Genomic DNA, 137,544 nt, shown 5'->3' with positions numbered 1-137,544 from the left:
CTGAGGCAGGAGAATTACTTGAACCCAAGAGGTGGAGGTTGTGGTGATCTGAAACCACACCATTGCACTCCGGCCTGGGCAACAAGAATAAAACTGTCTCAAAAAAAAAAGTCATGAGCTTTGGAGCTGGTGAAACTGAAGAACAGAGAAGGGATGGTGATTTGCCCCAACTCACGTGTGAGTCAGTGGCAGAGGCAGAACTAGGACCCATGTTTCCTGACTCCTGAGGTGCATCATAGGCCTTAGCAGATGAAGGAAGTGGGAGAGGCTGAAGGAGGCACAGAGGTCAGTGAAGGGGACAATGGGGCTGGTGGGCTGCTCTCAGCATTGACTCTTCTCACCTAGGTCCAGGCTGGCTGGCTACAGCATGACTTTGGGCACCTGTCGGTCTTCAGCACCTCAAAGTGGAACCATCTGCTACATCATTTTGTGATTGGCCACCTGAAGGTCAGTGGGATGGGGAGGGGCTCTCTGAAACTCCAGGCAATGAAGGGCTGCCTTGGGGGAAGGTTTTCATACTCGTGTCCCTGCTTTTCTGTAGGGGGCCCCTGCCAGTTGGTGGAACCACTTGCACTTCCAGCACCATGCCAAGCCCAACTGCTTCCGCAAAGACCCAGACATCAACATGCATCCCTTCTTCTTTGCCTTGGGGAAGATCCTGTCTGTGGAGGTGAGTGGAGGTATCAGTGGAAAGGTCTTGGGGAATAGGAGGCAGCCAACATAGGGGGGTTGGGGAAGGTGCCCACAATGTTGTCAATGTGGGCAAGACACTAGAGCTGGGCTAGCTGGGGCTTTTGCCATTTTGGAAGTTCTAGAAGGCAACAGGCAATAAATGGGGGCTGCCCAGGAGGGAATCACCATCCTCCCTAGACCGTTCAGTCAGCAAACCGTTTCTGCATAAAAGGCACCTCATTTTGCAAAGGATCCAGAGGATGACCAGAAGCATCCAAAGGATGAGATGGCCTATCCTTGAAGGTGCTGATGGCACCTCCTGGAGGTGATTTTTTGACACTCTTGTCCCAGGCAAGCATTCCCCTTGCACTTTGTATTTCTCTCCCACACTTAGGTAGCCTTCTTGTCACAGTCTTCTCTGTCCAGGGTTGGACTGTCTTACTCTTCTTTGATGTCCAGTTATCTGGAACATTCATTCACTGAGTACTTCTTCCCACCCTGCTGATCCCCAGCCTGACTTGCTGGGTGGTCAGCGTTGGGTTTGAGTTGTCATCTGAGATTGTAAGCAGAAATAATGTAGCTGCTGAATGCCTGGGGGTGGAGATCTGGTGAACTTTTAGTGAGCATTAGGCAATGGAAGGTTCTGAAAGGCCAGCAGCGATCTTGGGAAAGTTAATTTAAAGCCCTTTGTCCCAAGCCTCTAGGCTGCAGAGTTCTTCCAGGTCCCCTCCTCCATTTTATGACGTTTCAGCTCGCCAGGAATTAATTTGTCGTTAAAACACATTTCAGTTCTAGGCATGAGTCCAAGGTAGCCTGGCTCTCCTCTCGCCCCACCCGTGAGAACTTTGAAAGTGCTTTGGCAGCACTGGCTGGCCTGGCATGAGGAGCTCATAGCTTGAGGCTCATGCCCCACCTGTCCATAATGCTCTTATTTTCCCATCTCATGAGCATGGACTTGGGCTTGTTACATGTCCGATACCATTACGGTCAGTACTGTGTGGAAGATGAAGCAGCCCTGCCCGCCGTCTGACTCCCGTGGCTGCTTCAAGGGCAGTGTGGTTATTTGCTGGGCAGTAGCATGGGACTTGTGCATTTCTACTATCACTACAGAGGGTTTAAAAAAAGACAAGGGCAGGTTAAGTGGAAGGGAACCATCTCACACCACCACCTTTACTGCTTCCTGGTACTTGGGTTTTCAGGAAATTCCTATCAGCAGACATCAAAAATAGAGAATGGGCCGGGCGCGGTGGCTCAAGCCTGTAATCCCAGCACTTTGGGAAGCCGAGACGGGCGGATCACGAGGTCAGGAGATCGAGACCATCCTGGCTAACATGGTGAAACCCCGTCTCTACTAAAAATACAAAAAAAAAAAAAAAAAACTAGCCGGGCGTGCTGGCGGGCGCCTGTAGTCCCAGCTACTCGGGAGGCTGAGGCAGGAGAATGGCGGGAACCCGGGAGGCGGAGCTTGCAGTGAGCTGAGATCTGGCCACTGCACTCCAGCCCGGCCAACAGAGCGAGACTCCGTCTCAAAAAAAAAAAAAAAAAAAAAAAGAGAATGAAGGGACGCAATTGGCACGTGCCAGTGGTCCCAGCTACTTGGGAGGCTGAGGTAGGAGCATCGCTTGAGCCCAGGAGGTGAAGGCTGCAGTGAGTATGATCACGCCACTGCACACCAGCCTGGATAACAGCGTGACCCTGTGTGTAAAAATAATAATAATTTTTTAAAAAGATTAAAACCAAAAAATATTGTAAACAGAGCTCAAGGTGACTTACAGATTAAAAAAAGTAAAATATGACAGAAACTGAGAGGTAGTCATGATCAGATATGGCCTCCTTCAGGTGCTGACATCTGAACTGAGACCTGAATGATGAAAAGGGCCAGCACTGCAAAAATTCAGGGAAGGAACATTTGGAACAGAGAGAACAGTCAAGTACAAAGGCTCCTGGATGTTCAGGGACAGTAAGCAATGAGAGAATGAGAAGATCAGAAAACTAGGGAGGGGCCAGATCATATAGGGCCTTAGAAAGCCATGGTAATGGTGTGCTAAGAAGTTTGGATTTTATTCCAATAGCAATGGGAAGTCACTGGAGGGTTTCTGGTGGGTACAGCAATCTGCTTTGCACTTTAAAAGGCTTGCTCTGGCTGGAGGTGGAGAGGATGAATTATAGAGGGCAGGTATATTCACAGATGTAACCTCAGAGAGGAGGATGGAGCAAGTCCAGACCAGACCAGGGAGGAGCAGGTGAAGCCAATGGATTTGGGATATGTTTTGGAGGCAGTGTAAACAAGGCTTGCTGAGGACCTGGATGTGGTGGTGAAAATCACCCCATCTTGAACAACTGAGGGAAAACTGAAAGAGAGGCACCCTTGTTTGGTGGGATGAGTGGGGCAGAGCCCCACCCCACCAGGGTGGCCTCCTATTGTGGAACTGTTATGGAAAGGAGCCCCATCCATTGCTTCCTCCTTGAATGGCAAATGCCTTTATGACCCCTATAACTTGCCCCATTATGTTTAGATCCTTGGTGGTCAGAAGGGTTCTATTTCGGTCAGTGTCCCCTGCCCTTCCTTGTCCTCCAGGAATTTTGAGAGGCACTGATGTGGATGTCATGGGGTCAGCACAGGCATCAACATCCCCAGAGGGATGGAACCAAGCAGCCTGTTGCCCAGGCATTCACTAACAGGCAGCCCATCCTTAGCCTCATAGCTGGCAGAGGTGAAGAAAGGCTATTTTGGGTCCCAAACCTTTTTTTTTTTTTTTTTTTTTTTTTTTTGAGACAGAGTCTCGCTCTGTCACCCAGGTTGGAGTGCAATGGTGCGGTCTCAGCTCACTACAACCTCCACCTCCCGAGTTCAAGAGCGTCTCCTGCCTCAGCCTCCTGACTAGCTGGGACTCCAGGTGCATGCCACCAAGCCTGGCTAATTTCTGTGTTTTTAGTAGAGATGTGGTTTTGCCATGTTGCCCGGGCTGGTCTCGAACTCCTGGGCTCATGCAGTCCCACCCACCTCAGCCTCCCAAAGTGCTGGGATTACAGGCGTGAGCCACTGCACCCAGTCTCTGTTTACAAATTTATCACTAGCTTCATCCCCTAAGGTTATAAGCTCCAAGAGGGTGGGAAGTCTGTATTGTTCACCTCTGTATCCTGAGCATGTAGAACATAGCCTGGCACACAGTAGGTGCTCAAGTACTTGAATCTGTTAATGTAGAAAGCATGCTTCGTTTAGCTGAAGTGCCTTGCACAGAATAAGCTCTCAATAAATGAACTGTGGACACATGGAAGGGTGAGCTAGTGCTCTGCTCAGGGGTTGAGTGCTCCTCTTGTGCCCTTGTGGTTAGTCTGGTTACCTGAACTAACTGGAGTGCGATACAGACAGTCATGGAGTGAGACAGCAGAACTTTGCTGTCTTGTTTGTGAGCCCACACCAGGGGTTCTAGGCTGGCTGGTTGACATGGTGGCCCCAGCCTATCTCTTCAGCAGCTCAGCTTATAAAAATATAAAAAATAACCACCACCTACTAGGGAAAACTGCTGGAACCTTCAGATTGCCAAATTGTTCTTGGTGTCTTTTCCAGAAATATTTGCCAAACTAGCCTTCAGGGGATTGATAAAATCCCCTGAAGTCAAGAGACCATGTTGAAGTCAAGAGACCAAAAGATTTTGATGGGGAGGATTAAGGGCTGGATATAGAGGGAATACTTAACCTGTATAGGGGCAGATATGGTTGTCCATGGACATTCTGATGTCAAAAAGTACAATGGCGGCTGGGCACAGTGGCTCACGCCTGTAATCCCAGCACTTTGGGAGGCTGAGGTGGGTGGATCACCTGAGGTCAAGAGTTCGAGACCAGCCTGAACAACATGGAGAAACCCCATCTCTACTAAAAATACAAAATTAGCTGGGTGTGGTGGCACATGCCTGTAATCCTAGCTACTCGGGAGGCTGAGGCAGGAGAATCACTTGAACCCAGGGAGGCGGAAGTTGTGGTGAGCCAAGATCATGCCATTGCTCTCCAGCCTGGGCAACAAGAGTGAGACTCCGTCTAAAAAATAAATAAATAAATAAGCACAATGGGAGAAAGGGGAGAGGGCAGTGGGGCCTGGAAACCTTATGACAAAGAGAATGAACACAAGAGGGCCTGTGGTCCTGTAGACTCTGTGCTGGGCACATCCCTCATGTGAGCATGGGCCATCCAGCTGCAGGCCATGGTGTGACACGCTCTGCAGATTACAGCCTAGGGCTTCATGTTCCATGTGCTGGAGGTAAGGCTGGGCCTCTTGGAGCTTTCCAATAGCACCAACAAGCTGTCAGCCCTGGAGGAGGCCTAAACTTCCAAGCAGGGAAAGGTCAAGGTCACAGAGGGAGGAATCACTGGTCTCTGAATGTTCATGTGTTTGCTTTTCTTCACAGCTTGGGAAACAGAAGAAAAAATATATGCCGTACAACCACCAGCACAAATACTTCTTCCTGAGTGAGTGTCCCCATCCAACACAGGGGAGCTGCCTCAGGAGGGAATGCTGAGGGAATGAGGAGGATGTGGCTCTCCAAGGGATTATGGTATTTTAAGGAAAGGGGCTACAGGAAGTACCCCACCCTCACCCCCAGTTACTCCCTGCATGACAGCAGTTTGCCATTTCAACTGAGGGAAGTGAAGTTAGGCTGATGATTGGCTGAAGGTTATTTGGTTGGGGGCAAACTAGTTCCTCCCATCCAACCCGTTTCCACTAGGAAGCTGGGTGTTTGGAGTATAGAGAGGCCTCTTGCTTTACCCTCAACCTTATCTTAAACTTTTGTCAAGATGGGCCAAGGTAACCTGGTAGAGCCCAGTCCAACCCCCAGAGGAACAAAGGGACAGATAGTTCCGGAAGGATGGGTCCTGAGGAGACAGGAATTGCTGTTAGAACTGAGAAGATCTTTCTGATGACTCCGTATATTCCCAGCTTTAAAAGTCTGTCCCAGCTACTAGGGAAACTGAGGTGGGAGCATCCTTTGAGCCCAGGAGTTTGAGGCTGCAGTAAGCTCTGATTGTGCCACTGCGCTCCAGCCTGGGCAATGGAATGAGATCCTGTTTCTTAAAACAACAACAACTCTGCTCCGTAAGGCTTAAAATGAGCTTCAAACGCCTTTAAATTTTCAAATTTTCTAAAGAAGGAAGGGAAGGAGTCCACTGATCTTATTTTAGTTTGAAGGAATTCATCCTAACTGCCTATCACCAACTATCACTAATAGAGAAAGGTGGATGGGGCAGAAGGGTAGACCAGAGACCTCTGGAAGAAATGATTTTAGAATACATGGCACATCAAGATGGAGGAGCCGTGGGTGGTCATTGTCATGCTAGGAGTTATAGGTAGCATCAGGTGCCACAGAGAAGGGCTACAGAAAAGGAAATGAGGCAGCATGTAGAATGCAACACTTCTTCAACTCCCAGTTTTCTTTCAAGAGAGACCCCTCTGTTCCTTCCCACGACTGACCTCCAGGGCTTCAGATTGGGGTGGCACAAGCCCATCTCCCTAGTCTAAGGAAGTGAGCTTCACAGCCTGTGAAAGATCCACAGCGTCCCTCCCAACACACACACACTTTCCTGCTCCTGCCCCTTCACCTGCGTGGTGGAGCTGCCAGGAACAAAGGGCAGATGACTGTAGGGACAGGGCTGTGGCCAAGGTAAGTAAGAGAGTATTGGCACCCTTTTCAAGGTGTGGGATCCATGGAGTGTGTATGTAGAAAAGTGAAGAAAAATGAAAAATAATAAAGGTGTGGGAGCAGAGCAAGTCCGATGCGTGGGGCCTCAGTTCCCAGGCTGCCTGTCACTGAAGAGTGCCACTCACACCCCTCACCTTCCCTGGCATCCTCTTGGGAGTTTTTGCCCTCCCCATACTTGGATTTATGCCCACCTTCGGTGCCTGCTGGTTCCAGTAGATTGCAGAGCACTCAAGCAGCTGGAGGGGAGACAGAAGGGATGATTGGAAGAGGCAGTCCCCTGCTAGAGGCCATCTCTCCAGCATCAACTGGCCCTTTCATGACCGTCTTGTGCTCATGCCTCCTCTTTCTCTTGGTTTCCTCCCCAGTTGGGCCCCCAGCCTTGATGCCTCTCTACTTCCAGTGGTATGTTTTCTATTTTGTTATCCAGCGAAAGAAGTGGGTGGTGAGTATCCATGACCCAAGAAGCCCACGTCCTTGTCTCCAGCACCCAGAGTAGGGGATAGGGATTCCCCAGGGGAAACTGAGGCTGACTCCAGGCCTAATTTAGAGCAAACTAATAGAACCAGACACAGATCCTCACCTTCTCTAAGTGGGACAAAATGATTTGAGCTTAGCAGGCAGCCTGATTCCCAATGTGCAATTTCATGCAGCCAGTGTCTCCAGAGGTTCTTGTACTGGGCATAATGCCAGGGGGCTGAGTTGGGAATGGGCAAGATGAATGATAATACCTACTTTCAAGGAAACTTCTGATGAAGCAGAATGTGGTTGTTAAATCAGAAAAGAGGTATAGGCAATAGGTTTTGGGGACTCCAAAAGGGGCCTGACTGCACCTGACTTTGTAAAGTCACTTTTCTAGCTGGCCTTGAGGCTGGGCGGGGTTTCTGACAGGCAGAGGTGGGGCAGTGGGGATGAACTCCAAGCAGAAAAGCTGGAAATGGGGGGTAAGTTTGACCACCAGACATACTGTGGAGGACTAGTGTCAGGGGAAGAGTATGGTGCTTGGTTCAGTGTACAGAAAAGCAATGAGAGATTTGATCAGGGCACTGGCACGGACTGAGCCATGGTCCTGGAAGATTCATTTGGCGGCACGCTGAAAGATTTAGATTGGCTGGGAAGAGCTAGAGGCAAGGAGATCTTGTAGGCCTTGGTACTTTTGAAGGGGACAGGCAAGAAGAGCTGGGGGGTGCCAATGGGAATGGAAGAAAGGAGCAGTGGCACTAGATATTGCAGGATTGGACCCCTGAGAAGCTGAAGATGACTGAGTCTGGATACCCAGGAGAATGGCTGCACCATACAAAGAAAGAGCTGGTGACAGGAAGAGGAAGAGCTGTTCGTGACTATTAGGCTCACTGCTTTCCTCACTATAGGACTTGGCCTGGATGATCACCTTCTACATCCGCTTCTTCCTCACTTATGTGCCACTATTGGGACTGAAAGCCTTCCTGGGCCTTTTCTTCATAGTCAGGTAGTATTTGGTGGGGGCGGGTAGGGACTGGTGAAGGAAATGTTGGGGAGTGACCAGTCTGGTCTAGGTGCCGTGCTGGGGCTTTGGGTAACAGTGGGTGTTTCAGGAGTTGCCTTGGGAAAGTAGATAGGCTGGAGCAGTTATCTGAGGGGGAAATCAGAATTCTGGGCTCTGTGTATACTGTTTTTGTCCGTATAACATCCAATAGGTTCCTGGAAAGCAACTGGTTTGTGTGGGTTTCACAGATGAACCATATCCCCATGCACATTGATCATGACCGGAACATGGACTGGGTTTCCACCCAGGTAAGGGACAGTCACTCAGAAGACTGGAGCATAACGTAACTATTGAAAAGGGTGGGTAGGTGAAAACAGCAAAAACAAAAAGTCCCCAAACAGCATTTTCTCATTAGCCTGAGGCTCTTGTCTGCTACCATGTGAAGGGAGTGACCAAGACAGTCTCACGTCCCTGCCTCAGCCAGCTTTACCTGGAGAATGCTGGGCTGGCCTTTCCATCTGATACTCAACATGCTCTCCCCTGACCTTTTCCTCCAGCTCCAGGCCACATGCAATGTCCACAAGTCTGCCTTCAATGACTGGTTCAGTGGACACCTCAACTTCCAGATTGAGCACCAGTGAGTAGGGAGCCTGGGGAAGCAGGGTCCTGGGGAGGGTATAAGTGTAGGGTACAGGTGGGAGCCGAGAAGCAGGAACTGACTCTCTGCTGTTCGTTCTCCCTGAAGCCTTTTTCCCACAATGCCTCGACACAATTACCACAAAGTGGCTCCCCTGGTGCAGTCCTTGTGTGCCAAGCATGGCATAGAGTACCAGTCCAAGCCCCTGCTATCAGCCTTCGCCGACATCGTCCGGTGAGTATCTGAGCCCAAGAAGATGGCTGGTAGGGAGGGAAGAGGGCAGGGCAATGGAAATGATGACAGGTAGGGTGGGGAGTGAACAGAAGGTGTTCCCAGTCGTGTGGGATGGAGTTCACCATGGCAAAGGCAGGATTCTTTATTGGTCCTGTGGCCAGGTCAGGCCTTTGCCCTCACTGGGCTTCCCCTCAGTACCATGGCCCAAGCTAGCTTTCTCTAAAGTAGAGGGGAGGAAAGCCTCCAGCTGGAAGAAGGCCTTAACCTCACTGCTGCATCTCTGGTGGGTTCAGCTCCGCTTGTCTCCCTCACTGTCTGCCCCCATTTTGTTCCTGCAGCTCACTAAAGGAGTCAGGGCAGCTCTGGCTAGATGCCTATCTTCACCAATAACAACAGCCACCCTGTCCAGTCTGGAAGAAGAGGAGGAAGACTCTGGAGCCAAAGCAGAGGGGAGCTTGAGGGACAATGCCACTATAGTTTAATACTCAGAGGGGGGTGGGTTTGGGGACATAAAGGCTCTGACTCAAACTCCTCCCTTTTATCTTCTAGCCACAGTTCTAAGACCCAAAGTTTGGTGGACACAGAAGTCCCCAGAAGGAGGGAAGGAGCTGTTGGGGCAGGGGTGTAAATTATTTCCTTTTTCTAGTTTGGCACACGCAGGTGGTTGGTGAGCAGAGAGAACCAGGAGGGTAACAGAAGAGGAGGGACCTACTGAACCCAGAGTCAGGAAGAGATTTAACACTAATGTTAAATGCTGGGCGTGGCGGCTCACACCTGTAATCCCAGCACTTTGGGAGGCCGAGGCAGGCAGATCACGAGGTCAGGAGTTCGAGACCAGCCTGACCAACATAGTGAAACCCTATCCCTACTAAAAAGAGAAAAATTAGCCGGGTGTGGTGGTGCACGCCTGTAATCCCAGCTACCCAGGAGGCTGAGGCAGGATAATCTCTTGAACCGAGGTGGAGGTTGCAGTGAGCTGAGATCACGCCATTGTACCCCAGCCTGGGCGACAGAGCAAGACTCCATCTCAAAAAAAAAAACCACAAAAATCCACTCATATAAAGGGTGAGCTCAGCTCACTGGTCCACTTCTCAGTGCCTTCTCCATCCTCATTTGCAAACCTCAGAGGGATAAAGCAGTTGAACCTGATGAGCAAGAATTATAACAGCAAGGAAACATTAATGTTTAGAATTCTGAGGTCCAGCACAACTCAGTCTCTAGGAGCTCAGCTCACTGCCCAGGGATAGGTATGACCTATGTCTGCCTTAGGCTGCTGGGAGAAGCCATTCTCCAGTTTCAGAAGCAGGCAGGGCAAAGGTCAAGACTGTGGTAACTGGAGTCTTTTGGCTCTGAAGGATCCTGGAACCACTGATTTTGGTTTATTCCCTCCAGGGTCTAAAGAGAACAAGAGGTGCTAGCTCTTACCAAAACAGATGGTAGAGAGTTGCTGGCTATTTAAAAGCCCTTTCATCTTTTAATTCACTTATTTTCACTTCTTAACCACCCCACAGGAACAGAACATTCCTAGGACTGGGAGTCTTACTTTTAGCTCCATAAGCAAGTGAGCAGATGGGACAGGTTAGTCTTTTCTCCCTAGAAACAAAGGGGATGTCTGGTGGTTTCCCTTTGCTTCCCAACCTAAAATTTCAAGTTTAATAAAATAGCAGTTAGCATAAGTGACCAAATTGGGAGATAATTATCAGTCATGAGAAAAGATACACATTTCAGTCATAAAGAATGTAAGGGCTATAAGCACAAACTTTCTATAACCTAAATGATGTTATAGCATTAGTATTTTTTAGCAGGAGCAGAAAGATTAAATATGATCACTTCATACTTCTTTTTTTTTTTTTTTTTTTTTGAGACGGAGTCTCGCTCTGTCGCCCGGGCTGGAGTGCAGTGGCCGGATCTCAGCTCACTGCAAGCTCCGCCTCCCGGGGTTACCGCCATTCTCCTGCCTCAGCCTCCCGAGTAGCTGGGACTACAGGCGCCCGCCACCTCGCCCGGCTAGTTTTTTGTATTTTTTAGTAGAGACGGGGTTTCACAGTGTTAGCCAGGATGGTCTCGATCTCCTGACCTCGTGATCCGCCCGCCTCGGCCTCCCAAAGTGCTGGGATTACAGGCTTGAGCCACCGCGCCCGGCCGATCACTTCATACTTCTAAATCAGAAATAGGAAGATTAAAACCACAGAACAGTTTGTGACTGCCGTTGCTATAGCTAGGTATCTTACTCTGTCCACTCTTGTTCAAGTGTCTAACTCTTCTGGAGACCAAGTAGGCTTTAGAAGAGATTATCCTAAATTCCTATCAGTGTAATATTAAACTATAACTTTTTAATCATCTGGTTTTTAAAAGATAAACACAGTTTAGCCCATCTCTCCAGAGAGCAAACATAGGAATATGCCTCAGGAGCCTTTACTCCTAGGGTTTATCATCAGCCCTCATACCCGTTTCCCCCTCCAACCCACAGTCTTTGCTTCCAGGTGGGGGGATTACTTCTTTGCCTCTTCAACAGCATCTACTCTAGGCATACTGATCACTTTGGACACTGGGAGAAGAGAACCTCAAACTAGGAAGACAGAGCCTACATTTAGTTTTGGGAGGGGATGGCAGACAGCAAGGAGATGAGCGTCCTAAGGCATGCTGGGATAGGGTCAGAGGCACCACCCATGGAGAGGTTTGGCAACACAAAGACATGGAAGGTTAGAGGTTTGTCAACACAAAGACACGGGAAGAATGGGCTGCAGAAGATTTAGATGTTTTCCATTTGGGCACATTTAACTTAGCTGGATAACTTGGTTTAAAACAGCCTGGGTAGGAAAATTAGAAGCAAGCTGGGTGCAGTAGCTCATGCCTGTAATCCCAACACTTTTGGGAGGTCCAGGCAGGAGGATCGCTTGGGCCCAGGAGGTCAAGCCTGCAGTGAGCTGAGATCTCCACTGCACTACAGACTAGGGTGATAGAACAAGACCCTGTCTCAAAAAAAAAGAAAAGAAAAAGAATAAAAAATAGAAGCAGAATTGAGGCGCTGTACCTCATTGGCTTCCTGACTCCAAAATAGGTGCTGATCCTTCCTATTTGCCCCCTAAGGTTTGTTTGTGGTGTCACCAGCCTGTTTAGCCAAATGGCTTTGGGCCTAGGCTGCCCAATCTGAGCAAACACCAGTGAGGCTCTATTGAGCCAAGACCAGGTCCTCAAAGCACCTGAACCACTGTGGCCTTAGCCTACAGCACAGTGGTCTCTCACATGGCCACAAAGGGACACAGTGACAAAAGGCTCAGAATGTTAGTGGTAAAATGAGTGATCTCAAATCTACTGACAGATGTAAAATAGGCTTAGAGAGGAAAAGCTGCCTCTGGTCAAATAGATCATGGCAGAACGAATTCCAACTCACTTTTTTACAACTCCAACTTCTATGTTTATCTTTGTTCATTTTTTTTACAACCTGGCCAGAGGCATTTTTTTAATCAGGCCCAATATCAGTATCCTTTTTGTGTGTGCCAATTTTATTATCACATGCCTGTGAAGTTGAAAAATAAAGTTAATTTTGACCAAAAGACTTCATTTGTAACCCATGATGTTCCTCTGTGTGCGCAGGATTCCTGAGTGCCTCTGCTACGAGTTACTGTTCACCTCTCTGTGCTCTTTAATCACTAGACTCCCCTTTGTATAAGCTCCTTGGGCAAAGGAAGGCACATCAGGACCCTCCAGAAAACACCAAGGCAAGGGTGGAGTATGGCAAGGAAGAGGAAGGCAAAGTCCTTCTGATGACTCCCGTGTTCAAATGTGAGATTGTCAGTAATCTCACCAAGTTTCACATGTATCACTTCCTCCTATTCATGAGGCAATGCCCTTGCCCTTTTGTCCTTCAGCTTTCCATTCTGAATTATTTTCTCTTTATTTTTACTTACTTGTTTTGAGACAAGGTCTGGCTCTATGACCCAGGCTGGAGTGCAGTGGTGCTGCCATCTCAGTTCACTGCAATCTCTGCCTCCCAGTCTCAAGTCATCTTCTTACCTCAGGCTAATTGTTTTTTTGTTTTGTTTTGTTTTGTTTTGTTTTTGAGACCAGAGTTTCACTCTTGTTGCCCAGGCTGGAGTGCAGTGGCGTGATCTCAGCTGACTGCAACCTCCGCCTCCTGGGTCCAAGCAATTCTGCTTCAGCCTCCCGGGTAGTTGGAATTACAAGCATGCGCCACCACGCCCAGCTAATTTTTTATTTTTGGTAGAGACAGGGTTTCACCATGGTGGCCAGGCTGGTCTTGAACTCCTGACCTCAGGTGATCCACCTGCCTCGGCCTCCCAAAGTGCTGGGATTACAGGCGTGAGCCACTGCGCCTGGCCTCTCTTTACTTTTAAACTCATTTCTAGTTTCCAAATAGTCTCCCTAAGACCTATCTGCCTAAATTATTTCTCTGCAAGTGTGATCCCTCAGAGCTGGACTGCAGAGCAATGCCTCTTAACCATCCAACTAAGACAGCTCTCCTGAGCAAAAACATTTGTAGGCATCATTAATCTTCCCTGCAGTGTGCACACAGAAAGTTAGATTAAGAAAATTCTATAGGAGACAGACTTACCTTCAAAAGACAAAAGAAAACCACTACAATCTTGACCACCACAGGGTATAAGCCCTTAATTATCAAGAGTTACTGCACTGAGGCAATAACTCCTAAGAAATCTTAACATTTTGCCAGGCAAGGTGGCTCATCCTGTAATCCCAGCACTGGGAGAGGATGGCACACGCAATCCTAGCCTTTAGGAGGCCGAGGCAGGATTGCTTGAGCCCAGGAGTTCAAGACCAGCCTGGGCAACAGTGAGATCCCATCTCTACAAAAAATTGAAAAATTATCCAGGCATTGTGGCCTGAGACTGTAATCACAGCTGCTTGGGAGGCTGAGGTGGGAGAATCGCTTGAGCCCAGGAGGTTAAGGCCAAGAACACACTACTGAACTCCAGCCTGGGTGACAGAGTGAGAGACTCTGTCTCAAAAAAAAAAAAAAGGGCCAGGCATGGTGGCTCACGCCTGTAATCCCAGCATTTTGGAAGGCCAAGGCGAGTGGATCATGAGGTCAGGAGCTCAAGACCGTCCTGGCTAACACAGTGAAACCCTGTCTCTACTAATACAAAAAAATTAGCCAGGTGTGGTGGCAGGCGCCTGTAGTCCCAGCCACTTGGTAGGCTGAAGCAGGAGAATCGCTTTAACCCAGGAGGCGGAGCTTGCAGTGAGCGGAGATCGCCCCACTGCACTCCAGCCTGGGCGACAGAGTGAGACTCCATCTCAAAAAAAAAAAAAAAAAAAAAAGAAATCTTACCATCTTTACATCTTTAGTTCCTATCACTACTACTGCAGATTTAGAAGCAGTCTACCTGAATCAGAAAATAGAGCTCAAATAAGTTGTGTGGCTTGGTATAATCTGGGAAAATCAGTTTCAAAAGTTACCTGCCCTTGGGATAGAACTTTTTGTCAACACCAGAGTTTTCAAAAAGTACCCCAGTTATGAGGCCATTGCTGGGTAAACTTTATCCCATTCCAGCTTCAACCAGAGGCACTTGTATATACTGAAATTTCACATAAGATTACACTTGAAGAATAGGTTTCTCCATTAAAAAACTTGAAAACTACTGGTCTTCAGGCTCCCTACCTGTTTAATCTGTCAAGACATTGCCAGCTTAAATTTCGGACAGTTACATAAGTGTCCATGTTAACTTCAAATGGCCCTGACAGGAATGCTAAAACATCGGACATTCAAATGGGCCAGTTCCCCACCAAGCTTTCTCAGGATTATAAAACTTTCAAAGTTCAAAAACATGCGATCTCTATGGGAAATAATACCTTGGATTTCAGTTTACAAAAGGAACAAGAAAATGGTTTCTGAATGGCAGTTTTCAGTTTACAAGTAGTGGCAAAGTAAATGCTTGGATGTTATGAGGTAGATGATCTAACTTGTGAGACTTTCTTAAAGGCACTCCTTTGATCTCACATAAGAGATCTAGAAATCTATTCAAGGTATTAAAACTCCTCTCCCAGCAAGATAAAATAAAGCATCCTCCTCCTAATGGCTGAAGTTTCATCTGCTATGACCATTTTATGGAGCATGGTGCCATCTTGTGGACACTCTCAAACCACCCATTGTTAATCGGGTGCAATTACACAGCATGTTGAGTGAAAAGGAAAACTATTTGGAGTCATGGTCACTTAGGACATTTTCAAATGTTCTCAAAGAACATGACATTTTGGTCACTTTTATAATTTTATTGATCTTTTTTCTTCATAACTTTAAAACAAAAACAGCGCATGAAAACCAGTGTCTTATCCCAGTCTCAACTCAGCTGATTGCCAGATGAACATCACTATCTTACTCCTCTGAATAACCAGACACAAATTACATAGCAAGTTCGAGTTTCTGCCCACCCAAGACATAGCCAATAATCAGTCATAAACACAGAGACAGTCAACTCCAGGGGCTCCAGCTCTCTGCCTATCTTCTCTCAGCAGTTCCTCCCATCTGCTAAGAAGCACCTTCCTGATGGCTCTCTCTCAAGGTGAGTCAAGGCTGAACAAGACAGAAAAGCACAGTCTAGGTCCACCATCACCTCCCACTGGCCACCAGTTGGCCAGCCAGGAAATCATTTCTGTACATCTTTTGTCTCCCCCTTTTATCTCCTTCTCTCTTCTCCAAAACTTGTTGCTAACTATCACTTTCATGTAACAATGGACTTAGTGTCCATTAAACTGCCTGAGAAGTGGTTTGAGCCTGATACATTTTCCTGAGCTAAAAAAGGAAAAGTACCTCTGTGGCCTTCTTGCCATTAAGATCAAGTAAAAAAGGGACTAGCACTACTGAAAAGGGTCACACTAGAAAAGCCTTAGAATCCTCTCTCCACCCCTGTGAAGGTTTCTCTAGTTGTAGCTCTTAAGGGTATTCTGGGGTCAAGGAGGTATAATGGGGAAACACATTTATTTTCCCCTTTTAAACTTCCCTGCTGCCCCAGTCTTTGCCTTCTTCTTAGTGGATCCCTTGGGTTCTGGCTCCTTGCGCTTAGCTGAAGAGAGTGAGCCGGTCACCTTGAAGAAATCATCCAGGCGGCCCTGGGTGCTGCCTTGGCGGCTCTTACTCAGCCTCTTGACCCCACTGCGGATTCGCTCCTCAGAGAACTGCTTTTCACCACACATGAACTTGACCAGCTCTTCTTCATTTGGCTCGCTCCACTTCAGCTCCACAGACTCTGGGTCCAGCACCTCAGGTTTCAAGAAGAGCTGGTGAGCCTCCTTGTGGAGCCAATTTTCTGGCACAGGGTACTTGTTGGGGTCAAGTCGCCGCACAATCTCCTCGATGCTCTTGTGCTTCTGGATGAGGTCCACAGCCCGCTTGGGCCCAATACCCCGGATACTCTCACAGTAGTCACTGCCTAGCAGAATGCAGAGATCCACAAACTGTTCCTGGTTCAGGCCCAGCTCCTGAAGAATCCGGCTCAGGTGGAATTCCTGGATTGGCAGCTTTTTGGCTTCACTGGCAGTCAGGTGTCGCATTAGCACAGGGCTGCCAAAGGTGAGGCAGTCCATGTCCTCGGTAGCCGCAGCATAGACTTTGCCAGCCTTCACCAGGGCAGCACAGCTGGCCTCTGCCTCGCTGGGTGCATCAAGATAAGGGATGCCCATGAGGCTCAGCAGATGTTTGCACTCATCGTTGTGCTGCTTAGTGACCTTCACCAGTCGCTTAGTGAATTTTTCCACCTCCTGCTCGGCCCCAGCAGCCTGAGCCTGCTGCAGCTGCTTCTCTGCCTCAGCCCGCCGCTCACTGCGTTTGGCCAGCTCGCCTGACTTGAGCTGTGGTGGCTTGCCATCAAAGACATACACAGGCTTGATGCCATTCTCCATCATGCGAATGGTGCGGTAGAACATGCCCATCAGGTGGCTGGTGGTCTCACCCTCCTCGTTCTGCAGCACATCCCCACCCTGGCGAACAGCAATCAGGAACTGATAAATGCTCATAGAGGCATCAATGGCCACCTTACGGCCAAAGTAGCTCTTGATGTCATTCTCCCGGATGGCACTGGGGGCCACATCAGCAATTAGTTTGGCCAGGCCTTGAATTCCCATGGCAACACAGAAGAGGAATGACTAAAAAAGAAAGGCAAGTCAGAGACGGAGGAAAGAAGAAGGGTTATAATTGGTGTTATCTCACCAACTTCATGCCTTCAACTAAATTCCACACAACAAAACGGACACCAAGTCAGCACTGCTAAAGACGAACAAGACAAAGTCCCCATTCTCAAAAAACTCAGTCTAGCAGGATAATTTACTCAATAGTAAGGCTTAATGAGTACCAGAAATAGAACCAGGTGCTTAGAGAAATAAGATATTGTTGATATTCTAAGGTAGCAGCATTATTTATTATACAAAAAAACCCTACAACATGGGTCTCTATCAATGACCACAGAAGGCCAGGGTGCCCGGCCCAGCTTGAGGAGTCCAGGGACCATAATGGCAGACCTGAAAGACAGGCAAATACCAGCTAAACAAATAGATCTGACTTGTTTTGAGTCTCTGCAGAACCCTGACCGATAAGGCAGTCTTGAAAAAGGACTGCAAACATATCTGAATGGAGGTGATGTGGCTTTCTCACAAGCTTCTCTAAACTCTCTTCATCATCGCCTCAGCACATAAGAGTTTCTACTTTTATTATGATGTTGCTAGAGTTTCAAGTCTTTCCCTTTGCGTTTTCTCTCCACCACTCAGTCTGAAATGTTAACTCCATGGCTCCTCCCCAGGTCCTGATTTAGGGGTCTGGCATGCTGTAGTCACTGGGCTCAAGAGTATTGCACTTCAGAGTTCAGTGTTTCCCAGATAGCAGTGTTTCCCAAATCACCCTCATGATTTTTGCCACTTCCAGCTAAAACCTGTACTTTCATTCACTTAGTATTTTTTTTAAAAACTAAACTGGAAAACTCATAAGCAATAATATTTGGGTTCTATTAGTTATATTTTAATATGTGTTAAATGTATAGCTATTAAAAAGGATTTTTAGGAGGTGCAATTTAAAATCATCTTGCCATCCTGGCCAACACGGTGAAACCCCATCTCTACTAAAAATACACATACACACACACACACACACACACACACACACACACACACACACACAAAATTAGCTGGGTGTTGTGGTGCACACCTGTAATCCCAGCTACTCGGGAGGCGGAGGCAGGAGAATCGCTTGAACCCAGGAGGCAGAGACTGCAGTGAACCGAGATCATGCCACTGCACTCCAGCCTAGCGACATAGTGAGACTCCGTCTCAAAAAATAAAAACTCATCCTGTACCCACTGGCGGTATGTGTCCAATACTCCAAGAAATATTCTACCAGGGCCAGGCACAGAGGCACTGGCCAGTAATCCCAGCACTTCGGGAGGCCGTGGTGGGAGAATCACATAAGCCCAGGAGTTCCAAGCTGCAGTGAGCTATGATTGTGCCACCACACTCCACCCTGGGGAACAGAGCAAGACCCTGTCAAGAAAAGAAGAAAAGACAAAACAAAAGAGAAAGAAGAAACGGAAGACTCCACCAGGACTTTTCATTGTTCCCATTCTTCCTTCACAGGGTTCTTTCTAGAGCATCAATGACTGTTCAATTCTTCCTTCTAATTCAGTCCAAACACTTCAGCATGGCATCACGATCTTTCATGTTCTGGTTCCCAACCTAACCTTACATTCTGGGATCTCAACAGAAAGCTGGAATAAGGCCCGCCTTTTCCCACTTTTCCTTAGCTATGCCCTCCTCTCGCCATCCTTTCACGCGTCCTTCCAGGTCCATCCCTGGATTAATCAATTAATAATTAATTGATAATGAATTATTCATTTGATTAATATGAATAATTCCCCTGTGAATTGCAACGGCGAAGGCTCTGGCCTTGAATCCAGGCGCGGCATTTCCCATCCGTGTGACATTACCAAACCACTGGGGTTTATGAAGAACGATTACCATGATTGTCTCTCAAGGTTGCTACCAGGGTTAACTGAGACAACAGACGGAAACCCCTAACGTCCCCTCTCCAGGCCTGTTCAACCCGTCGGCTCTTGCCTCAAGCCGGCGGCGCTGCTGGAGTGTGGACTGAGGACCAGGCCGTGTAGCCCTTGATCCCCTCGCGGCGTCCCACAGACAGGCAGGCAGGCAGGAAAGCGGCTAAACAACTCAAGTGTCAGAACTCTTTCTCGTCCAAGGTCTTAGGAAAAATACAACACGACCCCATAAGGTAGAACTTATTACCGCCTTTCTACAACGGAGGAAAGAGAGGCTCGGAGCTTACGCGACTGGCCCACGGCTCACAGGGGGAAAAGTGGCGGGACCTCTTGACTGCATATCACGCGCACTCCAGACCCCGGCTCCCCACGGCCCCAGCGCCAAGCGGACCCCGTCGCTCCCGGAGGCGCTTCCCATAGGGTCTCACCTGGCCTTTGAGACACGAGGCCTCAGCGGCTAAAGCTTGGTTCGGGGTTGCCCCGGGCAGGCGGTTCCTAAGCCCGCTCTCCCTCCTCAGCTTAGCGGCGGGTCGCCTTACGCTCAGCCGCCTTCCAAAGCCCGCGCTCCCGTCACGTGACCTGCCCGCCACGCACAGCCTCTTGGGGAGTGTAGTGCAGGCTGCGTCCCCTCAGACGGCTGTTCTCATGGCAACCAGTCCCTCCAGGGAGAACAGAGTCTCTCAGCGACCGTGGCGTACCCTTCTCCACCGCTTGTCCCTACTCCACCCACACCAGGTCCCCGCAGGCCCCTGCTCCCGCTACACCCGAAATCGCAGAACTACAAGTCCCGCAATGCCACTTGCGCCGGAGGCACTTCCTTTTCTGGTTGTGCTAGGCGCCTGCTCCTGCCGACGTGTGCTTCCGGTGGCGGAGCGGCGGATTAGCCTGCGCGGGGCGAAATGGTGAGAGGGTTAAGGGGAGCTCCCGACGGAGAAGCGAGGACCCCTCGGGGTCTGATACACACCGCGCTTCTCTCCTCAGACGCCAGAGATCCAGAGGGCTAGACGCTCCTGGAAACTCTGGCTTGGGCTGAAGGGTGGGAAAGGGGGAAGCCCCTTGCCATGAACTCCTTAGGTTTCCGAGCTCGCGATTTCTAAGGATGAGAGGCGTGGGGCGTATTTTGAATACCTTCCAGTTTGTGTATCTGTTATCTGTGGTGTGTTATCTTTATCTGGAAAGTTCTTCTGCCGAACTCGTGCCTATCCTACAATGCCCTGGGCAAATGTTGTTTCTTGGTGAGGCACTTCCAACTCTGAGGCACTTGGCCAGACTCTCCTAGGAGCGCCCACAGCCTCTGTACACGTTCCATGGACTCCTTTGTTTGCGGCCGCGCCTCCTAGTGACCACCGTCTGACGCGCATCTAGCTCTGGGATGATGTCTATTCATCTTTGTGTTCCCAGTGCCAAACAGAGGGGCTGTAATTGGAAGCTCAATAAATGGCAGTGATTGTCTTTATCATTTTGGGGGAAGGGAGCCGTGATTGTTTACTGAATTGAATTCCAGTGCCTCAGAACAATGGGAGCAGTTTACTTCTCTAGAGTTGTTATGTTCTGGATTTTAGAAGCGTTGGCTGACGGGTGACAATGAAGTTAACATTTGTACAGATCTTTACGTTTACAGCCCTCTTTCATAGGCATTATGTCATCATGTTCCCTACAACCTTAGGAAGGAAGCAAATACCTGTTGAGCAGAATACTCCCTGCCAGGCACTAGAGTTTTGATTCATCATCTTTCTTATACATCAGTCCTGTGAAATAGATAATACAGTCACTTTACTCAGACTCAGATTACTCAGTAGAACCAGAACTTGAATGCCTTCCCTGTAGCTCACGAGATTCCATAATAGTATATGTAGTGAGGAAAATACTGAATTAGAGATTGAGGGCCAAGCTCGGTGGCTCACGCCTGTAATGCCAGCACTTTGGGAACCTGAGGTGGGCGGATCATGAGGTCAGAAGTTCGAGACCAGCCTGGCCAGCATGGTGGCACCTCGTGTCTACCAAAAATACAAAAAATTAGCCGGGCATGGTGGTTCACACCTGTAATCCCAGCTGCTCCGGAGGCTAAGGCAGGAGAATCACTTGAACCCAGAAGGCGGAGCTTGCAGTGAGCCGAGTTCGCACCACGGCACTCCAGGCACTTCAGCCACTTCAGCCTGGGCGATAGAGCAAGACTCTGTCTCAAAAAAAAAGAAAGAAAGAAAGAAATTGAGGCTGTGCGTGGCAACTCACACCTGTAATCTCACTACTTTAGGAGGCTGAGGCAGGCAGATCACCTGAGGTCAGGAGTTCAAGACCATCCTGGCCAGCATAGCAAAACGCATCTCTACTAAAAATACAAAAATTAGCCAGGTGTGATGGCGCGCACCTGTAATCCTGTAGTCCCAGCTACTCAAGAGGCTGAGGTATGAGAATCTCTAGAACCCAGGAGGCAGAGGTTACAGTAAGCCGAGATCATGCCCCTGCCTTCCAGCCTGGGTGACAGTGAGACTCCGTCAAAAAAATAAAAAATTGAGATCTGGGTACCACCAGTCAGTGACTTACAGCAGGCGTTCTCAGCTTGGTGTCTATAGACACTGGTCTGCAAAGCTCCGGAAATTGTAGGCAAACTTTTTCTTGTATGTGGTTTTTCTCAGGCAGAGAGTTCGTACCTTTAGTCACATTTTCATAGTGGTCAGATCATTGGCCTCAGAAAATGATAAGGACCATTGATCTGCAGCTACATTTCCAGGCCAAAATCAGCCTCTGTTTCACAGCAGTACCAGGCTCCTTGATAACCCCATGTTCTCTCCAGGCTGAAATCATGGAATTCTTTGATAGCTCTGATCTCTTGCCCTCCCCTAGGAGCTCGAGGCCATGAGCAGATACACCAGCCCAGTGAACCCGGCTGTCTTCCCCCATCTGACCGTGGTGCTTTTGGCCATCGGCATGTTCTTCACCGCCTGGTTCTTCGTGTATCCTTTCATTGAGCAGCCAGAGGACCAGTGATTAGTGGTTTGGGAGGCTGAGGGAGAAACCATGCCAAGTACATGGACCCCGCCAGTTTTGTACATTGGATTGGGGCTGGGAGAAGGTAAGGAGGGGAGGAGGGCTGGTTATGCCCAGGAGCAGGTTATGGCCTTATTTCCCAAGTTCAGGTGAGCTCAGTTTGTCCTTTGGATTTTCAGGACAGTGAGCAGGGAGGTGGTCTGGCTGGAGTGGAGGTGGGGAATAGGGGTGCTACAGTTGGAAAGGTGGTATAAGGAAGGGTGCACTCAGGTGTCAGGAGGTCTGAGAGATAGTCCCAGCTCCGACCCTCATGAACTATGTGACCTGGGGCAAGTGACCTAACTCCTCTGGGTCTTATTTTCTTCATGGCAGTGGAGCACCAGAGTCCAAGGCATCTCTTAGGCCCCTCTGCCTGGCTGCTCTGGGCTGGATAGGCCTCTCAGGAGGCATTGAGCCAATACCTTTCTCCTCAGAGTGCCACTGGCTGAGCTCTCTGCACTCCACAGTCCATCCCTTCACTTTGCCTTAACTGCTGTGCCCAGTTACGAGGTCACCTCTACCAAGTACACTCGTGATATCTATAAAGAGCTCCTCATCTCTTTGGTGGCCTCACTCTTCATGGGCTTTGGAGTCCTTTTCCTGCTGCTCTGGGTTGGCATCTACGTGTGAGCGCCCAAGGGTAAGAGCTGCAATGGGATGAATGATGAGCCAGGGAAGCCTCCCCATAGTCAGGTCAGCAGGGTCCTTAAAGCTCTTACCAGCATGACCCCTTGGTTGACGGAGACAGACTCAGTTGAATGGGTAGGGACACTAGACATTTGTGCCTCTTTCCCTGCCCCTCATACAGACTTGAGCCAAATGTGACTTTGTCAATTCTGAGCTCACATAGCCCAAGGCCTCAATCTGCCTTTGGGATATACCACGTAGGAGTGTGAACGCAGGCTTCCCATGTTTGTACATTTATGCTCTTAGAAGTCAGACCCCAGTGACTTGGAGAGGCTGCTGGGAAGTTGGCTGGCTGAAAGGGGGTCAAGATCCGGGGCTTAAAACTTGCTGCAGACAATCCATCAAACAGGCCACTGGGAATCAGCTCTGGTGGCTCATCCTCAAAGACGTGTGCTCCACAGCCTTTGCCCCAGGGGCACGGGGATGCAGGGAGAGAAGGTAGAAAGAAGGGCCATTGGTCTCATTTTGATACCCCTCTCCTCTTTTAGGTAACAACCAGATGGCTTCACTGAACCCCTGCTTTTGTAAATTACTTTTTTTTACTGTTGCTGGAAGTGTCCCGCCTGCTGCTTATAATAAAGGCAGATGTACGGCAGTCCTGTCTGGGGTCCATTCTGCGGGGGTGGCAGGGTGCTGGGACCTACATTCCTTCCCCAATCTCTTCCCTTTCCCGTTTTTCATCTGCCTTTCGCAGTTCCTGCTGCTGATCTACTTCAGGGGGATGAGATTTGTGTGGCACAGGTGTTTTGTCATTGGAATTTAAGGCTCACCTGAGGATAGGAAGGGTCTGGGCCTACCCTTTTCTATTGTTTCTAGGACAAACTTCTCTAGGAACCCACATCAGTCCTTTCTGCCCTAGGCCAGTCCCTCCCATAAACATAGCCACCCTTCTCTGTGCTGGGGCATCCTCACCAGGCTCGGCTTGTCCCCCTAAGAAGGCTTTTCCCCTCGGTGGCTACTTTTAACGCAGGTGGGCAGCAGCGGGTGCATGGGAGGGAAAGGTGTGGCCACGGGAGGGGCTGCTGAATCTACTCCTAACTCCAGTATGAAGCTAAGAGGATAAGGGGTATGAAGCATCCATTTGGCCCTCTGGCTCAGGAGCTCAGAGATTCCAGGCTTCTCAGGAAGAACTTTGAATTCCAATTGGCCCTAGCCTCATAGGTGACTCCTCTCCCAGCAGACCAATCCCAAGAAGAGACAAGGAGGCAAGCTCAGATACAAAGCAGTATTTATACATTTATTTATATATGTATATTTACTTCAGGAGAAAAGAACATTTCGGGGACAGGAAGCAAGCAGGCCCGGGGCTGCTTCCCTCACTGCCCACCTCAGAGTCAGAGTTGGCACACGATAAATACCAAGCTCAGGGAGAAGAACTGGGAGTTAACTGGGAGGTAGGGGGCGCTCTATGCACACGCAGGCTTCTAAGGGGGCACAGAATGGGCAGGAGGATTTGCACTGGGAGGCCCTATGTACAGCTTGAAGCTAGGGGGAGATTAGCCCAGTGGCTACAGGAACAAACGCCAAAGGAGAGAGAAGGGAGGGATGACCTGCTGGACCCCAGGGCAGGGATGGGGCCAAGACACACCATTGCTAGCCAGGCAGCTGGCAGCTTCTAGCAGGTGGCCCACTGACCTTCCCTGAAGCCCTTTTACCACAGGCTTAAGGCAACTTTGGTCCAAGGTTGACCCCCTCAAGCAGCTCGGAGCCCCAGCCTGGCCCCAACTCCTGCACTGAGGAACCCCTCCCCAGGCATGGAAACAGAGCCAGCTGCTAATGGGTTTGGGACTGTGCTGTGTCCAGATGGGCTCCAGGGGGCAGTGGACGGTCACTTTCCAGTTAAGGACTGAGGGGCCGCAGTCCCATTGAGGAAGCCCAGGAATCCTATTACATGGAGTAGGGCTCGGCAGTTTTAAGGCATAGGGAGGATTCCCCCAGTGGGAAGGAGAACAAAGTCATCCTAAGGAAGGCTCGGCCCCTGCATGGTATGGGAATCATAAAATTCCTATGTCAGCGGAACCAAATTGGGGAGGGGGCTGGAAGGAAGCTATCCCTGCTATTCCTGCATCCCCCTGCTGTTCCTGCATCCCCCTGCTGTTCCCTATCCTGAGGACAAGTGCTTTGAGATCAGTGGCAAAAGGGGGCCTGCAGTTCATAGGCTTCAAGGACTCAGCTCCACTATAGAAAGGCCTCCCATTCAAAGCTGAGAATGAGTGGTGGGACAGGGGCAAGGCCTGCTTCCCAAAGAGGTGGCAGCATACCACAGGGCAAGGACGGCAATTCCCTTTCCCATTTCTGGACCCATGGCAGACATGACTAAATGAATACCACACTCCTTCCATGAGCCTGGATGTAGCCTCAGAATGTACCAGGCACCACTAAGAAACTTGAAGTTGGCACTTAAGATACAACTTCTTCCCTAACCCAGGGTCTTGGTGGTCGAGAGTAGGATGGGTGTCTGAGGCTCCCTGGGAGGGATCAGAGTCAGAGCCCTGTCTTTGCAAGTGTCACACCCCTGCTCTGGCCCACTTGGAGCTTTCTAGCTGCATCCTTCCACTCCTTCCTGCCCTGGTTTAAGTGCATTTAGTAATTACTTCATTAATAACAGCAAAAGCTATTTGCATCTGCCCACCAGCCAAGACCAGGCTGCTGCTTGAGGGATTCCTGCTCCTCTGCTGAGAGAGAATGATGTGGTCACTGATCACTGTGAGCTCTGGACGCTCCCAGGAACGCAGGCAATGAAGCTGCAACACCATCTGGGCGCTCAAAAGGGAATTTCCTCTTCCCGGATATTCCTGGTTCAAGGCTCTAGGGCTTACCTGGCCCACTGGCCCCTACTGGTTCAGGCCTGTGAAGGGCTGAGGGTGGCTTCACCAGGCACTGAGTAGACTTAAGGCACAAAGTCATTTTCTCCAACCCATCCAGGGCTGGCCTCGGCTGCCCTGGGACTTCTTGGGAGCCAAGCTCTCCCAGGGAGAAGAAACCTCCTGGGCCACACTTAAAGCTTAGAAATCCGAGTCTGGCGTAACAGGCAAACCCCAGAAAGTCCACTACCAAGCCATCCCCCAGGGAACAGCTTTAAGCGGGAGAGCCGTCTGCCCTCCATTGACTCACGAGAGTCCACCCAAGTCTCTTAGGGCTGGATCCAAGTCCCCTGCTGATCTCAAAGATGGGCAGGTCCTCTCTCCAAGGGGGTTGGCTCCAGTCTCAAAAGGGGAGGCAGGGGAGAGTGGGCTCTGAACTAATCAGGGCCGCAGGCTTCCCGTTCCCTCCAGGGTCCCTGAACCAGCCCTCCAACCACCATATCTGGAAAGAGGTAAACTGGTCCTGTCCTGGCCCCTAGGGGGTGGCAGGCAGGAAGGCCCAGGAAGTCTCTGGCTCTCAGGTTCCCTCTGTGCTGTGAGAGGCGACCAGCTGGAACAGTAACTCCAGTGTGAAGACTTCCAGTTTCACCAGTCTTGGGTAGGGCCAGTGAACAGCAGAGCTGGCCTGCAGCAGGCTCCAGTGTAACACCATTGCATCCAGTATTGGGGGGTGCCTGGGCACCCCGGTCCCTGGTGCAGTGCTGCCTCAGGAGGGCAGCTCAGTTACACAGGCGGTAGAAGTGGAAGTAGTAGTCTGTGGCTGGCTGGACGAGAGCCTCCGAACTGCAGTTGGCCTGACCCTGGGTGGAAGGGCAGTGGGAAGGTGAGGCAGCTCTGGGGGTACAAGGCAGACGGCACTCCCTGCTGACGTTGCTTAACACTGTACCCCCAGTGCTACCACATACTGTGCAAACCCCCCATTCCTCAAGCCCCACGTCGCAGACAGGGGTACCCAGACCTCCGGGGTAGGTGGGATGCCCCTGCTCACCAGCAGTGCCACCCGGAAGTGGTAGGTGAATTCGCGGAAGGACAGGATGGTTATTGGCCACTGGTGAGAGGTGCCCTGGAGAGAAGAGAGAGAGGGGTCAGGACAAACTGCTGCCCTTATCCCAACCAGCATCTCACCACAGCTGTTGCAGTTCTGGGGTCTGTGGGGAGTTTTATGAAGGAAAAAAGCAGAGAACTTTGAAGAAATGGGAAGGAGCATGTTCTGCTTTGGCAGAAGGAGCAATGGCAGCTACTCCATGCAGACTGTGCCCGGGACTGGCAGGTCCACAGCCACCTCCACCTGGCCCCTGCCTCCTTCCCAGTCCTGTTGTGCTGGGTTCCCTCACCCGCTATGCTCTGGGCACATGAAAGTATTTCATTAGCCCCATCCTCAGGACAATCCAATGACACAGTGCTGCTACTAGCCCCATCTTCTGGATGAGGAAACTGAGCCACTTGCCTAAAAATCACAGTGTGGCAAAATCACACAGCTGGGATTCAAACCCAGGTCTGTCTGGCTGTCTCCCTCAGGGTGGCATGCAGCCTGGCCGCAGGCAGCTTGCCCATCTACCTGAGGCTTTGGCTCCGCGTCTGTGATGTGGTTTCAGGCCCAAGCACCATGTCTGCTGCATGTCTAGCTGGGTTCTCCGTTTCTCTCAGACACTGTCTCTTCTGCAGGGCCACAGGGCTCGGGCCTCCCTCAGAAGCACCCCCTCCTTTGTTGCAGGTGCTTCCTGCACGTCTTTTCTCCCTCACTATAGAGTATGTTCTTAGAAATCAAAACCTGTGTCTATTCCACCTCTCTCCCCTGCAGCTGGGCCCACCCAGCACAGGGCCTGGGACAGATGGGGCCCCAATCAATATTTTCTGAGTAAACACATGAATGGGCGAGAAAAAATAATCACTACTTCCCTTAATTTGGCCTGAGAGTCTTCTCCCATGGCCTCTTAGGCCCAAGGAGAAACTGGGGGTCCATCGGCCACAGGGACAGCTATAACTTCCGGTTACTTGGCCAGGGAGGAGCTGGCCATCCAGTTCTCCCAGAAGAGGTGGCCAAACATGGAGCCTGAGGGGTCCTGTAATGCTGCACATCTAGCTGTGCCACTTCCCCAACCTGAGCATGAGGTCAGCTCCTTCCTGCTTCTGCAGACACCTCCAGTGAGCCACAGCCCTCCCCGCCATGGGCTCCCAGACACCCGCCTGTTTCCATCATTGCACTCATCCACATTAACCCCTGTGATCTGCTTTCTTCCCCAGCTCTCCAGCACGGCAGGGCCAGGAGATGCTCAGCAGAGTGGAAGGAACAAACACGGGCATGCATGCCCCTCCCCAGGACACAGATGCCCAGGCCCCAGAGTGTCCCTTGTGGAGATGGCTTCACTCTATAACTCCCAGCTCCTGCTCCTTGCCCATTTGGGGGCCCAGTTGTGCCAAGAGAAAAGCAGCTCGGGCCTGGCCAGCCCACAGCTTCCTAGTCCCACCTACCTGGGTGTCCTGGTGGGTGTGGAGACTCTGTGGAAGGCTCCCTTCCTCACATGGCTCCTCCTTTGACCTCAGGCTGCACAGCATCACAGACACGGGGGAGGAGGAACTGGAGACAGGCCCAGATAGCAGAGAAATGAGGTTTTGGAGTCCCTCAACCTCAGCCCCCTTCCAGCCAGCCTGCCTCTGAATCTCCACCCAGCCTGAAACACTGCATAATAACCAGGGCCCTCGAACAAAACCTTTCCCATCGACCATCCCACGTGGTCCTCAGGCCAGGCGATCAGGTCATTTAGCCAATTAACCACAAAGCAGGCAATGAAGTCAGCACTCATCCCACCATGTAGGAAATACCAGAAACTCTCCAGCTATCCTCAGACTTGGCTGTTCTGAGGCTCTGCGGGAGATTCTCCCTGGCTCCCCTCCTGCCTCCCGCTTCCCCATGTTGGCACTCACTTCATCTGCAGAGTCAGGCTGAGGTGCAGTGGGGTGCCGCTGCTGACAGGGATGTGGTAGGTGAAGTTCCCAGGCCTGCAGGGGCAAAACTGGCACCTTAGCCTGAGGGCACCCTGCCACCACCCCCCGTGGACTCCTCAGCCCCCAATCTGTACTGGAGCCCTGCAGAGGCCTGGAAAGGGGCTGCCCTGCCTTATGGGACAGGCTTCTCACTGAGGGGGCAAGTTCTGGGCAATGTGTACCACCTGGGCTCATGTCACCTGAAGGGCCCTCCCTGGGTGAAGGGAGGGAGCCCAGCCCACCTGCAGGCATCCCCTGGAGCACAGTACTGGGAGGTGATGGGCATTGAATTCTCCAGCACCTGGATGGAGGTCAGGGAGGGCACTGGCTCTGCAAGGAGAGAGGCTGTTGGGGCAGGAGTAAGGTGACAAGGCAGGACACAAGTGAGAAGCAGGTAAGTCTTTCCTTGCCAGACTTGGATCAGTCACTCACACCTTAGTATGAATAAGTTCCAAGTTATTTTTTCCCAGACCTCCACAATGGCCAGAATCACACTACACCATTCCCTCAGCAGCCCTAGGACTACCCAGTTCTCATGAGCCTGACATCTGCTGCCTCAAAAGAACTGGAACACCCAGAAGGAGGGATGGGTCTTCACATCCCTTGCCAGGTGTACAGGAGCCCGCTCAAGGCCTCCATTCCTGACTGCGGGCATCTCTCCCAGTTCTGGATTCAGAAACATCAGTTACACTGGTAGCTTGAAATCAGCGGTGGTGACAGCATCACACAAATCAGGCTCCCCCCGCCCCGAGGCCGATGATTACACTGCTACCAGCACGCTGCTCCTCACAGCCTCCCTGAACAGACCTACTGCAGGCTGGCTGGCTGGGTAGAGGTGGGACTGAAGTGTGACAAGCCAGATGGGGGAGACAGGCCTTCTTGCTCATCTCGTTTACGTACAGTCTTGCTGCTGCCTGACTATCCACCCAGGAACGGGGAAGCTGGGGCCACTCAACATTTGCTGGACCTGGTATGTTTTCAGCTCTGAGGCATGACCCAGGGACCCAAGGACCCCAACAGGATCCAGGACACCCTGTGTGGCCAGGACAGGTATCAGATACAGACGAGATGGAAGGTGCCCTTCCCACATCCCTTCTGGGCAAATTCCAAAGATCCTTTAAAGAGTCAGCTCAAATGTCACCAACTCCAGAGAAGTTTTCCCTGATCATCCCCACCTGTGTCCAGATTAAGTGTCCTCCCCAGTCCCAAAGCTACCGGCATGTCCCCTCAGAGCCTCATCACACTGCTGTGTTTTCATCTCTGTGAGGTCTTTGGGGACAGGAGCGTATCCGTCTTCATCACCCCCAGTCCCCTGTACAGAGCCGGCCACAGAGTGGCAGGCAGCTCAGTAAATGGGTGTCGTAAACATCTCCCCCATGGGGTTCCCCCATCACTTTGAATTTCCATCTCTGTAAGCCACATTTTCCAGGGTTTCTTTTTCTTGAAGCCACAAAGCCCATCAAATGAAAGTTAGTGAGAGCAGAGCTGCCTGGTTGAAGCCAGGAAGCCTCCCACCCTCCCCTTCAACCCCCAGGGCAGCCCCCAGGGTGCCTCAGAGGAACCCAGTTTGAAAACTGAATAAAAGGTTCTGTAGCTTTGTTAAAACCAAAGATACGAGGTTTGGGAAATAATAGGCAAGACCCGGTATAGCACCCTCCTGGTGCTGGCATGGTGAAGGAGGCATCAGACTCGGGATCAAATATAAGCCCTGCCTCAGAGGGGCTGTATAACCCTGGGCAGGTCACTTCACCTTAGTCTCCATCCCATTTCTTCAGCTCAACAATAGGAACAATTCCTTTCTTGCAGCAGTGCTGTGAGGACTAAATGAGATGAGCTACGTAAGGCTGCGGGCCTGATCCCTGACCCTTACTCTATGCTCAGCAAACGTCTATTGACTGACAAGTCTGAACCCAGACAGTCACATGACTGGGCTGAGGTGGGCCCTGGCCAGTGAGCCTTGCCAGGCTGGGCTGGGTATTATCAGGGGTGCAGCAAGTACCTGACTGGCCCTGGGCCCAGGTGGGCTGAGCAGGGCCCACGCTGGACTGGGGGGCCCCTCGGCGGGCCCGGCCATGGAAACCAAGGCTGGGACTGTTCTTGGCTTTGCCCTGCCCCCCAGGGAAGGGGACTGCAGGGCTGGCCAGAGGCTCCAGGCTCTTGTGATGCTTGGAGTGGCCAATGCCATTGGCTGAAAGACCCCAGGACTTGGCTCTGATGTTGGTGACTGGCAGAAGGGCCATCTGGCTGGGGCCTGTGGATAGAACCAGGGACAGGCTGAGAAGCAGGGAGCTGGCTGCTTCCTGTCCAGCTGTCTCTAGGGCTCCATAAGACTGAGTGAACCCCATGTGTCTCTTGGTCCTCTCAGGGGAACTTCCCAGTCATTGTCCAGAGCCTCTTTCTGGGCTCCAGGAGACCCTCCCACCAATGAGTATTTGGGCCTTTCTCTCTACTCAGGTAGCCCTCGCCCCAAGCCCCAGCCCAGAGAAAGCCTTACCTGAACGGTTGGTGCTGGGGCTGGGATTTGGGCTGAGAACATGGCCAGGGTTAAAGCTGGGTCCAAGACTAGGACCAGTGGTAGGGTTGGTGGTGGGTGAGGAACAGCAGACGACAGGGCAGGGGTGGCTGGAACACAGGTCCAGGGTGCGGATGGCAGAACCTGGGGCCGAGCTGGTGAGGCTGGTGGTCACTGAGGAGGCCAGAGGCTGTGTGAGCCGGAGGAGCCCCCAAGAGAGAACATAGCAACCTCCCCGTCCCACCCCAGACCTGCCCAGACACGCACCCAGCAGCAAAGTGGGCTGTATGCCTGGTAGCCCAGTGGTTATGGGGGACTGTCGGAGCTGTGTGGTCCCAAAGCTCTGGCTGGACCTGCTGGGGAAGGATGGGCTGAGCTCAGAGGGGCTGGGAGAGCCTGAGGGGAGAGGGCCTGGCAGTCCTGGAGAGGCAGGAGGGCAGGAGAAGGCAGAGAGGGAGGGGAGGGAGGCAGGAAGAGGGGCAGCAGGAGCCAGAGGAGAGGGGTGCCGGTCAGCACGTACCATGGGCACAAGGCCTCACTCCCCCCAGGGGGCTGGGGCCGGAGCAGGGCCAGGAGACAGGAAGTGGACACGGCAAAAGAGCTAAGGGGCAGCAAAGAGGCAAAGGGTGAGACAGGCAAAGGGGAAGAGAAGAGAAGACACAGTCAGAGGTGGCCCCAGGAGCTGGGGGTGACAGTGGGCTCACAGAGCCCAAGGCCCTGCCCTGGCCCTCCTTCCGCCTACCCCATGTTCCAACCCCAGCCCCTCAGACAGCCCTGACTGGCAGGCCCGGCTACCTGGAGGGGCACTAAACAGGCCAGACACAAACATCGGTGTCAGCAGGGACTGGCAAAGGCTGCCCACCCTCCAAGGAGGCTCTCCCTGGACCCCCACAGCACCCCAGCAGGCTGAGAGGCTAAGGATGAACTCCTTTAGAGAAGACAGTCTCATGGCTCTCTGACCTGGGCCTGCCCACCAAAGCCCCACCTGGCCTGGAGGCTTGACGTGGCATCCAGGAACCTACCCGTCAGTGTCTACCAGGTCCTCCTCTGTGCGCAGGCTCAGCACGTACAGTGTGGACATGGACACCACGCTGGAGCCACAGAAAAGGGTGACCGTTAGAGCTGGAGCCACCAGCCAGTGCCCTCTCTCTAGGACAAGGCTGTGGTCCTTGCTCCTGAAGCTGGGCTCCCAGGTGATGCCTGCAAAATGGGTCACCCCAGAGGGAGGAGGCAGAAAGGCCCACCTCACTGAGACCTCAGCTGCCTGATCTCCCGAGCTACATCCTCCTCTTCCCCTAGGCCTGAGCCCATGGGCAGGTGACTCCACTGGGCAGCTCCACTCCCCTAGTCAGCCACCCTGAGAGCCCAAGGGACAAGTCACCTGAAGGCCATGACCACCACCAGGGCAATGATGGTTCCCTGCAGGAAGCGCTGGCTGATGCAGGCCTGGTCCGGAACCACGGACGATGACTGAGGACCAAGAGGAAAAGTGCAAATGCAAAGAGGGCCAGGTTGAGGCTGCCTGCAGTGGGCTCTGCTGGAGGTCGGGCGGGGGAGTGGGTGGTTAAGTGGGTGCCCCATTCCCCCAGGGGGCAAAGGGAGAAGAAAGAGAAACTGGGGGCTGGCAGGGCTACAGAGTCACAAGGAGAGGGAAGCGCCAGAGGCAGTGAGGCTGGAGAACTGCAACCCGGAAAGGGAGGCCACAGGGATGGGGAACTGCCCATCCAACCCACCTGCCATCCCTGCTCACCCTTACCTTGCTAGCCACCTTAGGGGGCCTCTTCTTGTGGGGGACACTGCCTGCCCGGCTGAACTGGCTCCCTGCATGGCTGCAGCAAGAGGGCCAGGATCAGGGGTGTCCCTGGGAAGAAGGGTCTCACCTTCCCTCACCCCGCACCCCTACCTGAAGGCGCCTGAGCTGCCGGTGGATTTGAGGCTGTCGAGCCGCCGCAGCTTGGCCAGCTTGTGGCTCCAGCGCTCCAGCTCATCAATGCGTGTCTCCAGGTTGTCCGTCAGCTTGCACAACTCCTTCACAGCCCCCACGTTCTCCATGAAGATGCGCTCCTGCCATGGGCCATAGGCCAACACAGAGGGCCCAGTCAGGCCCGGGAGCCCCAGACTGCCAGACCTCAGGGGGCAGGAGGGGCGGCCACTGTCCCTGGCCACCGGGAGGCCCTCAAAGCCTCCCTACCTGGGCGGGCCCCTCCAGTCCAGCCTCGGCTCCCACAGCTCCTGTGCCTGTCTCCAAGCAACACGCTCACCTCTGCACCTTCACCTGGGCTGTCCCACCTGCCTGAATGGCCCTCCCCACTCCCTGCCAGAGCTCTCCTCCCCTAAGCCTGAAGTCTGCAGCCCCGAGATCTGCCCTCTCTGATGACTGCTGTCTCACATGTCAGCATTTCACTATTCACCTTGGGTGGAGACCCATTACATGCCACCTTGGTGCCCAGACTCAGGACAGGTGACAAAAGTCATCCTCACAATAAATCACGTATTTCAGCGTGCAGGTAACCATATGAGGATGTCTTTGCAGTTCTATTACTGCCCTCATTTTACTGGGGGTGGAAGGCGATGGCCCTCCACAGGGTTTCTCTTGCCCTTGATCACACAGGCTCCAGGGGCCAAATCCCTACCCAGTCATCTCCTTGAACACTCACCCCTTCCCTGTGGGGTGCAGAGGGCACTCTGGAAGCAGCATGAGAGCTGAGGTTGCTCCTGCAGTGCCCCCTCCCCAGTATCTATGGAGGTGATAAGTGTCCCCCAGCTGGCTCCCCCCTTGCCTCTGGGCTCCTTCCCATTGCCCCACCCACAGACCTTGTTCACCACCAGGAAGTTCTCTATGGTTTTCCCATTGGCAAAGACCACGTCTCCGGTGTCTTTCACAGCCTCAGGCAAGATCTCCTTCACCTCCTGAGCGATGACACCTGGAGGTGGGGGACAAGCCAAAGATGGGTGGGGGGTGGGAAAGGGCAGGATTGGAGAGGGTAACATTCTGGAACCCAGAGATTTGGATTCCAAGGAGCCCTGGAGCAGGGGGATCCCGGAACAAGTGTTCACAGGATTGCAATTCCAGGGCTCAGATGTAAGGTTCCCGGGCTGGGGTGGGGCAGATTCCTGGGGATAAGGATCCCAGGGGGAGTGGGTAGTATTCCGGCAGGTTAAAGGCAGGATTCATCTAGGGAAGGGCGAGGGTCCCTAGGCCGGGATTCTCAGATTTCCACTGACAATGGGGGGAGGTTCCGGGGACCTGGAGAAGTGCGATTTTCCAAGGTCTGAGGGGAGGGACTTCTAGAAGGCATGATTCCCAGGGGCGCAGTTCCAGGAGTCAAGAGGAGGGGTTTCTGGGAGTAGGATTTCCAGGTGACAGGGGGCGAGGTCACTGAGACCGAGGTTTCTGGGTTCCCGGACCCCAGTCCGCGCCAGCCCGGTCCCTACCTGTCTCTGGCACAGTGGCCTCGATGCCCGCGCTGACGGCGAACTCGGGCTTGTATCTGTAGTGCACCAGCCGCATGCGCGAGATCCTCTTCAATTGCTCGGTGGTGTCCACCTGCGGGGAGCCAGGCCCGGGAATGAACCCCTCCCCTCCTGCGGCGGTCCTGGAGCAGACCCCGGAGCCCAGGAGGGCGGCAACCTGGAGGCTGCAGTGTGGAAAGGAGATCCCACTACTGGAGTCGTTAGATCGGGATTCGAGGCCAGCCTCCCTCCCTTCCTTCCCCGGCAGCCCCGCCTTTCCGCGCGGTCACGCCCCCTCCCCAGGAGCCCCGCCCCCGCGACCCACCGCAGCCTCTAGCCCCGCCCGGCCCCCACAGCCCCGTCCCCACCTCCTGCACGTGTTCTTTGGCTCGCAGGTCGGAGGGGTGCATAAGCGAGCCCATGACCTTGACATTCCCGTGCACAACCAGCGCCTCGTCCGGCCGGTCTGTGTTGATGCCCACGCGGCCGTGGTGGAAGACGGTGTCGGGCACCTGTGCCCGCTGCCACAACACATCGCTGTCGCTCTCGAACTGGCCTGGGTTGGAGGCCTACCGCGAGTTAGGGCTGGATCAGTCCTGGGGGATAGGGAGGGGACCTGCAGGGCCCTGGGAGCAGGGGAAACTCCACAGCAGCCCCTCCCCTTCCAGCCAGGGCTTCTCACTGCACCAAGCCCAACTTGAACTGTCCCTCCCATTGTGACAACTTTTTGTCACTTGTGGGATCCCAGAAGCTACCAGGTCTTTGTCCACCTCCCTGCTTTACTGTGAAGACCCTGCAGCCCAGAGAGGGTGGGAGCCTTGCCCAAGGGCACACAGCCAGTGCCTAGCAGGATGAGCATGCCCACTCTTGACTCTCAGGACCCGGGTACTTCTGCTTGCTGTTTCTCCCAGCCCTAGAGAGGGCTGTCTATGCCCTGGGAGGAGGTGGCCCTCACCCGCACAATGATGCGCTCTGAGATCTGGGCAGCCAGCGTGTAGTTCTGGTTCTGTGCGTGGGCCTGGAGGGCCACCACCAGCATGAAGTACCTGGGACACACAGGGGTCTCAGAAGTACTCAGGGCCTGCCCCCTCCCCAGAGCCACCCTTTCCCTGGCCAGATGCATGTTCATCTCTCCGCATCCTACAGAGGAGGAACCTGAGCCTCCGCCAGGGGGCAGAAATTCCCCAGGGCCCACAGCACGAAGCCAGGGCTGTTTCTCAACACAGAAGCCAGGCTTCTGCTCTTCCCACCCTTAAGTCAATGAAGGGCTCTAAATCTCAGGTCTCTCATCTGTGCAATGGCTCAGCCTGTAGGACTGTGTGACTGGCGTGCCACACAGGGCGGTGTCTTCCTGCCTCAGAAATGGAGGGGCTCAGGGGCAGGCTCCCACCTGCTCACCTCTGGTCAGGGTTGGGCTTGCCCTTCTTACGCATGTTGTTAGCGGTGGTCTCGCTGAAGTGCAGCCGCCCCACAGTCACCTTCGTGACCTGCTCAGGGGGCAGATTGACCCTGCAGAGGAGAGGCAGGGTGCTCAGGGGGCAGATTGACCCTGCAGAGGAGAGGCAGGGTGCTCAGGGGGCAGATTGACCCTGCAGAGGAGAGGCAGGGTGCTCAGGGGGCAGGGAGGGAGGCTGCAAGAGCCACGCCGCTCAGGGGCACCCAGGCTAGCAATGTAGGCAAGGCGGACACCCTGGGTGCCTCCCTGGCTCCTCCATTCCCAAGCCAGCTTTAGTGTGGGTCCTTCTAGGTACCACCCCCAACAGGGTCAAACACTCACGTGACCGGGTTGAAGGGCCGCTTGCTCCGGTCTGACTGGGACTGCTCGATGTTAATGGACTGGTTCAGGGCCTCCAGCTGTGGGGAGTGAAGCCAGTGGCATCTCAGGATGGGGTTACCCAGGTGGTCCTGCCCTGCTGCCCACTCTCAGCCAGGCCTGGCCCAGCTAGAGCTCACCAGGAAACAGGGCAGCACCCAGCCCTCAGCCGTGTTTCCCACAAGCTCAGATGCCTTCTGCATGGTCACATCCCCTCACACCCTACTTCACACCCACACCCTCCTCACCCCCTCACAGCATAGCACTCCCCCAACTTCTGCACAGCTGCGCATGCACAGTCACTCCCCAAACACCCACACCCCCATTCCACACCCACACACTCCCCCCACCTCTGCATGTGTGCGCGCACACACACACACACACTCACAGCCCCACCCTCCCTCACGTCCATACCCACACACCTCACAGCAGCCTCCAAGCCCATCCACTTGCACCCAGGCCCACTCACTCCCCAGATCCTCTCCATACCCACGTCTCCTCTACTCCTCCATGTGCACTGGCAGAGCCATGCCAAGGTGCCATGCCTGGCTCACTTATGACACCGAAATCGACAGACCCAGCCATGTCCCCAGGGAGCTCATAGACTCAAAATCAGCCACTACTGGGGTTGTGCTGTGGTGCCTCCCAATAGGCCTCAGAGGAGGGGCCCTGGGGAGAGGACCAGCATGGAGTCTGCCCGGAGAGGAAGGATGCGTGTTGGGAAGGACATCCAAGGCAAAGGGAGCTGCAGGTTGGAGGGCAGGGGCTGTGATGGGCACGAGAGGTTTGGGGTACCACACATGGCAGAGCTGGATTGGAGGGCAGGGCCCCCAAGGCCCCCGTGGTGCAGCTTGGAAGCCGGGGCTTTGATAGGAAGACAGTGGGGGCCTTGGAAGGATAGGGAGTGCTGTGGCCGCCTGAGTCTCAAGTGGGCCAGGAGTTGGGGGTCCCAACTGTCATGGACATTCTGACAAGGAAGGGAGGTAACCCAGACCAGGGGATGGACAGGAAAGAGGCAAGGACCGGACCAGGTACAGGGATCTTCCAGGGCAATAGCAGGGCCAGATGCATGATGAGAGGGGAAAGAGGGCCCTGACCCAGATTTGTGGCTCGGGTAACCAAGGCCCTGCGCCCCATTCCCTGAGAGGGGAGCCCAGGGTGGGAGGCAAGTGTGCAAGGAGTTTAGTTTGGGACCTGGAGCTGAGGCACCTGGTAGAGGGCTCAGGAGATGGGTCTTGACTAGGGTTGCAGACTTGGGAATCACAGGCTGGAGCAGGAAACGGGGCGAGAGGGAGGCAGAGAGGCAGGGAGGCAGGGAGGCAGGCTAAGGAGCCCAGTGAGAGGGAAGCAGGCTGAGAAGCCTAACGTTTAAGGGGCAGGCACAGGGCGAAAGGGAGGCAGGGAGGCAGGAAGGCAGGTTGAGGAGCCCAACGAGAGGGAGGCAGGCTCAGGAACCCAGTGTTTAAGAGGCAGGCGCAGGGCGAGAGGGAGGCAGGCTGAGGGGCAGGCACAGGGAGAAAAGGTGGGAGGGTGGGGCAGCGGTGGCAGGGCAGGATCTAGTTTACACACACATACACACACACACATTCGCACACATGCTTGCTTTTTTTCTTTTTTTGAGATGAAGTCTCACTCTGTTGCCAGGCTGGAGTGCAGTGGCACGATCTCAGCACCCTACAACCTCCGCCTCCTGGGTTCAAACGATTTTCCTGCCTGCCTCAGCCTCCCGAGTAGCTGAGATTACAGGCCCGCACCACCACGCCCGGCTAATTTTTGTATTTTTAACAGAGATAGGGTTTCACCATGTTGGCCAGGCTGGTCTTGAACTCCTGACCTCAAGTGATCTGCCCGCCTCCCAAAGTGCTGGGATTACAGGCGCGAGCCATAGCACCCAGCCAACCCTTGCTTTTTCTGGGGTCTTTCAGTGCCCCCCAAAGGGCCCTCCTGCCCTCCCTTCCTTGCCGAGCCCCAAACTTGCCTTCACTCCATGCAGCTTCAGATAGAAGCAGTCGAGGGGCTTGAGGCCCTCAGGCGTCTTGACGTACTTGGGCTCGCCCAGCATGCCGATGTACACCGTCACCTGGAAGTGGTTCTTCTTCTGGCACACAAAGGCATCATCGCCCACCGAAAAGTTGAAGCCCTTGTCCGCGTCCACACGGTAGGTGAGCATGGGTCTGGGAACAGGTAAGGGCACTCCCCTGAGGCCCCAGAGCCGGGCCTGGAACATCGGTTCCTCCCACCTGCTAGGTTGCAAAACCACTTCCCACCTCACACCCCTGCATCCTCAAACCACCATTGCAGCTGCCCCCACTCCTGAGAAATGGAAACTGAGTCCCGGAAAGGATTCTGGTACAGGGTTGCAAACTCCTTAGACAACATTCTCTCCTCTACCCCATGCCTCAGGCCACTGCCCTGTCCTGGTGATGGGGGAAGCAGGGCCAGACCCTGAGGCCCACCAGATGGGAGGGAACTCCTGAGCCAGGGAGGGCTTAACTGCCCTCTCCACACTTGGCTCCTTCCCAGAAGGCTGCCTGAAGCCCCCTCACTCACCCGAGAGGGACTGTGTCTGCAGAGCCTCACGGAGCCTGACAGCTAGTTGCCCTGGAAACGGTGGAACCAGGCGCCTGCTCTGCTGCAGACCCAGCCCCTGCCCACCGGCTTGCTCAAGTCCCCAGACACCCTCATTCCCACTCCCTCCTCATTCCTACTCCCTCCATCTGCCCGGGGAGGGAAGGGGCACTCCTGGACTCTCCCTCAGACTCAGCCTCAGTTTGCCCATCTGTTGTTGGGTTTAGTGTCCCATGTTTGGCCCCTTTGGGACGCCTCTAGTTGACAGTAAAAAGAGCAACTGGGCCAGGCTCGGTGGCTCACGCCTATAATCCCAGCACTTTGGGAGGCCGAAGCAGGCAGATCACTAGGTCAGGAGTTCGAGACCAGCCTGGCCAACATGGTGAAACCCCGCCTCTACTAAAAATACAAAAATTAGCCGCCTGTAATCCCAGCTACTCGGGAGGCTGAGGCAGGAAAATCTCTTGAGCCCAGGAGGCGGAGGTTGCAATAAGCCGAGATCACGCCACTGCACTCCAGCCTGGGCAACAGAGCAAGACCCCATCTCAAAAAAAAAAAAGCAACTGTTGGCCTGTGGCTTAGCGCACCCTCACTCAGGTCCCCAGGCACAAGAGTGGTCACAGGAATGCCCAGTGCCAGCCCGGAGGAAGCTGGGCAGGGAGAATGCTTCCAAACTTGTGGGAAGAGGCCTCTGGGCCTGGCCAGTGTTGCCAAAGGCCTGGGCTCACCACCTCTTCCCTCCCGGAGCTCCACTCACCTGCCTGACCTAGCAAAGCACCCAGGAAGTGCCTGGGCCACTTCCGGGGCTGCAGCTGCCAAGCTTCCTGGCCTTAGGGCCTGGGGTGGCAAGGGTAGCCCAAAGAGTATGGGGGTAAGAGTAGGGGGCTTCCTCCCCATGTCAGAGAGGCTGGAGTGCCATACGACTGCACCCCCACCTGGCAGGACTTCACGGGACCCTCCAGCCACCCAGCAGCCAGACGCCCCCAGCCCTGGGGCTGCTGGCTAAGAATTCCCCCAAAGCCTGGAGCACCCAACTCCATGCAGCTGTTCTAATCTGCTGGCCCAGGCCTGGCCATATCCACAGTTACCCTGTCACTGGCCCACTGGCCTTCTGGGGGAGCCACGGGAGTGGTCCCTACAGGGCTCCCGGCCTGGGGCCTGGAAAGATGGAGCCCTCTGGTGTTGAGGGGGCACTAGGAATGCTCGGGCAGCCTCTGACCTGATCCTCCCCAGCCCCTCCTCCCTCCCTCTAGGGAGGGGCTGCCGGGAGGGTCCCGCTGGGGCTCAGCTTCCGGCTACCTTCCTGGAATGCAGGGGGAGGAGGCGGGGAAGGAGGAGCCGGGAAAAAGCACCCATCTGCCCACTTCTCCCTGACTTGGTTCCCAGCTGCTCCTCCCTTGCAATTATCACCTTCTCAGGGAGGCCTGGGGCTGGCCTAGGAGTCAGGAGCCCTGAGTGCCAGTCCTGGCTCTTCCCTGAGCCTGTTTGCTCTTCTGTGAAATGAGTGCTCCCAGGCCCTGCTCTAGGACCTTGATGGGGTCCTGGGCTGGGGCGTCCCAAGATGGGGTGGGCTGGAGGAGTGGGGAATATCGCGAGGCACTCACAGCTCCTTGTAGTTAGCGTCATACAGGGTCGCCCACTTGTTCTGCTGATGGGGCTGCCACTTGATGGACTGGTAGTTGGGGTCCAGGTAGGAGCCACTGAGGCTGTCACTGTCCTGCAGGAGGCCTGGAGGGAGGGAATGCCCATGTGGGCCCTGCACATTGGGCCCCACACCCCACCTTGAAGGGCTGGCCAGCCATGTACCTGGGGAGGGGGCACCTGGCGGGTGCCAAGGCGGTGTCTGGACACGGGCAATGCTGAGAGGCAAAGAACCAGGGCCCGGGGAGAGCGGACCCTGGGGAGGCCAGGGTGGGGATGGGGCTCGAGTGGGGTGCAGAGGCAGGGCTGTCACCGTCCCGGGCTCCTGTTTGATCATTCCATTCAGCATCTGGGCATTGAGGGTGCTGGGGGGGGATTCGGAGTGCTTCCTCTTCTTGGAGGGGTGTGTGGGGAGCCTGGGGGGACAGAAGTGTGCACCATGGGGGCTGGCTTTCCCTGAGCCCCTCCCACTGGGTAGTATCCACCTCTCTCCTCTCTCTAGCCTGTTTGGGCCAGGATATGCCCCTCCCAGAGGACACCTCCTGCAGGAAGCCCTCAGGCTTTGCCTCCTCCTACTCCCCATTGCTCTGTACTGTCATTTTCTGCTTCCACCACTCTTTGCTTCCCCCAGACTGTGGCCAGGAGCCACACCTGACTTGGTGTCTCCATCATGCCCAGCAACTGGGCTGGCTCACAGAATCACAGCAATCGCTTGAGGAATGAATGGGTTTGTCTCTGCCTGCAGTGTCACACTCAAGGTCACCCTTTATAGTAGGGGCTCTACGGACAGCAGACCCCGTGATCAGAAACAAGCCACAGAGGGCCTGGGCGACAAAAGCCAGGGAAGGGGAGCTTCCTGGGGCAGGGAATTTAAAGGGGACTGCACAGCACTCCTTCCTCTTCTGGTTTACAAAATGCTTTGACAGCAGAACCTTCCTTTGAACTAAACCTTTCATGGAATCTCCATGTGTAAAACAGATGAAAAGACAACCGTGCAGGTTGAGTCAGAGTGCGGGGCTTGAGCTTGGGTCTAGGAAGAAGACTCCTCAGAAACCTGAGGGTTCCATGAGACAGCTGCAAAATCACTGGGGTGTGGGTAAGAGCACAGCCCCGGGCCCAGTCCTGGTTTATGATCTGGGCGGGACGTTTCCCCCATCAGAACCTCAGTTTACCTACCTGTGCCTACCAGATAAGGTAGTTGTGAGCAATTAGCCATGGCTGTAAACTCCTCAAGGTATTGCTGGGCAAACGTGTGTAAATATGTTGACCCCCATCTGCCCTGCAGAGCCTTCTGCCCTCCCTGGGCACATCCCGGTCCCTACCTCCCTCTCTGGCCTGCCCGCCGCCCTGCCCACCCTGGTTCCTGCACCCCACCTTCCCACCCCAGGGAGCCAGCCGCCCACGTCTTACTCAGCTCCATGCTGCTGCAGGAGCTGGTGCAGCATCTGGGACTGCTGGGTGTGGTGGAGATCAGTGGGCACCAGCCCCTGCCCCATGGCAGCGTAGGGGGGAACCGGAGGCTCGGCCTTCATGTACAGGTCCCGCTGCAGGACAGGGTAGTGAGGTGGAGGTGGGGGGGGTGGCGGGGGGCCTGGCAAGTGGGCTGGAGGTGGGGGCGGATGCTCCAGGCGGGAGGGGACTCCCACGTGGCACAACGTCTCAGGGGTTATCGTGCGCAGGAGATGGGGTTCTGCAGGAGAAATGGGGGAGCAGACATCTGAGACCAACCGCACCGTCCTCCCCAAGGCAGAGTCTCCTGCTTCCACTCCGTCCTGAGCCAAGCCCGGGGACTGTCCCCCACCTACCCTAGGTGGAAGGGCCATTGGTCAGTCACCTACTAGAGGCCTGAGCAGGGAGGCACAACCCTGCCCAAGGAGAGGCAGCCCTTCACCCCATCCTAGCCACCTCCTGCCCCCAGGCTGGGCCAGGAGGATCCAAGTCCAATCTAAAGGTCCCCCTCCGTCCCCATTTCCTCTGAGGCCTGCTCCTTCTCTGGGCCTCAGGAAGGAGTCTCCAGAGACCCCCAGCCCAGGTTTGCCCGGTGCTCCTCCCTCCGGCAGGCAGCCCCTCTTCTGGGCTCTCAGGGGCCAGCCCCCCGGCCTGAGCGGGGAGGCCCCAGCTCCCTTTGTTCCCCAGGAGGCATTCCAGGGATGTTTTTGGTAAGATAAACAGAACTCTTGACCCCAATCCGGACTGCGGGGAGCCTGCTCCCGTGGTGGTTCTGCTCCTGGCCACCTGGGGGCCGGGGCACCCCTGAGCACCCTCTAAGGTGAGGTGGGCCCGGCCTGGGAAGCCTGCGCCCAGGCTGCACCCACGGCCACGGCCTTCCCCAGCCACCCACTTACCGCTGAAGGGTGCGTCCATGATGGCGCAGGCGGCCAGGCGGGTGGCATCACCGCGGGGATACTTGCTCAGAGGCAGGGCCAGGCTCCCCACCGCCCGTGGGGAAACAATAGCCAAGCGCCAGGGAGTATTTGACCAGCGATAATCTCGGCCCGTTGTGCAGCCGCTGGCCCCCTCCCTCCTCCCCTACCTCCCTGATAAGGCCGCCCCAACCACTTGCCCAAACCCTGGAGCAGGAGGGCGGTGCCCGCTGGACTCACCATTCACCTGCTGGGGGGAGTAGGCCTCGGAGCCCGAGTCTGGGGGAGAGTCCGGTAGTGTGCTGTGAGAGCCAGGGGAAGGGGCCGGGGGGTGAGCAGCTGAGCCCCCGCCTTCCAGCTGGGCAGCTCCTCTGCATGGTAGGGTCCCAGAGCCCCCCAGAAGCTGGGGACACTGAGGTTTCCTCACATCCACCCTTAGGGGCATTTCTCTGCATCACCCACATAGGGGTGCCTGGCAGGGCCTGGGGCTGAATTGTGGGTAGGGGGCTGCCCAGGATCCCCTTAGACCTACAAGGCACTTGGGGGGCAGTTACTAGTGTCCTTGATGATGGCACAGGGACTCAAAGACTCCCGCCCCAGACCGAGGGCCAGGCCTTCTTCTCTCTTCCTGCACCCACTGAAGCCCCACAGCTTCCTGGAAACGCAGGGCCCTAGGGGGCTGGGCCTTGGGGCACTCAGCAGGTCGCGGGGGGCTGCCCCACCAGAGGCAGGTGTGAACTGGGAAGAGAGCCAGCACCACCGGGCCTGGGTTTATTTTTTTCTTGCAGGTTTCACTTTATCAGTGTTCAGGAAAAAGAACAAACTCAACCTAAGAGGTCAACACGTCCTGTGTGAACCCTGAGCTCGCCCAGCAAGTGGGAGTCTGTGGCCATATGGGATCCAGCTCTTTGGCCATCCCTGGTCCCCACATCTGGAGCAACTCCCCATTCCCATGCCCAGGGAACTGCCAGAGGCTATGGCCCTGTTGTGGACACAGCCCCAGGACTGGTTCCAGAGTCCCCCTGCACCCTGTGCCAGCCACCCACCCACCTTCGGGGCCTCGTGTAGAGACCTATACAACTATTCAAGAAGGCAGACTCTGCAGGTTTTGTGTGAATGATACAAAAACATGGATGGGACTCAAACCCATACTCCTTGCCACAGCCTCAGGCGCCCTGCGCTGCCACTCCATCCTGCACTTCCCTGGCAATGCCCGGGACTTCTGTAATGTGTGAAGGGCTTTCACACCCTGCAGTCCCTGCAGTCCCATGCCCCAAGTCCACAGCACCTTGTGTCTCTCTTCTTAAGTTCCTCTGGCATCTGATTATTACTCTACTTGGGGATGTATTGGTGAATACCCAGTTAGGCTTCAGGATCCACTGCAGAGCCGTGTGTCTGTATTTTTTTTTTTTTTTTTTTTTTTGAGAAAGAGTCTCGCTCTGTCGCCCAGGCTGGAGTCCAGTGATGCAATCACTGCTCACTGCAACTTCCACCTCCCGGGTTCAAGCGATCCTTGTGCCTCAGCCTCCCGAGTAGCTGGGATTATAGGCATGCACCATCACACTCGGCTAATTTTTATATTTTTAACACAGACTGTGTTTCGCCATGTTGCCCAGGCCAGTCTCGAACTCCAGGCCTCAAGTGATCTGCCCACCTCAGCCTCCCAAAGTGCTGGAATGCGTGAGCCACCGTGCCCAGCCCTTTTTTTTTTTTTTTTTTTTGAGACGGACTTTCGCTCTTTTTGCCCAGGCTAGAGTGCAATGGTGCCATCTCGGCTCACTGCAACCTCCGCCTCCCAGGTTCAAGCAATTCTCCTGCCTTAGCCTCTGAAGTAGCTGGGATTACAGGCATGCATCACCACACCTGGATCTCATTTTGTATTTTTAGTAGAGGCGGGGTTTCTCCATGTTGAGGCTGGTCTCGAACTCTTGACCTCAGGTGATGCGCCTGCCTCGGCCTCCCAAAGTGCTGGGATTATAGGCATGAGCCACTGTGCTCGGCCTTTTTTTTTTTTTTTTTTTTTTTTGAGACAGGGTCTTACTCTGTCCCCAGCAGTGGCGAGATCACAGCTCACTGTAGCCTCGACCTCACTGGCTCAAACTATTCTCTCACCTCAGTCTCAGGAGTAACTGGGACTACAGGCACATGCCACCACACCCAGATAATTTTTGTAATTTTTGTAGAGATGGGGTTTCATCATGTTGCAGGCTGGTCTTGAACTCCTGGGCTCAAGCAATCTGCCTTCCAAAGTGCTGGGATTACAGGTGTGTGCCACCACGCCCAGCCTCATGTCTCTCTTGTTTATCACCTAGACCCAGGTCTGGCCCTGGGTCCCTCCCTAGAGTGGCCCTGGCCACAGAGTCCCTGTGTGGCTCTGGACAAGCCGCTTTCCCTCTCTGAGCCTCAGTATGCCATTAAAATCCTGACAGGAGCAGCGGTCAGGGCTCCTTGTGGGGTCTCCCAGGAGCTGGATACCCGGGAAGGCTGATGAGTTCACACAACCATAGGCACGTGATACAGCAGTGGGTACCAGCAGGCGCTCACCAAATGTTAGTTCTTCTCCCTCTGCCCCCTACAGCCTCACCGTCTCAAGCAAACAGTTTGCCTTCTGCAGCAAAGGTTCACCCCTGGCACCCCAAGCCTGGCCTCCACTCCCTTCCCCACAGAAGCCAAGGAGCTCAGGAAGCACGGCCGGCCATGTGTCCATGGCCACCATGCACCCAGGGCTTCCTCTGTGCCCTTGCTTGCTTCCCACGATGATCTTGAGGGGTAAGCATTTGAGGGCTCACTTTGCAGAAGAAACTGAGGCCATGGGTTAGTGAAGCAGATGGCTGGTAGTGGGAAAGCTGAAGTTGGAGCCAGGCTGTCTTAACACAGTGTTCATGCACCTAGTGTTTTCATGCTTTTCTACCCAGAGACAGGGGCGCCCATGTTTGCCCTGAGCTCCCCTGCAGACCCACGCTCCCAGCCTCCCACTGTGAACATGTGCCCCGGGGGCTGCCCTGGCGTCTGGCTGGGCAGGTGGCTGCCTGGAACCTTTGGTCAAAGCCAGTCCCAAGGTTCAGCCCTGGGTCAGACCCCTGGTGTGGACTCCTCAGAAAGATGGGGGGAAGGGCCTGGGTTCTGGGCTCCATGAGGCTTGCTTTGGTAGGGGGAACTAAGGTGCCACATCTGAGCCATGGTCCAACTCCTGTGGCCATAGTACACGTCAGCTGGATGCATGAGTGAGTGAGTGGGCCCAGCATGTGTGCGCGGGTATGCAGGTGTTCCCATGAAGGTAAACAGTCACAGCCTCCAGTCCCGCCACCTCCTGTCCACTCTCCACACAGCACCGAGATTTTTCTAGCACTTACGTCAGCCCTCATCACTCCCCTGCTTAGAAGTTTCGTGGCTGCCCACTGCCTCAGAACAAAGCCCAGAAGTCCCCCCTCGGCCTGGACCCAACCTCCCTTCCCTCACCTGCCCACACACAGCCGGTCACCCAACCCATCCCATGCCAGGCCAGTGTCCAGGACCTCCCAGGCCATGGCCACAGCCCTGCTCCCTGCCTGCACCTATGCCTCTGTATCCCCCTACTCCCTGCCCTCACTCACCCTGGGGCATAGGGAGCCTTGGGCTCGGCCTTGATGGGGGGCCCGGTGCCCCCGGGGAAGGGCTTGGGGGCAGCGCCCATGCCGTTGTTGTTGTTGCAGTTCAGCGGGGGGCCGTAGCTCGGGGGTGGGAGGGGACCATGGCGTCCCGGGGAGGGTCCACCCCCAGGGGGGCTCAGGTGGTGAACCCCGCTGGAGCCGGGCATCGCAGGCTGCCCGTGAGAGTAGGAGGCCGAGCTGGCTGGAGCAGAGATGTCAGGGAAGCAGCTGCAGGGAAGGGGAGCAGCTCAGCTCCAGCCAGGACCCCGGCCCCAGCAGGGAAGTAGCCGCCCCCTCCCCGCAGGGAACTCTGGAGATTTCGGAGGAGTCAGTGGCTGGGAAAGGACGAGGAGCAGCTTTCAGAGGTGGGACCACAGGTGGGACCACGGGAGACCCCAGGTCCGGCCCTCAGACCTCCCTGGTGACAGAAGAGAGACAAAGGGCTGGGGGCTGGGCAGGTGCAGGGCAGGCAAGGGGGCCACTTACAGGTCGGAGGCATCCTCCTTGCTGATGTACTCCTCCAGGATGCTGGTGTCTATGTTGGAGGGCTCCAGGGCACCGTTGATGTCGTGGCCTGCAGGGCAGGAGAGGTGGGCTAGGGAAGGGGCCCAGCTCCCTGCAGACCCTGGGCATCCAGGACCAGCCCTCCATCCCTGCCCAGGCTGGCCATCCAAAACAGATGCCCCTGCTCCTTTCCACCCAAGTATCCATGTGGGGGCCAGCTCTCACCTCCACTGCCTGGCACCCTCCAGGAAGCGCTGATAATGACTCCCGCCCCAGCACAAGGCCCCCTTGAGTCTCAGAGGAGAGGGGCCCAGGGCATGGATCTGGGTACAGAGAGGCCGATCCTGCCACGCCCCTTTCTAGCTGTGTGACAGGGAGCAAGTCCTTTCCGCTCATCTGTCAAATGGGGTCACTGTCCCTCTGTCTTATGGGGTGCTGTGAGGCACAAATGAGGTGCTTACTGAGTTGAGAGCCCCATGGGTGCCCACTGCCCTCGATGGGATGGCTCGGACCCAACAGGCACTGTCCTGCCCTGTCCTCCAGGGGTCAGTTCCAGATGGCCTAGCTCCAGGCACGCAGGAGCACAAGGCCTGACTGAGTGGGACCGTATATCCTGGGGGCCCACAGGGCTGTGGGAGCCTCCTGCACCCAGGTCCTGGCTGCAGCGGGGAGTGGGGATCAGAATCAGGAGAGCTCCCTGCACCCATGGGCTGGGGAACTTAGCCCCCTTTTTCCAGAGAAGGCAGAAGCCTAGAGAGGGAAGGGCTTGCCCCGGTCTCCCAGCAGGGAATGATGGCCGCCAGAGCTCCACTCCTCTGCCTGCTGCCCTCTCCTGGGCCCTCTGTGCTGGCCCCGGCCCCACCAAGGGGAGGGGCCCCTAGAGGAAAGGCAGCCAGGGCTCTTGGGCATCATGAGGGAGGACGGGGGAGGTGCTGGCCTTTCCCCTCCCAGGGTCACCTTGTGGGGGGAGCCAGAGGGCGGGGTGATAAGGGGGCTGACGTGGGAGATGCGTCAACCCCGATAATGGAGGACAGCCCCACCCACACAGTTGACCCGGGCTGGCCAGCCCCACTGAGGCAGGAGGGCCCCTCCCACAGGCCTCTGAAGCCTGAGTCTGGGGTCTGCCCTCTTCTGTTGAGCTCAGACAGGTCCAGGAACAAATCCTGGCTCAGCCACTCCCTGCTGAGTGACCTTGGGCAGTTGACACGCACTCTCTGAGCCTCAGTCTCCTCATTCGTGCAATGGGGACACGCACAGCTAGGGCTTCATGGGGCTGTTTTGAGTATGAAACGAGATGAGGTGTGTGAAGTGCTGGCCACTTAGTGGGTGCTCAGCGGTCAGAATAGCCGTCCTCACTTCCCAGCCCCAGAGCCCTGGGGTCCCTGGGAGCCCCCCGCCCAGGCCCCTCCCTGGCCCCAGCCGGCATTTCAAGAATGCTGAGCCCCGCTTAGGTGATTAATGAGCGGCTAAGCCCTCCTAGGAGTCACGCGCTGCCTGCGACAGGCCAGGGCCCTCCTGCTGACCCCCACCCCCAGCTCGCCCAGCTAGGAACAAGGGACACCCACCACACACCACCAATGGCCGTCCAGGGCGGTGTGGCCTGGGGCAAGAGCAGCTTCTCCAGCTGGGCGTGGCCACTCTGCATGCCTGGGTTCCAGGACCCTGCCTCCACTCAGGCCCCACCCAGCCGTAACCACGGGTCCCATTTATTGAGTGCCTACTGTGTGCCAGACACTTTGTGAGTCAAATACATTAATAATCACAGGAGTTTCTTTTCTTTACCTTTTAGTTTTTCTTGAGACGGAGTCTCGCTCAGTCTCCCAGGCTGGAGTGCAGTGGTGCAATCTCGGTTCACTGCAACCTCCGCCTCCCAGGTTCCAGCAATTCTCCCACCTCAGCCTCCTGAGTAGCTGGGATTACAGGCGCCCGCCACCACACATGGCTAATTTTTTGTATTTTTAGCAGAGATGGGGTTTCACCATGTTGGCCAAGCTGGTCTGGAACTCCTGACCTCAGGTGATCTGCCCGCCTCAGCCTCCCAAAATGCTGGGATTACAGGCATGAGCCACCGTCCCCAGCCTAATCACAGGAGTTTCTTATGCGCAAGGCATCCTGCAGGCTCTTCACTTGCAGCGTGTTACTCAATCCTCCCAGCCCAGAATGGTGACCATGACAGAGACAGTGACTTGATAGTGACAGAGACAGTGACTTGACAGTGGCTCACAGTGAGTATCTCCCAGTGCTTCTCAACTCATCATGGTGATGATGACAAAGACAGTGGCAGTGACAGTGACTGCAGCTCACACTGACTGCCTACCAGGCCCGGCACGATTCTAAGTGCTTTATGCATTTTCCCTCTCTAAACAGTGGGAATGTTCAAATAGGTACATGATCACCATCCCCACGGTTCAGAGAGGTCAAATCTCTTACCCAAGGCAACACAGCAAGGAGGATTCCAGCCAGGTGCAGGGGCCTGACTCTAAGGGGGAGGGTGTGGCTAGCGGTTGCTGTGCCTTCCCCACCCCACCTGGAGCATCACCCCCACCCTGGCCGCTGAAGCTGCAAGTTTTTGAGCCTGAACTTGGAATCTACAGTGAATGATGGGCTGATGCAGCCATAGTGTTGCTATTTATAACAGACCCAGCCCCCTCCTCTCCTGGCCAGGAGCACTCCTAATCGCCCCTAATCCTCCTGCCCACCTCCCTCGGGATAGGGGGCCTCAGGCAGAGGCATCCTGGGAGACCCTAACGAGAACCAGATGTGCTTTGGGGGAGGAGGGACCCTCCCGTGCCAGGGTCCGGGCGGACGGAGGACGGAGGAAGGAGGTGGGAGGAGGGAACTGATGGGGCAGCGTTGGGGGGAGGCCAGTGGGTGGGGAAGAAGTTTGAGGGTTGGGGGCTCGGAGGGCCTCCTGAGGAACGCTGACCCCACACCTTCTCCTGGAAGCCCTGGAGGCCACATCGTCTCTTCCCCACGCCGCTCGGCCCCCAGGCCGCCCGTGAACCACACTGGAGATTTCTAACAGACATTCCGGGTGGACAAGACGAGGGTGGGGACTTGCCAAAGCCCAGGGATTGCTGAGGCTGGGATACAGCCCCCAAGAACCCAGGATGGGGGCAGGGTCCCATGGGCACCCTCTTGGGAGTGCCTCTCCCCACCGCTCCCAAAAGAGCCCCAGAACATGACTGGAGCCCAACCAGGGGTACCTGCCAGGCAGAATGTGGAACATGGGCCACATGGCTCACTCTGATCCTCAAGACCTCTCTGAGAGAAGGGAAGCCGGGCCTGCCAGACACCGCCCAGGGCCCAATAACCTGAAAACAGCACCATGAGCTCACAAACCAGCATCTCTGTCCTTCACTTCTCAAACCCTTCAACAGCTTCCCACTGCTTGGGAGAAATCTGGAGCCCTCTGGCAGTCCAAGGCCTGACACGGTCCCCTGCCTGCCCCCGACCGCCTTTTCTCCTTCCCCAGGTCCCCTCCCTCCCCTCCTCTCCGTGGTGGGCCCCTGCCTCCTTTCCATCCTCCATCCCACATCAAGGCCTTCACACGTGCCGTTCCATGCTGTTCCTATTCAGGCTTTAGGTTTTGTCTTAAATGTAAATTCCCCCAAGAGGCCATCTCTGACTCACCCATTCTCTTTAGCAAGGGATGGGCAGAGGCATTGTAATTCCTCATCAGCTCTTTACCCTCCCGCCTACACACAACCCGTTGGGCAGGATGGGTGTCTGTCCACCACCCACCCACCACCCACAGCTCACTCGCCCAGTGGCTGCTCTGTGCCCAGCCCTGTGCTATGCACTTTACATGGCTCATATTGAATTCTCATCCCAACCCTACAAGGTAGGTGATTTTCTTTTTCTTCATTTTACAGATGAGGAAACTGAGGCTCAGAAAGGATAGGCATGTGCCCATAGCTTACAGTGGCAGGTGCTGGGCTCTGAGCGCTGCCCTGTTCTGTCTCTCTGGGATATAGTATGCCAGCACACAACAGGCACCTAGGAAATGTTCACGGAGTGGATGAGCCAAGTGGCCAGTGAGGGACCTCGGCCAGGCCATGCTGTGGTCAGGGCTGGGGCTACCCGGGGCCCCTCCAGGTCCTGACCCTGCCCTGCTGAGCTATGCGCCTCAACTGCTCCTCATTAATTAGGCCCTTTATTACCTGCCTGGAACAGGAGCCAGACACTGCCCCTTCCCAGGCAGGCTGTGATCCAGACTATGGGAAGGCACCCCCTCCTCTCCCCTCTCTTCTTCTCTCCTCTTCTCCTTAAGGCCACCCAGCTGGCCAGGAAAGGAATGGAGGGCACCCAAGCCAGGTGCAGGATGAGAGCAGGCAGGGGCCCAGGTGGTCCCTCCACCCAGGACCCCTCCCTTCCGCCCCTCCTTGTGCTCATGTGCCCCCCCGCCCCCCACCAGCTGTGGCCGCTGGCTGAGTCTCGGCCATTGTCCCAGGGAACGGGGGAGGGTGGGGGCACGGCACAGTGGGAGGCTTGTGCCCTGCCCACCCCCTCCCCTGCCCCGTCAATGGGGCACTTGTCAATTCATGCCCCAAACATGGCGGAAATCCCGTCAGCCACGTGGCTGTGGGTAGGGTGGGCCGGGTCCCGAGGATGCTGGCCAGGCCTGGTCGATCTGAACCTGGGGTGCAGGGGGCACCAGGGCCCAGGCGTATTCCTAAAGACCCCAGTTGCTCTGAGTGTCCACTCGGGGCATCTGAACCTGAGGGGTGCCCTAGCTTCAGGCAGCAGCTGAGGGCCAGGGTGGTAGCGGTCAGGGGACAGCCCATCTGGGCATAACTGCGATGCCCAGAGAGATCCCCAGAGTCAAAGAGGCCTAGTTTCGAATGTGGACTCCCCACTTCATGGCTGTGACCCTCAGCAAGTGACCTGAGACCTGGCTTCCTTCTCCATCAGATGGAGCACGAATCCCTGCCATGGAGTGAGCCTTAAACGAGGTGACCCTCAGGAGGCCATTCCGCAGTCAGGGTGAACCGCCCTCTTTCCATCTCTTTTGGGACTCCCATCTCCTTTCCTGCCCTCACGCCTCCACCCAGGCTGTCCCCTCTCTCCCACGCCCCTCCACCTTGCTGCACACCTGCTCCGGAGCCTCCGAGGGGCCTCCGTGCCTTCTCCTAAGTCCCTCTGAGGCATGGCCAGCACTCTGCTGCTATTCTTACGCACGCACAGCACAATCCAGCCTGTCGGCCTCGGCCCCAGTCATCCCTTCCAGTGGGTCAGCCTTCTGCAACTGCCTCCCTGCCTGCCCAGGCAGCCCCTCCCGTCCTCCCAATCACAGAAAGCCCCTAGTGTTGTGGCTCATCTCCCAACCAGTTTACATGGGGGCAAGGCACAGTAGGCCTCACCTCCTTTGGTTTGGACTTTCTCTTTTTATTAATATGATCTATAGCCAGGCATGGTGGCTCACACCTGCAATCCCAGCACTTGGGAGGCCAAGGTGGGCAGATCACGAGGTCAGGGGTTTGAGACCAGCTTGATCAACATGGTGAAACCCCGTCTCTACTAAAAATACAAAAATTAGACAGGCGTGGTGGTGCATGCCTGTAATCCCAGCTACTCAGGAGGCTGAGGCAGGAGAATCACTTGAACCCGGGAGGCAGAGGTTGCAGTGAGCCGAGATCGTGCCACTGCACTCCAGCCTGGGTGACACAGCGAGACTCTGTCTCAAAAAAAAGAAAAAAAAAGATCTATAACTGCTAGCTGCCCTGCTTTAGCCTTCAAATTGTCACCACAGCCTTCTTAGTCAAAATGCCTTCAGGTCAAATGTTCGCTTGTGCAAGCAACCCTTTGATTCTCCAAATCAAATCCTCAGTGAGCTTGGGCCCAGGAGCCACACCTCACAAAGATGGGGCTCTTGAGCCATTTTTCTATCAGGTTCTTCAATCTGAGTCACAGTAGTCTTTGTTCTCTCCCAACTTCTTACCAAAAATGCAGAAGAGCCCCCACAGGCTGCCTGCAGAGACCCCTCTCTTTTTTCACTTTTTTTTTTTTTTTTTTTTTTTTTTTGAGACAAAGTTTCACTCTATTGCCCAGGCTGGAGTGCAGTGGCGCGATCTTGGCACACTGCAACCTCCGCCTCCCGAGTTCAAGTGATTCTCCCACCTCAGCCTTGCAAGGAGCTGGGATTACAGGTGCGTGCCACCATGCCTGGCTAATTGTTGCATTTTTTGTAGAGACGGGATTTCATTATGTTGGCCAGGCTGGTCTCGAACTCCTGACAGGTGTTCGAGATCCACCCGCCTCAGTCTCCCAAAGTGCTGGGATTACAGGCATGAGCCACCGGCCCAGCCGGAGAACCTTCTCTTCTAGGAGACCCAGAATCTTTTTTTTTTTTTTTTTTGAGACAGAGTCTCATCTCCAGGCTGGAGTGCAGTGGCTCAGTCTCGGCTCACTGCAAGCTCTGCCTCCCGGGTTCACGCCATTCTCCTGCCTCAGCCTCCTGAGTAGCTGGGACTGCAGGCGCTCACCACCACGCCCGGCTAATTTTTTGTATTTTTAGTAGAGACGGGGTTTCACCATGCTAGCCAGGATGGTCTCAATCTTCTGACCTTGTGATCCACCCACCTCGGCCTCCCAAAGTACTGGGACTATAGGCGTGAGCCACCGCACCCAGCCCGAGACCCAGAAATCTTTAGCCACCCTTGGGCTATGGCTACATCCACTCCAAGTCCCCACGAAGCTGCCACCCTGTCCTCAGGTCAACACAAGGCTGAACTCACAGCCCCAACATGCTCCAAAGCCAGGTCCAACAGCACCAAGGCCAGCGGCTAGGACCTGTTCCTACTCTCTCCCACAGGGACCAGAGGAGGCAGGCCACCAGGTGCCAGGTAGAGACCCTGCAGCTTGGGGTGGACACAAGTCTCCACCAGGGTCACCTGTGCCCATCTGTGCCTACGCACCGGTATGGCCCCAGGCAGGCACACTGCAACACACACACGTGTACATAAGAGGATACCCTGCAGTCAGGTATCCACTGACATGCACATGATCACGTACCACATGCCCCCTACTCACGCATACACAGTACTGACACACACAGCGGCATGCCCCACTCACATACCCACACGCATGCACACACCCACGTTCATCTGTGTGCCTTCATTCATTTGACAGTTATTTACTGAGCACCTGTTGTGTGTCAGGCAAGCATAGTGCCCAGCTTTGGAGCTACAGCAGTGAGCAAAAGGGACAAAAGCCTTGCCCACATGGAGCTGACATTCTAGGGAGCAGAGTCAGACGACGAGAGCAGTAAAATGTCTACCATTCTAGAAGGTTCCAGATGGTAGGGACAGCCGGTGCAAAAGCCCTGAGGTACGAGCATGCCTGTGCATGTTCGCACCTCATCAGACTTCACAGGCGTGTATGCCAGGACACGCATGTACACAAGTGCTCACTGACCCAACGGCAGGCCCAGGCCCACAGGCACAGCATCCCATGTGTGGGTTAGGTTAGTAGCCACCCAGGAAGAGCTCCCGCCTCCTCTTCTTCCCTCCAAGCCCCCTCCCGACCTGCTGTCAGACCCTCCCTAAGCAGCTCCGGCTGAAGCTAGGCCCCACTCAGTGAACTCAGTGTCACAGGTGCAACTCCACTCCCTAAAGGCAGCCCCCTGCCTCCAAGCTAGCAGGGCAGGGGATGGGGATCCCCTTCCCCCAGCCATGGAGGGAGAAGAGAGGGGAAGTGAGGGAGGCCCGAGGGAGACAGGATCCTCAAACTCCACAAAGGAGAGACAGATGCTGTGGGTGTGCCCTCCGGGGGCTGCAGGGACCCGGGTCAGCTGGAGGGAGAACTTCCCTCACTGATGTGACCTGGGGCACAGGGAGGACAGAATGCCCGGGAACCCCTCCATAATCTAGGCCGGCAGGGGGCTCCGGACCCAACCGTACTCCCCACCCAGGGGCTTTGCCCCTCCCCCTGCACTCCAGGCCCTGGCACTCATGGGGTCTAACTGCTCACGTCGTGCAACCTTGCCCATGTGAGTGAGGGCTCTGAGGTCTAGAGAGGTCAAGGAGGCTGCAGGGACGTCATCTGGTGTGGCCACCCATGCTGGAGCCACTCCTCAGCATGTCAGGAGGAGAGGCCCCTTCCCTGCCCACCTCAGGCTGGTACCCAGCTGGGACCCAGGCTCCAGTCCCAGCTCTGCTGTGGCCACCTTAAGGGAGCCTGATACATCATCGCCTTCCTCTCCTGCCTCATAGCACGCCTCAGAAATGGGAGGACATCACCCACCCTTCCACTGCACCCCAGGACTCCAGGAAGACAACATGCAAAGAGCCTGGGTGCGGCAGACGAAGCCACAATATAGTCAAGCCCCTCCCCCTTGCTGGCAGCAAGAACAGGACCCAAATCTCAGAGGGGGAGGTGGGGTGGGCCTACTGGATGTGCCAGGGACCAGGACCAGGTCACGCTGGGCCAAAGCTGTCATGGTGCAGGCCCTGTGCACAGAACCACAGAACATGCTCAACAAGCCGCCTAAGCTTAGGGGCACTGACCTATCCTGGGGACCGGTAATCTTCAAGGTAGGATGTAGAACACCAGCCATGGGCCAATGGAGTGCTCACCAGGCCAGGCACTATCTTACCTAATCACCCCAGAAACCCTGGGATGGAGGCCCTGCCATTACAACTGCATTCCCATTTTACAGATGAGAAAGCGGAGGCACAGCGGTGCCCTGATACAGCCAAGAGAAGGACTGTGAGTAAGCAGCAGAGCTACGAACAGACCCCAGCTGCCCCCGCTGGCAAATGCACAGAACCATTACATCATCCCACCCCGAGACCCAACCAAGAGGTACCCACACCCTGTGGCAGCAGGGGCTGAAGGCCTGGAAATAGGAGAGGAGGCCCCCACATACTCCAGTATCCAAGGCAATGAGAGAAACTGAGGCCCAGGAATGTGCTAGGTCCGTGAGGAGGAAGGTGGGAAGGTAAGGCAGGCTGCCTGGGCAGGGCGGGGCCACCCGGTTAATGATTCAGTTAATGATTTCTGCTCCCCGCTCCTTATCAGGGAGGGCAAAGTCCAAGGGTGACAGCCAATCAGCAGCCCCGCTGGGCTGTTACCCAGCAGCCTCTGCTGCCAGGGCCCGCCAGTCTGTAACCCCTTGGGAGTTTGTAAGTGGGGAGCCAGGCCCCAAGGGAAAAGGCCTTTCTGCCCTCAAATGCCCTCCTTGGCTCTACCTAAGACCCCAAGGAGCACTCCGTCCAGCTTTCCAGTCTCAGGAGAGTCCCTGAAGCCAAAGGGTTGGTAACTGCCTGCTTCTTACACCTGCACTGACCCCAAGCCCTCCAGAGAGGTGCTTTCTGGGGTGCGTCCCCCACCGCCACCGCCTCTGTTCACATACCCATTGTTGCCTCCATTGACCCTGAGAACGCTTCCTGCCCACTCCCCACCCCTGCCCTGCACTGGGTGCTGGGGACACAGGGATGAGTCAGACCCCCCACTACCATTTCCTCCCCTGCCAGGCTCAGGGCCTGGGGCGGGTCTGGCAATCAGCTCCATGCACTGGGGCTAGGACCAGAGTCCTCAGCGGGGCTCTGGATGGACCCAGGAGGCAGGTCCTCTCCCTGGGAGTCAGGGGTCAGGAAACCCTGTGCCTGGCCACCCCTCCCATCTACTTACTCCCTGGGTACACCAGGGACAGACAGAGACAGACAGGCTGACACGGGCCACAGTGCCACCTCTATCACACAGCCCAGCTCAGCCCCGGATTCCTGTCCAGGTGGGGATCCTCTCTTCCAAATCGTCAGGTAGTCTCTACCTGGGACCTCTTCCTGCCCTCCAGAGGCAGAGATGTTGGTACCTGACAGGTAGGTCCCCACACCAAGGTACTGGTGGCAGGGTAGGGAGCTGGGGGCTAGGTGTCCATTCTGGCTAACTCTGGCCAACTCCCTTCTCTCTGAGCCTCAGCCAGCGCCATTCCCCTCCCCTCACCCATCCCACAGCTGGGAAGGGTGGCTTTTGAACCAGTATCCTGGTGCTCCAGGGGCTGTGGGGAGCCCAGGCCCCCTTATCCACTGTATCTGCCCTATCAGAAGACTATGAGTTTGTTTGATGGTTAAAAAATCACATTGGAAGCCCCTGCTCTGGTCCAACCCACTTACTTACCCTGGGAGGGGAATGAGGCCAGAGAAGGAAGTCACTAGTCCAGGCCACCCATCAGCTTCAGAAGGGGCGAAATCCCAGGCCTCCCTCCTCTAGCCTTAGTAAGGCTCCAGAGGCCAGGCAGAGGCCCCACTAAACTCCAAGTGGTCTCTCCAGCACCTGCTGGAAGGCGACTTCCCTCCATCCTCCAAGGCTCCCTGCACACCCACCTGCTTTCTGGGGGGCACTGGGCTGCTCACTCCAGCCTCATGTGCCCCTACAATCTGGGGCCAGCAGCCACCCCTTCCAGGGTCGGCCATTCATACTCTAACATGTCCCTCCTCCCCAGGGCTGGGTGGTGAGCTTCTTCAGAGCTGAGGTTCTTCTCTGCCACCCCCTCCTGTCTTGCAGGTGAGGAAAAAGGGCCTAGAGAGGGCAAGAGCTCTTTGGGGGCTCCCTGCCAGGCACAGACGGTCACCCTGCTCTCAGTGGTGCAGTCTGCACCAGAACTCTGAGGTCCTGGCCAGATTCTCAGACGCTGCCCTGTCCCGTGCCTGCCCTGGCTCTGGGGTCCAAGGCCCCCTTCCACTGTGGCCCGGTTACCTGCTGGGAGCCAGTGCATCCTGCCCGGCGGGTCCCCTCTCTGCAGGCCCCGTGCCCGCCTATCTGGGCTGCCCTGCCTCTCTCTAGAGGATTAGCCGGGCGGTCACGGGGGCCCGGCTGTACCAGCCTCGAGGGGGCCGCCCTGTCCCGGCCTCCCACCCGAGGTCCAAAGCGCCTTAGCCCCCAGCCCACCACCGGCACAGGGCAGGACCCAGCACCTATGCTTGGTGTGCCCAGGGAGGGGCACCACATCAGGTGAGGGGCGCGCTGTGCTGCAGACCCTTCGGTAAAACCCTTTCCCAGTCTCCCAGCCCAGAGCCGGGAGCACAGGGTCCGCTATCAACTGTCCAGAGGGATGACCAAGGCCAAGTGGGGACCAGAATGAGAGCTCAGGTGTCCCCAGCCCCAGTCCCGAGTGTGAGAGCACTCAAGAGTGACGCAGCCACGGCTCAAAAGCACAACTTCCCGCTCCCTCGCACTTTACACTCACACTCACAAGCACACCAGGCCCTGCCGCTCCCAGGCCCCCTCTCACACCTACAGTGGGTCCTCCACATGGGCCTTCCCCTCCCAAGTGGCCCAGAGACCCTAGCCCTCAGGGCCCACCCACGCCTTCCCCCATCGCAGAGGCTGGGAGCTGTTTCCAGCCCAGCCCTCCTAGGCGGGCAGCCTCACACCCCTCCCCTGCTCCCCACAGACATTCTTGAGTCTCCTCTTATCTCTCTGGAGGGAGCAGCGCAGCCTCCCCCCGCCAGGCTGCCAGGCCGCTGCATGGCTAAGCCGTGGCGTCAGCCCCCACCCCCCAACCCATGGTCAGGAGAGAGCCAGGGAGTCCAGGCCAGCCAGGCCCACCCCTCTGCTCTCTGTCCGGGTCCAGGGTCCTGGGGAAGGCAGTGTGGAAGTCAAGGGAGCCTGGCCTACAGGTCCTCTGTGTACCCAGCAGGCCTAAGGCACCCCAAACAGTAACCCAAGCAGGCACGAATGTCTGGTCCCCTCTTCCCTGAAGGCCTCAAACCACGTCAGGCCCCTTGAGAGCTCCTATGGATCAACAGTGTCTGGGGAGAGCCAGAGCCCCGGGACAGATGGGGGGCTGCGTAAGACCCTCAGATGGCCCAGCTGGCACAGAGTCAACCGTTCAATCTAGTCCAAGCCTGAATTCTTGGGGTCTGGGTCTGTGGGGTGTTCAGAATCCTGAAGTGGGATGACTGAGGCTTGGGGGTGCTCCTGCCTGGGCTGCTCAGCCAGTAGGCGTGAGTAAGGGTTCCCGCCTCCCAAGTCACAGAGGGAGAGAAACTGAGGCACTGGAAGACCTGCTTCTCTCTTCCACAGGACTCCACAGGAATCTGGGGCTTGAAACTTGGGCCCTGGTTCCCTGCCCTGTAGCCCTGATAGGTTCACACATGAAGGGAATGTTCTCAGTGCACCAAGGAGCAGGATGTGGCCTTAGGGACTAGGGGGAGCTCGGGGCAGGGGCTGGGCTCGCTACATTGGTAAGCAGGGGCACAAAAGGGGGCCAGAGGGTCTGGCTAGATGTTCCAGGGAGGTTCTGAGAAGTCCAGTGAACTGGGAGGCGTCAGCTTGCACTTCCCCTCCCCCTCCCACGGCTGTCCCATCCCTCCAGAACCCACCACCAGGAGGAGTGGCGGCCCTGCAGGAGGGGCAGGGGCTGTCCAGGAAAAGACAGGGAGTTGGTTAGATGTAGGTGCAGACCTCCAAAACCAATGTAGGGGTGGGGGCAGAAGAAGATATTATGGAGTGTATGTCAATTCCACCCCAGAGGGCTCCTTTCAGGGTCAAGGGGGGGTGAGGTCACTCTTTGAGGGGGTGAGGTCAGAGAGGCACAGCTCCAGGGTTGGGGGGACAGAGTGCTGAGGAGCCTCAGAGGGCTGGTGGGATGAAGTTCACAGCACCAGAAGGGTCTCGGAGAGCAGGGGTAACTGGTGGCAGGGACGTCAGCTTCAAGAAGGTTCCAGCCCTAGGAGAGCATGCTAGGGAGGGGGGTCCCAGCCTCAAACAGCAGAGGAGTCACTAGAGGCAGCACTGTGGAAAGCAGGTGGCAGTCTCCAAGGGGTCCCAGTCTCTAAAGCGGTCCTACCCTCATGGAAGCACAGTGGGGAGGTCCCAGCTCCTCCTAGAAGTCAAGGGTGATGGCGCCAACCTGAAGGGCACACAGGGGGTCTTGGTCTCTAGGCGGGGGTCACAGATTCTGGGAAGCAGGCTGGGGTCCAGCCTCAAGAGGTATGGAAGGTCCTAGAAGGCACGCTGGGGGTCTGGGCCTTGAAGGGGGTTCTAGCCCGCTTAGGGTTCTGGGGAAGAACAGTGGAGGGTCCCCAGACTCGGGAAGTTTGCTGGGGGCGGGAGTGTCACAATTTAGGGAAAGTTCCGGGTCCCGGAAGGCTCAAAGGAGGTCCGGACCTGGAAGGGGATACAGTCCCAAGGAAGCTGCGAGTTGAAGAGCGGGGAGGGGGAGCCCAACTTCAGCGGCGGTGGGTGGTAACCGCCAGGGGACTTTCAGCCCCGGCAGCCTGTCTTGGCGGGCTGGTGCCAGCCTGAAGGAGGGTCCCAGCCAGAGGAGGCGGAAGCATAGCGGGGGGCCCCAGCCCCCGGGGAGATCAGCCGGGGGTTCCCATTGCCAGAGGGTCGCCGCCGCCAGCCAGCGGTCTCTCACCTTCGAAGAAGCGCTGCAGCGCCTCCGTCTCGTCCACCACCTCCATGTCCCGCCTGCCCGGCGCGCACTCCAGCCGCGGCCCCGCTACAGCCCGGCCCGGGGGCGCGGCATCGCCGGCGCGGCCCGCGCGACAGTCCCGGCTAGGCTCCGGCTGCGGTCCCGCCCGGTCCGCAGCCGCGCTCGCCCCCCGCGCGGCCCTGGCCCGGCCCCTGCCCGCCCCACGCGCCCCGCCCGCCGCGCCCAGCGCCCCCTGCCGGCCCGCGCCGCGCCCAGCCCGGTCGCGGGCACCACGCTCCCGACTCCTGCAGGCGGCGCTCAGCGCTGGGCCGTCCCAGGCTTGCGGGGCCTGGGGCCGTCCCAGCGGGGGACCGTCCCCGGTCGGGGGGCGCGGGGCCGTCCCAGGCTTGCGGGTCTAGGGGCCTTCCCGGATCCGGGTGGCGCGGGGCAGTCCCAGGTTTGCGGGGCGCAAGGCCGTCTCGGGTCGGGGGAGCGGGGTCATCCCAGGTTTGCAGGGCGTTGGGCCTTCCCAGGTCGGGATGGGGCGAAGGGCCACCTGGCTTCTGTGGGGTCGGGACTGGAAGGGTGTGCCCTTGCCGTCCTCGCCTTCGTCTTGCACAGGACAAGATGTCACGATTCCGAATCCAAACCTCAGAGACAGCCCCCATCCCTCTCATTAGCCACCCACCCAGCTCAGCAACAATAACAACCTGCATTTAGGGAACGTGTGTTATATGCCAGGCCACACAGGCGTTATCTCATGTAGTCCTCACAGGCACCCTATCAAGGAGACGTTGTTGTTACCTGCATTTTACAGATGGGGAAACTGAGGCTCAATGCATTAAGGACTGCCAGGAAGTCCTGTCCTGTGACTGTGATGACGAAAATGTTCCCTGTGTTGTCCAGTATGGTAGTCACTGGCCACAAGTGAGTACTGGAAATGTGCCTATTGAGACTGAAGAACTGATTGTTTCATTTTGTTTAATTGTAATTAAACAGTTACGTGTGGCTGTGGTATTGGACAATGCAGGTCTAAAAGTTTCTTTTTCTTTGAGATGGAGTTCTGCTCTGTCGCCCAGGCTGGAGTGCAATGGCTCGATCTCAGCTCACTGCAACCTCCGCCTCCTGGGTTCAAGTGATTCTCCTGCCTCAGCCTCCTGAGTATCTGGGATTACAGGCACCTGCCACCATGCCTGGCTAATTTTTGTATTTTTAGTAGAGACGGGGTTTCCTCATGTTGGCCAGGCTGGTCTTGAACTCCTGACCTCAGGTGATCCGCCCACCTTGGCCTTCCAAAGTGCTGGGATTACAGGCGTGAGCCACGGCTCCCGGCCCTGGCCAAGAGTTTCAAGGTCATTAAAGTTCAGCGTCAAATCCTGGCTGCCCTGGGAATCCAAGCTCTCCTTTACTATGGCCCTGTCTGGTATAATGAAACCTGGAGGTTCTAACTCGATATAAGTCCAGGATAAAGCCATTGTCCTTGTGCCCCTGCCTTCACCCTTATGACTGACTGCCTCCGCATCTCTGTCCCGCCCAACTTGCACAGCCTCTTGTCTCAATGATTTCCCCTTCAGTCCTCCCAAATCACCCTTTCTGAAACATACATCCAATCATGTCATTCCTTTGCAAAACTAAGTTTCCCTTTGCACTCAAAACAACATCTGAATGTCTTGCTCTGGTTTCTCAGGCCCCACCTCTACCACCGACCTCAGCTCTTCCCTTCTCTACATTGCTCACTGAATAACAGCTACTGAGGCCTCCTTGCCATTGCTCAAACATGTGAGGTCCACACCTGCCACAGGGCCTCGGCACATGCTATTCCATTTGTTTACAATGCTTGTCTCCACATGGCTAGTTCTTTGTAGCAGTTGGTCTCAGCTCAAACGTCATGTCCCCAACCACCCTACCTAAAGCAGTTCTCCCTACCTAGGCCTTTCTTGTTCACCATGTAAATGATTCCTATTTAGTTTCTGTTATTATCCTTCTTGCTCTAGAATGAAAGCCCTATGAGGGCAAGATATTTTTCTGTATCGGTCACTGCTATAACTTCAACACCAAGAACATGACCTGGCAAGCAGTAGGTGCTCAATAAATGTGTTGAATGAATGGATGGTAGCATCTTCAAACTACCGAATCCAGTCAGGCTCCAGTGGCTCACACCTATAATCCCAGCACTTTGGGAGGTTGAGGCAGGAGGATCGCTTGAGCTCAGGAGTTCAAGACCAGCCTGGGCAACATGGCAAGATCCTGTCTCTACAAAAAATAAAAAAATTAACTAGGCATGGTGGCACATGCCTGTGATACAGCTACTCGGGAGGCTGAGGCAGGAGGATCACTTGAGCCCAGGAGGTTGAGGCTGCAGTGAGCCATGTTTGCAGCACTGCACTCCAGCCTGGGTGACAGAGCAAAATCCTGTCTCCAAACACAAACAAACAAACAAAAATCTACAGAACCCCAGACCTCTGAAACCTTGGGAGCAGATAATTCTGGAATCCCCAACCTAGAGAATCATCCCACTTCAGAGTGGCTCAACTTGAAGCCTCTTAGGACCCTTCAAGGCAGCGTGTAAAAGCTGGAAAAACCTATCTCACCCGATCACGGCTTGACAAGCCACTAAACAGAGGCCAGAGGTGTGGGGGACTGCTGGCAGATCAAAATGCCAACCTAGCCCGCCTCGGACTCTCACCTCTGCCTTGCAGCATCCCTGGGGAGGGCGGGGCACAAGCCGGGCCACCCGGTGGGGATGGGGTGAGAGGCCTGGAAGCCGCTGCCACCCCAGCCTCCCTGTCGGTCCTCAGTGGCCAGCCGTGGGGGAGGGGCAGCCAGTGCCTGAGTCCCAGATGTGGCCCAGTCAGCAGGCCCGTGGTGGCCCGCCGAGGGGGGTCAATGCCACAACAGTTCTGGGGTTGGGGGAGGGGGTGCTGAGGCCGGCGGGTGCCTCACAATGAGGTTTTGTCCCTCTGGGGGCCGCTCTCGGAGCTGTTGCTCTTAGATATATAGAATGGGATTTTGCTGGAGGCCCCAGCTGTGTGTGCTGACAGCAGCTCCCCCATCGCCTGCGCAGGGGCTGGGCTGAGAGGGGGGAGAGGGGCCACACTGAGACTCCTATTCTTTTCCAGCTGATACACCCAGAGGTTTTTCTCCCTCCGCAGACTCCCTTAAGACAATTGTTATTCTCCACCCTGCCCCTCCTCCACCCGGGGTCAGGCCTGCCTGCAGACAAAGTAGACACCCGCCTACACCATGCGATTCTTAAAAACGGATTTACATTATGAGTTGCCTGGGACCAGCCACAGAACCAGCTTCTCTATAAGCCTCCATGTACCCATGGATCTTTCCTCCATATCCCATGTGCTACATAACTGACCATCATCTAAGTTCTTACCACCATCCGTTGAGCTACACATTGTCCCTGTCCTGGTCAGCAAGGGCTGGAGGTAGAAGGGAAGACTCGTACTTTGTCCCTAACGCTCCAACTCCATTGAATTATAAGCAATTAAGATTATAGATTATTCATTTTCTGGGGTAGCCTTGAAGTTGGAAGGGGTGGAATGGAGCCTTCTGTTAACCCCATAGGAGCTGATCCGGCCAAGGGAGCTCAGGCCCTGCCATCTCCCCTGTTCAACTAGGTCACTGAGCAAAGGAGCAACTGTCCCCAGGGATTTTCATCTCTGGACTGGAGGAAAGAGGTGACTGAAATGTCCCAGACTCAAGGGCTCAGCCAAGAGTCGAGGCTGCCATCTGCCAACTCCATAATGAAGTTGGGGCCCAAGTACCGCTGGGGCAGGAAGGTGGCTAGGCTGGTGAAAGGGGCCCAGGGGACTTGCATACCAGGATCTAGGGGGCCCATCAATGGAGATGAGTCCCCATCTGTGCCCCTGGCTTCCCTACCGTGCCACAGTGAGTGAGGGGCTGAGATTTCAGCCCTAGCCCAGAAGACATGGCTGTCCCCTGTGGCCAGCTCCACCTAGTCCCCAAGGCCTGCCCTCTGTCCTCAGAGGCCTCATCTATAAAGGATGCTCAGTATCCCTGCCTCACAGTGGAGGTAAAGTGCCAGGTCAGTGATCAGTAAATGGTGCCCTCTCCAGTTCCAATCAGCTCCCAGCACCCATCACTGGGCCTTGAGTGGGAGCAGGGCCAGGAGGAGGTGGCAGACAGAAGGCAGCACTGGGGAGAGGGATGCTGGGACCTGAGGGTTAATGGGTAATGGGTGTAGAGGCCAGCCCAGGAGGAGGTAGAGCCCTGTCCTCCCCATCCCGGGACTCTCCTGCCCTCCCGTGGACCCACACAGCACTGGCATCAGGCCATTTCACAGAGGAAGAGAAGGGCTGAAAGTGGGGTGAGTGTCAATCCAGCAAGCCATGAGGCTGGGGGTCCAGCTTCCCTGGACTAGGGCCCAAGGGTGCACCTGAGTGTGGGGGCCTGCAGGGTAGATCCCCTTCCTGACTGCAGGGGCACCAGGACAGGAGGGGGCTGCTGCAGGTACTGAGTGGAGCTCAAGGCAGAGTGCCTCTCTAGCCCTTCCCAGCACTGACCTCTCAAGACCCTCCCCATGCCACACCCTGGCTGCGGCCCCGGGCAAGCCACAGAGCCTCCCTGGCCTTCAGTTTCTTCTGCCTGTGCTGTGCTCACTGGACAGGATAATTTGCAGACCAATGAAACCACTGAGGGCAAAGAACCTCTGAAAATCATCAGGTGTGGTGGAGGCCGGAGTCCTAGGCTGGGAGGCCCTGATTCTGGTCCCCAGTCTGTCCCCATCTCCCAGGCGACCTTGGGCAGGTCTTCACCCTTGTTTGGCCCGTTTCTTCTTCTGTTCAGTGGCTGTGGGTGAAGACAGGCTCTAAGGCTGAGGGCATTCTTCTATCACCCTCCCCAGCCCCTCACCAAGTAGGGTCACTGGACACTGGGGGCTGAGATGGGGGCAGGGTAGGGGGAAGGGAAAGGTCCGGTCAGCTTGGCTGGGTCAGTGCCTGTGACTTGACTCTGCGGCCAAGGCAGGACTGACTGGATGAACAGCGCCACCTGCTGTGTGGAGGGGGCAGGCCCCACCACCTGGGCCTTCCAGCCACTCCCCAGGCCTCACTGCCCCGAAGCCAGGCTGGGTTGGGGTTCCTGGGCTGCGCTGGCCCTGGCCAGGTATTTTGTGCCCTCTTAGGAAAGCCCTCAGCAAAGACGTCTGGTGGGCCCTGCATTTCAGTGCTGTCCCACTGGGATCTTCCACCCCTGCCTGCCCTAGCTGTCCGCATTGTTGGGGAGGGAGGTGGGCATGGTCAGACCAGCCTGGTCCCCCAATTGCTGGCTCAGCAGTCTTGGGCAGCTTATCCTCTCTGAGCCTCAGACCCCTCAGGGAGGAAGGGGTGGCCAGCAAGCTGCATCTTTCCAGGCTGCAGTATGAACGTGCACCCGCTGGCACATCTCTCACACAGGCAGGACTCCGCAAGTGGCTGCCCTCATTCACAGGGGCCTTCGAGGGTCTTCTACTCCCTCTCTGCAACTCAAAGTGTGGCCCTGGGCCAGGGCACTGGCTGAGCAGGAGCAGGTTAGAAATCTATACCTGCCCCACCCCGGACCACTGAACCTGCACCTGCATTTAGCAAGCGCCCCAGTGAGTCATGAGCACCGTGAACACTGGGAAGCAAAGCTCTAACCCAGTACAGACAAAGGGCTGAACCTGAACCACCCAAACACACCTTCCATCTTGGGATGAAACGGGCTCTGGTCCCAAGGAATCTGTTTCCCCCTTAGGCTTTCTGTTCCATCCAGGGAACAGTGGCAGAGGCCCTCCTGGCCCCCCACCCCATGCCCACCCCCTGCTCTGCTGCAACCTCGACATCAGGTTTCTACACAGTCCCCACCTGAAGCAAAGACATTCGAGGCAGCCAGCGTGCTTCTACATCCGGTTTATACACAGCTCTATACAATATACAGAAACCTTTATATACAGATATATTTATAGAATAAGCTATATTAATTTCTCTTCTTTTTACAGCAATATTAGTTTGGATCTTTCATACATTAAGTACAAAAAAAGTCTGGGGAGAATGGCACGTAAAGTGCGTGAGGGTCTGTGGGGCCTGGCTGCTCACTACTGATTGCATATGGAGTCGCCTAGGCCCCTGGGCGGACAGGCCCGCACACTTGTGCTGCAGGTCTGGGGATGGAGTGGGGGTCGGTCTGAGCCGAACCGGGCTGAGGGGGGTGGCTCAGATCCCCCAGTGTGGTATGGGGTGGAGGAGGGAGACGTGCAGCAGGCCCATCCTTCAGGGGCAAGGTGGGTAGGAGGCAGATTAGGGGTGGGCTGCCCCTGGGTGCCCAGGACTAAGCCCAAGCCTGCCCCAGCCCCAAGCCTGAAACATGCTGTGGCTGCAGCCTTGGGGGTGGGGGGTCTGTCCCTGATGGCTCAGTCCTGGGGTGGGCGACATGCCCACATTAGAGGTCCCAGGACCCACCCTGGCAGAGGAGGAATTAAAAGACCAGACATCAAGTCTCTCCCTGTGACTGGCCGGGGTACTTGTCAGATCTTTCCTCTGAGAGTCTATCTTGTTTGCTAAACTCTCAAGAGCCACTGATTTTGTCTTGTTTCTGTGCTGGGCTGAAGCTATGCCTCAGCAGGGCCAGGGTGTCCTCGAGTCTGGTGAAGGTAGGAGTTACACAGGATAAGGGGAGACCCAGCTCCCTCTGTCAGGGTGGGCAGGGGTTCCCAGGACAGCCATCCGGGCCAGTCCCAGCTATGTGGGGAGCTGGGGGCCAGGATTCAGGCCCCCAGGTACCAGTGATCATGAGATGGGGGGCTCTTCGTCAGGTGAGCCTAGGCCACTCAGGGAGGCTGTGGGCGGGGCCAGAGTGGGAGGGACCATGCCACCGCAGAATGAAGGCACGAGCAGGCGATCAGCCGTGCAGTCAGCGCCTCGGTACACACCAGTCTTCCAAACCAGGGGTCAGAGCAGCAGGCGCGATAGGAACAGATGGTGTCTAAAGCTGAGCTTGTCCCTGCAGCCCTGCCTCGAAGGCCCCATCATGCTCCCTGACTGTTTCCTTGGCAGGCTGGGAGGGACAGCAGGCAGGCAGGGCAGGTAGGGTGGGCGGCCCCAGCAGCCCCTTCCTCAGGAACGGTGCACACTCATGCACATGCACACGCGCTGACACTAGCATGCACACCCTCCCACCCCGCTTCTGGGGAAACACCGGGTCGCTACCTCCCTAACTGCTTCCCAAACCCAGCAGGGAAGGAACCCCTATGGGGACCTCAGGCTAAACCAGGACTGCTCCCAGCCCTAGGCCCTCCCTGGGCAGTAGACAGAGGTCTCCAGCCAACGCCCACCATACCCCACTCTTGGCCCCACCTCCTAACAACATGACATTGAGGGTGGGAGGAAGGAAGGCCTGCTCCCAGGAGGGTGCCCAGGCCAGCGAGGAGGGAAAGCTGAGGGGGACTAGATCCCCAGCCCAGAGCTGCCTAGGCATGGTGGGGGTGACACCAAGGGGTCAGGTGGCGCCCTCAGAGGAAGGGAGCTCTCGGTGCCTTCCTTCTGCCCAGGGCACTGATGCTGCAGCTGGGGTGGTCACAGCAGTGCCCACCACCCTTTGGGTGGCCAGGATCCTTGGGGGTAGAAGGTAAGCCAGGAAGTAGCCAGCAGGCAGGGCAGGCCTGGGTGCCCAGGGCCCATGAGCAGAGGAGGCAGCATGAGAGGCACAAGGCAGAGAAGGGGCGGCCCTGACCCCACCCTCCTCTGGCCCCTCCAGGCCCCTGGCTGCCTTGGGCCCTGCGCAGAGGAGGGCTACTGAACACGAGTAGGCAGGGGGCTTGCAAGCCCACAACATATCCTGGGCCAAGCCCAGCAGCTTCTGTAAACATGTACAGCACTGCAGGCCACCTTGGCAGGGGCACCCCAGGGGGCTGGCCAGCAGGCACCAGATCTGGGGGGTGGCCAGGGCAGATGCCAGCCTGGACCACAGATGAGAATACATGTGCGCGGGACACTGCTCTCCCCCCGGCCCCCGGCCCCGGGAGAGCAGCCAGCAGGCAGTGATGGGAGGCAGCTTGCCCATGGCCTGTCCTGGAGCAGGGGGTGCCAGAATGCCCCCATGGAGGCCAGTCAGGCTGAGTGTGGCCCACCCAGCAGGCTGCCCAGGCTCCTCTCCACTCCACACCCTTCCCCATCTTTCCCCATCTGCGGGGCCAGATCCCAGCCACCTTGGCTCTGGGGGTCCTAAGCTGAGGTAGGGATACGGACCCCCAGCTCAGCAGCGATGCCTGTGCCTGAAGCTAAACTGCCCCTGGGGGGGTCTGTCCTCAAAGCTGCCCGGCAGGGGACAGGCACCAGGTGCCCATGGGGCCACCTGCTCCTGCCTGGGCCCGCTGGCCACACAACAAGGGTGCTAGCGTGCTGAGATGACCAGCTCATCTTGCTTGGCGGAGCTGGCTCCGTGGCCAGTGGGGGTGGAAGTCCGGATCTTGTCAGCTGCCAGGCACTCCTGGCTACTGAGGCCCGTGGGCGTCAGGTCCATGAGCTCGCCCGAGGAGCTGAGCGGGAAGGAGGGCGAGAGCGAGATGCCCGAGGAGGGGTCGGCTGAGCCGGCAAAGAGCCGTGGGGGCTTGGGCACCAAGTTGGGCTCAAACTGGGCACGGAGCAGGATCTCTTGCTGGCTGGGGGACTTGGGGCCCTCGGCATAGTCGCTGGTGGGACTCTCAGGCACCACCATGCAGTAGAGGTCCTGGAAGGAGCTGCTCTTGCTGTCCAGGTTGAAGAGGCTGTCGATAAACTCCGCGAATTCCAGCACCTGAGGACTGGGCGAGTCCCCCAGGCGCCCATTGTGCAGCGCCAGCTCCCCGCGGGAGGCCAGCACACCACCCCCACCCCCAACCTCTTCCTCCTCGTCATTGGCTGAGGCACTGGGGGGCCGCTCAGGAGTGATGCCCCCACTGCCCAGGGCTGCCTCCAGGGGCTGCGTGTCCTGCGAGTGCTTGGACAGGCTGTCAGCCGCCAGCAGCTCAGTGCGCGAGCTCAGGGATGGGTTTTCCTCAGGGATGGCAGGGTCAATGTAGAACAGGTGGCCTTCGTCACGCTCCAGCACGGCGTGGAGGCTGGGCGAGCCGCGGATGCTGCGGAAGCCCGAGGAGCGGCGCGAGTCGAAGCTGTACAGGGACTCAGTGTCCGAGAGGCTCTCCATGGTGGCCAGTGGTGCCCGCCGGGCCTGGAGTTCTGCTGCCAGCCGCTCCTGGGTGGACAGCAGCAGCAGCTCCACCGGGTCCTGGCGGGCTGCCACTGCCGCAACCACCGGCGACAGCAGCCGTCCCTCTGAGAAGCCCTCCAGGCTCATCTCAGACTGGGACTTGCTCCTGCAGAGGGAGGGGAGAGCAGGGGGTATGAGACTCAGAAGGGAGAGGGGACTGAATCCTAGCTCCCTGGCTAAAAAGAACTTGCAGGGAATAAAGGGTACAGTTAATTTAGCAGTTGTTGATGGTTTAGGACAGGGAATGCTTATATTTTTATTTTTGAGACGGAGTCTCGCTGTTGCTCAGGCTGGAGTGTAATGGTGCAATCTCGGCTCACTGCAACCTCCGCCTCCTAGGCAGGTTCAAGCGATTCTCCTGTCTCAGCCTCCTGAGTAGATGGGATCACAGGCATGTGCCACCACGTCCGGCTAATTTTTATATTTTTAGTAGAGATGGGAGTTTCACCACATTGGTTAGGCTGGTCTCGAACTCCTGACCTCAGGCGATCTACCCACCTTGGCCTCCCAAAGTGCTGGGATTATAGGCGTGAGCCACCGCGCCTGGCCAGGAATTTTTTTTTTTTTTTTTTTTTTGGAGACGAAGTCTCGCTCTGTCCCCCAGGCTGGAGTGCATTGGCGCGATCTTGGCTCACTGCAAGCTCCGCCTCCTGGGTTCACGCCATTCTCCTGCCTCAGCCTCCCGAGTAGCTGGGACTATAGGAGCCCGCCACAGCGCCCGGCTAATTTTTTGTATTTTTAGTAGAGACGGGGTTTCACCGTGGTCTCGATCTCCTGACCTTGTGATCCACCCGCCTCGGCCTCCCAAAGTGCTGGGATTACAGGTGTGAGCCACCGCACCCGGCTGGAATGATTATTTTTTAAAACAACTCACAAGAATCCAAGATAGAAGACAAAATAGTTGATGCTGGGTTGAGCCGTGGTGGGGGGTCCCTAAGGGGCTAAGGCCCTGCTGGCAGCACTAGGACTTCAGGAGTGCCACTGGGGTTCTCTGCACCAGAACCCCTGTCATTGTACCGATGCGAGAATGAGGCTCCAAGAGACTGGCTGCTCCAGGTCACTCATGAGGCCACAGTGGAATGAGAGAGACAGTGGGAGGGAGGGAAGGAGGGAAGGAAGGACAGAGGGCACACCAATCTCAGAGCCAGCACCCCTGGGTGCCACTCCCAGGGATCTCATCACTTCCCTTCTCATCCGGGTCTCCTCCTGGTCTCTCCCATGGGCTGCAGCCCTCTGCTGGGTGGGGAGCCTGGGGCTCCGCAGACCAGCCTGCAGGGAGTGGGTGGCGAGGCAGGAAGTGGGTGGCTTGCAGCAGTCACTGCAGCCGGAAATGGACACTGCCTTCTTCATCTGGTTGTGCAGCTGCCACAGGAAATGCACAAATGGCATGGAGAGACGTCCAGGTGTCCCTACCAAGGGCCAGGAAGCAGCCTCTTGACCAGATCTGTGACCAAGCACACAGGGCCTATGTGGGAAGGTCCTAGAAAGGCAGGACAATCCTCCCCTGGAAGGACTACCACTTAAGAGCCTTGCAACCCTCAAAGAGTGTGTGAATAGGAAGGGTGCTGTGGCCCGCACGTGCGTGCCACTGTGAGCATATGCGCGTGCCCCTGCATGTGTGCACGCCCCTGTGAGCACGTGTGCACGCACCCATGAGCACGTGTGTGCACACCTGTGAGCATCTGTGCACACCTCTGTAAGCATGTGTGCATGCACCTGTGAGCAGGTGTGCACACTCCTGTATGTGTGCATGCCCCTGTGAGCACGTGTGCACGCCCCTGTATGTGTGCATGCCTCTGTTCATGTGTATGAGTGTGTAGACCAGATGTCTGTGTATGTCAGCTGGCCTGTGTGTCTGGGTCTGCGCACGGGTGTATTCATGCATTTCCACGAGCGGCTGCCTGTCCACGTGTGTCCTTGTATATGTGTCTCCACCTTTGTCCTGGTGTGTGTCTTGTACATGTGCATGTCTACAGGGGGTGACATGTGTAATTATAACTAATAATGTATGTGTGTAAGCTTCGATACAAATATGGAAGTAATTGGGTGTCCATCTGTTTGGGTCTAAGTGTGAAAGAGTGAATCTGTGCAGGCCAGGCATGGTGGTTCACCCCTGTAATCCCAGCACTTTGGTAGGCTGAGGCAGGCGGATCACCTGAGGTCAGGAGTTTGAGACCAGCCTGGCCAACACGGTGAAACCCCATCTCTACTAAAAATACAAAAATTAGCTGGACATGGTGGCAGGTGCCTGTAATCCCAGCTATGTGGGAGGCTGAGGCAGGATAATCGCTTGAACCCAGGAAGCAGAGGTGGCAGTGAGCCAAGATTGCGCCACTGCACTCCAGCCTGGGGAAGAAGAGCGAGACTTCATCTCAAAAAAAAAAAAAGAAAAAAGAAAAAAGAGTGAATCTGTGCTTCTGTTTGTGGATCTGTGTGCCTCCCCTGGCCCACGTGGGATTCAGGGACAGCAGGCTGGGGGATAGCTGGAGCACAGAGCGGGGGTTTGACCCCTCCTGTGCACGTGTGCAGAGCTGAGCCCAGTACATGCACAAAATGCACATGCACACAAGTTTATGTGCTCTGAACCACACTCACCCTGGGGTGGGGCTGGGAGTAGCCAAGGCTCACCTGACGCTGCTGTTGCGGTGGTCTGCAGTTGGCAGCTCCAGGGCGAGGCCAGCGGGCATGGGTGGCCCCGTGGGGAGTGGCTGCTGCTGGAAGATGAGCTCAGGAGTTAGATCTACCTCGGTAGGGCTCACCATGACCTTGGCAGCAGAGAGCAGAGCGGTCTTCCCCTTATTGTAGTTCTCCAGCACCTGAGGACAGGACAGAGGAGGCTGGGGGTGGTGGAGGGACAGCAGGCCCCATTCTGGGGCCAATGTGGAGCCAGGGCCCAGGCCTCTCAGGCCAAGCAGAGCCTCATGGAGTCACCTGGGTCCCACTCTCCTCCTCCTGAGGGCACCACTCCCCAAGGCCTGAGACTTGCCCATCTGGTCACAACTTGCCCCACAGCCCGGCGAGTGTTCCTGCCCTGCCTGCCTTCAGCCTTTCCGCAGACAGGGAGTGACTGTGGCTGTCGCTGCTTGCCCATGCATCTGTTAAGTGCCAGGTGGCCTTCAGGGTCTCTGAGCTGAGCCTGCCTAAAGGACAGGCCCCTGGAAGTCTCCTTATCTCCTCCCCACCATGGGGCAACGTGATGATGTGGAGAGAGCCAGGGGTGTGAGGTTGAAGTATTTGAGTGGGGCTTTCTGGCCCAGCTACCTACTTCTCTGAGCCCCAGCACCCATGTCTGTAAAATGGGGCAGTGATCCAACGGTGCTTACGGGGTTCTGATGGGGTGACAGTGCCTTGTTCCCTGCCAGGAACTGCCTCACCTTGTTGAGCCCCTCCATGACCACATAGGGCAGGTGCTCGTGCAGCATGGCTGGTGAGATGATCACCTCATTGAAGGCCTTGTTGTCGCCCCAGATGGCGAAGTACGTGGGCTCCTCCTGCTCACAGCAGCTGAGAGGGACGTGGGCAGAGGGTAGTTAAGGATAGGGTGGTGGCCTGGCCCTCAGCTCCTGGCTCTGCTCTCTGCCCTGCTCAGCAGGGCTGGCATGGTTTGGAGGCCCCTGGCCTGCCCGGCAGCAGGGCTCTGTTCCCTGGCCTGGCTCCTGCCCTGCCCTCAGCCTGGGAAAGGCTGACCTTGAGCCTCAGCCATGGTCCCTCCACAGCCTTCGACCAGCTTTTGGCCTGGGTCACACCCATTCCACCTGCTGCAGGGCCCAGCTCACCAGCTTTGTGTCAGGCGAGGAAGCTGACCCTGGAGGGAGGAGCCAGCGCCCAGCTGTCTGAAGGAGCGCGGTGGGAAAGGGCTGCCCACTTGCCTGCTCCTGTTCTCTTTCCTGGCGCGGCCCCCACCTTGCTCACAGCTGTCTTCAAGGAATCCCCTTGATGAAGCCAAGTGACAACTGAGGTGTAAGCTGGCCAGGGCCTGAGGGGTGAGCCCTCCAGGGCACCTACTTTTAAATGGACCATGAGTGGGGAGAGTTGCCCTGGGGGACACCAGGGAAGGGCTGACGCTGGGGGCAAAGCCAAACTATGGAGAGAGATGCCTGGAGTCCTGCTCAGGGCTGGCCTTTTGTTCCATTTCCAGAGCCCGATGCTGGGGAAATCCCTCCATGGAAGCCCTGGGCCATCTTCTCCCAGTCTCCAGCCCCAGCCCCGAGGGATGACTAAGCCAAGGCCGGCCCTGCCCTCCACGGCCGCTACCCCCTGCAGCAGCAGACCCTGGCAGAACCTACCAGCACTGCTCCGCAGGGTGGTTGTGGACCACGTGGATGATGCGGCCAGGCGGGTAGAGTGGAGTGCTGGCTGAGAGGGCGATAGTGAGATCGCTGGGGTGGGTCCAGAGCCGTGTGCTGGCCAGAGTGGTCACCTCTACCTCCTCGGGCAGTTCTGACTTGGGGATGCATTTGGTGGCCCCCACGATGATCCGCCACTGTGTGGGGTGGAGTGGGAGACATGGGGACAGAGTTAAGTGGCACTGGTTGGGGGGCAGGGGCAGGGGGACTGAGAAGGAGGGCTCAGGAGGTGAGAGGTGGGTGGTGAGATGGCAAAAGGGGCAGGGGAAGGGCAGTGGCCGGAGCATTAAAGGTCGGTGCCCACCTGAAGAGGCAGTGGCTGAGGTGCACGGTGGCCAGACGGCCAATAAGGTGCCAAGGACAGATGACATGGAATTGTTGAATTTCAGGGCTGGCAAGGGGCTGGAAGCCCAGCCAACCCCTAATCTAGTAGATGGGGAGACAGGCCCAGTGAGGGGAAGGGACTTATTCTGGGTCACTCCGCAAGTCCAAGACAAAACACACCCTGGAGTTGAGTCCAGCTGGACCTGCCAGGCCTGGCCTGACGAAAGCCCAGGACTAATCTGGTGGGAGCAGTTCCACCTCCCCAGAACTAGGCTCCTCCAGGCAGGCACAGTCCCACAAAGCTTTGCTGCCCTGCTCACCGCCTGGCACCTGGTACCTGGCCCAGGGCCCTGCCTGCCACAGGGTCTAGGGCACCAAAGCTGGGAACGGTCCAGACGGGGCTGAGACGGTGAATGGGTGGAGGGCTCGCCCGGGGCAGGGGGTGGGGGGCGGGGGCCAAGAGGGGTGACCACACAGAGGACCCTCTCCTCCTGCGCCTGGCCTGCTTCAGTGTGTCTGGCCACCACGTCCCCACCCCCACCTGGCCAACCCGCCCGCCAATGTCCTCCAGAGACCTGATGCGGATTAGGAAGGGCTGACCCTCTCCTCTCGGCCACAGCAGAAAATGAGAACAAACTGTACCCAAATCCTCTCCACAGGCCACTCCCAGCCCCCTCCGAGCCTGGGGAATCTCAGAGGCTTCGGCAGAGGTCTTTCCTCACCGCTCAAAGTCTCCAGATCGTTTTCTCCTGACTGTGGGCAGCTCCCAGTTCTGTGTGGAAGCCTCTCAGTTCCCATCCAGATTCTGTTCTAACTTGTTATCCGAGTAAATGCAAGTCCCTCCCACTCTGGGTCTCAGTTTCCCTATCTGCACAATGACAGGTGTTGTATGGGTTGAGCCTAGGGAATGCTGAGGGGCTGACATCCTAAAGTTCCCATGACACCAGCCACACCCTGCCCTGGCCTCCCATGGCAGGGCCTTTTGTGCTTTGTCCCAAGAAACCAGTGGGGGTCAAGGGCAGGGACAGATGAGGCTGCACAGAGGCAGGGTGCCCAGGCAGGGGCTCACTTTGGGCTTGGTGCTTCGCTGCAGGACGTCCAGGAGCTGTCTGCGGAAGCCTTCCAGCTGGGAGAGGCCAATCCTGGGGAGGGAGCGAGACAGGGCCGTCAGCCAGGCCTGGTCAGGGGCTATGAGAGGTATGGGGCGAGGGGCGGAGGAGCAGGCACACGCCTAGCCCCTGGAACAAGAAGACACATCAGCCAGGGTCAGGGGGTAGAGAGGCATCCACAGAGCAGCTCCCCAGAGCAGAGCCGAGGAGTGGAAGGACAGGCAGGGAGGGCACCAGCACGTGTGTTCACCTGGGCTTCTCACCACTGGGCAACTAACGGTGGGGAGGGGCATGGAGAGACAGGAATCGGAGTGAGAGCGACACAGGGGCTGGGGGGTGGGTAGAGGCCTGGAGGAGAGAGGAACAGCCTGGCAAGGCACCGTGGAGTCGGGGGAAGGACTCACCTGGGGACGAGGTCTTTGCCCAGAACCACAGCAGTCACGAACTCCTTGGAATACTCCATCGCATCCTCACTGCAAGGGAAGCCGAAGCAGAAGCTAAGGCCAAGGGGGAGGGCGGTGGTGTTCCGGCATCGGGGGCCAGCCACGAGCAAGCTCTGTTCTTGCACTCCTGGGTTGGCTCCCGGGGAGCTGGCTGGTGGCAGGCTGGGCTGCCTGCCCCCTACTCTGTCTTTCCCGCTGGTAAGGCTTTGCTGGGTAGATCCTGGGGGGCGCATGGCATTTCAGAGCCCCCACCCTCCACTCTCCAAGCCACTCCCAGACCTTCATGGGACTAGAAGTCAGACTCCCAGTCCAGCCCCTAGCACCAGCCAACCCTCAGCCTCCACTGGTCCCAACTGCCCCAGCCCACTCTGAGGCCCCAGACGGCTCACCTCAGCAGGCCCCCTGGCGGGGAGTAGGCAAAGCACTTGAGGGTTGGGTACTGTGGGCGCAGAAGGAAGGAGAGGATGGCAGCGGTGCCCGCACCCAGGGAGTGACCCACCACAATCAGGCCGTAGTGTTTGGTTCCGCGGCCCTGGAGACCGAGAGAAGCCTGAGAGCCCTGCCCCGCTGCCTGCCAAGCGACTGTCTTAGCCAACCCAAGGAAGGCAGAGGGTCTTCCCATCTTCCCAGAGTCCTGGGATCATGTCTGTGCTGTGTGAATGCTGGGGCACAGAGAACCAAGCTAGGTCCCCACAGAGCGACTGCTTAGGCTGACTGTTCTAATAAACCCTTACTTATGCTTCCAAACCTTGCTCAGAGGTTATGTCCTTGGGGAAGCTCTCCTGATTTTCCAGGAGTGGCTCGCTCCCTCTAGTCATTGCATCTGTACCTGGGATGGAGTTTTTTATGACTACAGTGATTACTCTGCTATAAACATGTGGTTACCTGACCCCATCTCTCTACCATCACTACTAGACTGAAGTCTCCTGAGGCCAGAGCCTGCTTTGCTTTGGAAAGGGCAGCTGGTGGCACCTCAGGAGCTACCTGCACTGACCGTGGCCAGTGGGCAGGACTCAGTTCCCGCCCCTCCCTCAGTTCCCCCCTTCTCTCTGCTCTGTATTTTGAGCCTCTCCATGTTTCCTTCTGACAAATGGTTCTGCAGCTATGAAGCTTAAAAGCCGCCTGCCCTGAATCATCTCTGTGCCTCTGGTGTCTGGCATGAATCAGGTGCCCAATGACTGTAGGTGGGGCGGAGCAGGACGCCCACGGGACCTGGCACAAAAGAGGAGGGGTTGGGAGCCAGGCTCGAAGAGGTTGCAGGAGCCTGGCTTGCGTGGGAGGTGCGAGGCTCCATCACCCATCCATCCTCTTCTCTCTCTGCTGCCTTGGAGGAGGGGGACCCAGGTGTGACAAGGGCTTGGTGTCATGGAAAATGCCTCACCAGGTCTCGCCCAAAGGCCTGGGAGAGGACCATCTCCTGCTCCAGTTTCTTCTTGATATACTCAGCTGAGAGGACCATTCCCTGGGTGGGCAGGAACAGAAGCAGGTGTTGGTGGGAGGCCTCCCAGTGACCAGCAAACCCACAGTGACCTGCAGCTCAGGAACTCCGCCCCATCCATTTTTCCCTTTGGGCCTCATGACAACCCGGCTGTGGGGGCTGGCAGACATGCTGACCATGTCACTTCCATTTCACAGGTGGGAACTGAGGTTCAGAGGGGTGGTGTGGCTAATGAAGCTGCTATGATCACTTCCCAGCTGCCTCTCAGGTTCTTCCATGGACAGGCTTTGGGCTGGGCAGGGCAGTGGGGGTCACAGCAGTGGGCCGCATGGGCCTTCCAGACTAACCATGCCTCTCTGACCAATCTCTTCCAGTGAGCCCAGGAGGCAGGGAGGAACCCCCAACAATACACGCCTCTGCACGCTGGCAGGGGAGGAAAGAAGCCCAGGGGCCCTGGGGTCCATGATGTGGGGTACCTTGTGGCCTAGCCAGGTGCCGTGGTGCCCCTCCACGGGGAGGCGCTCAGCGTCACCCGTCAGGTCAGTCAGGGCATCCTTGGGGAGAGAGGAGATAGGTGAGGGGTGGGCTAAAGAGGATAGGAAGAGGGAGGCAGGCACCCCCGGGGGCTGGGAGCCACGGGCAGCGTACCTTGGGGGACAGGGTCCCCCGGATACTGATCACCACCTTCTTCTTGTCATGGTCCACCGCCACGTAGAAGGGCGTTTCGTAGACCTAGGAGGCGGGCAGCTCGTGAGCCTGAGCGGCCCTGGTGGGGCCAGACTCGGGGAAAGTGACCTAGGCAGGTATCCTTCCTGGCCAGGAACTCTGGCTCCACCAGCCACGGGGCCTCTGCCGCTGGAAAGGCTGACGGGCTCCCAGGGTCACCGGGGATCTCCTCCCGACCCCAGTCACAGGCCTGCCCTGCCCTCCCAGCTCCTTGCTGGCTCTGGCAGCCCTGAGTGCCACCACTTGCCCCTCAGTCCAGGTGATGTCTGCCCCTCCCTGCTTCTGCCCTCACTTCCTTTCCCCAAAGGGCTAGGGCCCGGCAACCCAAACACTGGGTGTGGGGTTGACGTCAGATTTCCCAGCCCCAGAGGTGGTGCAGGTAGGCCAGGGTCCAGGGAGGAGGAGGGGGCCACCTCTGGTCTGCCCAGCGAGGGATGCCTGGAAGCTGCAGCCAGCCAGCGCCAGCCAAGCGAGGGCTCCTGCTGGCCTGGAAGGACAGCCTCAGCACCCTAGACCCTCAACTGCCTGCTCCGGACACCAGGCTCCCGCCCTGCCTGGCCTCACCGCATCGTGGCAGGAGGTATAGACGATGTCCACCGCAGTCATGTTCTCATCCAGGAAGTGGCGCCGGATGGCAATGGCGTTACAGCCACAGCAGTTGTCTTCCTCGATGGTGACTCCAGGGGCGAACCGCGGCCTCGCAGGACACAGGCAACACCTGGGGTGGGGTGACAGAGAGTTCAGGGCCAGGGAGTCCCTGAGGGAACAACTGTCTCCTGCCATCGTCCCTGGAACCAGTTCCAGTTGGGCGTTCAGCCCCACTGCCTCTCCCAAATCACCCTTGCTAAGTCCTGGTGACCCCCACGTCACCAAAGCCACCGGCCACTCTTAGCCTTCCTCTTAACTGAGCTCTTGGCAGCACCTGATCCTGTGGGCCCTTCCCTCTCCACACCCGGCTGGGGCCCCCTCCTCTCTGGGATCTCCCCTCTGGGCAGGGCCTACTCAGCGATGCCCCCAACACTGAGGTCCTGGGGTCCCTCTGGGGGCACTGGCTCCTCCATGCACTCATGCAGTCTTGTGTTTTAGACACCATCTGCACGCTCAGGAATCCATCCCAGGCCTGCCCCAACCCCCAGATGCTTCCATCCAATGGCCTAGCCAACACCTCCCTCAGAGGCCTGACAACCTGCCAGCTCTCAAACCCCTTCCCTGCTTGTGTACCCCAACCCTCCTGAGGTCTTCCCAAGGCCCCTTGGTTGCTTGGCCTTTGGCTTGCAGCTGTCTGTGGCTCCTCAGCTCTCACCCCCATGGCCATGCTACTCGGTCAGTACACGTGCTCGGCTTCCCTTCACACTCAGAGCTGGACTCCAGGCGTTCCCTCACCTCCCCTACCCCTGCCCTGGCAGCTGTGCCTGGGACTGCCACAGTGGCCTTGACTGGCCTCCTTGCACTTGCCCCTATGCTCTCAGCTCAGCAACAGAGTGGCCCTTTTAAGATAAGTCGAGCCACATCATTTTCTTTTTAAGACCCTACAGCAACACCCTGTCTACCCCACCTGGCCCTGGTCTCTCTGACCTGCTGCCAGCATGTTCAGCAGCACCTGAGACAGCGTGGCAGCCTGGCCCTTGCTCCTCTGAGCCTCTGTTCAAACATCCTGTCACAGTGAGGTCTCTCCTGCCACCTCATCTAACAGCGAGGGCTCCCCAGGCCCCCAGGCACCTGGCTTCATGTGGGTCCAAAGCGCCCATCTGCTCCACCATGTGCCCTATTCGCCCTGTCTATGTGCTGTCCACCTCCCTGCTGGGCAGTGATCACCACAGAGAGGTCCACGGCTGTATCCCCAGCACCCAAACAGTGCCAGGCACACAGGAGCCTCCCCTGTGAGGATGAGGCAGCCCGGGAGCTGGGCACCCAGCTAGGTGCAGCTGCGCCTCAGGCCACCAGAGGGAGCCAGCACCCAATGGCTGGGGCACCAGGCGCTGGAGCCCACGTGACTGGGCCTGTCAGCTGTCACAGGATGACAGCTGAGATTTTATTAAGAAGCTTGGATTCTGGTGATGCTGGGAGGTTTGTCTTCACTTGGAACATCACCTGAGTGACTATTACACACTTTCCAATAGGGAGAGGCTTCGCTGAGAAATCCACGGTGTTTGCGGAGGGGACAACCCCAATGTACAATGAGAGAGCATGGTCCCCCCTACTGCAGGTCAAGTGGTGGCGGGCCAGGGTCTAGGGCCTGAGCTCCTGTGCTCGGCAGCTGTTCCCTCTCCAATCTCAACTGAGCATGAAGCGGTAACAGTGTGGCCTTTGGAGACTGGAAGCTTGAGTTTGAACCCTTGCTGTGTCACTTCCTGACCGCAAGGGCCTGGAGGTCATTCAGCCATTCTAAGCTTCAGTTTCCTCTTCTGTAAGAGCAGGTGCTGACAGCTACTTCACAAGGCTGGTGTGAGATCAAGGGTCCAAGATGCAGAAACGGTCTGGCCTATTATAAGTTCTTAATAACGGGTGGCTCCTCCCTTCTCTGGTGACAGGGCTGCCTCTGAGTCAGTGATCTGCAGGCCAGGGGGACCAGTCAGGGGAGCAGGGCCAGCACCCTGGAAGGCAGGGCCCTGGGGCTCATCCAGGGCAGGGCTGGGGCCAAGCCAGAAGCAGGCCTGGCTTGCTGTGCTCTGCATGGGCTGAGAACTGCTGCTAGGGGAGAGGCCTGGGCCTGAGGCAGATGGGCAGCCCTTCTCCCTCTGGCCAGGCTGCTATGGACAGGCTGGGGCACTGAGAAGGACACTGGACTCTGGCCTCCTCCCAACACTCTGGGCTGCAGGCCTGCCTCTCTCAGCCCCACAAGTACCTGGTTCTTCTAGGCAGGGGCCTGGCTGGGCCCTCATGAGTCTAGGGACTCTGCTCTCTCTGCAGCACTAAGGCACCTAATGCAGATACCAGCATCCATCCTGTCTGCAGAGCACCAAAGAGCCCTGCCTGCCAGTGATGCCCTGGGTTCTGAAACACCCTATGGGCAGGCAGGACAGATACCACCTGTTACAATTTAGGAAACTGAGGCTCCAAGAGGTCCTCACACTGCCAGTGAGTAATGGAGCCTGGTGCTCATTTTGAGAAGTTCTCTGCCATGGCTAGGACTCCCAGGGATGCAGGCAAGAATGCCAGGCACGTGCAGCTGACAAAGATGGGAAGTGGGCATGAGGTGATCTAGTCCTCTCTGATCAGTTGCTGGAGGGATGGTGAGATTCGGCCCCGAGAGCCACCCAGCTTTCTGAGGACAGGGAGGGCACTGCAGAGTAGGTGTGGCTGCTGCGGGTCCCAAGGGCAGAGGTGTCAAGGAAAGAAACTGCTGCCCAGAATGCCAGTCTTTCCAGAACGGGAGCTCAGGGAGCTGTCCTCCTTCTGCCTGGCATGAGCTGAGGGCGGAGACACCCAGGACAGGGAGGGGTTCCTCCTGGAGCAGGTGCCCTTCTCTGGCCCACTTAGGAAAGCAGAGTCCACCCAGTCCCCAAGCGGTGGGCTGAGGGTGGAGCCAGGCTGCAGGTCAGGTCTGGGACTAAGGCCTTTCCTAGACCCCTACGAAGAAGGTTGGAGCCTTTAAGTAACAGGCCTTCTTGGTGCCTTTCCAGAGACCCCTATGGATCGGGCCTCCCTACCAGGGAAGTCCTTTCTTCTAGAAAGGCAGAGCACATGAGGGGAGCTGAGAGAAGGGAAGATGTGGGCAGAAGGGAATGGCTGAGGGGGCAGAGAGAGAACGCCAGAAGGGGAGGGAAGGCAGCAGTATGAGTGTTATGCAATATCTCATCTAGCCCTCTCCAAAAAATTCCACGAGGTATGTATCAACATCTTCACTTTGCAGATAAAGAAACCAAGGCTCAGAGAGGTAGACCCACTTGCCCAAGGCTGCAAGTGACAACATCTGGATTCAAACCCTTAACTGTGTGACTCCGAAGCCCACAACTTCACTGCTCAGGGATAACAAAGAACTAGAAAGGCTGAGGCCCACAGGGGTGCAGAAAAGAAGCCATTCAGGGCAAAGCAGCGGGCGCAGCCCCTTAGCCCTTCCTCACATACCACCCGGGAGGAGAGGCGCAATCGCTGGGAGACGGGACAGGGGTACTCACGAGCAAGACCGAGCCAGTTGGCAGAGGCCGCAGGCAGGCTTCCGCATCAGGTACATGGGCCACCCATAGGCAGCCAGGGCAAAGAGCATGTAGTAGCAGACCTCTTTGTAGCGGAGCATCTCTTGCTAGAAGAGAGGAGGCAGAGGGCAGTCACCTCCTGCCCTTCCTGCCTGCAGCCTCAGTGCCCAGCAGTTCCCCAGGGTGGGAGACTGCAGACCCACCCCCAGGCAGGGAGGCGCTGCTGGTCCCCTGCTGAGGTGTGGGGCCCAGGCCTTGGAGGAAGGCCACGCCTCCAGGCGATAATTGCATTTCCCTAATTATCTCCATGCAACCAGAACACGAATCCTCAGAGATCTGTCCTGTTGCTCCAGTCTCAGAATGAATGATTTGGGGACAGAAAATCACTTGGTCCATTTCCTTGCCTGTTTCCCAGAGAAGGGAAGAGTTGAGGGGCTTGAGGAGTAATCCCCGCACCTCAGCAATCAGTGCTGGGAAAATGTAGCCCTGAGAGGCCCCGGCCCTCTAGCTGGGTGGGGTGTGTGGGCCTTGAGCAACAGGGCAGCCACGCTGGGCCAGGAGACCAGTCACCAAATCTCTGGCCCTCCTGTTCTTTGACTGCAAATATCGGGAACCTTCAACTTGACTCAGCCAGCTGCAGGTTCCCAGGGCTCCGGGCAGGGGCTGTGGTGGTGGGAGATTGGGATCTCTCCGGAGAAAGGCGCCAGTTTGCAAGTCAGTGTGTCTGAGCCCAGCGGCCACTGTGGACACTGAGGAGGTTATTAGCTGCTGGGGTGGAGGCAGGAAGAGGCAGGGGTGTCCCAGCAAAGTGTCTGCCAGCTTCCAGTTTTTCACGAGTGCCCCAGGCACTGGGAGAGGGAATTAGTCACCTTGTAAAAGTTAAGGAGGGTGATTAGTCACCTTGTGAAGTGAAATAGGTAGCATCTTGATCAGGGCCGGAGGGGTGGAAACATCCCTGGCCAGCTCAGCTGCTCTTCAGGAACGAGAGTGGGAAGGAGGTAATTATCCTCTCCCTGTCGGGAGCTCCCTGCAGCCCTGGGGATGGGGTGGGCCCTGGCAGCCTCTGCCAGGTGGCAGGTGTGACCCTGGCACCTCAATGGGAGTCACTTGATGGGAGTCACAGCTGCCTGCCCTCCCCGCTCCCTGTGAGGAGTGGGAGGGAGAGGGTGGTGAGAATACCCAGGACAGAGCCTGGCAAGCAGAAATGGGCTGGTTTGGGGCACCTACTATGGATATGGCTATTTTCAGAGAGGATACAAATGCCTGCTTTAGTGGGGAGTAGGGACAGGCAGGGAGGACTGAGGCTTTTCTAGAGGATTGAGTGTTGGGGGTTTTTTTCTTCTTTTTAAGGGACAGTGCAGCTGGAGTGCAGTGGCAATCATAGCTCACTGCAGCCCTGATCTTCTGGGCTCAAGCAATCCTCCTACCTCAGTATCCCAAGTAGCTGGGGTCACAGGCATGTGCCACCATGCTTGGCTATTTTTTTATTTTTTATAGAGACAAGGTCTCACTATGTGGCCCAGGCTGGTCTCAAACTCCTGGCCTCAAGCAGTCCTCCCACTTTGGCTTCCCAAAGTGCTGGGATTGCAGGTGCAAGACAGCACATGTGGCCTAAAGGAATGAGACTTCTAAGAGACGGAATCCTTTCCATTAGCATCCTGGCTGGCACTGAGGCTTCCTGGCACTGTGATGGGAATGGCTCGCATCCTCTCAGCACAGCTCTGGTAGAAGGTGTGCCCAGCATCATTTCACAGATACAGGATCAGGCTCAGAGGGGATGAGGGGCCTGCTGGAGGTCGCAGAGACAGGCATCAGAGCAGATGCATGCTCCAATCATTTGCTTCCTAAGGCAGGGCCTGTTTCTCCCGGCTGCCAGCTGTGGTTTCAGCCTGGGCTGCACTAGGCCCTGGGCTGGGGCCCTCCCACCATGGTACGGGCACCACCTTTCCCTATAACACACTGGATTTCTACGAAAGACAATTGAGAAAAGGTTCCACTACAAGAAAGCTTGGAAACCCAAGTACTATGCCCCTTGTGTTTCATAACAGCAGCAGGAGCGGCAAAAGCCCTAGCAGCTCACCCTGGGGAAGCACTCTGTCATCTCAAGAGGCCAGGACCAAACACTTCGGAACTTGGTAAAGGAATTCAGGGGATTTGTTTGTAGAACCGGTGTGAGGTGGGTGGTTCTCGTGAGGGGCATGATCTGAGCAGAGAGGCTCTCCGGAGAGCCTGGAGGAGGGGGACAGGGCAGGGGCAATGTAGCTGGCACTGCAAGGGCAGCTAGGAGGAGTTTGCTTAGGTCATTGTGGCAGAGTGCGAGGGATGGGGATGGGGTGGGGTAAGAGCTGATCTCTGACTCACCGAATTCTTGAGGTCGAGGTACTTGGTGTTTCTGGTCACCGGCATCCCAGACAGGAAGGCCAAGATGTCATTGTTTGCCTGTAAGACAGGCAGGTGAAGAGGGACAATCGCTGGCCCAGGCCCAGCTGCATGGCTGGGAAAGGGGGCCCAGGCCCTGGTGTCCGCCTGCTTCCCAAAGGCCGAGAAGCCCAAAGGGCATGCAGCTTCTAATTCTTCCAGGATTCAGCCACTTTTCCAAAATCTGAGGTGTCCCCATATTTCCAGATGCTCCCCTTCTACCCAAAACATCAAGCCCCTGAGGACATTCCTGGCCCACAGCAGGGGGAAGGTATTTTGTATGAGACACTGAGAAACCCTAACTGGGGTTGATGTGCTGGTGGGGATGTGGGGTGGGCAGAGCAGCCATGTAGAAGACCGACTCGGGAGCTCACAGCATCCACTAAGCCTGCGGTTAGAAGTCCTTTGAGAGCCAGCCCCAGAGGCAGTCATGCATGGCCTGGAAAGTCCCTCGAATAGTAGTCACGGAAAGCCTGGCCGAAGGACAAGCTCAGGAAGGCAGGGGGAGCCAGAGGAAAAGGTGATCTCCAGGGTGCAAGAGGGTGCATGGTCACTGGGGAGTGGCATGGGAGCTGAGTCCTCTGCTGCAGGGGCCGCAGGGAAGGGGCTTGAAAGGAGGGTGGTGTGGAGAGGTGACCTGGAGAGGGGCTGGCAGTGCTCACCTCATCCAGCACGGCATTGCGCTTGGCCCGCTGCCGCTGCCGGAGCAGCACCAGGCCAGCAATGATGTCGGACGGTACAATGTCAAGGTCCCGGAAGAACTCCGCAAAGAGGTAGGCAATTTCTGAGTAGGCATCCTATGAGGTCCAGGAAGGCAGGAGGCAGTGGCAGGGGAGCAGGAGAGAGGACGAGAGGCCAGGAGTAAATCCCCCAGGACTGGGACGCTGCAGAAGCAGGTGTCTGCTCGGGGATCCCCTGGGCAGGTTCTCCCTGGCACCTCCACAGCGCCCGCTGAGCCTGACCCCATGCGGCCCTGTGCGCCTGTGACCCTGAGGGCCCTGCCCAGGGCTCTGGGCTCCTAGACCTGGCAGTAGCCTCCCAGCCCTCTCCTCTCCTTGGAATTTGCGCGGTGCCTACTGTCTACCAAGAGCAGGCGCCTACTTGAGTCACTCTGCTTTCCCAGATGCTAGGATCAAGGCCGGGTGGCTCTGGCTCATTTCTCCTCTAGCCATTCTCTCGAGCACAGAAACCAAACTAAGCTCCTGGCTGCCTTCGCCCCACCAGCTGGGACCTTGGAAGTCCCTCTTAAGGCCTCTGTGGAGCCTGCTAGGTCTCAGGTCCCCTCCCCCAGCTACCCACAGGTTGCTGGCTCAGTGATCCCCACAATGTGCCCTAGAAGGTGGGTGTTCTCTCTGGTCCAGTGGCCCCCCTGTGGCTTCTCTCCAGGTCCTTGGCCTGAGGACAGCGCATGTCTGGGCCTCAGGGCAGGAGGCGAGCCCTGCTGGCTGGTGCACTCTTAGTCTTCCCTTCCTGGCCCCACGCTGCAGCCCCAGCCCTGAGCCTCTTCCCTAACCTGTCAGGAGAAGCTGAGGTGGGAACAACCACATGGCCATGAAGTCTGTCTCAGTGGGTCTCGCCCCTGGGTGTTTGGCACTCGTAAGTGAATAAATCAAGGGCTACAAATTCAAATGCCGAATGGAGCCAAACAGAGCCAGCTACTGCTCAGCTCCAGCTGACCAGAGGCCCTCCAGGGCCCACTTCGCCAGATTCAGAAATACAGAAGTTTATGGAGACACCCCTGATTTTTAAATACTGGCATCCAATTAAAATGTAAGCAACACAGCACAGGCTGATCAAAACATGCTTGGGACCGGACCTGGCCCCTGAGGCCATCAGTGTCTATCAGGACCTTTGCCCTGGGGCTCCACTATGATGTGCTATCTTTTCCCCAGACTCTGACAACAGCCCCAGCTCTGCCCATGCACCCGGAGGGGCTGGCGTGCCCTCCACACAGCAGCCCCAGCCTCCATCCGCCAGGGGCCAGCTCTCTGCCCTCTGCAAGGCCTGCCTACAGCCCAGACCCCTCAGACCGCCCCAGAGAGACCCAAGGGGGTGCTCCCCGCCCACCAGGGAACCTCGCGGGCTTTCTTACACTTGATTACTCACTCTACGGCTCACCAGGGGACGCTGGTGGGCAGGAGCCACTCGAGGCTTCCCGGTGGCTTCCATGGAAGGCACTTGGCTGTCTGCCTCAGGGAGGAGTGGTCTCCTGACCTCACTGGCTCTGCTACTAACTAGCTGTGGGACGCTGAGCAAGTCACTCCACCTCTCTGGGCCTCAGCTGCCTGATCTGTAAAATGAGGGGTGGGACTAGATGATCTCTAAGGTCCCTGCTCGCTGCGGGGTGCCCCTGGAGGATCCCGGGGCCTGCTTCCCTTCCCTCCCCTTTGGGGGCCACCCCCAGCTGGCCGTGTCTTCCTTCTGCAGTGCCCTGGCATTAAGTCTGACCCTCTGGCCACTCCTCCAAGCTCCCAGGTGCTGAAGGCTATGTGTCCCCATCTAAGACTGTGCTAAATGCCTATCGGCTTTGCCAGGCCTTCTTGATTAATTTGCTGCTAGTGAAATGCTACTTTTCTTTGTCTTTAGGTCACCCTGACTCTGCGTATTTCTTCTCCTAAACTACAGTATAAGTTCCAAGGGAGTCTATGCAGTCTTCACAGCTTTCTGTTCCCTTGACAAAGCAAGTGGACGCAGTCTTGCATGCTGGAGCGAGTGGCTCAGTGAATAACAGGCCCTGTGTGAGCAGGCTGTACTTGCTGCTGGAAACCCAGCTCCTTCCCACCAGCCCTGCCCCATCCTGCTTTGCCAAAGGAGCAAACAGCCCCTTAATCACCTGACCACAGGATGTGAGCCAGAGGGGAGCGACCTCCCAGTACTTACTGACTGGGAGTCCTTCGTCCGCGTGCAGCAGAGGAACACTTTGAGCCGGCGCGACCAGCTGGTGGCTTGACCCTCCTCTAAGCGGTGCCTGCAAAGCAGGAGAGGCGGTATGTGTGAGGTCAGAGGGCTGGACCAGAAGAGCTGGGACCCAGACATTCTGGAAACAGGGCAGCCTGTTCCCAGGACCTTACCAAAGGGTTCCCACAGGGGGTTCTTGGGGGTAACAGGGCCCAGGCCCTGTCAGAGCTGGTGGCCAGTGGCCTGGCCGCTGGCCAACAGCGGCACTCCCTGACAGACTCCTGCTAGCCTAAAATGGTGTGTGCTGTTGGCCAAAGGTGGGTGGGTGGAAGAGGGAGGTGGGGAGTGCTGGAGAGACTACCTGGTTTTGGAAGACTGAACACAGGCAGGCTCTGGGGCTTCAGAGCTGGGAGCCCAAAGTGGGAGCTACCCTGCAGCTCAGGTGTCCAAAGACTCAAACCCTGGGAGAGGTCAGCAGGGTATTGGGCCTCTCTGTCGTCTCGTTCGAAGGCCTGGAACAGACCTTCCAGAAAGACCTGCTTTTCCCCAGAAAGGATTTCAGACACTTACATACTTACATACTCTACTTACAGGAAATTTATGGGGCTGAATGAGGTTCTGCATTTCCCAATTCCTTGGATCTGATGCCTAGGTAGGGAGAGGGCTCCATCCCTCACCCACATGGTTGCCCTTGTCTATTCTTACCCCCCAACCCCACCCCCAGTGGGTCTGGCTGCTCAGATGGAGATTCAGGGTCTCCAGGAGTCTGTACCCAAAGGCAGAGCAATGCGCCAGTTATTCACAGAGGTTCCTCCTAGGCTGGATGTCTGCAGTCGGTGTGTTTTGAGCGTAAAGATAACAGATCCAACATTAAAAGTGCAGACCTCTAAACCGAGCAAGAAGGGGCTGGCTTGCTTTTGTGCCATGTGCTGGCCCCTTAAAAGCCTGATGCTGGGTGGTCAGGAGAGGAAGGCAAGGGTGGCCCTCAGATGCATTCAAGGCACTTAACATCCATCTGGAGAGACAGGCCAGGCCTTTTTTGAGCCTCTTGGCTCCTCCATCTGTCTAAGGACCGCTTCCTGCTCTCCAACCCTGGCTCCATAAGGCAGATGGCCACGAGAAGGAGGACAACAGGGTCTTCCAGGGCTAAAGAAGGTGGGTAGGGAAGGGTGCAGGGAATTGCTGCTCTGGGGACCTGCTGGCTCTTAGGGACTTGGACAGCTGTATATCCAAAACCAATGTCCCACCTTCCAGGGCTTGATGAAGGGACAGTGTGCTGGCCAAGCAGGGTTCCCAGAGCACTGTGGGATGGGTGGTGGTGGCCAGCTAGGCTGGGAGGGAAAATGGGCTATGGGGCCTTGGCTCCTAGACCTGACATTTTGGGCTGGGACGTGGCCAGAGCAGGCACGGGTGTGGCTCTGGCTGCAGTGCTGAGCTGACGTGGAAGGTCCACGGGGAGCCGAACACAGCAGTGCAGGAGGGTGGGATGGGGAGAATTCCTGCCGAGCGGGGGGGCGTCCAGGCAGCTGGCTCCCCAGGTGAGGGCGCTTGAGCCAGCTGCTCTGGGCTGCAGGTGTGGTGCCAGTTCTGCACCTCAGCAGCTTGACCTGGGGCAGGCGACCTGCCCTCTCTGGGACATGGATTCGTCATCTGTGGAATGGATCTCACAACCATGCCGGGGTTCACAAAGGGATAAAATGGATGAATTGTTTGAAGGGCTCGGCATGGGGAGCTTCTTACGTAATGCACTGTAGAAGCCCCGTTAATAGGAGGTACTGGGACCCACCCTGGAAGCCCCTGTCTTTTTCTTTCAACAAACAGAAATTATTGTGACACTGCCTGGATGCCCTCTCTTATTTTGTCTGCCATGGCACACTTTCCCCATGGTTAAAACATCATGCAAAATTCACGCCCTCTAGGAAGCTTTCCTTGACTTACCTTTCTCAATCTCTGAATCCTACAGGCAGTCTAGCCTAATTTAACAGTTAGTTAAGCAAGGACTTTAAAGCCAGACAGCCTGGGCTAGTTCCCAGCATTACCATTTTCGAGCTGTGCAACCTCAGGCCAGTCCCATCATCTCTCTGTACGTCAGTTTCTCCACCCATATGATGGGGAAGATGACAGCTGTCTGGTGGACTTGTAATTTACTACACACAATGCTTGGTTTTGCTGTTATTATCACTGTTATCATCAGCAGTGACAATGATGACAACAGTTACTATTAACTGAGCACTTACCCAGTGTGAGCACTGTATTAGTCACTCTGCAGGTATCATCTCAGTTAAATCTCACAACAACATCACGAGACAAGAATTGTTATTCCCACTTTATAGACAAGGAAACTGAGGCAGGCAGCAGTTAAGCCCTTTGACTAATGCCCATGGCTCACAAGATGTTGGCATGCAGTCTGGGAGGCCTGGGATCGCCTCCTGGAGAATGGAGACCTCTGCCCACCAGTCAGCAAAGCCCACCTTGCGACTGCCCACCCAGCCCTCTGACTGACCGCAGGTTGTAGGTCCGCAGGTTACGCTGCCTCCTCTTGGTGGCTCTCAGCTTGACAAAGGTGCGGCCCGTGGGGTCAAAGACGCACAGGACAGTGATGCACACGCTGAGGATGACTACCCAGTTGCAGACAACCATTCCTGCGGGCAGCAGTGGGAGGCAATAGGCAGAGGCGTTGGGGATACCTCTTTGGCTCACCCGCTCTGAAGAAAGGGACATTGGAGCCTCCCTAACTCCAAATGCTGCTGAGGACAAAAGCCAGGCTCCAAAGCCCCTGGTCCCAGTCTCTGGCCACATACGTGGCCACCCTCTTGCCCACCCACAACCCCGAGGGCCACTCTTGGCTCAGAGCAGGCAGCTTTGTGGGTTTCTAAGGAGGTGCTGAGGAGCCTTGACTTGACCTGAGCAGCTCTGTGCCTGCTGCAGCCCACCCCAGACAAGGGTCCCCCAAGGGTAGTTGGCAGGCCTCAAGGGTGAGGGAAGCAGCCTCGCCCAGTCAACCTGCTGGTGCCCCCACAGAAGCCACTTCCCTCTGGCAGTACCCAAGCTTCTTCCTCTCTAAACTGATCCTGTCTCCTGTGCCCCCGGGGCTGCTGAGGCTCCAGCAGGCCTCACCCAGACATACCGAGGGTGACATTCTTGGCAGTGAGGTCATTGCAGGAGGTGTAGTACTGAGTGAGCCAGACGATGCCCACGATGGCGTAGATGAACTCGATCACCAGGATGGCTGCAAGGAGAGCAGGCCTGGCTGAAGGATGGCTGCCACTTGCCCGCCAGGGAAGGGCCTAGAACCCTGGCCTGGCCTTTCCTATTGTGAGGCTTTCAGCCAGCTCAGTAGCAAGAGCAGAGGCAGCGGGTCAGCAGCACTCCCCCACCCCCACCTCTACCTCCCAGGCCCAAGCCTGTCCTGTCACCATTTGGTCCTGCTGGCCCCTGCCCGACCGCTTGCAATGGGCCCACCACCTCTCCGAGCTTCTGTGCTCTCAGGTCCCCAGGGCCTCCCTGATGGAGTTTTGCTCTTGTTGCCCAGGCTGGAGTGCAATGGTGTGATCTTGACTCACTGCAACTCCTGCCTCCTGGGTTCAAGCGATTCTCCTGCTTCAGCCTCCAGGGTAGCTGGGATTACGCGCACCCGCCACCAGGCCTGGCTAAGTTTTATATTTTCAGTAGAGACGGAGTTTCACCATGTTGGCCAGGCTGGTCTCGAACTCCTGAACTCAAGTGATCCACCCACCTCGGCCTCCCAAAGTGCTGGGATTACAGGCGTGAGCCACCGCGCCTGGCCCATTTCCTCATTCTTTCAGGATTTCAGAATCGTATGTCCGAACTCTGGAATCAGACATATCTTAGGCAAGTTACCTATTCTCTCTGAGCCTCCATTTCCTCATCTGTAAAACGGGAGTGACAACATCTATGTCATAGGACTGTGCAAAAATTAGATGAGAGCATGTTCACTTCATGGAAACTATTTCCCAGCAAGAGGCCTCTGGAACCTGATGGAGGAGAAGGGAAGGGTCCAGCAGCCAGTCTGCATCTAGCTCAGGCCCCTCAGGGGCCGAGACTGGAGGGGAGGGGTATGGAGTGGTGGCTGAGGAGATCTGCTGGCCTCAGGAGGGCAGCCTGGGAAGCCCCAGCTCCATGGGCAGCAGTGTGGCAGCTCAGAGACCAGACTTTGGAGCCAGACAGCGTGGGTTCAAATCCCAGCTCCGACATTTACATGCTTACTAGTTGTGTGACCTTGAGGGGGGCTAAGACTGGGCCCCAGTTTCCTCATCTACAAACGGAGACCAGTAACACCTGCTCCCTGTGAATTAACACAGGAAAAAGGGCTTAGCCCAGTGCACAGAAGCACAACAGCAGTGTTCACTAGAAATGACCAGAAGAGGCTGCAACCTGAGCCCAAGAAGAGGACACAGGCTGGTCCCCTGGCGAGCTGGCCCAGACCCCTGAGGGGGTTCCCAGGAAGCAGGGGGCCTGTTTTGAGAAGGATCACAAGGAAGATGTGCTTTGAAGAGATGCACATGGTTTAAGATAGGGGTCGGCACCTTTTTCTGTAAAAGGTCAGAGAGTAAACATCTTGGACTCTGGGACTCCTCAACTCGGCTGTTGTAGGGGCAAAGCAGCTGGAGACAATACCTAACTGAAAGGATATGTTCCAATAAAACCTTATTTTCTCTTTTTTTGAGACGGAGTCTTGCTCTGTCACCCAGGCTGGAGTGCAGTGGCACGATCTTGGCTCGCTGCAACCTCCGCCTCCGCCTCACTGCAACCTCTGCCTCCCGGGTTCAAGTGATTCTCCTGCCTCAGCCTCCCAAGTAGCTGGGATTACAGGCATGTGCCACCACACCTGGCTAATTTTTGTATTTTTAGTAGAGACGGGGTTTCCCCATGTTCGCCAGTCTGGTCTCGAACTCCTGACCTTGTGATCCACCTGCCTCGGTCTCCCAAAGTGCTGGGATTACAGGCATGAGCCACCGCACCTGGCCTAAAACCTTATTTAATAACACATACAGCAGGCTGGATTTGGCTCTCAGGCTGCAGTTTGCTGACCCCTAGTCTAGAATGTAAGCCATAGAAGGCCTTAGTTCACTGCTGTACCCCAGTCCTAAAACAAGCCCCGGCTTGCAACAAGTGCCCAGTAAATACTGGCTGAACGAATGGAGAGGTGGGAGTTGTCTGGGGCAGCACCCCAGGGTGGGTGGCCCTTACCCAGGCGCACGTAGAGCACGTACTGCATGGAGTCGCGGGGCTCCGTGTAGAGGATGCCCCCGCGCATGCTCAGCCAGATGATGGCCATCTCAGCAATCATGCAGCTCAGCAGGATGCCCAGGTAGCCGCGGCCGTGGTCCACCAGGTTCAGGGAGCAGGCCTCGTGCGGGTTATAGACCAGGCCGAAGAGCACCACGGACAGGATCACAAACCTGTCACAGGAATGCCCGTGTGAGCGAGGCCAGGCGGCCCCTGCACCTCAAGATGCCACTAGCAGGCAGGCCCCTCCCCAGCCTGGATTCAGTGGAAGGAGGGGTGGCAGCAGGCGCCTCCTCCATAAGACCATAGTCCACCTGGCATCGAATGCCTAGAAGGGCATGGGCAGCCAATAAAAGACTCAGGGTTAGCCACGGGGAGACAGCGGCAGCAACTCCCCCCAGTGTTGAGGTCAGGTCCAGCAAAGGTAGCAGGGGTCTCAGCTCCATGTGGGTATTGCCCTAAGGGGCTCAATGGTTCAGGCACCTCCTCCAGGCAGCTGGGGGCATGACAGGGTCAGGACTTGGGCCCAAGCAGAGAGGAACAAATAGCCAGAAAGCTTCCTTCCAGGCCTTGCTCCCCAAACCCAGGCCTGTGGCCCTGGGCCTGGGGACTCACCAGGTGGTATGCAGGAGGAAAAGGAAGATGGCCGGGAGGACGAGGTCATCGCTGCCCACAGACCAACGCCGCCGGAACACCACGATCCCGGGCATGGCTGGTGGCTCTGCAGAGGCTCAGCGGGCCTGGTGCTCACCTCCTGAAAGAAAGCAGAGGACCTTGTAGCTGCCTAAGGAGGTGAAAGCACCCAGGGCCACTGCATTCCTGGGCCACGGGACCAGTCCCTGTTGTGGCCAGAAGCACAGGCATTTTTGGAGCTGGCCACTGGAAGTGCTGACCCATCTCCAGGTGGGAGCCAACATAAAGGACCTTAGCAGCAGGAGACAGACTTCAGCCTTCCCCCTGGGGCGGGGGGGGGGGGGGGGGGGTCTCTCCTGTCCCCTGAGACTGGCACTGGCCCCTAGGGATTGGCTTCTACCTGGGATTACCCCAACAGTCACTGTTCAGCTCTATTAAAGACCCCTTTTTTCCTCCTTCATGGGATCAGTGGGACCCTCAGCCCAGCCCTCAAACCCTATAATCTTTAGGCCTGGCCCAGTGCACACTGCCCTTGGAGTCAAGGGAGGGGCTTCCCAGACCAAGAACAAGTCCATCCAGTAGCACAAAGCCTGGCAGTGAAGGAGGAAAGCTGAAGGCCTTGGGAAGGTGGGAGCAAGGGACCCTGTATGGTTGGCAGCTGGGACTGACAAACATGGAGGGTGAGGAGTGCCTGGCATAGAGCAGGTGCTCAGTAAGTATTTCTTGAATGAGGGCTTCAGTTTCCTGCTTTGCTAGAAGCCAAGAGCATGCTCTATGTGTTGGTTTTGAACCCATCAGACAGAAGTCCCCACCACAGCTATGCCTCCAGGGAGGGAAGGGCACGGTTGAGGTGCAGGGTCAGGAGTAGGGCTTGGGACACCTTCCACCCCACACTGCTAGAAGGATGGGGTGAGCCCTTTGGGGTAACAACCCTCCCGGCAATCATACCTCCCAAGCCCACCCTGAGCCATGCAGCGTTTACAGCTGGATTTCCAACTCTCTGAAGTAGTTGAATTCAAATCAGCCTCGGCAAGCTCAGGAAAGAGTGCCTAGGAACTCAGGGCCCCACTCCTCAGCACCCCTAAGAGAAAGGAAGCAGCATGGGTGGGAGGCGACCCAACAGGGAGTTAGGTCCCCAGAGATACCCATAAAGGAATTCAGGGTAGCCCTACACTAAACTGTGGAGAGGGAGCCTTGCTGCAGGGGGCTGGGGACCAAGTTAGTGGGCAGCTGCCCCCCCGACGCCAGCAGAGGCTTACATGGCACCTGGTCCGGGGCAGGCGGCAGATCCTCCTCTCCCCAGTGGCGGCTCCGGGAAAAATGTGTGTCCGAGGAGCCCGGCATCATTCGGGGAGAAAGCAGCCAAGTCTCCCTTGGCCAGTGGGCATAGCCCTCAGGGTGGACGAGAGGGCGTGGGGCCGGGTGGCCAGCCCGCATGTCCGCCCGGCCCGCCTCCCTATCCCCGGTGCAGTCACTTGGCGAGCTGTGGCCTGGCTCCGGCTGGCGGCTGGCGGGCTAGCCTGCCGGGGTCGTGCCTACTCCTCCCCCCACCCTCAGGAAGTGACATCATCCCACTCTCTCTCCAAGGAGGAGTCGGAGCTCAGCTTCTGGGAAGCGGGGAGAAGGGTGGAGAGTGAGGGAGCGTGGTGGTGGGGTGGCTGGGCTTGGAAGGGGGGTGGTCTGTGGACTGCAGGGGGCCGGGGCTTCAGCAGTGCCTGTGACATGTAGCTGACAGCACCAGCTTCAGATTAGGGTTGGACATGATAGGACAGGAGGGGGCCGGAGCACCACGGGTGGCGGTTGGGCTGGGGCAGAACAGAGCTGCCAACAGCTGGCATTGCCACCTCCTCCCCATCTCCAGGTGGTTCACAGAGGGTGAGGCGCAGTGCCGGGTCAGGCTCAGGGGGCTGTCGGGGCTGCCAGGAGCCCCTCACATGAATGGAATGGAATGGAATGGAATGGAATGGAATGGAATGGAATGGAATGGAATGGAATGAATCTAGAGGTGGGGGAGCAGCACGCCCCTACAGGTGCTGTGGCTCCGCATCCTGCTCTGATCTGGCCAGACTGGGGGAGAAGGGGGCAGTACTGTCCCAGAGGGGCTAGCTGGAGGGCTAGGGTCTGGCCCTACCCAGCCTGCCCCTAGGCCTGCCCCTGCCAGCAGCCCAGAATATCTCCTTCTCAGGTCCACCCCATGGATGGCCCCTCTCAGTCACCCTGGGAGGCCCCTCCTCTCACTCCCACCCTTGGCTCCATGGAGCCCAAGACAGCTAACACTCCTCGAGATCACACACCATCCACCCAACATGCTCACACTCACTCTGCACTACTCTCCTCTGCCCGAACCATGCCCGCTCGCCCCAGCTCTCAGGCTGGAAGGAGTGAGCCCAACCTGGCACTGGGCCCTGCAGAGGTGGCTGCAGGACTGTCAAGACGCTGGAGGGATATGACCAGTGGTAACCACTGCCCCCACCTCAGGGTGACCAGCCTGAGGCTAATTGCCATGGTCAATGCCAGTGCCTACCTAGAGCATGAGGCAGGGCTCGTGGGGCCGACACTGCTGGGTACCCACTGACAGGCCTGCACCTGTGACCGACCCACCACCATAGAATCCGAGGCACAGAGGCTGGGACGCAAGAGCCAGGCTGGCTGGTTTTGAACCCGGGCTCTACCACATACCCACTGTGTGACTTATTAGCTGTGCCTCAGTTTCCTCAACTGTAAAATGTCAATTTGTAAAATGTCGATTATCCCTACCTCCAAAAGTCCTGGTAAGAATCACATGAGAGAAGGTCTGCAGAGGCCCTAACTGTCTGAGCTGGGGCGGGCAAGGCGGAGGGAGTGCAGGGAACCCCTCGCTGGACCAGCCACCCCTCCCGCCTGGGCTGGTGGAATCTCCAGCTGGTCACCAACAAGTCAAGGTCTGGGGTGGGGGTGGCAGGGCCTGTGCTGCATGGAGCTTGGGGGTGGGCCGCACCAATCTCCAAGTCAATTCATACATCTCTTGGGGCTGCTATTTTTAAGGGCCTGAATGGTGCCCTTTCTCCAGAGACCCCGGCCCATCACAATAAGGGCCTGTTCCCCTGCTGGGGATGTGATTTCATCTGGAGGAAATGTCTCAGGAGTGGGGAGGGCAGAGGCTACTTCCTGGTCTGGGGCTGCCACAAAGCACCTCTTCTGGCTCTCCTCCCCTGGGGCACAGGGTCCTCCCCTCTAACAGCCACAGTGGGGCGGGGGTGGGCGCTGCCTGCCCTTTCTATCCCACACCAGTGGGGCTTCCAGGGTAGGCACGACATACCTTCCAGCAGGGGCCACAGGGGCATTGCTGGGGGCTCCTCCTGCCTCTGGTTGGCCCCCCAGCGCAGGCAAGTGTGAACGGGGTGCCAGGAACCCTCTCACATGGATGGAATGACTGAAGCAGCCCAAGGAAGCTTCGTTCTTCCCCCACCCACACAGCCCAATTTTCCTGCTGGTGATTCAGGCCCCTGGACTAAGTATTAACCATTCTGGGAGTTCCTCTTTCTAAAAATGCAAACTCTTTTTAAAAACGCACATGCTGCCCCCTACTTTAAAACCTTCCTGGCTCCCCACGGCCTGCAGGACAAAGTCCAAGCCCTTGGGGCAACAGCTAAAGGCTTCTGTTACCCTTCCACTGACAGGCAGCGCAACCTCAGGCACATGCCTCGCCCTCTCTGAATCCATGCCTTCCCTTCTCCCCTGAGCAGAAAGGGATCCCAGTGCAGACAGACTCCAGCACAGAGCCCACCCTCAGCTGACAAGTCCTTCTGGCTGGGAAGGCTCTCCAGCACCTTCTTACACTGCCACATCCTTCTTTCTCAGCACCCCCCAAACGTGCTGCTCCCCAGAAACACATCACTGGAACGGTCCATGCTTTGCCCACTCCAGTTCTGATGGGTGAAATCCAACTCATCTCTCTAGGTCAGTTAGAAGTCACCTCTTCTTTGAAGCCCTCCCTGACAGGCCTCATGCATTCCTCCTGGAGGAATGGCTACTCCCTTATGGGAACCCCAGAGCCCTTCCCCAGTGCGGCCCCGGTTACACTGTGTTACCGTTAACCCGCTGACTCCTTGCTGCCCATCCCCGCCCCAGCTCAACAAACAGTCTCTGGGGCCAGGGTCTCACAGCATCCATCGCCACACCTCCGGGTGCCAGCTGCAATGCCTGGCTCCAGCGCCTCAGCCCCACCCCATGGCCTCCTCAGCACAGCTCCCCTCCCAGTCACAAGGGCTGAGACAGTGGCTCCTTCCCCCTCTGAGCTCACACCCTTCCCTTCTGGGGAAATGTCCCTCCCTTCCTGACTGCCAGGCTGGGCTCCCACCCCAGTGCCTTCCCTGACAGCTCAGGGAGAACCCTCTCCCCCTCCTCTAGCTAGATGAACTGTTCTCGGACCTCAGTTTCTTCTCTTGTAAAATGGGGCTAACAAGCCCCTCTCAAGGCTGTGGTCAAAACGGGCTGGGATGACGTCACTACAGGACTCTGCACAGGCCATGCACACCCCAAGGATCTGCTGATGGCTGCCGTTGCATTAGCAGACACCTGAAGGGCTTTGTGGGGACCTCCTGTGATGTGATCTGTGACTGGGTGCTGGGGTCTGGAAGGTGCAGCTGGTGCCCAGCTGGTCGGAAAGGGCTGCAGTAAGCAAACAGAAGCCCTGCGGGAAGAGCCTGCCCCCACCGTGAGTGCTCGGGTGCTGCTGGTAAAAGCACCCCGGGCTGGGCCTCGGCCCCTCGTCCTAAGGCACCCTGTGGGCTTGGCTCTGGGAGCAGATTTTAGGGAGCAGAGTCCCTTGGCAGCCGGGCTCCCAGCAGATGGGGCTCCAAGAGCTCCCAGGGGGGTAGGGGGTGGGAAGAAGGTGCTGGCTCAGCCCTCTGGAGTGTCCACAGGGAACTGGATAATGAGCTTGGGAACCCCAGCCAGTGCCACCTCCAGCCCATGAGACTTCCCACCTGGCCAGAGGTGGCTTTGGTCACTGGCCTGGGGATGGGATGGAAGTCGGGCCTGAAGGAGGGGATGACAGCCAGGTCCAGCCATAGGGATCCATCTGACATTAGCTGAGCACCTTCTGTGTCCCAAGTCCTAGACTAACTGCCTTCAGTCCTCACAGCAGTAACACAGGGTGGCAGTGTCGCTCTCATTCCACAGAGTGTGCAAGGGGTGGTTAAGACCCTGCACTCTAAAGCAGGCTGCATCTGAGTCTTGGCTCTGCCACTTACTGGCTGTGTGACCCTGGACAAGGTACTTAACCTCTCTGTGCTTCAGTCTCCTCACTTCTAAACCAGGGATAAGAAGAGTACCTACCTCCGAATTATCAGGAGGGTTAAATCAGTCAACACTTCAAACAGCGCCTGTCATCTGGTAACTGCTCAGCAAATGCTGCCACTGCCATTACTATTACTACTGAAGAATGAGATTGAGATGTAGAGACTGCCTGACACCATCCTAAGATCAAGAGGACAGGCAGGCAGGAGGTGCAGGTCATTCCTGCTGCCATCCAAAGCCCACACCTAACAAAGGTCAGAGTTAAAAGGAGTCTCAGAACAGTCCCACTGTCCCCTTTTAAAATGGGAGAGGAACCTAAGGTTCAGAAAGAACACAGAGGCCCCAGCTCTTCCCATGATATCCATCCCTGCAGCATCACTGCCGGGTGCTGGACACACAGCCTGAGCCCCCAAGCCAGCCTGCTCCTTTCTACCTCACTACATACCCCACTCAAACTCCCCATTGACAACAGCATTAACAGCCTGTCACCCCAGGGAGCCTGGGCTGAGATCCTCTTTCATGCTCTTGGAGATGCCTAACCCTCCCAGAAGCCAGCAAAATCTGCAGGAGCTCCCTCACTGGAAATAAATCTGCAGGGAGGCATCAGCCATGTGCCTACTTCAGTCACCTGTGACTGCCTCCAGCGGTGGAGTCCCTGTTGCTCTGCAGCAGCTGTGGTGACAGAGAGGAGACTCTCAGACAGATCCAGAGAGCCACCTTCCTTGGGCCTCCATTTTACTCCTGCCTCCTGGGGCTGGTGATGGGGACCAGATCCAGCCACATCCTAGAGTTGCCTAGTGCTGAACCAAGAGCAGTGTCCCCAGGACAGAAAGTCCCAACCCCTCTAGGCCCCAGTAAATTAAAATAGAGGGCCAGGAGGATGAGTCCATTGCACACGTGTGAGACATAACGGCCCCCACGGTTGCTATATGTAAAACTAGCACTGGACGCCACACTTCCTGGTGGCCAAAGTATATGCGGAAACTGGCAAGTCTGTAAGGGCTCTTTTTCGCTCTGCAGGGTTTTTTGACCCTTGGTGTCCTGAAGGGAGAGCCCAGGACTCCCATTTCCATGATGAATGGGATTTCTATGTAAAAGGGCTTTGAAATTGGAAGGTGGTCCAAAATAGTTGAGAGGAGCTGATGCCTGCCGCTCTTGTGGTCCATCTGATTCTGAATGTGCCTTGTTGGGCAGGAGCTTATCTGGTCTGGGGGACTTAGCACAGTGAGGCTGGGTCCCCCGGTGGCCCCCTGCAGGACACTGGTGACCCGCCCCCAGCAGAGGCGTTGTGTTCAGAGGCTCTACCCCAGCTAGGGCAGGCTCACCAGCAGCTCGCTGTCTGGCCTCGCTGGGCTGGCAGACAGGTCCTGCTCTCTTTAGCACAGGCTTTGGCAGTGGTGAGATCCTAGCTGTTCACTCTGCGGCTGCAGGACTATGGTAGCGAGTTAACCTCTCTGCACTGGCGAAACTGTAGGCTCCAGGATCCTGGGTGGTGACAGGGACAGAATGATCTCAGCCACCTATAAGTCAGGGGCTTCGGTTCTCCTAACATTTATGAATTGCCTACAAGGTCTTGGCGCACGTCTATGCCCTTTACAAACATGAACTCACCTAGTCCTCATAATAGCTGTGTGAGGTAGGCACTACCCTTCCCCTTATTTGACAGATGAGCTGAAGTGACTTGCCCACAGCCACAGAGCCTAGGCCCAGAACCCAGGTCTTAACCTCTGCATGCTGCTTCTGAGAAGCAGGATTCAGCTAAGCACCTGTTTCTGAACTCAAAAGCTGGCTCTAAACCTCGTCTTATAGACTGAGGAGTTCTCTGGGTCTTCATCTGGCTTCAGACTCACAATCATGTGGGACAGCATGGGACCTGTTCTGCAGATTAGGAAAACCGAGCCCAGAGGAATTCCACGGAGCAGGCTGCGGAGTCGAGAGCACGGCACTAGAAACACTATGTGTCATCCAACTCCAGCCTCATCAGGCCGCAGGGTATTACCCCAGCTTTACAGATAAAGAAACCGAGGCTCAGAGAGGCAAAATGGTTTGCCTGAAGATCCCTCCACGAGGACATCGCAGAGCTGGGATTTCAAGCAGCCTCCTTGAATTACTTGCAAGAAAAAAAAAAAAACCCTCTCTGCCTGTCAGTCTGACTCCTTATTTTCACAAACACAGACAGAAGGACCCACAGGTCCCACCCTGGGCTCCCGGGGCTGCAGTACCTTCCCCTTCTTCCCAGTGGCCGAGTGGCCAGCCTCTGAAAGCACAGGAGGGGGAAGGTGACAAGGGAGATGATGGAGAGAAAGCACATGTGGGCTGGGGGCCGCGTGCGCCACCAGCCTGTACCCGGGTGTGTGCAACCCAAGTTAGGGGCTTGAAAGCTGTCGCTTTTCACACGTCAGCTGTGCTGGAGCAGAAGGCAGAGTGGAGCCTGCCCAGGGCTGGGGCCAGATTTCAGCATGATATAGGTCCTCACACGCCCAGGCCTAGGGATGAAAACAGTGTGCCTGGTGCAGCCGGGGGCAGGAGTGGGAGGCCACTAACATTTGTGCCCTCCTACTCGCCGCCCAGGGTCTTAGGCTAACAAACGCCTTTCCCACTCTCCTCCAGGATGGCCTGGAAGGACCAGGGGAGGCATCTCCTCCACCCCTCGCCATGTGCCAGCCACATAACCATCCTCACTACAACTCCAGGGGTGGGTCTAGCTGTTCGCATGTCGTGGATGGGGAAACTGAGGCTCCAAGAGTTTAAAGACCTAGTGAGTGAGTGGCCGAGTCAGGCTCTGAAGCCAGGTCAACCTGCTGTGTTCTCTCTGTGCCCTCCTCGTGCTGCTTGGCCAGAGACCCCTCCCTACAAAACAGCAGTCAGGCAACTGGGCACAGAGTTCAGGGAGGAGGATGGAAAGAGAAGTCCCAACGACTTGGGGGCAATGCCATCCTGGGCTGGACCCAGAAATAGTTCCAACAATTACTCAATCGTGTTTATTTAAAAACAAACTCTTATATAGCATTTACTATATGCCGGCTACTTTAACAAGCAGTTCACAAAGATTACCTCTTTTAACGTAATCCTGTTAACAACCTCTTATGCCCTGTATTATGGATGAAGAAATGGAGGCCCAGAGAGGCTAAGTAACTTGCCCAAGGCCACTCAGCTCTTCAGCAGCAGAGCCAGGCCTGAGGTTGCAGAGCCTGTGCTCCAGGCCTCTCCCCAGAAGGCCTCACCAGGGCTCCATTTATTACCAAGGCTCCAGCTACTCATTCTCACGCTAATTATTTTCTACTTGTCTACAATGAGCAGAATTTGCCATCTGCCACCAGCCCTGCTACTGACACCAGCCAACTCCCTGGGAATCAATTGGGGCCTTTCGTTTCCTGCTGGTTGTTTTGGAAGGATGGCTGGCTGCTGGGGAGCGGGGAGTGAGGGCCAGGAGGGCAGCAGGACCCTTCCCTGGTGGCCAGGCTGGGCCCTCCTCCTGCCCCCAGCCTCCCTCTGACCTCTCCTCCCAGGAGGATTCCTACCAGAGCCCACTCAGTCCTGGGCTCCGACGATGTTTTCCAATAGTGAAAGGAGTCCCCCAGGCTCTGGCCAGGCCAGGTCTGGCTTCTGGATTCTTCCTTGGAGATTATTCATTTTTCTGAAACTCGGAACAAGCCCACACCCCATACGTCCGTGTCCCCTCTGGAGAGGCCCAGACAGGCAGGCCCTGCTGGCCTCTGTGATGGGTGCGGCCGGGCAGCCTGGTTCTCCAAGCCCTCACGCAAAGGCCAACACCGCCCCACAATGTGTGGCACCAGGCTGTTTTCTCCTGCCTGTCTGTGGGGAAGGGTGTCTGTGGTTTGCGTCCTTTCTACCTGCCCCTGTGGTCTTCTCAGTCCCCTCATGCTCTAACACGTCTTTACCCCACTCTCCCGGGAATGTGACTCTCAAAGGCATCGACTTGGAGGGGGTGGCCATCCAATGAGCCAACCAAGAGCTGCCTTCTGGCCTCGGAGCGGGGCAGCCCTGGATTTGAATCTTACTTCCATCACTTCTAGTTGTCTATGACTGTCACTTCTCTAAGCGTCAGTCTCCTCATCTGTAAGATGGAATAATGAAGGTACTCACTTCACAGGGACTGAGTCATGAGGAGTCAATGAAATAATGTGCATAAAGTGCTCAGCTCTTAGAAAACGGGAGCTGCCATCACTGTGATTTAGTAACCATCTCTCCCCAAAGTGCGCAGAACCTTTTCTTCACCTTGCATGGCAGGGGCAATAACTCTCAACTCTCTGCAATCTAAGTCAACCCTCCCAAACAGACAGGTGAGCAGTCTGACCCACAGCTGCCCTCCCCCTTCCAGCCTGCGTAATCCTCTGACCTGCCTTCTTGGGCAGGGAGGGCTCCATCTCCTAGGAGCCCAGCACGGCTGTACTGGCACTGCCTCCTTTAATCCATAACCACCCAGGGAGAGGGGACTCAACACCCCTGGACCAGCTTGAACCACAGAGCTCTCACCCAAGGCCACAAGACTCTAGAACACTCCAAAGCCTGAGATCCTGCCAGGATGCCCCGCATCTATCTGCTTGCATGTCTGAGTTTCAGGGTGTCTCGTTGCAGGCCCCTTCCCAGCTCAAACACAGGATGCTCTGAGAGGTAGAGGTCCCCCCTCCTTTTAAGCCCATCTGCCCTTCCAGCTTTCCACTGGCCCCACCCTCTGCTCCTCCCCCGAGAGACACCCCCTCTCCTAGGAGCCACTTGCTGGGAGCTCACTCCCCAGATGGCCGCCCTGCCAGGCAGTTCATCAGCTCCCAGCATGAATCCCAGTGGTCTGGCTTCTGAGCTTCCTCTCAGAGCTTCCTCGAGAGGAGACTCCGTCTGGGTGCTGGCAATGCCTCAGTGAAGAATTAGCACCTTCCACTTCATTAGGGGGCCCCCTAACGAAGCTGTTAATGATATGCTAAGTGGGCACACCTAGCCTGACACCTCCCCTCTGGGGGCCCCCGCCCCCTTGCCCAGCCTACCCTGAGCCCTGGTCCTGCCGCCTCCTTTCCTCAGGCTGTGGGTTGGCCCTCGGGGTCTGACTGGAGTGGGTGCATGCTGTTCAAAGGTGGGGAGGCTTCGTGGGTCACCTCCCTAAGCTGCATCGCCATCTAGGGCACAGGCTGGCCACTTGGGTTATTGGGTTTCCCTTCGACTGTTCCCCGGGCATCTCAGAAGCAAGCACGAATCAAGTGACTTTGTAACAGGAGCTCTTTCCCCAGGGGAGGAAGTCTGCAGAGCTCTAGTATGTGACAGGAAGGGCAAACATCCCCTGCCCCCATGAAGACTGGAGAGGGAGGTGGCATCTGCTGCCATCAAGGGCACACAGGCTCTGGCCCCGTCCCCTCCCTCTGTCACCCTCCTCTCCTTCTGTGCTCAATGAGGGGGATCTCAGATGAGAGGAGAGCCCTCAGGGACCCCAGATGAGAGGAGATGGCCATAGTGGGCAGGCTTCAGCAGGCTTGCAGGCAATGTCAATCAGAGCAGCTTTCAGCGGCTATACGTATTGGCGTTCCTTGTAACATTGTGTTTGAACAAAACAATTTCAGTGCTTAAAAATGTCTGAAGGCCAGGCACGGTGGTTCACGCCTGTAATCCCAGCACTTTGGGAGGCCAAGGTGGGTGGATCACCTGAGGTCAGGAGTTTGAGACCAGCCTGGTCAACATGGTGAAACCCCCTCTCTACAAAAAATTAGCCGGGCATGGTGGTGCACGCCTGTAATCCCAGCTACTTGGGAGGCTGTGGCAGGAGAATTGCTTGAACCTGGGAGGCAGAGGTTGCAGTGAGCGAAGATCGTGCCATTGGACTCCAGCCCACCTTGGCCTCCCAAAGTAGCTCAGAGCTTTTGAGACTCTGTCTCAAAAAAAAAAAAAAAAAAAAGTTTGAAAGCCACTGAACAGGATGTGCTCTCAGGTCCATTCTAGCCTTGACTTTTAGAGTTTTACTTGCAGAATGGCCAAGGAGAGAGTCTGGGGGCTCCATACAGGTATCTGAGCTCACACAATGATCACAGAATCTCCTCCCCTCGCCTAAGCCAGGAGGGCAAAAGGGGCCACAGAAAAAAGTCACTGACCCAGAAGCTTAGACACCTGGGCCTATGGCTGACAATTCTGTCCTTGAGACCTTCCTATTCCCTCCCATCACCCCAGGCAGGGCAAAACTGGACCCAAGCACAAGGCCTCCAGTAAGGGGCAGGGGCTCAGAAGGCCCCCTGCTGCTGGGTGGAGGACAGGACTAGACCCGGCTTTGATCTCAGTGCCTTGATTAACTCAAACGGCGACAGAGTTGTGACCTTTGATATACAATGCAGCCCTCTCCTTGTCTATAAAATAGGATGAGGATGATGACAGTGCCTCCCTCTTGGGGTGGCTGGGAGGACAAAGCAAGTTAAAAGTTGTAAAGTGTTAGGCCAGGCGCGGTGGCTCACGCCTGTAATCCCAGCACTTTGGGAGGCCGAGGTGGGTGGATCACGAGGTCAGGAGATCAAGACCATCCTGGCTAACACGGTGAAACCCCGACTACTAAAAATACAAAAAAAAATTAGCCAAGCATGGTGGTGGGTGCTTGTAGTCCCAGCTACTCGGGAGGCTGAGGCAGGAGAATGGCGTAAACCCGGGAGGCGGAGCTTGCAGTGAGCCGAGATCACACCACTGCACTGGAGCCTGGGCGACAGAGCAAGACTCCATCTCAAACAAACAAACAAACAAACAAACAAATAAATAAATAAAGTTGTAAAGTGTTGAAAGCAGGCTCCAGCTCAGAGGAGGCGATTGGTGACATACAGCTTTAATTAAATCAACCCCCAAGCCGGGCGAGTGGCTCCTGCCTGTAATCCTAACATTTTGTGAGGCCTAAGCAGGCAGACGACTTCAGGCCAGGAGATCGAGACCAGCCTGGCCAACATGGCGAAACTGCATCTCTACTAAAAACACAAAACCTAGCCAGGTATGGTGGGGAGCACCTGTAGTCCTAGCTACTTGGGAGGCTAAAGCAGGAGAATCGCTTGAACCAGGGAGGCAGAGGTTGCAGTGAGCAGAGATTGCATCACTGCACTCTAGCCTGGGCAACAGAGCAAGACTCAGCCTCAAAATGATAAAATAAATACATACATACATACATAAATTCCCTTCTCAAGAGCATATTATGACTCCTAAATGCCCTTTAAATAAAATTAAAACTCCCAACCATTAGCTATAAAGTTCTACACCAACCGCACCCCTACCCTGCCCTGCCCAGCTGTGCTGTAAGCACCCACACCATCCACCTCGTCTGACTCTGTCCCTGCCAGCCAGGCATGCCCACTCTCAGCTCCTGTCTTTCCAGCCACTGAGTGCACCCCGTGCCCGGGCATTTCCTCCTCTCCAGATAGCCCCGTTTGCTTCGGGCACTCCTCCCCGACATGGCCTCCACAGCCTCCGAGGCCTGCTTGGGTGTCTGTCCCAGCTGGCCTTCAGCCCCAGCCCTGGCAAACCAGCCCACAAATGACCAGGTAAGCCCGTGACCCACTTTCCTGCATGTTTCTGTTGTGCCTGCCTCGCCTCCTCCGTTACACTGTAGGTCCCAAGAAGACCCTGGCCTCTACCTGCCTCTCTCCCGGCCTGTGGGGGAGTAGGCCAGGAGGCTCCGGGCAACAAGGAGACTCGAAAGGGGAGGGGAGCACAGGCCTCCGCGATGAGGACAACCCCATCAGACCCCTGAAAAGTGCCAGCCTCTGCCTGCCCATGCCTGAGCAGGGCCATGGACCCACTCTGTTCTGGGTAGGTAAGGGCCCATCTGCTCAACCTCTAACCCTGGAGTTTGGCATCACTTTCCTTCCCAAGGGACTCACCCTCAGGAGCTTGGGGCCCCAGCCTTGTCACACTGTCACTTCTGTGGCCTCTGCTTCCCGACCTGCTCAGGGTGTGGTGGGAGGTGGAGCTGGGGCCACATGCTTGGCACAGCCCCTCTGGCCCCAGTGGCACTCCACTCCCACTTAATGAGGACATGGCAGAGAGGTGGCAGGAGTGCAGGGCTTCTTCCCAGTCAACCAGGGGCTGGTACCCTTGGCCCCCTTAACCATCCGCAGTGGGGAGGAGGCAGGCTCCTGCTAATGCCTACTGGCCCAGGGGAGGTCAGTGAAGCTGCTGTAACTCCAAGGGATGAACCTTTCTAAGAAGGAGCTGAAGGCAACATCTGAGAGAGACCAGCAGTGCTAATGGGACGCCCAGCTGGGGTTGTCAAGCCAGACAAGGTCCTGGTGAGATCGGCAGAGGCCAAGGCTCCCGCCAGGCAGAAAGTGGCACCTCGTCTCCTCCAGGGTTTGGGGAGGCAATGTGACAATGCCTGCTTCCTCAGCAGGCCCAATCCTAGGAAGACTCTGGGATGGGGGTGGCGGTAAGCAAGTCAGCGGGAGCTAGGGGACCTCAGCGGGGTCAGCCTGCGTCACAGCTCATGCTGACTCCTCCACCTTCAGTGGCCGCCGGCTGCTATAAATATCACTCCTGTCTCTGGATGTTGCAGGAGGTGACCTAGAATCATGGGCTCTGAGGCCTCCTGGGTGCACCCCCCGCCTGTTTTAGACAGAGCCTGCCTGACCAGAAAATCCTTGTAGGTTAGAGCCCACCCCCAAACACAAGCAGGGCCCTCGGCCAGGAGATAAAACCTCAACACTGAGGGGAGATGGCTTCCAAACCTAGAGCTTCCTCCAACTTACACCTCGACATGTTTGTGGGCAGGGTGCAGACACCAGGTCCCTGCGAGCAGAGCCCTGGCCAGCCCAAAAGACCCAAAAGAGACATGGCACCCAGGGCCACTGGTTCAGCCTGAGACCTGCTGCTATTCATTCTCCTCCATGCCCACCCCCCTCTGGAGCCCAGGTCAAGGGTGAAGGCTCCAAAGCCATTTGATCCCAAGTCCCTTCCCCGCCCCCAACTTCTCAGTCCTATGGTTGTCCTCGATTCTTGATTCAGCCTGGTTTCCAAACTTGTCACCACCCTGGCAGCCTCCCTGGGGTGTACTCTACTTCGAAAGGGGCCCTGTGAGACTGTTCTACAGTTGCTCGGATGAGTCCTTGACAATTTCATTCTTTCATCTGGTAGCATGCTTCTGAGTGAGCCCTTCTCTCCTCTAGAGGTCCCAGCCAGGCCCAGGCCTCAAACCCCAGGCTGGGCTGGCCCAGGAGCAAGGACAGGAGGTGGTACTGGCCCCGGCAGGTGTGAGGACACCAACACTCACAGATGGCCAGGGTTTGGTTCCAGGCTCCCTGGCTTAGGGCAGGGGCAGGCTCTCAAAGTAGAAAAGGCTGGAAACAGCTCTGGGGGTGGGCCCTGGGTGGTGTGAACACATGTGAAATCTGATTAAAGTCAAATTAGTGCATGCAGTCATTCTCCATCCATCCACAAATCACCAGAGTGCCTACTACGTGTCAGGGATTGGGTGGATGGTGACAAATAAAAGCCGACACGGTGCCAGCCCTTATGGAGCCTGCAGTCCAGGAGGAAAGAAACTTCAAGCGAACCTTCACATACAACAAAGAAAAATCCTCTGATGCGTGCTCAGACGGGGAGGCTGCCTGCAGAGCTCGGAGCTGGAGCTGTTTGGGAAGGACTAGAAGAGGGAAGCGACCACAGGAGAGGGCGGCGGGGAACATGCACTGGACGATACCCTTGGCAGCAGGGCCCAGATGTGAGGACAGTGGAGGCCTGGAGGATGGAGCCAAGGCCAGGGCCAGGCCAGCAGAGAGGAGGCCAAGGCAGGCAGGCTGGCAGGGCCAGGCCCTGGGTTCTGAGCCTGGGAACAAGCCAAGGTGGGTGCGAGGGTGAAGAGAAGCGGGTGGCCCAGATGGAGATTCAGCAGACAAAATGGGGACAGACAGGGCGGGTATTAAGGATGTTTACTGCCCGCTGTAACACTGGCACAGTTGTCTGGCCCGTGCAATTGGGCAGGCAGAGGGGGCACCCGATCCCAGAAGAACGCCTTGAGAACGGAGGTCTGGGGCTGCCCACTCCAACCTCAGAGCAACAGCTCCAGGAGTCGGCCCTGGGCTCTGTGAACACAGGTGAAGTCTGTGTCCTCCCCCTCCCTGCAGTCTCAGCTCAGCCCAGACCCGAGCTCAGGCGAGCCCGGGCACAGCAGGTCAGGACACCAGTCCAGGAGTCCCACTCAGGGGCAGTCAGTGGGCTCGGCCCCCACCGCCGAGGGTCCCCAGTCATGTGCTTGAGGGGGTTTGAGGCATTCTTCTGAACATTCAGCTCCCCGCTCTTCCTGCCATCCGGCCCCGACCATGAATAGGACTCCGCAGAGGAGCTCTCAGAGCTAATTCAACCTACTACAGGAGGGGAATGGAGGGAGGGTCTCTGCATGCCAGTCACCCACTCTTCCAGCCATGTGTTGGGGCTCAGAAAATGGTACCCCAAAGTGAAGGCCTCACAAACAGCCTCAGAAGCAAAGCTTTCCTCTGACCTTCTCCTGCCTTCCTGTCTCTATCCCTCACTCTCCTGACACAAACCATAGAAACTAGAATTCTCTTCCCCACCCCTCACTCTCCCCAGAGGCAAGCCATAGAAACTAAAATTCCTCTTTCCAAAGCAGCTCATAGAAACCAGAACTCCTTTCCCCTAAAGCCACCCACAAAACCTAAAAGTATTAGCCTTTCCCTGCCTTTCTGTGTAAGACTTGGCCATAAAGAAATTCTCTGGCTGGGCACAGTGGCTCATGCCTGTAATCCCAGCACTTTGAGAGGCCGAGGCAGGCAGATCACCTGAGGTCAGGAGTTCAAGACCAGCCTGGCCAACATGGTGAAACCCCATCTCTAACAAAAATATAAAAAATTAGCTGGGCTTGGTGGCACGCGCCTGTAATCCCAGCTACTTGGGAGGCTGAGGCAGGAGAATCGCTTGAACCCGGGAGGCGGAGGTTGCTGTGAGCTGAGATCGCACCACTGCACTCTAGCCTGGGTGACAGAGTGAGACTCCAACTCAAAAAAAAAAAAAAAAAAGAAAGAAATTCTCTGACCTACTTTGTTTGATAGGAGATCATAAGACCCCCATTCAGAATCTTGCCCCAAACCCTGAAGGAAGGAATGCAGCACACAGAGGCCAAGAAGAATCTCAGAGCAGGCCTTGCTGGGTTTCCCCACTCAGTCTGCTCCCATGGTGTCTTACTCTTTTCGTCCCATCACAGTTCTTCATGGTTGTCCATTCCGCCTCAAACTTAAGCATAAAAATGGAATTTTCATCACAAGAACAGAAAACAAAACACCGCATGTTCTCACTCATAGGTGGGAACTGAACAATGAGATCACTTGGACTCGGGAAGGGGAACATCACACATCGGGGCCTATCATGGGGAGGGGGGAGGGGGGAGGGATTGCATTGGGAGTTATACCTGATATAAATGACGAATTGATGGGTGCTGACGAGTTGATGGGTGCAGCACACCAACAGGGCACAAGTATACATATGTAACAAACCTGCACGTTATGCACATGTACCCTAGAACTTAAAGTATAACAAAAAATAAATTTAAAAAAAAAATGGAGTTTTCCCTGGATCTTTGGGTCTTCATTCTGAAGGCTCCCATGTCACGTAAAACTTTGAATAAACACATTTGTTATGCTTTCCTCTTGTTAATCTGTCTTTTGTTATAGGAGTGTTGGCTATGACGCTCATGATGGGGAGAAAAGGGATCACCCTATAGCTGCGCCTACAATCCATGCATCCATCATCCATCCATCCATTCCTCCATCCTCCATCCACCCACCCACCATTTCCAGTCATTCTACGCTATTCATCTTGCTTAGAAAGCCCTCTACCTCTCACGCTGGCCTGCCAGCCCTGTGGCCTGGCCGCTGCCTGCCCTCACCCACCTCCCAGGCACCCTGGCCTTCTCTCTGTTCTTACAACAGGCCAGACGTGCCGAACGCCTTTGTCCTCACTCCTCCTCTAGCCTGGACAGAACCCCACCCCCACCCCCACCCCCAGAGCTCTGCGTGGCTGGCTCCCTCCTGTCATTCAGCTCCTAGCTCAAACATCCCCTCCTGGGGCCTGCCTGCCAAATCTCAGGTACCCCAAGCGCCCCCATCATAGGACTCTGTTTTCCTATCAGCACTTCTCACCATCTAAAATTCTGGTTAATGTGTTTACTGTCTGGCTCCCTTCACCAGAGTGTGGCTTCTCATGGGAGGGGTCTCGCCTGTTTTCTTCCTTGCCAGGTTCCCTGCACTGAGTAAAGGTTTGGCGGGCTGGGGGAGCTCATCACATCCCTGCTGCCTGAAACAGAAACCATTTCCGAGCACGGCCTGAGAAGGACAGAAATAGGAGATTATAGGAGCCAAGGCAGAACTGCACCCAGAACCCAGGGCTCCTGACTCCCAGCCCTGGCCTCTTTCCACACCATCTGCTGGCCATGCCTGGGATCCAAAGCCCTATCCTGAACTGCCCACATATGCGACTTCACTGGCTACCAACGACCACGCTGTGGGCGAGGCAGGGAGGAAATGTGGCATCTTCATTTTACTGATGAGGCCACTGTGGTAGGAAGGGGCTATGGGGTGATTTGCCTGTGGTAATGCAGTGAGTGGTCCTGCTACTGGAGGGCTCCCCAGCGTTGACAAGCCTGGCTCCCCTCCACCTCCCTGTGCATCCGGGCAAGTGTGACTTGCATCCACCTCTGCACAGCATCCTGTGGGAGGGAGAGGGCACCTCCAGGAAAGAGCACAGAAAGCTACGTTCTCAGGATGCAGCCAGGAGACTCAAGCCCTCTCCCAACCGGGGGCCCGGGGGGCACCTCAGCCATGGCCTGGCTGTAAGTGAGAAGGGGAAGGACCTCGGGAAATAACTTCTCTTCTAAGAGACTCAGTGTCTTCATCTGGAAGATGAGGGGGTTGACCAGATGATCTCTAATTTCCCTAGGATCCACTTTTCTCTCCACCCCACAATGCTCAATTTATAAGGGTCTGCAGCCTCTGACTCAGGAACATAATCCCACAGAAGACTCAGAGCCTTAAGGTGCTATCATCTTTCTCACCCACTTTCTCCTGGACCCTGACAATGCCCGGGAGGTAGAGAGGCCAGGAATTTCTACACGATGGCCCAGCGCTTTGACGATCCCCACTTTTGAAATCTGTCAGAACTAAGTTCAAAACCTAACATGTCCAGCTTGTAATTATCAGAGTGAGAGAGAACCTAACATGGGCTAGGTATGGTGACTCACACCTATAATCCCAATGTTTTGGGAGGCCGAGGCTAGAGGATCACTGAGGCCAGGAGTTTGAAACCAGCCTGGGCAACTAGTAAGAACCCATTTCCACACACAAAAAAATTTTTTTTTTTTTTTTTTTTTTTTGAGGCGGAGTCTCGCTCTGTCTCCCTGTCTGGAGTGCAGTGGCCAGATCTCAGCTCACTGCAAGCTCCGCCTCCTGGGTTTACGCCATTCTCCTGCCTCAGCCTCCCGAGTAGCTGGGACTACAGGTACCCGCCACCTCGCCCGACTAGTTTTTGTATTTTTAGTAGAGACGGGGTTTCACCGTGTTAGCCAGGATGGTCTCGATCTCCTGACCTCGTGATCCGCCCGTCTCGGCCTCCCAAAGTGCTGGGATTACAGGCTTGAGAAAAAAATTTTTTTTAAATTCAGCCAGATGTGGTGGTGCATGCTTATAGTCCCAGCTACTCAGGAGGCTGAGGCAGGAGGATTACTTGAGGTCAGGAGTTTGAGACTAGTTTGGGCAACATACAGGGAACCTGTCTTTATTTAAAAAAAAAAAAAAAACCTATCTGGGCATGGTGGCACATGCCTGTAGTCCTAGCTACTCAGAGGCTGAGGCAGGAGGATCATCTGAGCTGGGGAGTTCCAGGCTGCAGTGAGCTGTGATCGCACAACTACATTGAAGCCTGGGTGACAGAGCAAAACTCTGTCTCTAAAAACAAAACAAGAAAACCTAACTCCCCACTGACTGCTGCTGTGTGACCTCAGCAGGCTTGGGGATGAGACTTGGTAAAGGGCAGGTTCTCAGGGTCCTCATCTGCCCCCTTCCCTGTGACACAGAACTGCCCTTTGCCAGCTTCCCTCGAATGTGAGAACAAACAAGATATACTGAGGGCTCCTTAGAGGAAAGCACCAGAAAAAGCCTCAGCAATACTCCTTCCCTTTAAGCAGAGCCTTGGGCTCCTGCATGCACACATCCCCACCACATGGGGTCTCATCGAAGCCCGGCTTCTTTCCTCCTCTGGGTTCGTATAATCCAGGAGACCAGAGGAAGACAGCAAGTACCTGAGACGTGCCCAAGCCTCAGCAGCTTCCCTACCCAGAGCAGAGGGCAAGCCAGCCAGCAGAGCGGCTGGCTCCTAGTCCCCATGGCCCCTTGGAGCCCAGCCTCCTCTCCACTCTTCTGGGGCCTTGGCGGGACACATGACATCACATCTGGGCAGTGCTCAGGGCGTCTGGGAGAGAAAAGGCCCGAGGGATGGAGGTGGGATTAATGATGTATTAACATGCTTCTGTATTAGCACTTCTGTTTACTGCAGGGCACAGTGGGAAACACATGGGGCTTGGTGTCAGAGAATCCAGGCTGGAACTGGGGTCCGGCCACTCAAGAGGTGTGGGCAAGTCACAACCTCTTTGAGCCCCAATTCCTGGAAAAAGGGGATGAACAACATCTGAGCGATGCTGGAGAAAGCGTGACACAAATCAGATTTCCTCACCTGCCAGTAGGATTGCAAGAACACCAGCCTCCCAGCATCGCTCACTGTGAGGAGGCCAAGTGCCTGGCCTGGGGCCACATGTGACTGACATGCAGGGGGTCTCATTATTACTGCTGGAGGAGCAGGGAGGTGCAGAGTGAAAGGCCTGAGGATCGGACTATTGGCAGTGCCGTTCAGGCTGGCACTCTCTGGGTGTGTCCCAGGTGGGTATACTGGGCCAGCTCTCCCTAGGCAGATCCCCACAGCAGCAACAGAAGGAAGGGGTTGTGCAGCACTCCAGGGAGGGAGGCACCGGGCTCCTTGCCTAGCTAATGCAAGCCCCTCTTTGGGGTCCCAGTTGTGGGACAGAAAGGGCTCCCTCTTCCCTAGGATGCCAGATCCATCAGCAGCTGATTATCTAATCTGTTCCCCTTGGCCTGAGGACCACGACCACAGCCTCAAGGAGTCACTGACCATGAGCTGCGTCTGACAGGAGAGGACGCTTGGAGGCCACACCCTCAGGAGGGCAGGTGTTGGGGAGGCAGGTCCAGGGCTTTTGCCTCCAGGGCCGGCCCAGAGGCTAGAGAAGTCCAAGTTCAAGTTCCTGGGGCCGACTCATCAGAAAGAGGGTGAAGAGAAGGTCAGGGCAGGGACTGGTTGAATCAAGACAGGCTCTCCTTGCTAGGAAGAAGGGTGAGGGCCTGCAGACAGGCTGCTGCAGAAAAGAAAGGCGCAGATGTGTCCATAAATACTCCTCGATTCAATCACGTGCTCCTCTGCCTCCTGTCATACAAAAGTCTCATTGATGCATCCCCTCACCCCCACGACCCAGCACCAGTGCCCCAACAGGAGGGCTCTGGGGCCCTCTCCAGCTCCTTACTGACAGTCCAGCTGCTGCTGCCGCTGCCCTGGCACGCCAGGCATGCCAGGCCCGGGTGCTGCCAAGTCACATGCTCTGCGCAGGCGAGGCCAGGCACTGCTGGGGCAGCCTTGGGGATGCAGGGTGGCGTGGCATTTGCAGGCACTGTGGGTCTGCAGAAAAGCTGGGTGCCCAGAGGCAGCTGGCCACCTGCCTGCCACCCTCCCCAGCCCCACCCACCTTCCAGGGGAGAAATCCTTGGGCAAACAGTCAGCCAGGTGTGAGCAGCACAGCAAATGCAGGGCTGGGAAAAGCAAACACAGAGGGCCTCCATGCTGCAGGCCCGCTGCCCTATGGGGTGGCATTCGGGTGGCCCTGACCACAGCTGCCACTGGTGTCCCCAGCACTTTGCCCACAGTATTTGGAGGGTCTTCCAGGATGAGTGCTTCGGCCTTCCCTCCACTGTACTCCCTGGAGGGGCCCGACTGTGAGGTGACAGAGGCAGCCGCAGGGAAGAACAGGCAAGGCATGAGTCTTCAGAGGGTGAGACAGACCTGGGCCTGGAGTCGCTGCTGGGCCACGCCTTGGCTGGGTGACTTGGAGCAAGTCAAAGGACCTCAGGGCCAGGAATGCCCACTGCGCATGGCCTTTGTGAAGGTTAAATGGGATGAGGCCCACGTGGGACCACTGAGAGAGGATTTGGCACAGAAGAGGGTCTGGATACGTGGCTGCTCAGCTTAGTGCCACCTGTGGGTGTGGGGTGGAGCCAGGGCGGGTCGCAGCAGGAGAGGCAGTGCCATGGCGGTCTGGCCCACACACTCTCCCAAGCCATGCTCACCTGGCTGATCTGTGATCCCCTGGCCTTAGCCCTACGGCAGTAAGGCCAACACCAGACTTCTGGCCAGTGGCTGCAGGGCCAGCCAGGAGGGAAGGACGGTCCAGTTCTATTCTACCAGCAGGGGCTGCTGCATCTGCTAGCCCCAAATTCAGGGCAGAATTCACCCCAGCTGAGAAAGGGCTGTACCCCCAGTGTCTCCCATCCAGGGCTTCGGCTTCAGATTGGCCTCCACCCATAGGCAGCCAGAGGAGGTCCTGTCTTTCCGAGGGTGCACAGCACGTCCCACTTTCTCTGCTCTGCTGCACACCACAGTTGAGCCTGCAGGCAGTCCGCAGGCCTCTGTGCCCTTGCACAGTCTATTCTGTTTGCCCAAAAGGCCTTTTCCAATCTTGCTCCCCTGGGAACTCCTCAGTGTTCCAAAGCTCAGCCTAAACACAACCTCCTCTGTGAGGAGGCCCACCAACCCCCAAGTGCAGACCTAATCAGTGTCCCCTCCATTCCGGGCTCCCGGCTGGGCTAGGAGCTCCAGGAGGGTAGGGCTACACTCTGCATCTCTGTGTCCTTGGCCCCCAGCACCATGCCTGGTGCCTAGCAGCTGCTCAAGAAATGTCAGACAAGGCCCCCGGCCCAGCTCCCTTGCTCCTCTCAGATCATGCTGCCAGCACATTTGGCCAAAGAGACTCAGAGATGGCATGTGGGAAGCAGGGCAAGAGTGAGCTGCCCCGGGGAAGCAGGTGGGTACGAGGATTCCTTTCCTTTGGAAACTGTCCGTGCTACATGCACCAAGCTTCACCCACAATCAGAAGTGGCTCTGGAGGCTTGCAGGCTGCCTCCCCATCTCCAAAAGCAGAAAGAAAAGTTAGCAGGGGGGTGAGCAAAGGAAAGGGAAGTGCACCGGAACTGCAGAGAGAAAGGCAGTTGTGGCTGCCATCTGCTGTGAGCAAGATGTTTGGAGAACATGCGCTCCTCATTCTGAGGTCTCCCAGCCAACTTGCAGAGAGCTGGGCCGCCCTTCTGCAGATGGGAGCCGGCAGCTCAGCCAAGCTGCAGAGGCCCCACAGGAGAGATGTCAGGGACCCTACCTGCCTGCCCTGACCCTCTAGCTAGCCCAGTCTGACCTTCTGATTCTTGAGCAGACTGGGGGCCAGGATGCCAGCCCAGGACACGAGTCACACTGCCTTTTCCAGGGAGCCCCCAACAGGCCCTGAGAAGGCAACTCCACAATAAGACTGATGACAATGTAAATATAAAGGTGATAAGGGCAGTAGTACCAGCCATTGCTCACTGAGAGCCTGACTAGCTGCCAAAAGACCTGATACTGGGAACTTCCAGTCATTATCTCACTTCGCCCCATGACTCCCAGGGGAGGAGGAAATGGAGGGTTCAAGAAGGGGCCCTGGCACTGCTCCTCACTGCAGACACACCTGGCTACCCAGGGCCATGATGGGAGGAAATTAGCTGGGCATGGCAGGGCATGCCTGTAGTCCCAACTGCTTGGGAGGCTGAGATGGGAGGATCACTTGAGCCCAGGAATTCGAGGCTGCAGTGAGTGCAGTGAGCTATGATTGTACCACAGCACTCCAGAGCAAGACCCTGTCTCTTAAAAAAAAAAAACAAAAAACAGGAGAATATCCGAATGGGAAGGAGGCTCTGAGCCACTGAGTCACAAATGCTCATTTGAAAGAGGAAGATGAGGAAGGATGTAGACAGCTGCCCCAGGCCACACCGAGGTCAGCAGCAGGCTTAGAGCAGAACTTGGAACCCTGCCCCACAGCCCAGGCTCCGGGGGCCTTGGTGCGCTCCTGCGCAGGAATGGCTGCTGTCCTCCTGTCCTTGGCACCACCTAGGGGCTAAGCCATTCCCCCAAGCAGAGCGACGCATTTCCAAGGACTGAGGTAATGCTGGCCTTGCCTGGAGGGCCCATCTCAGTTTAGGCCAGGCCTCCCTCGCCCTGGCCCAGCTTCTATGCTCCTGACCACAGCAGCAGGCCAAGCTCAGGAGGCTGGGCAGGGCTGGGCCTATCAACCACATTCCTGTCCAGGGCCACCCTACCCTGGGGCTACCCACAAAGGAATTAGCCCAGCTGACAGCCTCATCAGAGTCACTGGAGCACAGAAACTGCTTCATTTCTCACTGGCCAGGTGAGCAGGTAGGGGGCTGAGAAGTCTGCCTGCCAAGACCGAACCATGCCAGGGTCCTGAATGTCACCCTGTGCCCTTAGCCCTGGCAAACCAGTCCCCAGAGGCTACTATCCCCTGCTATGCCATCCTAGGGAGGTCAGGGGTGGCCTCCTTCCCCTTGGCAATAGGAAGGTGAGGGTCTTGGGGCGAACCACCCAGATCCACACCTCCCATCCCACCCCGCGGCTCTGCTGCCACCGCCCCCACAGGCCAGCTCGCAAGCCATACACTCCACATTTCTGTCTGCTCAGTCCTCCCCCACCCCCCTACACACCGTAATTGCAACACCTCCGCCCCACTGACAGCGCCTGCCGCTGCCTGCTCGCTGCCAAGGGGGCTGGGAGGGCCCAAAGATGTGCTTCATGCAAACCTTACTGGGGAAAGGGACTACAGTTTTCCCCTTTTCTCCAAGGGGTCCTTGGATCCAGGTGCTGACCCCACTTCCTGCCTCTCTCACAGCTCCCCATCCCACCCCATCCCCAACCCTGGGTCGCCCAGTCTGTGAAATGCCTCTTACTCTGGGAGAGATGAAGGGAATCAATGGCTTCCCTATTCTCCTGCCTCTCCCACAGGGGAAGAGGAGGGGAGGCATGTGGCCCCTGGAGAGATCTTTCAGGGCGTGCTTCAGCCCCACTGCTCCTCCCTGCTGGGAAGTGGGGGTGGTGTGCTTGATGGACCGCTGGGCCTCAGGTCCACCGGAGTGGAAGGCAGGCGGCCAAGGTGGTGGGCACCTCCACCCCCACTCTCCCACTCCCAGGACTCCATGGGAATCGCTGTCACTATCCAGATACCTTCACAAAGAACTCGTGCCTAGGCTGAGGCACAGCCAGGCCGAGGGTGAGTCAGCAGGGAAATCCCGGCACTGGCGCCCACCGCTGGTGACGGTGCCGCTGACACCTACGGAACGGGGTGCCCAGCCCCTCCCGCAGAGGGTGAGAGGAACACCCGGGCTCCCCAACTCCCATTTCCTGCTCCCTGAGAGCGAGCCTGGTGGTGGGGGCAGGGTGGTGTCTCAGTGGGGGCGGAGTCCTGGAGTGAGGCCTCAGCAGGCTGCTGCCGTCTTTGGGCCTCTGGTCCCTCACCCTTGAACATCAGCAGGGGAGGAGGTGGTAGAACGCTCACCACAGCCCCTGGGCTCTGGCCTGGAGCCTGCCACCCACACTCTGGGTATCTGGCTTTCCAGGGTCTCACTGGGGTGCATGGGGATGCACACCCTACCTCATTCCTGAAGGGCCCTGCCCCTGCCCTCCTTCCAGGCAAGGCCACTGCTCTGCCTGAGCCCAGCACCCCCACTATATGCTGCCCTGGACCCCAAAAAGGCAGGATGGAGAGCAGACTTAGGCCAGGAGTCAGTACCCTCCCTGGGAGGAGAGAGAGAGGAGGAGCAAAGAGGAGCTGAGAAGAACAGAAAGCCAGGCACAAAGCCTCCTCACAGCAGGACATCCTGTCCCTGGAGAAGCGCCTGTGGCCAGGTCCCCACAAACCCGCCAGACCGGTTGGCTGGAGGTGGGTGGGAGGCTCAGACCAGGGCCAGAGAGCAGACCTAGGACCTGGAAGCTCCCAAATGAGAAGCTCCCACTGCTCCTCCCCACTGGGAAGTGCGGGTGGGTTGGACTCAGCAGGCCCTTAGGCAGGAGCTTCTGGGGACATGAACTGGAGGATGCCAAGTCCCATTCTCAAGGAGCTCACAGTGCAGAATAACAAGGAAACCGGCCGGGCGCGGTGGCTCAAGCCTGTAATCCCAGCACTTTGGGAGGCCGAGACGGGCGGATCACGAGGTCAGGAGATCGAGACCATCCTGGCTAACACGGTGAAACCCCGTCTCTACTAAAAATACAAAAACTAGCCGGGCGAGGTGGCGGGCGCCTGTAGTCCCAGCTACTCGGGAGGCTGAGGCAGGAGAATGGCGGGAACCCGGGAGGCAGAGCTTGCAGTGAGCTGAGATCCGGCCACTGCACTCCAGTCCCGGCGACAGAGCGAGACTCCGCCTCAAAAAAAAAAAAAAAAAAAAAGGAAACCGGGGCGGGTCAGTGAGCACAGAGCTCTGATACTGATGCCCTGATGCCTGGACCGCTGCTCAGCCCCAGGCAGACAGAGAAAGCTTCCTGGAGGTGCCTGATGGTTGAACAGAAAGAGCAGGGAAAGCAAAGCTAGCTACCCTCCTCTTCACCCTCCTCCCACCTCGTTCCCCAGAGCCTGTGGGCAGATACACCTTGTGCAGGGCCGGATTCCAGCCAGCAGAGAGGCTGGGCACCACTTTAGCTCCCAACCCTGCCTCTTGGTTGCTGGCAGATGTAGTTTCTGCAGGCTCCCTGGGCCAGGAAAAACACGCTTGAGAGTACACAGAGAGGGCCCGTGGGGCTGCTTCCTGGCATCACCAGAACACAGGTGCTTGGTGTTCCCCAGGCAGAGCCCCTCCACTGGCGGGGAGACATGCACATGTTCGGGTTTCACCAGGCCCCCAGCTTTTATCTTCCAGGCTTCCCCTCTCCATGGTTCTTCCTGAAGACCAGGCCTCTTGCTCTTCCCAGGCAGGGAAGTGGGTAATGCGAGCGATCCAGAAACCCATCTATTACTTTGAAAGAAGACTGAAAACATGTGACCGCATGAATCCCATGGGTTTACTTCAATGTCTTTAAAACAAATGACTTGAATGGATTTCTCCCACCCTTCCTCCCCACGGAGCCACTCAATGCAAAACAGCAGCTCAAAGGGCCACAGACTCAGGGCTGCTGGAAATGGGGTATCAGTCACAAAGCCTGGCGGGGGGCACTTCAATAAAGGCTGCTTTGGCCAGGAGAGGATGAAAGGCAGACACCTGACAACCAACAGGCAGCCAGCACAGAGGCACAAAGGGTACACGCGAGGCGGGTGTCAGGTCCAAGCACACACAGGCACCCCGGCCCTCTGCTATGGGTGGTGGATTGCTCTTGTGCCCCAGCACTGGTCTCCCTTCCTCCTGCCATGGCATGGAAGCCTGGCTGTGGGGACAGCAGTGGCCTTGCTCAGGCCCTTGCCTGGAGAGCCCTGCCCTGAGTAGCCATTTATGCGCAAACTCACTGGGCAGCTGGAACGCGCAGGTGAGGTCTTTTTGGGCAGCACAAATTGCTTAGAAAAAAACAGGCAAGGAAGCAGGACTGGAGCCATGTGACAGTCCCCAGAAGTTCAGAGCTGGAGGGGCCCAGGGAACTTAGATGCCAACCCTCCCAGATTCCCCGAACCCTACAAACGAGGACCCTAAGCTCATAGAGGAATACTGATGTGCCAGGGTCACACAGCTTCGAGCCTCTGCCCCATCCTCGGCTGCCTTCCCAGCCTCATTCATGCAGCCATTACTCTGCGAGCATATCCTATGTGCCTAGACTCTGGAATTGAGATTTAGTTGCCTAGGTGATGCCAAACTAAACTTGGCCTCAGAGGTTTGCAAGCTGGGGGCTTCCCACCTCTCAGCTGTCCCCGCCCCACCGTCTCCTCTTATGTAAAACGGAAGGAGTGCTGGCCATCATCAGGGAAGACTCAAAGCAGAAAGGAAGTAAGAAAGCAGGAGAAGCAGTGTGAAGCCCTGGGGATCATCAGCCACACCCCGGAAGTGAGGGAGGCGATGGTGAAAGTCACCCCAGTGGGGGAGTCTGGGCTGCCCCTGGCTGAAGGAGGCCTCATCTTAGGCAGGGTAGGTGCACTGTGACCGGGGACCCCAGACCAGACATGCTGACTTATGCATAAGAAAAAGACTTATCTTTTTCTTACTACAAAAATATACGTTCTCTATAGAAAACAGAAACTGGCTGGGCGCAGTGGCTCATACCTGTAATCCCAGCACTTTGGGAGGCTGGATCACCTGAGATCCATGAGCTTGAGACCAGCCTGGCCAACATGGTGAAACCCCATCTCTACTAAAAATACAAAAATTAGCCAGATGTGGTGGCGGGTGCCTGTAATCCCAGATACTTGGGAGGCTGAGGCAGGAGATGGCTTGAACTGGGGAGGCAGACCACACCACTACACTCCAGCCTGGGCAACAGAGTGAGACTCGATCTCAAAAAAAAAAAAAACAAACCAAAAAGAAGAAAATAGAAATCACCCATGACCCCTCTAGGAAAACTATCAACTATTAACAACCTTCTAGTCTTTTTTTTTTTTTCTCTATCTAATTGTGGGACCATTTGGCACCTACCACTTTTTTCTACTGAACTAAAAGGTGAGCACTTCTCCCAAAACATTTTCCTACCGCCATCTCTCCTCATTACCATGGAGTAGTCCACATACATGACGGACGGAAGTTCATTCAACCAACTCCCTACTGGGGGATGTTAGGTTGTCTCCCTCTTCTCAGTGTGAGAAAACCCCACAGCTGGGCCCCAGGCAGAGTGGCTCTGGGGTCCTGGGCTTTGGTGGCAGGATCCTGCAGGAACCTGGAACTCCTGACCCCAGCCTGGTGTTCCTTCTCCCCCTAGCAGGGGCAAAGGTTTATGCATAAAGTGGGGGAGCGGGGATTCTGCCCTTCCCCATCTCTCAGGCAGTAAGTGGTCCCCAGTGACTCTCAAACTTATGCAGACTCCCAGGCCCTGCCCAGCAATTCTGAATCAGTAAGCCCAAGGCAGGGCTCAGGAACCTATATTTATAGGTTCCAAGTTCTACCATGGCCAACCCCAGGAGCCTCTGAGGCTGGAGTTAACCCACCTGCACTCAGAAACTCTGCTCTGAAGGATGAGTCCTGGCCAGGACTGCTCAAGTGTGCATAAGCAGAACTGCCAGAGCTGGCTGCAGGCCCCCTCCCAGCGATTCTGATGTGGAGGAGGGTGGTGGTGAAGGGGTGCTGAGGTGCTGCATTTCTAACCTGGTCCCAGGCCTGCAGCAGCAGCATTACTGGGAGTTGTTAGAAATGCGCATCTGGGCCCAGCAGCCTGAACTGGAATCTGCGTTAGTAAGTTCCCCAGTGATCTGTGTGCCCATCAAAGAAGCACAATGCTGAGTCTGTCACAAGCCAGCATCATCTCATGTCACCTCCTAACAATCCTGAGAGGCCAATTATTCCCTGATTTTACAGGTGGAAACTGCAGCTGAGAGGTGAAAGGACCTGGTTAAGGACTCGACTACCCCCAGCAGGAGCTGCAACAGGAAGCCAGACCGTCTGGCCTGAGCTCTCAACCCTACATCCCAACACCCCCTGTGGTTTCCCATTCAATCACCACCAGCACTCCAAGGTGGGTTCACTCCACTTTATGGAGACTCAATGAGGTCAAATCAACTGCTCCAAAGCACTCCCTGGAGCATGGTGGAGTCTGCCCCTGTGCCTGTGTTCGTTCCCTCTCAGCCCACTCTGTCTGCAGGCACAGAACCAGAGTGCAGGGCCAGGTTGGGGGGGTCCCACCTCCAAATCCTGCAGGCTCTGCAGACACAGTTGGAGGCAGGAAGTGGGAACCGGGGTGGAAGAACTAGGAGCTCGATTTGGGCTGAGGATACTCTTTCTTCACAGCCAGACTCACTTTTGTGTGCCTTTTGAAAGGAGACAGAGAATAGCTGGGCTCGGCCCAATGAGACCAGCCTCTTTCAACCTTCTGGTTGCTGCCATTTCCAATTACAATTTCAGAGGGCTCCTATAATTTATACATCCCAGGATGCACTGCCCCAGCTGCTTTATGATGGGAGTTCATTACACCATTAAGGTTAAACTTTTGTAAAGTACCGAGCAGCTGGTGGGCTGGGCGCCCAGCTTCGTTACTGCTGCCGGAAGCCTGCTGAATAGGGTTCACCTGGGGAAGGGAGGGGGGTTAAAGGTGCCAAGAAATGGAGAAGGCAGCTGCTCAGGTGCCCTGAGCCCTCCATTAGGCGGTGTTCTAAACTGCATAGTATAGCAGGCAGGCAGCAAGGAGAACAATCTGGAATGGCACCGGCAGGGGCATGTGGGGTGAGAGGAGCCATGCTGTGCGAGCCTGAAAGCCGCCTGCCGCAGCCAGCGAGGTACAGGGTCAGTGAAGGTCGGGTTGGACAGCGGGAGTAAAAAGGTGGTGCAAGCCACGGATGGGTCTACACACGGGGAGCGGCGAGGGCTTCCTGGGAGCAGGGCCTGGTCTTCACAGCAAGAGGACAGCCAGAGGGAGCCTTCCTTTTGTGGGAGGCTGTTCCTCCCGTGGTTCACAGGATCCCCCAATCCCCATGCCAGGTGAGGAGAATGAGAACACCACACCCTGAGAGCAGGAGCCAGACAGATGGGACCTGAGTCCCAGCTACAAACACGCAGCCTCTAACAGAGTCCTTCAATTCCTCAAGGAAGCTAAGGTCCTAGACCTGAACCCCCGCTGTGAAATGAGTGCTTCCTCCATGGGTGCCATGGGACTGTCCTGAGCACAGAGCCTAGAGGGGGTGAGTGTCTAGAAAATGGAAACCATCACTGTTCATGGCATTAAATGTGTGCCTACACATAAGGCACTGTGTAGCAGAGAGGACTCTCCACATCACGTTTGCCATTGTGGCTGCTGGTAGAGTGATAGTGTCTGTTTATGCCAACCCAGGAACTCCCTTAGGACGAAGTGATACCATTTATCTTATTATTCCCAGCTCCAGGCATAAGGCTTAGCAAGTAGGTGCTCAATAAATGTCCTCGAATAAATGGGTAGATGGCAGATTACACGTGGCAAAACTATTCTCTGCTCCACGGTCTGGCCCCAGTCCCAGTGAAGGTGTCAAAGGAGAACCAAGTTCTTTTCAAAGGTATGAAACTGAAACAAACTCTTAAGAAAAATTCCTTAAGTTCCTAGGGGGAAAGAGGCTTCGGCACGGCTGGTGTTCTGGCCCTGGGGATGCACTGGGGCTGATTCTGGCCTTGCAGCCCAGGAGAGTTTGTGGTGCCTGGAAGCTCAGGCCTCAGCTGGTGATCTGCAGACCCGGTGGGCTGGGCTCCCATTGCCCTGGAGAGGCTGCCCAGACCAGAGAGGATGGCATGCAATTCTGTGAGGCCAACCAAGTCATGGCCCCCCAACTCTTAGGAGGGCAGCTGGAGAAGCTGAGGGGCTTTGTACGGTGAGACTCAGAGAGTCTGAGGAAGAAACTGGCTTCCCCCAAGGGCCTCAGAAAGGAAAAGTTAAAGAAAAGGCAGTGGATAGAAGAGGTACCAAAAGAGGCTGGGCACAGTGGCTCATGTCTGTAATCCCAGCACTTTGGGAGGCTGAGGTGGGTGGATCACCAGGTCAGGAGTTCAAGACCAGCCTGGCCAAGATGGTGAAACCCCGTCTCTACTAAAAATACAAAACTTAGCCGGGCACAGTGGCAGGCGCCTGTAATCCCAGCTATTTGGGAGGCTGAGGCAGGAGAATCGCTTGAACCTGGGCAGCAGAGGTTGCAGTGTGCTGAGATCGCACCACAGCACTCCAGCCTGGCCAACAGAGCAAGACTCCGTCTCAAAAAAAAAAAAAAAAAAGAAAAGAAAAAAGAAGAGGTGCCAAAGGAAGGAAACCAAAATAGAGGAACCAAAAGGAACCAGGGACTGTGGGGTTGGGATGGCCAGTTCTCATGGAGGGTCAGGCCAGGAGCAGGGTGAGGTACCGGACGGGTGGCAGGAGACTGCCAGCTTTGAGAAGTGGCCCAGCTGCTTGTGGGGAGCAAAGCCCAAGAGGTCAGCTCCAACACAGGAGTGCTGCAGGGCAGCCTCAGCATCAGGAAAGGGAGGGTCCCATCAGACATAGCACATGCTTGGGCTGATGGAGAACAATTATGAGAAGTAATTGTGGTCATTAATAATAGCAGTTAACATTTCCTGAGTACTTACGATGTTCTTGGCATTGGGCGGAACTTCCTACATCATCTCATTTGATCCTAACACGCCATGTTCCATTAGAGCCCCCATTTAGGAGATGAGGAGGCCAGGCACGATGGCTCACGCCTGTAATCTCAGCACTTTGGGAGGCCGAGGTGGGCAGATCACGAGGTCAGGAGATCAAGACCGTCCTGGCTAACACGGCGAAACCCCATCTCTACTAAAAATACAAAAAATTAGCCAGGCCTGGTGGCAGGTGCCTGTAGTCCCAGCTACTGGGGAGGCTGAGGCAGGAGAATGTTGTGAACCCAGAAGGTGGAGCTTACAGTGAGCCGAGATCGCACCACTGCACTCCAGCCTGGGTGACAGAGTGAGACTCCGTCTTCAAAAAAAAAAAGAGGAAACTGAGGCTCAAACAGGTCAAGTGACTTGCACAAGTAGTAGTGGTCTTAAATAAAGCTCTGTCTTTATGCTAAAGCCCATGTCTGAAGGCCTATGCTATGCTGAATCTAAAGAGGGAGAGAGAATGAATCAGAAGTGGATAATCTTGGAGACCAGGCAGACTCAAGTGGGTGAAGTGGGCAGGTGCTAACTGGGAGGCAGGGCACTGGGAGTTCCCAGCCCCTGCAGCTGAGGCTGAAAAGGCCAGGACAGTCCCCTCAGTCACTGGGCCTAGGGCTGCCCAGTGATTCTGCAGCCTGCCCCAAAACTGCAGCGGGGCAGCTGTCCCAGGGCAGTGGAGGAACTTGGATGAAGTAGGAGTTGGCTAAAGGGCGTGCCAGGGGAGCCTGATGTAATCCTGGCCTGCAGAAAGCAGAAACTTGGGAAGTGAAACAAAACAATCCCCTAACGGTAGCCTGGCCACAGTTTCCAATGAACGATGGCAGGCATGCCTTGCCCCCACCCACAAGTCCAAGGGCTCTGCCTTTTTCTTCAGGCCCCGGCAGCACGTGTCATCTTCCCCAGCCCCAGCCCAGCACTGAAATGCGCTCCGAGTAAGGCTGATGAGAGAGCAGAGGATTCCCAGCCAGCGCCCCGGGAGCCTTGCCACTGTGAGGCTGGTGGCCCCACCGCTTTCCGGAACAGACGCAGGGCTCACCTCTTCACAAGGCTTTCCGCATGTGTTCAGGGGTGAGGGGAGGTCTGGGCGGCTGCCTGGCGAGCTATCCTCCTTCCTCCCCACACCCAGCCTGAACTGACCTAGTTAGGCTGCATGTGGGAGATGGGAGAGGAAGTAGGGCCCAGAAACCCCCGCGGGCCCCCTGCACTTCCACACAACCCAGGCGCCCAGAGTGGGAGGGACCGCCTCCAAAGACCCAGGCACTGCTCACCCAGCCAGGACAGCAGACCAGGGCCTGGCAGCCACTCTAAGGATCCCCCGCCCCTCTCCTGGCCACACAGGTTCCTCAAGCAAGTTCTTGGCAGCTGGCAAGCTGTGGAATTCATCTGCTGGGCCGGGGTGGCTCCGAGGGTGGGTACAGATGCCTTGGCTTGGGTCTATGTGCCCAGCCTTAAGTATTCTCAGCCTTCATGCCAGCTCTTGAATCTCATATACGAGCAATCCTAATCCTTTGTTAGTTCAATGTCTTTCCCAAAGGCCTTTCCCATCCAGTGTTGCCTTTGAACAGTGAGGGAGACAGGATAAATATTGCTGCTATTATACAGACAGAGCAACCGAGGCTAACAAAAGAAAAGTGACTTGTTCACAGCTGCCCAGCAGAGCCAGGAACACTCCAGGCCCAGCAGTCCCATGTTCCTTGTTATGGTCATGAGGATCAAATGAGAGAAGGTACAAAAAGTGCTGAGCTTGGTGCCTGGCACCTTGCTCCCTAAATGTTATTTCACCATGATCATTATGCTTCATTGAGGACACAAATCAGTGAGGGGAACACACATGCTCTCTCTGAGGGGTGCCAGCACTATCCAGATAAGACAGTGCTAGAAGATGCCTTTGTTTGGCTGGGCGCAGTGGCTCACGCCTGTAAGCCCAACACTTTGGGTCGCCAAGGCAGGTGGATCACCTGAGGTCAGGTGTTCAAGACCAGCCTGGCCAACATGGTGAAACCCCGTCTGTACTAAAATAAAAAGTAGTCGGACGTGGTGGCGGGTGCCTGTAATCCTAGCTACTTGAGAGGTTGAGGCACGAGAATCGCTTGAACCAGGAGGCAGAAGTTGCAGTGAGCTGAGATCACACCACTGCACTCCAGTCTGAGCCACAGAGCGAAACTCTGTCTCAAAAAACAGAGTGCTAGAGTCAGTGGAGCACGGAGAAAGGCCTCATGGAGGAGGTGGGCTTGTGTGGGACCTGAGGGAGAGAGAGAGGTGGGGTGTGCACAGGGACACCGAAAAGAACCCATCCTGGGTTCAAACCCTGGCTCCCTGCCCCGCTGAGTGTCCCTGAGCAGGTGATGCAAGCTCCCTAAGCCTCCTGTAAGACAGAGGTTGGAGGGATGGGAGCGTGCAGGGGGTTGCTGTTGCAAAGAATAAATGACAACCATCCTCTCTACACTCTCCTGGGTTCAGTTCCTCCACACTGAGAAAATGGAAGTTATTGTTATTATTATTTTGTGGCTGACCAAAGCCTCCTGGAGACATGCCCTGGTGCCCTCCCTGACCTCAAACTTGAAAGGCTTTGAGAAAGCTAAGTGCAGGGCCCTGTCCCCAGGAGACAGAGGTGCGGCCCCAGGGAGCCCACTCCACTGTGTGGCCTGCCCGTCAGGAGCAGCCAGGGGCTGAGAGGTGCAGGGTGTGTTATATAAATGAAGGGGCATCAGTAATAGATTAACCTCAAGGAAGTCCAGGAACATCAATCATCAATTAATTAAATGGCTCCAGGAGAGACAATGACGAGGGGCCCATTCGGGATGAATTCGAGGCAGCATCCTGTCTCACCTTACACAGTGGAGGGCCACCGTCCCGACCTCGACCCCAGAGCTGTAGGCTCCCTGGCCAGGACCGTCTCCAGGTATAGGACTGGTTCGCAGAAGCAGCCCCCAAACACAGGCGAGGGCAAGCCCTGTTCTCCTCCATCCTCCCCCAGGCTCAGAGAACTCCCAAACGCTGAAAGGGTTTTGATGAAACTTCCCAGAATAGTAACCTCCTGGGCTGAACTCAGGCAGGCGAAATTTCAAGGGGTAATTTGGTGAGAAAATGATCAAATGCCTGGAAATAAGTGCTGTAAACACTCGAACCCCCCTCAGTGGGTCTTCGGGGATGGGAACGGCCTCGAGGGCAGCCCTGAAAGCCTGCCGTTCACGCTCCCGCCTGGCACTGACGGGAGTCAGACCCGCTGAAAGTCAAAGTCAAGTGTGGGCAACACATTCCAGGTGGCAACTCCGAGGCCTAGCTCAGCTTTCTGGCCCCACTTCCCACCCCTTACCCTCCTAGTGACCAGGCTGACCAATCTCATGGCTTCTGTCTCCCTTCCACAATCAACCAGGCTTTGTCTCTCCCCTTGCCCCTGCAGAGTGGCCACTGCCCTGGTTCAAGCCCTCCGCACCTGGGCACCCCCTACTCCTGTCCCTCAGTACCCTAGCACCTGCTGCCACACCACTCTTCCTGGGGGGTGGCACCAGGCCCCAAAACCTTGCTCAGAACATTTCAGTGAATGCCCATGTGTTCACAGATTGGAGACTAAACCTTCAGCCCTGCCGTCGTGGCTCCCGGGGACCCAGCTCCAGCTCATTTTTCCAGCCTTAGCTTTCACCACTTCTGGTGTATGCACCCTACACTCGAGCCAGACAGCAAACAGGCAGCAGTTCCCCCTCCCAGCCACCAGTCACCCCCCCAACCCACCCCCGTTGCTGCCAGTTCCTCTACAACTACCTTCCTTTGTTCATTCCCACTGGTCCCCATGGCCCACATAAAAAGGCCGTGGCCACCCAAGTCTCCCCGACCTCCCTGGCTGGAGTCACTCTCCCTCCTTTGACCTCTGGCATCACTCATTTCTAAAAATTAATTATATCTTCTCAACAGATTTTAAGCAACTTGAGGTCAGAATCTATACCTTATAGGCTCTGTCTGGTATGCCCACCTCATCTGTATGCCCTCACTAACCCCCAACTCACACCTGGTGCTCAAGAAACAACTATCGACTATGTCCAAATGGAAACATTCCTCAAGGCTAAGATACACTCTTGCTGATGACACTGTTAATGGATATGCAAGATTCTGTCTATCCCAAGGATGTGGGAAGCTAACTTCTTATCAAGTAATGAGACTCATTACATCTTCCCTGCTGCTAATATATGCAGATCACGACATAACCACTTTTCTATGGAAAGGATTCCGGCCACAAGAGCAAAAACATTTTCTCAGTGCGTGTTTTCATCATGATCTCTCTATGCGCCAGGCACTACCCGGGAGAATTCTTGCCATTTGGCCCTCAGAGGTTTAACTGTCCCCATCTTACAGATTAGGAAACTGAGGTGTGCCAGCCTCCAATCCGGGTCCGTGAGGTTCCAGAGTCTGAAGTCATAACCACCCATGGGCTACAATGCTATCTTCTGTCATGGGGGGGAGGGGACTATCCCCAGCTGACTTCCAGGTAGCTCAAGGAGGAGCATGGAAGCAGGCGTGTGAGACACCCACAGGTAGCGCACAGAAGGGTGTGAGAGCCCCGCCTGCAGCCTGGCTTCCTTCTAAGGAATACTGAGAAAGCACTCGGCTCCTCATGTTAACAGTCATAACATGAGGTATGAAACCCACCCTCTGCCCTCCCACAGCCTGAAGGCAGCCTCCTCCGACACCCACTGTTCCCTCCTGCTGTGAAGAGCCCGGCAACACCCGGCTCCGCACACCCACCAACGCCAGGCCAGCCAGACACGGGAGTCCGCGCGCTCCCACACCACCAGGCGCTCCACACCCCCTCCGCCCTCACTTCCCACAGAAACACTTACGGGCACAAGCCGCTTTACACACGTGCACTCCCCGGGCAGCCCCGCGGTGATAACAGCCCCATCCCCAACTACAGGACTTGGGTGTTCCTGCCAAACGCCCCATGAAAACAACACCCTTACCCGTGGTCACACCGATCCCCTCCATGGCATCTCCCTGGACTCCTTCCTCAGTAGCAAAGAGGTCCTCACAGATAAGGCAGTTTCCTGGGTCTTTCCTGCCCACATACACAACCCACATCCACACCCACACTCACGCTTCCCATCCAACCCAGAAAGACCACGCCCAGCCCAAGTCAGTGTCAGAAACAAAAAAAGAAAATCAAAATAAACCATTTTCAGCCCTGCCCGCTGGGGAAGTAACCGCATCCTGCAGTGTCCTGGGCTTCGCGGTTCTAAAAGATTTATCTTCCTCTGACCACATGCTCATTGATATTTCCCCCAGCGCTACTTGTCCAGTCCGCTGGAGTGTAATGTAAAGCTATTCCAGTGAGAAATTGAAATCACAGAGTGATGGGCCAACAGGTAGATTAAACACTAGGGTTCCCCTCTCGTCTCAAGGAGAGGGACTGGGGGACGAGTGGCTTCTAGCGACAAGCTGTGCCTTCAACTGCAGCCTTCTGGCCTGCTGCTGTCAGCTCTGGTCCAGCATCCTCTGGCCACAGATGCCTGGCTCCCTGGCACCCCTAAAGCAGAGCCAGGCACTGTGATTTATGGAGCAGCTGAGGAATTGCCAGGAGCTGAGTAAAGCAACTTTTAGAGAAACATGGACAAGGAAAATGGGAATATGACTGGGGACCAGGGTTGAAATATTGCAGCTCCAGGGAGCTGTTTGCCCTCGAGGTCCACTCCTAAGTGACTGGCCCCCTGCCTCAGCTGGAAGTTACTCGAAATCAGCATCTGTGCACAATGACAAGGGTGCTAACCTGGCTGGGCTCCCTGATGCCCCCAAAAACCCCAGGACTGGAAAGAAAGCTCAGCTCTCCTTTTGGGGAACAGAGGCCAACTCCTCCTCTCAGTGTCTTCAGATCTGCCCTGCCTGCCACCCAGCTCTGCTGTGCAGTCCCAACATCCCAAGCAGATGGCAAAGGGCGGCTGAAAAGGGCTCCTGGAGCCCCGAACCATAAGGCTGAACCACAAATCAGAACAAACAGGCGGAGGTGTGGAGGGTGAGCTGAGGGGACTTGAATACTGAATATTCACAACAGGGTGGCTGGAGGCTTCCTTCTTAATGGACTCGGCACTTAAGAGAGCTTTCCAGACACGAGCTGAAGTGCCCAGCAACTCCTCAGGGGAGGTATGAAGGCACTGCAGGGAGCGGGTGAGACGGGCCATGGACACCCCTCAGACCAACACGGGAACGACCAGGGAAGCACCTGCAATGCTGGACAGTGTCTGGGTGGCAGCTCTGGGGACAGGGCGAGTCTATAGTATGGAAAAGTCAGCTCACAACCCTGGGTCTGGCAGGGCCATGTCCTCCTTCTACCCATATGGCTTGACACTGCAGCCTGGGCACAGGGCAAAAGCCTGCGAAACGGGTTGCTGGCTAAGGCAGACACCTGCAGGGAATGCTGGAGAAACGCCCTGGGTTAGAGAAAAACAGGCCTTCCAGTGCCACGGGGCAGGGTCTGCAACTCAGGCTCTGCAGCTTGTTATCAGGAATTAGGCTCCTGGTGGCAGAGAGGAAAGCAATGTGCAGCCACCCTGATCCTCCCCACCTAGGAAGGCACTTCAGCCAGAATTGGGGCCACATCGGGAGAGGTGCCACACCTGTCTGCCCTCAGAGGTGCCCGTAGCCCCCTTTCCTTTCCCCCCATGTGTGAGGGCATCCTCCACACCCCCTGATCCCCGCTATCCAGCCTCAACCTCCCGCAGGACCATCCAGACCTGAGCCACATCAATCTGTGCATGATCTGACCCACTTCATTTCCTTCAGGCCACAGCCCAAAAGACGCTGATGTGACTGCTCCCCACCCCCGTTCTCAGAACCCAGAGCCAAAGGAAATTCTCAAGAGAAAACACACTTCCCAAGTCTTCCTCCCACACAGGTACCCTAGATCTGTCAGCCACAGACACCTCCCAGACCTACCCTGGCAATGAGGCACGTTTGCCACCCAAGCAAAGTGCTTCCTCCTGCTTGGGCCACTCCTGCAGGACTTCACAGCTGCCGGGGCCATGCTCAGGACCGTCCTCAGGAGACCGGGGGCCTGGTTCCAGCTCAGCAGCTGACTCATCGTGTCAACAGATCCCACTTGCCCCCACCAGGAGCATGTGCGCTCAGGGCCTCTAATTCCCTATGACAGGCCCTCGACCTTCCGGCTCCCTTCCTCCCAATCACATCCCGCGCCACCATTTCCTATGGCTCCTGCCTCCAGCCCTGGTCTCTTTACTTGATGAGACTCTCTGACCTTTGTACAGTCTTTCGCTGTTTGCAAAGGGTTTCCACGTGCACCATTTCCTTTCATTCTTTACTACCAGACCACCATGTGACATGCCTTGATTGGTGAAGTCACCTGCTGAAGTTCACACAGTCAACACTGGAATTAAAGTGATCTGCCACCAAAGGCATTGGACAGTGCTCCAGTTATAGGGAACTCATCAGCATCTCCAAGCACCCACCTTGGCAATTTGGCAACCACCTGCCACCCTAGTCTCCAATATCCTCAACATCATCTTTTTGGATGCGTAAGTGCCTTCTCCAGCACAAGCTCAAACTTGTTATTCTTCTACCACTGATCCCACTCCCCCAAGAGATCCACGAAGAACTGAAGATTTCCCCTACACTGTAAGACTTCTCTAGGGGGAGCTGGAAATTGCTTCTCTGAAAAGTAAGGCACTAGGTGATGCTGAGTGAGACCTTCACCCAAAGCTTCCCAAAGGACTGGTGAGAGCAGACACAATCTCAGCGCAGATGGAAGGGGATTTAACATAGGAGCTAAGCAGAGAGGACAGACAGAGCCCTTGAAAAGGAATTTAAGCCTGGGGGTGGGAGTCCCAGTGGCCCCAGCAGATTCCCAGTGGCTGCAGAATCATCTTTCAAGCATCCCCCAATCAATCCAATCCTCTGGACCCAAAGGCTCCCAAGCATCAAAGAAGAGAGTCAACTTCCAGATACCCTGGAGTGAACCCATCAACCCAAGAAGAAGGCAGCACCCGGTGACCACAGACAGATGGTGCGTTGTACCACTCCCTGACCCGCTAACCCAGGATACCTCTCGGCCCTGCTTGTTTCTCAGGACATATTCTGGGACACTGATCACCACTGAAAATCATCCACCCCTCCCTTCGTCCCCAAAGCTAGATGAATAGCGAGCCCAGGACAACGGTAGTGCCTGGAAGGTCTCCGTCTGGGTTACTATCAGGGCCCTTGTGGTAGAAGCTTCTCCTGACATCTCCTGTTTATGCCCATTATAAAGGACACTAACCTTCTCCCAGACTTCTGCCCTCCTCAGTCCAGTGTACCCAACAGGCATTAAAACTGGACCCCCATGACAGAGGCAGTGTCCCCTTCATCGCCCGTGGGGAAGGATGGGCATTTACCCTTCCCATTCATCAGGATGGGAGGACCACGGCCTCCTCCCACGGCAGTGCCAGGTAGCCCCCTGCACCACACCGTGCCAAGGCCCTTTCTCACAGTCACGCCAGGAACTCTAGCCATGCTGAGGACACCAATTCTTCAAGCCCGCAGTGCTATCACCCCAGACCATGTCAAGCCCAAGGCCAGACCATCCCAACACCCAAGCAATGGCAGCACTTCCTCACACCCATGCCAGCGGCACCACCATGCCAGCACGAGCTGGCCACCTACCCCAGAACCAGTCCGAGGACCGTGCCCATCACCTACCTGTGCAGACAGCTGCACTACCTCACACCTGGGAGGCCACCACCGCACCAAGGTGGAGGCGAGTCTTCTGAGACCCGTGCCAGGAAAACCACGCTGCCTGTGCCGGACCCACGTTGCCCACGCCCGTGCCACGCGTGTCACCATCCCCACGCCGGTGCCAGGGGCTCCACAGACCTCACACCTGCCACCGGCGCGCGTGGCAGCTGCAACTCCGCCCGCCGACCCGTCGGGCCGGCCACCGCGCGCCCTGGACACTGCCCAGCCCGCCGCGCCGCTCGCACCGCGCCCGCGCCCGGGACCGGCCCGCCGCGCCGGAGGCCCCCCTTACCTCCCGCCTGCCGCAGGGCTCGGCCCGCCGCCGCGACCGCCACCTCCACCTCCATCCTGGGCTCCCCAAGGCCCCGATTCACTAACGCCGCTTCCGCAGGGCGCCGGCGCCGGCGCGAAGTCCGCCTCCGCCCCCCGGGGGACGCTGCGTCCTTTACGTAAACCCCTCTCCGCCGCCAGCGGTGACCATGGCGACGGTCGTGGGGCCGCAGCGCCCCCTAGCGCCAGGGAGGGGAGAGGCGTCGAGGCCCGAGCGAGCCAAGCCTTCCGCGGGCGCCGGCCCTGCGCGTGGGGGCGGTGGGCGCCCGGCTCAGGCCGCGGCGGGGGCCCCGTGGGCGGCCGGGAGGGGCTGGACTGGCCGCGCTGCGTCGGGGGAAGGGAACCGCCTGGGTGCCTGCCCCTCCTTTAGGCCCCTCGTGACCAGTCTTAGCGTGGGAGAGGGAAAAAAGCAAGTATGATCACTGGAGAGCTGGTTCATTTGTGGGGAGGAGAGAGACGGGTCCCACCTCCGCGGGGTGACTGAACTCTGCTTGAGAAGTTGGAGCACATCTTTTGCGTCTGGGTACCCCCTCCTCCCTACCACCCTCCAACTCCCACCCCCTACCCCCGTTCCCAATGCCCAGCCTCGTGCCTGGCCTCCAAAGGGGCTTGCTTGGTCAATTTTGAATTTCTGGTAAATGAAGAAAACCGCCCCTCCTGTTCCCCTTCACCCCCATTCATTCACCGTAAGTCGCTTACACCTCCCTGGGAGCGCTGTGCTGAGCTGGGGGAGTGGAGGACAGAGAGGAGCAGAAGGCGGGCCCTGACTTCAAGGAGCTCATTCTGCTGGGGAGGAGACGCAGATGGAGGGGGTTTTAACATAGGAGCTAAGCAGAGAGGACAGACAGAGCCCTTGGAAGGGAATTTAAGCCTGGGGCTGGGAGTCCAATCTGCAGGTCAGGATGACTCAGCTGGGTCCCAAAGATCCAGTAAAGATTCATCAGAGACAAAAAGGGGAAGAATGTGTTTCTTTCAGGCAAGAGAAGTGCCTCTAAATGTTTCCTAGGCCCTGTTGCCATCCCCAAAATCACAGTGATCGCGCAGTTCAGTACAAGTGGGAGCCATAGGTGAACAAGGAGGTGTGTGGGGTGCCCGGGTTGAGCAGAAGTCTCGGTCTGAAAATTACGTGGACATTTGGGTTGGAAATGAGATTGTGAGTCCAGGACTGCCTTCTATTGAAGCAGATGGAGCCACTTCTGGAAGGAGCTCTGTGTTACCTGTGATTATTTAGAAAGCAAACTCAACATAGGTAACAAGGAAAATGAGGCGTGAGCACATATACCCAGTGGGGCACCTCAGGGGATTCAAGGAGTTGAATTCCTCAAGGCTCAGGAAGGGCAGAGATCAGGGGAGGCTTTAAGGGCCCACTGTAGCAGTATCAGTTTAGGGATATTCTTTCTAGATCATCGCCATTAATCAGAATCAAAACTGCCAGACTGGATGTCTCTTGGTTCAAAGTTCCAGATTCCCAGAAAAAAAAGAATCTTATTAGTCCAGATCAGGCCACGGTCCATCAGCTATGGCCAGGGCAGAAAGTGCTTTGTGATACAAACATGTCAGTCCACTTTTCCCTGTTAAGAGACACTCTCAGAGGAGGAGAATCATGACCTGAACAGCCAGTCCAAAGACTGTCAGCCAGGGACGGTGGCTCATGCCTGTAATCCCAGCACTTTGGGAGGCAGAGGCAGACGGATCACCTGAGGTCAGGAGTTCGAGACCAGTCTGGCCAACGTGGTGAAACCCATCTCTACCGAAGTAGAAAAATTAGCCGGGGCATAATGGCAGGTGCCTGTAATCTCAGCTACTTGGGAGGCTGAGGTGGAAGAATCGCTTGAACCTGGGAGGCAGAGGTTGCAATGAGCCAAGATCAGGCCATTGCACTCTAGCCTGGGCAAGAGAGCAAGACTCCATCTAAAAAAAAAAAAAATTGTCTACTACAATCCACCCCTTAGCTGCCCCATGTACACAAACTCACATGTGTCCATGTGCACACAAGCGTCCCCACACAAGCCAGCCTTTCTTCCCATTCCTCTAAACTTGTCCTCACCAGACAAGTTCCAACAGTTACCTTCACACTTGATATCATGAGGCTACTATTATTTCAAGATCTTCAAGGTAATTGGTCCCATCTGGTCATTTAACTGAATTAAAGGGTAACTTTTCCTATCACCAAATGCTTTGAACTCTCGCTACTCAGAGTGAGCCATTGGCACCACCCAGAAGCTTGATGGGAATGCATAATCTCAGGCCCAAGAATCTCAGCTTGGCAACAAGATTCCCAGGTGATTTGAATGCACATGGAAGGCTGAAAAACACCACTATTATAAATGTCAGGTGACCGGGCATGGTGGCTCACACCTGTAATCCCAGTACTTTGAGAGGCTGAGGAGGGCGGAGTTCAAGACCAGCCTGACCAGCATGGTGAAACCCCATCTCTACTAAAAATACAAAAATCCACTGGGCATGGTGATGGGCACCTGTAATCCCAGCTATTCGGGAGGCTGAGGCAGGAGAATCGCTTGGCCCCTGGGAGGCGGAGGTTGCAGTGAGCTGAGATCGCACCACTGCACTCCAGCCGCCTGGGCAACAGTGTGAGACTCTATCTCAAAAAAAAAAAAAAAAAAAAAGGCCAGGTGTGGTGGGTCACGCCTCTAATCCCAGCACTTTGGGAGGCTGAGGTGAGCGGATCACAAGGTCCGGAATTCGAGGCCAGCCTGACCAACACGGTGAAACGCTGTGTCTACTAAAAATACAAAAATTAGCCAGGTATGGTGGCACGCGCCTATAATCCCAGCTACTCAGGAGGCTGAGGCAGGAGAATCACTTGAACCTGGGAGGCAGAGGTTGCAGTGAGCCGAGATCACGCCACTACATTCCAGCGACAGAGCAAGACTCCCTCTCAAAAAAATACATACATACATACATACGGACATTCATACATGTTAGGTGAAAGGAAAAGGAAACATAAGAAAAACATTTTCAAATTGTGATTCGTATTTTCTTAAAGCGGGGAGTGGTTAATTATTTAATCTTCAACAACTCTAGTAACAAGCAAGGAAAGACAGGGAGAGACAGCAGTCTTTTTTTTTGCAATTGGTCACAAACCCTTAGAAGGTACTTGCGAATTCCTCTAATGCCTTGTTTCTGTGTTCTCCAGGTCTCCTGCCTGCATCTTATTCATTCAGGATTCTTTGCCTGACAGACTGACCTAAGTCTTCTTCTTGCTGTGGCCATAAGGCATCTCAGCAGGCTTCCAGCGACATTGACCACTGGGCACAATGATGTAGGAGGTCCTTCACAGGGGCGTGGGTTCTACCCATGTTGTGTGTGTGTGTGTGTGTGTGTGTGTGTGCACGTGTGTGAAAGATCCCCCAATGGCCAGTCCCAGTTTCCAGTGGAACCACAATGGTGCCTTCTGATGGATTTGTTCCTCCCTTCCGTTCTAAAACCACCAGACACACAATCAAAACCCAGAGCTGCCTGCACAGGAAACAGGCATTTTGATGAGGGTGAGAGGCACCCTCATCACTTCTATTTCTAGTTCCAAGACACTTTGGAAGAAACATCAGAAAGGGTGGCTGTTCCAGAGCACACACTCCCCACAAGCCTGACCTGCTCCAGCTACCGGAGCTGCATCCTCTCCACGCCAAAGTCATGCCTGGCCTTCTCTCTGAGCACCTTCAGGCCCAGTTCCTTCAGGCTCAGTTCTGACAGCATTTGGCCAGGTGTCTTTGGAGATAGTCACCAGCACTGTGAGCAGACAGGAGCT

General features: G+C 56.2%; 5 protein-coding genes and 1 long non-coding RNA gene across 11 annotated transcripts in view; 3 read left to right on the top strand and 3 right to left on the bottom strand.

Annotated features, from left to right (window-relative positions):
* FADS1 (fatty acid desaturase 1) overlaps positions 1–9,229 on the top strand; it is a 14,522-nt gene extending 5,293 nt beyond the window's left edge. The window contains exons 4-12 of the mRNA XM_010384924.2: positions 346–447; positions 542–670; positions 5,079–5,139; positions 6,734–6,810; positions 7,736–7,833; positions 8,042–8,138; positions 8,388–8,467; positions 8,576–8,701; positions 9,040–9,229. Coding sequence (XP_010383226.1) covers positions 346–447; positions 542–670; positions 5,079–5,139; positions 6,734–6,810; positions 7,736–7,833; positions 8,042–8,138; positions 8,388–8,467; positions 8,576–8,701; positions 9,040–9,091 — 822 coding nt within the window. The 3' untranslated portion in view covers positions 9,092–9,229. The remainder of the gene's footprint in view (positions 1–345; positions 448–541; positions 671–5,078; positions 5,140–6,733; positions 6,811–7,735; positions 7,834–8,041; positions 8,139–8,387; positions 8,468–8,575; positions 8,702–9,039) is intronic.
* Positions 9,230–14,940: 5,711 nt separating this feature from the next.
* FEN1 (flap structure-specific endonuclease 1) lies at positions 14,941–19,497 on the bottom strand. Its single transcript, XM_010384926.2, has 2 exons — positions 19,146–19,497; positions 14,941–16,822 (listed from the first exon to the last, which is right to left on the bottom strand). The coding sequence occupies exon 2, from the start codon at positions 16,799–16,801 to the stop codon at positions 15,659–15,661; it is 1,143 nt and encodes a 380-aa protein (XP_010383228.1). The 5' UTR covers positions 16,802–16,822; positions 19,146–19,497; the 3' UTR covers positions 14,941–15,658.
* Positions 19,498–19,554: 57 nt separating this feature from the next.
* On the top strand, positions 19,555–23,026 carry TMEM258 (transmembrane protein 258). The gene is made up of 4 exons (XM_010384925.2): positions 19,555–19,619; positions 21,562–21,671; positions 22,248–22,384; positions 22,920–23,026. The coding sequence occupies exons 1-3, from the start codon at positions 19,617–19,619 to the stop codon at positions 22,372–22,374; spliced, it is 240 nt and encodes a 79-aa protein (XP_010383227.1). The 5' UTR covers positions 19,555–19,616; the 3' UTR covers positions 22,375–22,384; positions 22,920–23,026.
* A 616-nt stretch (positions 23,027–23,642) lies between these two features.
* MYRF (myelin regulatory factor) lies at positions 23,643–60,276 on the bottom strand. 3 transcript variants are annotated; one of them, XM_030918500.1, is made up of 27 exons: positions 60,130–60,276; positions 46,746–46,833; positions 46,224–46,487; positions 42,871–42,932; positions 41,678–41,957; positions 40,433–40,683; positions 40,231–40,354; positions 38,037–38,232; positions 36,023–36,099; positions 35,644–35,754; positions 35,201–35,291; positions 34,614–34,814; positions 34,228–34,339; positions 33,607–33,716; positions 32,696–32,856; positions 32,549–32,621; positions 32,174–32,262; positions 31,815–31,883; positions 31,313–31,393; positions 31,060–31,145; positions 30,775–30,966; positions 30,280–30,531; positions 28,523–28,625; positions 28,221–28,295; positions 27,768–27,873; positions 26,284–26,358; positions 23,643–26,095 (listed from the first exon to the last, which is right to left on the bottom strand). In XM_030918500.1, the coding sequence occupies exons 1-27, from the start codon at positions 60,173–60,175 to the stop codon at positions 26,015–26,017; spliced, it is 3,456 nt and encodes a 1,151-aa protein (XP_030774360.1). In that variant the 5' UTR covers positions 60,176–60,276; the 3' UTR covers positions 23,643–26,014. The 3 variants fall into 3 exon arrangements, with proteins under 3 accessions (XP_030774360.1, XP_010383229.1, XP_030774361.1); XM_010384927.2 differs by having other exon boundaries at positions 28,523–28,610; XM_030918501.1 differs by lacking the exon at positions 31,313–31,393 and having other exon boundaries at positions 28,523–28,610; positions 31,060–31,148.
* Positions 55,123–58,884, top strand: LOC104679379. Its single transcript, XR_750322.2, has 4 exons — positions 55,123–55,297; positions 55,423–55,704; positions 57,208–57,269; positions 58,468–58,884. It is a non-coding gene; the product is annotated as an uncharacterized LOC104679379 (long non-coding RNA).
* A 5,735-nt stretch (positions 60,277–66,011) lies between the features above and the next one.
* Positions 66,012–133,857, bottom strand: DAGLA (diacylglycerol lipase alpha). Of its 4 annotated transcripts, none has more exons than XM_030918898.1 (20): positions 133,738–133,857; positions 93,064–93,202; positions 92,410–92,621; positions 90,326–90,427; positions 89,702–89,840; positions 87,181–87,268; positions 84,963–85,097; positions 84,244–84,321; positions 81,865–81,989; positions 78,311–78,464; positions 77,669–77,752; positions 77,497–77,574; positions 76,964–77,044; positions 75,972–76,114; positions 75,544–75,612; positions 75,100–75,172; positions 73,647–73,843; positions 72,735–72,864; positions 71,989–72,176; positions 66,012–69,466 (listed from the first exon to the last, which is right to left on the bottom strand). In XM_030918898.1, the coding sequence occupies exons 2-20, from the start codon at positions 93,156–93,158 to the stop codon at positions 68,506–68,508; spliced, it is 3,132 nt and encodes a 1,043-aa protein (XP_030774758.1). In that variant the 5' UTR covers positions 93,159–93,202; positions 133,738–133,857; the 3' UTR covers positions 66,012–68,505. The 4 variants fall into 4 exon arrangements, with proteins under 4 accessions (XP_030774758.1, XP_030774759.1, XP_030774761.1 ...); XM_030918899.1 differs by lacking the exon at positions 133,738–133,857 and adding an exon at positions 94,341–94,556; XM_030918900.1 differs by lacking the exons at positions 66,012–69,466; positions 133,738–133,857 and adding exons at positions 70,180–70,804; positions 94,341–94,556.
* Positions 133,858–137,544: the final 3,687 nt, after the last annotated feature.

The sequence above is a fragment of the Rhinopithecus roxellana genome, chromosome 15 (assembly GCF_007565055.1).
Source record: "Rhinopithecus roxellana isolate Shanxi Qingling chromosome 15, ASM756505v1, whole genome shotgun sequence".
In the NCBI taxonomy this organism is placed as follows: domain Eukaryota; kingdom Metazoa; phylum Chordata; class Mammalia; order Primates; family Cercopithecidae; genus Rhinopithecus; species Rhinopithecus roxellana.
Note: the sequence above shows the minus strand (reverse complement) of the source record. Positions and strands in the feature narration are given on the sequence as shown.

What these genes read in the sequence shown, in the direction of transcription:
- FEN1 (XM_010384926.2), bottom strand. Translation starts at nt 16,801, where the DNA reads ATGGGAATTCAAGGCCTGGCCAAACTAATTGCTGATGTGGCCCCCAGT.
- TMEM258 (XM_010384925.2), top strand. An exon ending in TTCACCGCCTGGTTCTTCGT is followed by an intron (nt 21,672 to 22,247) that starts GTATCCTTTCAT and finishes TGCTGTGCCCAG; the next exon opens with TTACGAGGTCACCTCTACCA.
- MYRF (XM_030918500.1), bottom strand. Translation starts at nt 60,175, where the DNA reads ATGGAGGTGGTGGACGAGACGGAGGCGCTGCAGCGCTTCTTCGAAG. An exon ending in CTGCAGCAGCATGGAGCTGA is followed by an intron (nt 40,684 to 41,677) that starts GTAAGACGTGGG and finishes CTGTCCCCCCAG; the next exon opens with GCTCCCCACACACCCCTCCA. An exon ending in ACACCCACCAGGACACCCAG is followed by an intron (nt 26,359 to 27,767) that starts GTAGGTGGGACT and finishes TCTTCTCTCCAG; the next exon opens with GGCACCTCTCACCAGTGGCC.
- DAGLA (XM_030918898.1), bottom strand. Translation starts at nt 93,158, where the DNA reads ATGCCCGGGATCGTGGTGTTCCGGCGGCGTTGGTCTGTGGGCAGCGAT. An exon ending in ACCTCGACCTCAAGAATTCG is followed by an intron (nt 81,990 to 84,243) that starts GTGAGTCAGAGA and finishes CCTCTCTTCTAG; the next exon opens with CAAGAGATGCTCCGCTACAA. An exon ending in GGGGGACCCTGTCCCCCAAG is followed by an intron (nt 77,575 to 77,668) that starts GTACGCTGCCCG and finishes TCTCTCCCCAAG; the next exon opens with GATGCCCTGACTGACCTGAC.